Source organism: Mustela erminea, chromosome 11 (genome assembly GCF_009829155.1).
Source record: "Mustela erminea isolate mMusErm1 chromosome 11, mMusErm1.Pri, whole genome shotgun sequence".
Classification (NCBI taxonomy): domain Eukaryota; kingdom Metazoa; phylum Chordata; class Mammalia; order Carnivora; family Mustelidae; genus Mustela; species Mustela erminea.
In genome coordinates this window covers 66,843,486-66,987,664 of record NC_045624.1, presented here as the reverse complement: position 1 = coordinate 66,987,664, position 144,179 = coordinate 66,843,486, and the positions used below count along the sequence as shown (strand labels likewise).

At 38.4% G+C, this 144,179-nt stretch overlaps 1 protein-coding gene across 1 annotated transcript; it reads left to right on the top strand.

The window, feature by feature from the left end:
- The first annotated feature begins 42,616 nt into the window (after positions 1-42,616).
- SDHAF3 (succinate dehydrogenase complex assembly factor 3) lies at positions 42,617-103,948 on the top strand. Its single transcript, XM_032305251.1, has 2 exons — positions 42,617-42,872; positions 103,714-103,948. Exons 1-2 carry the CDS (start codon positions 42,699-42,701, stop codon positions 103,915-103,917), a joined length of 378 nt encoding a protein of 125 aa, XP_032161142.1. The 5' UTR covers positions 42,617-42,698; the 3' UTR covers positions 103,918-103,948.
- Positions 103,949-144,179: the final 40,231 nt, after the last annotated feature.

The window sequence follows — 144,179 nt, the reverse complement described above, 5'->3', positions numbered from 1 at the left end:
AAATCACCCTGGGAGATGAATTAGAACACAGGTCATGAGGAGACTCTCAGTTTTTGTGCTTTTGGGAGTCTGGCTGAGGAAGTGGCCAAGCAGTTCTTCAGAGATGCAGATGCCTGGGGGAAAGAGGTATTTTTTTCCTACAAGGCATAGAGATCTGGCTACATATGCCTCCCAAAGTTCCTGAAAAAGAATGCGGTTTGGAAGTCCAACATATAAAAAAACACAAAACTTTCCAATTAAAAAAAAAAATCGGAGCGCCTGTGTGGCTCAGTGGGTTAAAGCCTCTGCCTTCGGCTCAGGACATGATCCCGGGGTCCTGGGATGGAGTCCCAAGTCGGGCTTTCTGCTCAGCAGGGAGCCTGCTTCCTCCTCTCTCTCTCTCTGCCTACCTGCAATTTCTCTCTGTCAAATAAATGGATGAAATCTTTAAAAAAAAAAAATCTGTACTCCCTCTTATGAATCTGAAGAACAATCATGCATCCTTGTCTTTAATCACCTTAATTCAATGAAAGGCTATTCTGTGAAACCCCATCTTTAGCCCCTTGATGGGAGGAACTATCGGAGATAGACACAGGAGCTGGGATCACATGTTTTTGTTACCCCCAAGAAAATGAGGTGGGAAAAAAATCCAGATGCTTCCTGTGGCAGACTTATGAAGTCAGGGCTTTCATTTCAGTGTGTGTCTGGCTTCCCATCACCTTGATTTAAATGGTGTCTTTGGGGAGTAGGAAGAAAACCCAAGAATTTGGGTTAAATACAATTCAGTTACCATAGGAAATGGTCATTAAATATTTCATGAGGTATTTTATGTAGTATCTATTTACAAAAAGGACATACAGTGCTACTTAAAAGCCTTTATTAGGTACACAAAAGATATAGTTATAGGATGCTATGTTCAGCACGTAAGCCATAGCATAAACATCTCGAATAATTAAAATATCCAACATATCTTTAATGGGTTTGTAATGAAGACTGTGTAAACACATGAGAAAATGTGCTTTGAGCTTCCAGATTGCCCACTGTATTAAAAACTCCATCACAGAATAGTGATGCAGGGAGCTCTGGGATTCTGCTGCAGCAAGCGACCTCTGATCCATGCGACGAGGTTGGCCACTGCAAGTCAGATATTTGGTGAATAAAATTGCAAAAAGTCACTTGAACAAGAACCAATGTGCTAGGTCAGTAAGGCTGGGTACACTGCTTAAGAAGCAGCTAGCCCTGCATTCAGCACTGCAATGCCCAGTGCTAAAGAAGGAAGCTATTTAAAAAAATAAGAACGCAAGAATTGCAACCAGTTTATTTTAGAAGTTCTAATCTGCCCTAAGACAGGTAGCCTGAATTTGCCTCTTGGGAAGAGATTGGATGTGAGGGAGAGCTAAGTTGGGGGACAATTTGGCTGCAAATTTTATGGATTTTAGATTTTTTTTTCTTGCATTAAAAACTCAGTTTATTTTTTTTATTTCTTAATTTAATTTCATTTTTTTAGTTTATTTTTTAAAATTATGTTATGTTAGTCACCATACAGTACGTCATTAGCATTTGGTGTCGTGTTCCATGATTCATTGTTTGCCTGTAGCACCCAGTGCTCAATTTACTGTAAGCCCACTGAATGCTGTACTTTTAACCTCGAGGTAGGCTGGCAACAGTGACATCTAGTGGTCACACCGATCCCTCTTTTTTCTCTCTCTTTATCTCTATCTCCATCTCGCCCCCCACCCCGACTCTCTCCAAAGAAAGGGTGTTATCAGAGTTCAGCATTTAAAGTTGAATTTCTCTATTAATATCCACACTTAAATGGTCTTTCTGGGTCTCTAAGGTGCTTCAAATACGTGTGTTGATGGATTAAGACTGAAATGTTTCACTTTGACTATTTCTTTGACTTGTATGAAAGTCACCTCGCAGAACAGCAAAGGGTGAATAATTGGGCTCAAATATTTAAAAGGACAAGTTTGACAGCCCAGAGCGCTTAGTGATGGAGAGAACGCTTACAGGTGCGGCATTTGCTTTAGCGCTGCCCCGCCCACTTCGTCCCATCCACACAGAAGGCTGGCACCAGACTAATCTTCCCGAAGAGTAACTCTCATCAACCCTCAGTTGCCCCCAGTTGCCTACCACATTGAATTCCTACATGCCTGCTTGGTTTTCAGACAGCCCCTAAAAACAGTCCACCTTAATCGTTTCTCACCATTCCTCAGCTCATTCCTCCATCCCAGCCAAGTCAGTTCCCTCTCTGTCTTCTGAACCCAACATGTTAATTTCTCCTTTCCTCCCTTTGCTTTTCTTCTTTCTCACTTTCTTCTCTGCTGCCTATTTTTCAATGCTCATGGTAAGCCTCTCTCTTCTCTGAAGTCATCACATAAGATTTCTCTCAGTCGGGGCGCCTGGGTGGCTCAGTGGGTTAAAGCCTCTGCCTTCGGCTCAGGTCATGATCTCAGGGTCCTAGGATCGAGCCCCCGCATCCATCGGGCTCTCTGCTCAGCAGGAAGCCTGCTTTCCCCTTTCTCTCTGCCTGCCTGTCTGCCTACTTGCGATCGCTGTCAAATAAATTAAAAAAAAAAAAAAAGATTTCTCTCAGTATACACTGATCTCTCTGTTCTCTGAATTGCCATCTTATTTACATTTAGAACCACACTGTGAAGCATTACACTGCTTTTTGAATATTTCATGTTTCTTTGTATTGTCTCACCTTTTAAAACTTAAACCCTGCAAAAGCAGTGGTTTGCCACTTACTCACTGTAGTGTCTTTTTAAAAAATATTTTCCTTACCTTTTGTGGGGGTGGGGTGGGGTGGAAGGGTACCACATGACTTTATTTGAAGGAATGGTACAAATGAAAGAACTTAAGCTGAAATTTTGGTACAACGTTAGTTTTCTTAATGGTGTAAAACATGTAAAACGTTTCTTTTTCTAAATCAGTCCTTAATCTTCTCTCATGTTTCAGTGGAAAAACTCTATTTCCTTCTGTCCAACCAGCTGATGGACTATAGTTTTTGGCAGCTACTAGTATAATGTTAAGCTGTGATGCAAATCAATGAAATAAGCCTTAGATCAACTTGAATTGTTATGAACGTTTATTCCCGGGAGATTTTCAGGCAACATAAACATAAAACGAAGTCTTTCACAGATATCAGACCCTATACAACAGAACAAAAAGACGTATAATACTGTGGAAATCTTTCTCGCTATTTGAAAGCTCTATTTACTTTCATTTAGGAAACTTATCTGCGCCAAAGATGTGATTCTGTATCTCCAACTCCAGTTTTGTTCACTACTGTTTGACATCTCACTGCTTTTCCAATACTGTGATATACTATCAGGTGGACTATTTAAAGAACACTAAGTGTCAAATGAAGATTCCTAGTTTCTGCTATTTTTTGAATAAGAGAAGGTTCCATACCAGAACTTGGATAAATAATATTTAAGATCCTATTACCCGTCAACGGAGCATTGGCCAGGTTCTTACCATGTTGGTTAAGATTCAACTGGAGGATTGAATTCTCTCCTGGGTACCACGTTTTGAAAGAGACAGACAAATTGGAGAGAGTTCAGAGGGGAAGAACAAAAATGATCAAAGGTTTGGAAAATCAGCCCTGTGAGGAAAGGTTAAGAGAATCAGGTCTGTTCTGCCTCGGGAAGAGAGGGCTGAAAAGGGCCATAATAACTCTCCAAAATACATAAAAGGATGTTTTCAGGAGGAAAGGGACCAATTATCCTCATTAGTCAACAAGAACAGGACCAGGAGTAATGGGACTTAAGCTACAGCAAAGGAAGGAAAAAAGATTAAATATTATGAAAACCTTCATTTCAAGGCTGGGCCTAATGCTTTTTCTGAGTTAGGGATAAAGAAATCAGTCCTGCTGTGACTGTAGGGAAATATCAGAAAATTACCAAAGAAAACCTTGACAACTCAGTAATTCTAAGAGAAAAAGAAGGAGGGAATTTTGATGTTACTTTTCAGATTTACATTAATGTCCACCACACCAGCCCTATGAAGGAGTGATTTTCACCCAAAGTCATATAAACGCACGTAGACACGCAGAGTTGCACAGAGACATAAATCAGAAAGAAGAAAGACAATTAATTACCCATTTCTATACCCTCTTGGTTCAGTCTTTCACAGCATTAACACACAAAATAGGTTTTATCTTAAAGTAATATACTGTCAATGTCCTTCTTCATGGGTTAAATATAATAATTACGCTAAGTGACGAGAGGACTGATAGACCTTTAGGTGTGTTAAGTCAAGTGTGAATGCAATGCTGACACATTGGAAGAAAGTACAATATATCTGAAAGTGATCAAAATTTGTATGTGATTTGTTTTTATTGCCTGCCATGTACTCACTCTCACTGTTTTCTTAACCTCCTGCTTCACTAAGAAGGTCAGTGTTAGCCCGCTTGAGTGCTTTATATACATTCTATGCCTTTTACATGTAGGTACATTTCCTTTCTGCACATTTCTGAATCTAAACCTCCATTTCTCCATCTCTTCCTTCTCTTGATACATATTTATGGTTACCTGCTGTCTGGCCAGAAACTAGGGTGCTTTTACCCAGTCTTATTCACTTATTCATGTGATCTTTTTTTTTAATGATTTTATTTATTTATTTGACAGACAGAGATCATAAGTAGGCGGAGAGACAGGCAGAGAGGAGGAAGCAGGCTCCCCACCAAGCAGAGAGCCTGATGTGGGGCTCGATCCCAGGACCCCAGGATCATGACCTGAGTTGAAGGCAGAGGTTTTGACCCACTGAGCCACCCAGGTGCCCCTACTCATGCAATCTTTATCAGCAAATACTTATTAGATGTCTTCCATGCCCTGGGCACTGTGATAAGCACTCTGGCTCTAGCTGAGGGCAGGACTTTTTCATGGCTTCGCGGAGCATGCGAGGTTGACTTGAACACATACGCTGAATGTGTGATGTGTGTTGAGAAGGGAAGTAGAGAGAACAGTGGGGCAAATAACTGGGGGACCTAAGCTTGGGTGGAGAAAGCTGCCTTCCAAAGGCAATGAGACCTGAAACGTAAATTCGAGTTAGCAGGTACAGGGGTGGGGAAGTATTCCAGGGATAGGGAACAGCATGTGGCAGATTTCAGAGAGGAAAATGAGCGAGCTGTTGGGTTCACGAATTTATGTGTTTTAGGAAACTACCTTAACAGAGCTTTTTAATTTTTTTGTTTATTTAAAAAAAAAAAAAGATTTTATTTATTTATTTGACAGAGAGACAAATCACAAGTAGGCAGAGAGGCAGGCAGAGAGAGAGGAGGAAGCAGTCTCCCCGCCGAGCAGAGAGACCGATGTGGGGCTCGATCCCAGGACCCTGAGATCATGACCTGAGCCGAAGGCAGAGGCTTTAACCCACTGCTCCCTCCCCACCCCTTTTTTAAAGTGGGATTGGATGATACCTGTTTGCCCACAGCTTCTTACCATTTGTAGGACGTGCCTCATAGACACAGTCTTCCGCGGGAGAGAGATCTCCTCTACAGAAAGAACAAGTTCATAGTTACGTTCACTCTATGAGTGTCGTCTGCTCATTTTTTTTTTTTAAATATTTAATTTGTTTAACAGAGAGAGAGATTACAAGTAGGCAGAGCAACAGGCAGAGAGGGGAGGAAGCAGGCTCCCTGCCGAGCAGAGAGCCCGATGTGGGGCTCGATCCCAGGACCCTGAGATCATGACCCGAGCTGAAGGCAGAGGCCTAACCCACTGAGCCACCCAGGTGCCCCTGCTCATTTTTTTATACAAGATTTTTATTATTCTATTACATCTATACATGTAGAGAGATTGTATTATGAATTCATTGCTTAGCTTTAGTGATTATCAACGTAGGTCCGGTTTATCTCTGTATCCCTTCCTCCCCACCACGTCACAGTTGTTTGGAAGTAAATACAGGGCTTTGGGTTTTGGTATGAAATAATATTTTGTGAGCCTGTTCCGGAGTGGAGGCTAAGGGAAGACGATTACTGAGTTTCCTCGAGGAACTTGGGAAGGAGGGTCTAAGGTGCCCTCATAGGCCTGAAAGAGGAAGAAATTAGAAAAAGATGTATGCGTCCAAGAGAAAAAGATCCTCTAAAATATGCTGGAGTGTGGAGTCCAGGGAGAACAAACTGACATTCGGAAATTCCCTAGGTCTGTGATGGGTAAGAATATTTTAGATTTATAAAATTCCACTTAATGTTCTTTATTATTTAAGGCTGACTTGTAGTTTTGTCTCCATTTCCCTCAAATTCTAGTAAAAATGTGAATGTCCATAGGGCTTTGGTTGCAAGTAGCAAACCAAAATCAACTCTGGATAATTAAAACAAACAAAGGAAATTAGTAGAAGGATATTGTTACCAGAATGAAAAAAAAACCTACCACCCTCCAAAGGATGGGAATTGGAATAGTCTAGGGATGTATGTAGCAAGCATCAGTGGGCTGTTCTTAAGGTTACTGCCATTAGAGTGAACAACTTGAATTTATGTTTGCCTTGGTGACCTGCTCATGGTTCAGATTCTAGCAAGAGAGCCTCAGATGGACCTATCCTGGATCACAGGCTCATGGCCTTGATTTATGTCCTTTCAGAGGCATAGCCAATGGATGCGCTTGGTCTCCCGGAGTAGAACAGTTAGTAGATGCTGAGCGGGCAAAAACAACAGATGTGTGCTTCTCAAAAGCATTTTCTTTTACAAAAATATAAAGTGCCACATAAGTAGCATTTCCGTTGTACCATGCAGAGTGATTCTTGAGCTTGAAATTTTGATTAGGATTCATGAATGCAAAGCTACTGTCTTCGTGGCTTTTTTGTCGGTGGTGGTGTTAATTCACTGGAACTGAGTTCTAGATTCCAATTAATACAGCCCAGAATGCAGATACCCAAACGCAGAGACACTTCTGCATCAAACAATAGTCCCATATAAATGCAAGTCATAGGCCTGCCTTGAAAACCAGAAAAAGCAAACAGTTTTCCAGAGTCCCATGCTAAAATCTTTTTTAAAAGATAAATCCTGCTTGTAGTCAAATTATGTATCTGGGTAGGAGAGGAGAGGGAACCACTGTCTTCTCGGGATTTGGGGTCAGCCCTCAGCAGGAAAGGAGGCAGAGGGATGAGTTGGGGGAGTTTGGAGGCCATCCTCAGAGAAGAGCGTGTGGAGTTGGGGGAGTTTGGAGGCCATCCTCAGAGAAGAGCGTGTGGAGTTGGGGGAGTTTGGAGGCCATCCTCAGAGAAGAGCGTGTGGAGTTGGGGGAGTTTGGAGGCCATCCTCAGAGAAGAGCGTGTGGAGTTGGGGGAGTTTGGAGGCCATCCTCAGAGAAGAGCGTGTGGAGTTGGGGGAGTTTGGAGGCCATCCTCAGAGAAGAGCGTGTGGAGTTGGGGGAGTTTGGAGGCCATCCTCAGAGAAGAGCGTGTGGAGTTGGGGGAGTTTGGAGGCCATCCTCAGAGAAGAGCGTGTGGAGTTGGGGGAGTTTGGAGGCCATCCTCAGAGAAGAGCGTGTGGAGTTGGGGGAGTTTGGAGGCCATCCTCAGAGAAGAGCGTGTGGAGTTGGGGGAGTTTGGAGGCCATCCTCAGAGAAGAGCGTGTGGAGTTGGGGGAGTTTGGAGGCCATCCTCAGAGAAGAGCGTGTGGAGTTGGGGGAGTTTGGAGGCCATCCTCAGAGAAGATCGTGTCTTTTTTAGATAAGGGTAGTGGCAGTGGAAAGGAAGACAAATACGGAGACTTGAGATACTTCGGAAGTGAGACTTGTAGGATTCTACACTGTAAATACTTTCTGAAGTGAGAATCCAAAAAGGCTGTAATGCCTCCTACTGTTTGCTTTTCATAACCACAAAATGTTCCTCCAAATCTGAGTAACATTACTCATCTTCCGGCTCCGCAAATACAGAAAGAAGCCCCGCACGTGCTTAGTGATTTATCCAAGATGAAAAATGAATCCTGTCTCTCTGTTGATTTCCAACTTGTTTTATATTATATTATAGCACACGTGGCATCTCATTTTTCTTAACGATAGGGTTTGAAGGCACTTCCAGGTACCTTGATATCTTCAAAACCAAGATATCGTCTGTCTAAAAGCCCCCATTCTTTTTCATGTTGTTCATTTTGGAGTGGATGACAACCGTCTATGTGTTTTGAGTAAGGAAACGGACAGCATATCACAGAAATCAGGACCTTTTCAGAAACCTACTTGGAAACTCTACTTCTCTTATATCTATTTTGTCATATTTTGTTCATTCTGACAGATGATGACAATTTCCATGAAGAACGTTTGTTAGGGCAGAAACCAATCATGATTTCTTTTTACCGCATCTCCTATGTGGAGACTCCACAGTTGCAAAAAGACAGATGGCATAAACCATGTCTGCTCCATGGAAAACATGAGGTTTCTTAGCATTTGTTTAATTAAATACGGCTGCTTCCACAGCTTCTGAACCGATGTTTTGAAGAAATAAACTCTCGAAAAAGAAAAACTTATTCATTTCATTTTATTTGCAGAGTTCATGCCAAGTTTTCCAACCAACGTTGTTTCCAGAGCTATAATAATATCCCAGAGAACTCAGGAAACTATGTGAAAAATGGACTGACTCGCGAGTGTTTAGAGCAGGGACTTGGGTTCAGCTCTGAGCGCGCCCTCGTTCATATGTAGCACTTACTGGTGGCATTACAGTTTGCCTGATTTCTAGCCTTCGGAATGCACACCCAGAAAAATCCAATTGCTGAGGTTATGATGCTTGTTGGAAGGATCTAGGGATTAAACCGGAGGAAACAGGATTTTGGTTGCTGGCTCTGCAACTTGCAATAATTTGGCATAGCCACTATGGAAAACTGCACAGAGGTTCCTCGAAAAATTAATGATAGCGCTAGAGAAGTTCAGAGAAGTTCCTCAGCTTCTTTGTGCGACTCCCCTTCCCCACCTGGCACCTTTCTTTCTCCCCAGCAGTGAGAGGAGCCATGAAAAAGAGAGGGGAAGACACTTCCCGGCCAACCTAAGTAAATCTGAACTCAGGGTTCGTGATACTTAAGTAAATCTGAACTCAGGGTTCGTGATACTCGGTCTCTTTAAGTGGAAAAGAGGATGATTAAGAAGACCAAGTAACTGGCAAATGATCCTGTGTAACCCGGTTCTTTGGTCTACACTTCCAGAGAAGTCTTTTTTTCATTTGATTGTGACATACAGTGTTAGTTTCAGGGGTACAATATAGTGATTTGACACTGTATACCTTGTGAAAAGGTCACCACCATAAGTCTCAGTCTCATCTGTCTCCACACGAAGTTGATACAGTGCTCGCGACTGTATTCCGTATGCCATACATGACACCCCCATCATGGGCTTATTTTTATAACTGGAACTTGGTACTTCATCCTTTTGGCTCTCTCCCTCAGCCCCTCCACTCTGGCATCCACTAATCTGTTCTCTGTATCTATGAGTCTGGGTTTTGTTTGGTTTGGTTCTTTTAGATTCTACATATAAGTGAACTCGTGCAGTATTTGTCTTTCACTGTCTGGCTTATTTCATTTAGCATCATACCCCTCAAGGTCCATCCATGTTGTTGCAAATGGCAAGATAGATTTCATTCTTTTTTAATAGGCCTGTGTGTGCGTGTGTGTGTGTGTGTGTGTGTGTGTGTGTGTACTTTTCAAGTAGTGTTTTTGTTTTCCTCACATAAATACTCAGAAGTGGGATTGCTGTATCCTCTGATAGCGCTATCATTAATTTTTCGAGGAACCTCTGTGCAGTTTTCCATAGTGGCTATGCCAAATTATATGTCCACCAATGGCATAGGATAGTTGGTTCTCTTTTCTCCACATACTTACTAGCATTTGTTATTTCTTGTTATTTTGATACTAGTTATTCTGACAGGGGTAAGTTGGTATCTCACTGTGGTTTTCATTTACATTCTCCCAATGATGAGTTAAGTTGAGCATCCTTTCCTGTGCCCATTGGCCACCTGTATGTCTATTCAGAATCTCTGTCCATTTTGGGGGGAAATACCTATTCAGAATCTTCGGGAGAATGTCTATTCAGAATATCTGTCCATTTTTTTAAAAAGGATTTATTTATTTATTTTGGGGGAGGGGCAGAGGGAGAGGGAAAGAGAATCTCAGGCAGACTCCCTGATGAGTGTGGAGCCCAACTTGGGGCTCAGCCCCAGGACCCTGAGATTGTGACCTGAGCTAAAATCAAGAGCCGGCCACTTAACCAACTCAGATGCCCAGGCGTCCCTCTGTCCATTTTTAAATTGGATTGTTTGTCTTTCAGTCATTTAATTGTATGAGTTCTCACATATTTTGGATGTTTCCCTTATAGGACATATGATTTGCCTTGTCTCAATCAGTAGCTTACCTTTCTCTTTTTGTTGATGGTTTCCTTCATTTTGCAGAAGCTTTTAATTTTAGTGTAGTCCCAATAGTTTATTTTTGGTTTTGCTTCCCTTGCCTTTGGAGTCAGAGCCAAAAAAATAGCACTAAGACTGATATCAGCTTATCGCCTATGTTTTCTTCTAGGATTTTTAAAAAAGATTTTATTTATTTATTTGACAGACAGAGATTACAATTAAGCAGAGAGGCAGGCGGAGAGAGAGGAAAGGAAGCAGGCTTTCTGCTCAGCAGAGAGCCCGATGCAGGGCTTGATCCCAGGACCCTGGGATCATGATCTGAGCTAAAGGCAGAGGCTTTAACCCACTGAGCCACCTAGGCACCCCTCTTCTAGGATTTTTATAGATTCAGGTCTCACATTTAGGTCTTTAATCAATTTTGAGTTGATTTTTTGTGTATCGTGTAAGAAAACAATCCAGTTTCATTCTGGTTTTTTGTTTTTTTTTTTAAAGTGCATTTGTTTATTTATTTATTTTTAGTAATCTCTACACCCAACATGGGGCTTGAACTTAACCATCCTGAGATCAAGAGTCGCATGCTCTTCTGACCGAGTCAGCCAGGTGCCCTACATTCTTCTGCATGTGGCTGTCCAGAGTCCCTGGCACCGTTTATTGAAGAGACTGTCCTTTCCTTGCTGTATATCCTTGCCTCCTTTGTTGCAAATTAATTGACCATGTATACTTGGGTTTATTTTTGGGCTCTCTAGTCTGTTCCAGTAGTCTGTGTGTCTGGTTTTATGCCGACACCTACGGTTTTGATTATGATAGCTTTGTAGATGGTGTGAAATCAGGGAGAATACCTTCAGCTTTGTTCTATCTTTCTCAGAATAGTTTTGTTTGGTTCTTTGGAATCTTTTGCTCTTCTGTATACATTTTAGAATCATTTATTCTAGTTCTGTGAAAAATGCCATTGGAATTTTGATAGGGATTGTGCTCAATCTATAGATTACTTTGGGTGATATGGACATTTTAACAATATCAATTCTTCCAATCCATGAGCATGGAATATCTTTTTCTAAATTTGCACCTTCTTCCACTCCTTCATCAATGTCTTATGGTTTTGTTGTTGTTGTTGTTTTGTCTTATGGTTTTCAGAGTATAGGTCCTTCACCTTCTTGGGTTAGTTAAATTTATTCCTAGTTATTTCATTTTTATAGAAGACTTTCATTGTACAATTCCACGCATTGTTGAACGTCTAGATTTCAAAATTCAGTTCAATCAACTTCTAATGGTTTATATCTATCTGAACCCTACAAGCTGAAAATGTTTCTCTAAAAAGATATACTTTTCCGTTATTCTTTTTTACAAAGGTTTTTATTGTTCTTTTTTGCTCCAGAGAAATTTTGTGTGGAGGAAAAGATAATAATGACTGATGTGTCAAGGGAAGGTTTGTTTAGACATGCGTTAAGGATACAACCTGATGTTGTCATAATATACTGTGTACAGTAGATCTAGTCCAATTCTTGCTTTTAGCAGATGCCTAGCTCTAAAAGAGAGCATTAGTTTTGTCTGTGGGAAGTTAAGTACTTGATAATTGGTCACCGGCAAGTACATTCTGCCTTTTACAAATGATTACTTTGTGATTATTTGTTCTTCAATTCCCTTTAGCCCAGGAGAATTTACACCCAGTTGAAGCATGGAAATACACTAACGCCGTATGCCATGGTGTATCTACAGTTAGGGACTGTGTAGTTTTCCTTGGCTTGGCTCAGGGGCTTGTGCCATGCAATCCTTGTTGCTCCAAGCTCAGCTGGGCTGACTCCATCCCTTGGTATCTTGGTTGGCATATGACCTAGGCTTCACAAATGAAAGTACTACTCTATCCTTGCCCCTGGTGACTGGTTCAGGACTCTGTGTGTTATCCTCTCCAGGCCAGTGATAGTTTGGGAAAGAGAAGTTCTTTTGGCACAGCCTTGCTGGTAGGATGTAAGCCCAGAACTGTCTTGCCCATCTTTGCCATCATAGCCTATTTGTTCTTGTAAAAGGACATAAAAAGACAATTTGCTAAAAAGGTAGTAAAAATGAATAATAAATATTCAGTCTTATTAGTAATTAAATCAATGCAAATTAAAACAATAATAAGACATAATTTACTTTTTGAATTGGAAGGTGACTAATTAATTAATTAGATGACAAGTGTTGGGATGCTATAAATGCTCAAGCTTATAGGGGTAGAAATTTCTGTGGTGTTTTTGAAAGCAATTTGAATGTGTATCAGTATTCTTTTTAAATTTTTTTATTTATTATTATTTTTTTAAAGATTTTATTTATTATTTGACAGAGAAAGACACAGCGAGATAGGGAACACAAGCTGGGGGATTGGGAGAGGAAGAAGCAGGCTTCCTACCCTGCAGAGAGCCCAGTGCGGGGTTTGATCCAAGGACTCTGGGATCATGACCTGAGCGGAAGGCAGACACCTAACAATTGAGCCACCCAGGTGCCCCAATATTCTTTTTTTTTTTTAAAGGTTTTATTTATTCATTTGAGAGAGAGAGAGAGCATGCACAAGCAAGAGGAGTAGCAGAAGGAGAGGGAGAAGAAGGGTCCACAATGAGTAGGGAACCTGATGTGAGTTTCGACCCCAGGACCCCGAGACCATGACCTGAGCTGAAGGCAGATGCTTAACTGACTGAGCCACTCAGGCACTCTTGTATCAATATTCTTTACTAATATCATTTCTTTGTTGCAATAACTGGGAATATATTTTAAGGAAGTAATTCTAAATACAGAAGAGTTTGGGGCACAAAACCAGAAACAATTACTATCTAAAGGTATGAAAATGTTGAGTAAATTATAGGAGATACATTTGGGATACTTTAACATCAAGCAGATCCAGCAGAATATAAAATTGTAGTTTCATAGTCTCTTAATGCCATTTGTGATATAATTGAGTTGTTATATATAATAGGATTTGTCTCTATGATATTTTCCTTTGAAATAAATACATTAACCAATGACTATTGTCCACTTTCAAGATCTTTTTCCTCCTGCTGCAAGGACTGCTGTGCTCTCTCCTCGGGTGAGACCTAGGGGAGTCTCAGGTCAAAGGTCACTAACCTCTGCAGCAGAATAGGCACAGGTGCTATTTACACTTGGAGGGTCCCTCTTCATACAGTTTGTACTGAGTGAAGGGTTTGGCATCAAAATGGTGGACACAATGTATGTATGTGGTAGTGGAACCGGCACTTCCAAGCATTGGGTATTAAAGCCCAATTTTTCTGGAAGCTTGAGGAGTCTTCAAGGAAATGGCAGAGGAAATAAGAAGTGAAATAAAATGAGTAAAGAGGATCAGGAGGTTAGGAATTGGGGGAAATCCTTCAACCTTCTGGAAACATCTAAACATCACTGCAAATCAGTAAGCTTTTTTAGAACAGAATTTCTCTTTTTGTTTATGGGAAAACAGCTCTTTCTGACTATTTTTGTAACACATTTTTATAACACATTTCTGACTAAATTTATAACACATAGGGAAAATGTAATACAGACTCTCCGTAATGCATGCATGGTACTCTGCAGAATAAAAACATTCCGACTACGTAATTTTTAAGTCTCAGTGCATAAGTAAAAGTATGGAGCCCTTGTTTAAAAGATTTTATACAGAGAGAGGAGACGCAGCCAGAGAGGGAACCCAAGCAGGGGGAGTGGGAGAGGGGGAGAAGCAGGCTTCCTGATCCAAGGACCCTGGGATCATGACCTGAGCCGAAGGCAAATGCTTAACAACTGAGTCCCCCCACCTTAACAACTGAGCCCCCTGGGCGTCCCTGGAGCCCTTGTTTAAAAAGCAGGGGGGAAAATAAACAAAAAGCGGGGAGAAAAGTGCTGTTAAAGGTACCCAAGAAGCCTTTTCCATTTTGCCGTGGTCTCTCTCTCTCTCCACGTTGTCAATGTGTTTTATTTGGTATCCTATGTCATTCGAAGTAAAGAAAAATTTAGATATTAAATGTTTGCATGAGATTTCCCATTTATTTTTATACCGTGCAGTGCCAATTTTCAATGTAAGTATCAGGACACGGTATAAAAACGAAGGGGAAAACTTCTGCCTCCGGAGGTTCAGAAGAGAAATACGAGCCCTACTGAGGCAGAGTGGAAGAGGGGCGGGAGCAGAGCAGAGCCGTGAGGGGAGTGCAGACCCTCCCAGCCATTCCAGTTCCAGGGCGTATGTGGCTTGTGTGTAGGGCCTGATGGTTACCGGCTTCTGCTGCCGCCAGCTGCTGCCAGCCCAGCCTTCGTGGGGAGAGGGACAAGCGTGGGATCACACAAAAACTGAGGCTCCAAGATCCTGGGGCGTGCTCCACAGTCCCATTGGGCTTCAGTCACAAAATCCAAATCCAAAGATAACATTATTAAGAATTTCAAGGCGGTGACCACAGACCATGACACCGCCGTGTGAGGCCCTCCTGAGCACCTGGCCCCGTGACTGCCCTGGTCTCACGGCCCACGTGAAGAACGCACCTCCGCTTGCTCGTCTTGCTGCCGTCTCAGTTTCGGGATATGTGGTTCCAGTCTAGGTCACACTTCTTTCTCCCTGGGTGCAAACGGAGCTTAAGATTATATGACCGAATTCCGTGCTTATTAAAAAACATTACCCATGGGCGCCCGGGTGGCTAAATCAGACTTTTTTTTTCCTTTTTCTTGTTAGAATGGCTATTGCTATTTTTTTTAAATTTAAATTAAAATAGCCAATGTATAGTCCATCATTAGTTTCAGATGTAGTGTTCAATAATTTATCAGTTGCATATAACACCCATTTAAGCATTGGACTCTTGATTTCAGCTCAGGTCATGATCTCAGAGTAACGGGATTGAGCCCAGCCTTGGGCTCCACATTCAGCTTGAGATTCACTCCCTCTCCCTCTGCCCCTCCCCTCTCTCAAATAAATAAATGAATCTTTAAAAAAAATATTACCCAAATAAAACCACTGGACACTAATTAGACCCTTAGTGTGACAAGACCGATGTGAACCTCACTTATTTTCTTACAGTGAGGGTTCTGTTTCCCTAGCTGGTCTGCAAAAGCCCTTGTGGGCAGAGACACTGTTTTATACTTCTTGAACCCCTTGCCCCTCTCATCACCTCCTCATTGCCTAACATGGGACTGGAGTCTTCTATTTCTGATGGCGATAACTTGGCATGTTAAGGTTGATCTCTCGAAATGAGGTAGTTACTCCCTTTTTTTTTTTTTTTAAAGATTTTTTTATTTATTTGTCAGAGAGAGAGAGGGAGAGAGAGCGAGCGAACACAGGCAGACAGAGTGGCAGGCAGAGGCAGAGGGAGAAGCAAACTCCCTGCCGAGCAAGGAGCCAGATGTGGGACTCGATCCCAGGACACTGGGATCATGACCTGAGCCAAAGGCAGCTGCTTAACCAACTGAGCCACCCAGGCATCCCAGGTAGTTACTCTCTTTAGAACAATGAACCAGTGCCTAGTCCTGGGTACTGTTCTAAAATTATTTGCAAGTTCATTAAGAAAGCATATTGAATCATATAATTTTAAAGCTGCAAGAAGGTGGTGGGGTTCACCAGCAGGTTTGCACTCCTGGTCTAAAGTCACACAGCTCATTCCTGACAAAGCCAGGGCTAGACACCCCGTCTCCAAATCTCAGGTCAAACGTTCTTCGTAATACATGAAACTCCTGCTAAAGCTTTAATTAGCAACCTAATTTGAATCCTCAGAGCTAGCTGTATGACACACGATGGGGGAGATGGCGGATATCTGAGAATGAGAAGAGTAAGAACGAATGAGAACTGATAGAGAAGTGTTAGAATGATTCATTAGCAACTTGAGAAGAAGAATGAGAAAAAGGGAACGGCTTCTTCACATGATTTAAAGTACAGCTGTTTGTGTTTTCCTGTTGAGTCTCCATCGCCTCCATGTAGTTTATCCTTTGTGGTATAGAAATGGAAAATGTAACCTCCAGACCAGCTCCCCCATCGTTCTCCACTTGGCTGGCAGCCTGCCTCCACCGTCCACGGTGCTAATATTAACATCAGTCTGCTGTTCCTCTAAAGCTACACCCGTCGATTTCCCGCAGGTTTTTGGTGCATTTATCTCGTCTTGGCTGCAAATCTAAGCTGTTGGATACTGTGGAGGATATAAAGGTAATTAAATAAACAACAAAACAAGACAGTCCTGTCTTTAAGGAGCTCAGAAGCAAGGACAGGAGACACCGGGTTTCTTTGCTGTTTTGTTTAATCCGAGTCACTGCTACCTGTTATTATGACTAATCAAAAGTTGAGGTGTACTAGAAAAAAACAAACAGCAGATGGGGAAGCTGGAGACACTGAATCTAGTTCTTACTCAGCTTTTAATTAGCTGTATGACTTGGGCAGCTCACTTAATCACACTGGATCTCAAGTTTTGTTTTTTCATCTCTCAAATGAGAGGTTTAGATGGGAAATAATTTCAAAGCGCCCTTCGAAGTCTAAAATCCCAATTTATGATTACAATATATTTATGTGAAGTAAGCCATCACCTAATTTATTCCAGATTATGCTGAAATGATCTTATAATTAACTGATGTTACCCTCACTCTCATTCAGAGTGCCGAATAAAATCGAAGTTACAAATTGAAGTGAAAATGAAACCGAGCTTTTTAACGTTAGTGATGTTGGCAAGAAAGTCAGCAGAGAAGGTTTAAATGATGATTATATTATATTCTTTTTGTTTAGCCTTTGCCTAATCCATAGCAGCTGAGGGGGGAGGCCCCGCCGTGTCCTGTCTTTTTATTTTAAGGTACAAAGTGCACACGTGTGTGTGCGTGCACATGCACACATCTTATTTCAGGGCAAAGGAAAGTAAAAGAAGGTATTTTGGCCCAGGGCTCACAATTCACCTATTCTTTGAGCCAAGTGAAGGTTTCCTCTTTCAGCTGTGGTTAGTCTTGATTTCTGCATGAAGCTCTGGGCAGGCTGGTACATATGCATATACAGCTTTGCCACAGATCATGCCCAGAAACCCTAACAGCTACAAACTGTGCATTGGTGGTCCTGACCTGAGGACCCCGATTGGACGGGATGCAGTATAGAACGCGCGTTCTTGTCCGCGTCCTCAAGGTTGGCTTTTTTTCCCTTAACATTTCAGCATATCTTTGCTTTCCTTTGATTCTTCTGAGGCTTTAGGGCGGCCACTGGCAGAATTACACAAATAGAGTGTTCACAGCTCAGCAGTCCTTGGGTCCGCATTGGGAGTTCTACGTGGGTGGCACGGGAGTAAATGCCAAGAAGAAGCCAGGACAGATCTGTTAACAGAAATTAAATGACTCAGGATACGGCTCTGAAAGCTTCCATTAAAAGGCTGGCGACTCTTAAAAATTGTAATAGGAGAAGAGAAACGTCGATTTAAAAATTGCTAATAGTTTGAATTTGTGGGCCTTTTAAAAATACAACTTTTCACATGTCTGCCAATTAGTATTTTTCATACTTTTAAAATTAGGAGGCAAGGTAACCTTTAGGATGGAGTTTAGTTTTGCACTGGATTTTTTAAAAATTGAATTCAGCAACAAATTTTCTTTGTGTTTCTACTCTGGCAAAAATAGGGCTGTGGAAACAGATTGAAAGGTGAAGAAAATATCAGCAAAACGTCACCTAAAACATAGCCTGTTCATCTACATTTATATCTTCTAAGGGATACTATCATTTATCTTGATACAATCAAAATCAATTTCACTGAATTCAGTGTGACTACATTGAATTTCCAAAATCTGAATAACTGCCATATCAATGATCTGTGCCCATCTTTCTTTTTTAAGATTAATGATCTTACTATTAATGCATAACCTGCTCAGGATTTCCATTAAAAAATTACAATGATTGAGCAGTTCATATTACATATATTTAAAAGTATATTCATTTTTCCCTCCAGAAAATAGTCTCCATTTTAGCTTTTCAGGTGGCAGATATTTCAAGTTCTGTTTTTGTCTGGTTAGAGGCATACCTATCTGAATATACAGCAAAATAATTCATTTTCATTATTTTCCTTTAACTATTGGACATCAGAAGGTTAAGAACTGTCCCTGCAGTTGCTTCCCCCGGTTGTTAGCCTCCCCGCGCTGAGCAGCCACAGAGCCTGGTTTCTACACCAGAGCAATCTTTTCCTCCAGGAGGCGCCATACTCAGCTAAGATCTGCATCAAGTAATGGCTTCGGACAAGGCTTTCCTGGGACACAGTTAGGTGTTCTTCCCTGCCTCATTGCCAGGACCATTATTCTCAGGGAAAAACTATTTCCAGAGAGATTATAAGAGACTTACTGGCTGCCAAGGGGAGGAATTTTGAAAAGAGCTGTGGAGCTGGAGGAAATGATTCTGACTGTATATGTTCCCTGGGATCTCAGAGAGAGCAACTCATAACAAGAGAAGACTTCAATTCCTTCTCCTTCCTGAAGACAAGGGGGTCATCCCCCTGTGGAGTAACAACAGAGATTTAAGATGGGAAGCAGCATTCCCCCCTACAATCAAGGAAGGGCTAAGATCTTTCATCTGTAATGGAGTAAGTAGAAGATAACTGACATTTAATTGCAGTCGACTCTACTGAGTCTGTTGGCCTTGCAGTAGAGGGAAGCCTACCCATCAAATTGTTATCCCTTTCATGCAGCTTTGGCTTCTTACATGACCTTCCTGAAGATGAGCAGACATGAGGCAATCATGGTAACATTTCATGTTACCATGGTAACAATCAGATAACATTTCCTGAACACTTTCCTTGGGAGGATTGTTCCTATGGTGTCTTGTTGTCCTTCACAGCCTTCTTGAGAGCCACACAGGCTCTTTGTAGATGCAGATTCTGAAAAACTCAAATAAATTACTTAAGTTATCCTTTATAAGCAAGTTGGAACAAAGGGTAAAGACCAAGACTTTTGAATCCAGACTCTGTGGTCTCTATGCTAAAATTCTTAGGTTGCTAAAATTCTCCCTCATGGTCCCAGCAAAATTAGGTAGTGGGTTCTTTGCTTTTGGTGACTGTTATAGTCATCTATGCTGTGTAACAAGCCACCCCAAAACTTAGTGGCTTAAAATAATAGTATCTTTTATAGTATTTCATTTTTTTAATGGTATAGCGATTTAAGAAGGGCTCAGCTGGGTAGCTCTGGCTCAGAATTTCTCATCTGATTGTAGTCAGACAGTGGCTGGAGCTGGAATCGCAGATGGCTAGAAATCTGAGAGCTGGCCAGTAATCTCTCTCTTTATGTAGTATCCCAGGCCTCTCCCTGTGGACTCTCCCTATAGGTTTAGTTTGTGCTTCCTCACAGCATGGCAGCCCCAGGATAAGACCTCTTAATGTGGTATCTTAGGGCTTCAGCACAAGTGTTTCAGCAGATTAGGTAGAAGTTGTATCTGAGATTGAGAGTTAAGAGGTATGCAGCTTCTGGCTTCTCTGATTGGAGCCCTCCTTCTAGGACCCCTGTTTTTAGACCTAATGTGTTCCTGGAAAATATACTGTATGGTAGAGTTCTTCCTTGGACTACTAGGGCATTGTTGAAAAACTGCAAATGCATGCACCCATGTAACAAAAAGTGACACTTAAGTCTGCATTTGGCAAAAGAAAGACAAAATGAGAAAAGGCCAAAATTCGATGGCTGCCTCCTAGAGAAACCACAGTCTGTAACTCAAATAAAACAATAGTTGGTGAAGGAGATGTGCCATGTGTGTATTGTTATTACAGTCTTTTTTTTTTTTAAGATTTTATTTATTTATTTGACAGACAGAGATCACAAGTAGACAGAGGCAGGCAGAGAGAGAGGGGAAGCAGACTCCCCGCTGAACAGAGAGCCCGATGCGGGGCTCGATCCCAGGACCCTGAGACCATGACCTGAGCTGAAGGCAGAGGCTTAACCCACAGAGCCACCCAGGTGCCCCTTGTTATTACATTCTTAGATAGATTTGTATATTGAGATCAATCCAGCCAGAAGCCAGATCCTGTGCATAAGCTTCTGGAAAGTAAAGTATGTGGTATAATCAAGGGACAGAAGTTGGTCTTAACAAGTCTATATTCATTAGGGTAAACGATAAATGACTCTCACAAAAAGATTTGAAAATACTATGGTGCAAATGAGAAAGAATGTTATATTTCCTTTATACATCGGTCCAGAATTAATTGGCAATTTAGAATATGTGGGTTGTTAAGCTTCATGACGTAACTTAGGGACTCAGGATGCCTTCGGTCTTGTTGTTAAGTCACCCTCTCATGTGCTGGTATGTTCAAAATTGGTTCATTAGTTGTTTTTGTTTTATTTTTTAATATTTTATTTATTTGTTTATTTGTCAGAGAAAGAGAGAGAGAGAGAGAGAACACAAGTAGGCAGAGAGGCAGGCAGAGGCAGAAAGAGAAGCAGGCTCCACTGACGAAGGAGCCCGATGTGGGACTCAATCCCAGGATCCTGGGATCATGACCTGAGCTGAAGGCAGTGGCTTAACCGACTGAGCCACCCAGGCGTCCTGGTTCATTCGTTTTATGCTCTGCATTTGAGCCTGGGTGCCGGAAGGGGAAATAACTTCGATAGAAAAGAATTTCAGTTTTTTTTTTGGTGGATCTGACTCAGAATGTGCACACATCACTTTTGTTTGCACCCACTGGTTAGGATTGAGTCATATGCCTCTGCCTAGATATAAGGAAGACTGGACGAGGTGATGTCGGCTTGGCAGCTGCGCATTCAGTTAAAATGTGAGATTTCTGTCTCTAAGAGGAAGAAGGGAGAATAGTATTAGGGGACCATGAACAATCTCTGCCATAAAATTATCCCGGAGTTACAGAGTCTCATGGAAGTGCTAGGTCGGAAGGTAATTATGCTGAAGACATGATGTTCTCCTCATTCTCACTTTTGTCTGAACCACTGCAAACATATGTAGTTAGAATATTGTTGGAGAATACACAGGGTTCTGGCTGAGGGTCCAAAAGGAGTGGAGCCAGATAGCTCATCAGCTCCAGATTACAAGGCAAGTTTTTTCTTGTGGTATTTCTATGGGACCACTTTGCCATTGATAGTGTTGCGTGAGAAATCAAGAAACACATACCTGTTGAGCACTTAACATATGCCAAGTATTGTTTTGGGAACTCTGTTAGATAAAAGGAGTGTGAGGTAATCCTTGCCTCCACAGAGCATAACATCTACTTGGGTAGGGTCAATCTTGAAAAGTTGAAGAGAATGAGATCATAAATAATGATTTAACATCTTTGATGACTCACTGTGTGCTCTGTAACCCAAAAGGACCCTATGGTCTGTTGAAGATCCGTTCTAAGGGCTCAGCTGGGTGGGCTGCTTTATGCAGGCAGAAGATAAGCAAAGACAGAACAACAACATTACTGAATGAGAAGGAGCTAGAGAGAGAAGGTACCCCAAGAGTGGTGGATGGGGGATTGACAGTGCCGTTCAATCCAAATCATCTACCTGATTATCCCAACTCCTGGTCTAGTGAGTTCTACAGAGAGTAGCACAATGGAGTCCAAGGATGAAAGGCATTCTCGGGGTTGAAGTTCTCTTAGGAAATTTCCTGGGGAAGTAAATGTCACCTATCTTAGAGAATGGATAAAATGGAGAAAAGAAAGGGGATCTTTGAGGATAAAGAGACAAAAATGGGAAAGGGAGAGGCGTATTCTAGAACCCATCAGTTTTGCCAGTTGCCTGGACTGAAAGGTTACACAGAAACAGACTGGGAGGAACAAGGGCTGGCATCAGTTTATGAAGGACTTTAAAGGCCTCGTCAAGAAATCTTTTTAATGTGCTGTCTATTGTGGAAAGCAACAGGGTGGGCTTGGCAGCAGATGTTTTTAAATAACATGCTACACCTAGACAGTGAAGGCACATGACTTAGCTACATTAGAATTTAAATGTTAGCTGGGAGTTGCTAATCACAGTGGTTTCTTGTGGAACCTGGGGCACACACAAAAGTTCCATTTTGGAGATCTATATTTAACTAGCTAAGCATCTTTTACTGACTTTGGTCTTTGAGTGTTTGATCAGTTTCTGTTTATTGTGTTTAATGAGCCTGGTCTCACACAGCCTCCTTTGGGGCTTCCTAAATATGAGTGTCTTCAGCAGGGTTCACTGAGGCCTCCCCAGGCCTGTCTCTTCCTCAGAGGAGTGTGGGGACTGCGGTAGCATTACTGGTTGTTGGCACAAAGCCATGAAAAGATAGACCCGGGGCCTATACATGTGTGCTTTCATGGCCAAAGTCAAGTACTCCTGTAACATCTGGGGACATCACCTTAAAGATCTGAACAAAGTGATAAAAAAAAAAACTTGCTTGAAGTCATTCTACTCTACCAATATTACAGAAAGGCAGAAAATGAGAAATTAAGTAGAGGAGCAGGTGTAACCTGGTGCCTGTGTTTCTTGCACCTTTCCACAGGCCAATGAAAAGCATTTGGCTAGACATTTGTTTGATAAAAACATGTAATGTGTGTATATTGGCACATTCCCAATGCCAAGCACAATGTCTGGCACATAGGAGATTCTTAATAGATTGTGTTGGACGATTGAATTAATGATCATGTAAAATAGTTGCGGGACAAAAAGCAACAAGAAAAATCATTAATTATGTGCCTGCTTGTGGAATAGCTTTTTTGTTTGTTTTATTTTAAAAAGGTTAAAGGGGGGAGAAAGAAGTAAGGCATAAAGAAAAAAATGAAAAATCACTTCTAATTTCACTTTTCCAAGATAATCACTATTAACATTTAGGTGTATTTCTTCCATTCTTTTTTCTTTGTATGTCTTGGTCATATATACATTTTAGCTAATTTAAGCCTAGTACATAACCTGCAAAACAGAGACATAGATTACAGAATACTGCAGGGACTTATTAAGCTTTTTTATAAGACATAAAAAAGATATGCAAATTGATAACTATATCTTATATGAGACACCATAGCTTTTTTGTGAGATGAAGTTTATTTATCAAAAAATCACTTAAACATTAATATTAAAACAATGATTGATTTTTTTTTTTTAAAGATTTTATTTATTTATTTGACAGACAGAGATCACAGGTAGGCAGAGAGGCAAGCAGAGAGAGAGGAGGAAGCAGGCTCCCTGCTGAGCAGAGAGCCTGATGCGGGGCTGGATCCCAGGACCCTGTGATCATGACCTGAGCCGAAGGCAGAGGCTTTAACCCACTGAGCCACCCAGGCGCCCCCAATGATTGATATTTTTACAACCTTTTTACATTTTATTGTTTTAGGTCTGAGATATCTGATGTGTGCCGTTGTTCCTTGATCAACATGGGTTTGAACGAGATGGGTCTACGTATATGCAGATCCTTTTTGATAAACACGGTACGGGATTATAAATGTATTTTCTCTTCCTTATAAGTTTCTTCTTAACATTTTCTTTTCTCTAGCTTTATTTTAAGAATGCAGGTATACACTAAATATAACGTACAAAATATGCGTTCAAATCAACTATGTTATTGGTCTGAGATAATGGTAAGTGGGTTAGTAGTAGTTAAGTTGGGGGAAAGTCAAAAGTTATACATGAATTTTTGACAGTGCAGGGGTTTGGCACCCCAACCCCTGTGTTGTTCAAGGCTCAACTGTGTTTGATTTTACATTTAATTCAGACCCGCCGTATCCACATTTCAAGTGCTCCAAAGCCAGGCGTTGGTCCCACATGTCTGGAGCCTACTGTATCGAAACGCATACCTCATGTTGTGCATATGCTCCTTTTTCCTGTAGATTTTTAGCAGCATTCAATTAAGGTCTACTTGATATTAAACTAGAAGAGAGCAAGATTAAAAAAAAAAACAGCAGATAAAAATTCGAAAGATTTTGAAACCACTCAGTAGTGTGTGTGCGTTAGTCAAACTTGACCTTCTCTGCTGAGGCTTTAACAAAAGCAAGAGGGAAGTAAGAGGCGTGTATCCTGATTGCCCCCGTACTGGTTATTTTGCTAGGACATGATTGCAGCCTCTAAGAATTGGCTTCTCAGAGGAGCCTTCAGTCCAGAGATCTAGGGTGAAGATAGCACTCAGGCCAGCAAAATATTTTAATACATTGGCATTATGTAAATTGGATGCTATCCTTGTTTTCCATGAGCCCTGGAAGGCTGTCCACATACTTGAAGTTCAATGTTTGAGCCTCCTCTGTTCTATCAGTACGCCAGGAAAATAATGGGCTTTTCTTAAATACGATATAAGGCAGCTTCTGTGAAGGGCATTTATTGTGCAGTCGGGATGTTTTCCCCTCCCTTTTCTTCTGCTTTCCTATCTAGCTGCACAGGAGGTACGATCAGGCGCCTGGGAGGGGCCCCAGGGGGGCTGGTATGTGTTCTCCCAAACCTTCACCACAAACCCAGGCTGCCTAAGCTGAAGCAGCCACACAGAGAGCTAAGGAAACTTTAAAAACTTAATTAAGGGAAAAAAAGCAAACAAAATAATACTATAGTGGATTTACTTCGTGCTGTAGCCTCGCCAGGGAAACCGCAGAGCCTGCATTTATATGTTTCTTCTGTAAGACGTATCTAATTAAAACAGGAGACCAGACAACAAGCTTTCTTCTAAATTCATTTAAATACATGTTTATGTTTGTGTTTAAATTCCCTGTGGGGTAATGTAATGCTGATCCAAAGGCATAAAAGCAATTTGGTTAGGCAAGTGTAGGCCTTCATGAATACTTTTAGCCTTAAGTACTTAAGATTTAATCCCTCCCTTACCTCATACAAAAGCTGTCTACTGAGGCTGGGCAAGCCCCATGACCTGAAGAGAAAACTTCCCTGTTGGGCTGATTCATCTCCGTAGTATCTTTTCTCTATTGCCTTGGCCTTATTAACTCAAAGATTTTTATACCTGAGCCTTATTTTTGTTCTTTTTTTTTTTTTTTTTTTTTTGCTCTTGATTATTTGTTATTCTTTCAGATAAGGTTTTTCTTTTAAAAAATTATTATTTCTCTTTTTTTTTTTCTTTTTTTTTTTCTTTCTTTCTTTCTTTTTTTTTTTTTTTTAAAGATTTTATTTATTTCTGAGAGCAAGCAAGCACAAGCAGGGGGAGCAGTGGGCAGAGGGAGAGGGAGAAGCAGGCTCCCTGCTGAGCAGGGAACCCTGGGATCATGCCCGGAGCCGAAGGCAGAGACTTAACCAACTGAGCCAACCAAGCGCCCCTTCTTTTTCTTCTCATACCACTTTTTTTTTTTTTGAGAGCGATGAAAATATTTTACACTGGACTTTAATTTGGAAAAATTTTAGATAATGGCAAGTTATCAAAAATATCCACATTATACATATCTGAATAAGAAGATGCAATTTGGGTAGGTGAGATGTCATTCTCTGTTAGCTGAAGATATGGATTATGTTTTAGGATCTCACTTCTTCATGTGTGGTCCGTGGTCCGGCGACATGGGCATTACCTGGGCGCTTGTTAGAGATGCAGAATTTCAGGCCCCCCCCCCCCCAGTCAGCTGGATCGAAATCTGCATCTCATTAAGATACCCAGATGATTCGTGGGCACGTTACAGTTTGAGAAGCAACAACGCAGAGTAAATGCTCTTTCCAGACAAATCGTTCTTCCCAGGCTCATCTTCTGGCAACATTATATAGGTTCTTCAGTAAGAAGACTATGGAAAACATGGTGTGTGCTGGTATTAGGCTTCTCAAGTGGCCTTTTATGGACCGATTAGGAGCCTTTTCAATAGAGTAAAAGTGAAACATTACTGGATAATTTTTTAAGCCTTCCTTTAATTATGTCTGAACTGAATTTATAATGGTGCTGGACTCTAATTAGGTATTTTTTAAAAAATATTTTATTTATTTATTTGACAGACAGAGATCACAAGTAGGCAGAGAGGCTGGCAGGGTCGGGGGGGGGACGTGGAAGCAGGCTCCCTGATGAGCAGACAGCCCGATGTGGGGCTCGATCCCAGGACCCTGAGATCATGACCTGAGCCGAAGGCAGGGACTTTAACCCACTGAGCCACCCAGGCACCCCTCTAGTTAGGTATCTTATAAAGTGATTTGTTTTAATTTGTGAACGTGTTTAAATTGGGTACCTGTGAACAAATAAATTTCTTTCTTTCTTTTTATTTTTAAAAAATTTTAAGTAATCTCTATAACCCATGTGTAGAGGCTCAAACTTACAACCCCGAGATCAAGAGTGTCATGCTCTACTAACTGAGCCAGGCAAGTGTCCCCCCCAAACTTTTCTTTAATATCATGCATGTATACACAGCATAGTAGACTCTCTCTGTTTCTTCTGCCATGGTACTCAAGAGAGGCTGTAATTCCAACATATTTTCATAAAGGAAGATTGGGCTTATATTATTTTTCTTTTAAAAAAATTTTGTTCTTGGGGCACCTGGGTGGCTCAGTGGCTTAAAGCCTCCGCCTTCGGCTCAGGTCATGATCCCAGGGTCCTGGGATCGAGCTCCTCATCGGGCTCTCTGCTCGGTGGGGAGCCTACTTCCCCCCCTCTCTCTGCCTGCCTCTCTGCTTACTTGTGATCTCTCTCTCTCTGTCAAATAACTAAATAAAACCTTTAAAAAAAATAAAAAACTAAAAAATATTTGTTCATTTGATCCTATTTGAACTTAGAAATGTATATTTCATTACCAGTTGCATATGTTGTGACATACTTGAGAAAGGCTATAATTCCATCATATCTCCATTTAAAATAATCTCAGGCTTCCTACTGGGAAGGGAGCCCGATGTGGGGCTTGATCACAGGACCCTGGGATCATGACTTGAGCTGAGGGCAGATGTTTAACAACTGAGCCATCCAGGCGCCCCAAGAACAGTTGTTCTTCAAGAGATAATCTCTTGGAAATCTGCACCACGTTTACTGATTCAAGATAAATACTGCAAGATCTGACAGACTCTCAGCATCAATGATAGGAACAGAACGTTTTAGTCTTGGACTTGTGTTGTGAAATCACTCGAATTGCTACTACTCATGCCACCTGAGAATGACAAATTAAGTGAAAATTAGTGGTTAGTCTCTGTCTAGCATTCTATAGTCATGGTGATGAAGAAGGATCATTTATCTGGGGAACGAAGCGCGGAGGCTGGGATAATTCTAGGGACTACATTATTCTGAACCAGTAATGTCTTAGAAATTGTTTTCAAGGTTCCATTAAGAGTGTTTAAGCAAAGTAACATTTGTTCTTTCTTCATAAAATAAGACTTTGGCAATGAATGTTCACAGGATATTTTAAAAAATATAACAGCAAATATCACAGATGTCTTAGAATTAGGCTCAATTTTGGAACAGATCATAAATTTTTAAATTACTTTATTTAATTGGATCTCAAAAGGCCTTTTTGGATAGTATGATTTCAGTTAATTTAAGTTTCATACATCTGAGATTGATGTTATGTCTAAAGTGAGGTAAGTTTAGGGGCACCTGGGTGACTCAGTCGATTAAGTGTTCGCCTACAGCTCAGGTCATGATCTTGGGGTCCGAGGAGACTGCTTTTCTCTCTCCCTCTGCCCCTCCCACCTGGGCTTGTGTGCATTCTCTCTCTCTGTCTCTCTCTCTCTCTCATTCACTCTCTCCCAAATGAATAAATAAAATCATGAAAAAAAAAATAAAGCGAGATAAGATTAAAAAGACCCACTTCTTAAAATAAGAAGCGCACTTTCTACTGGCTATCAGTTTATATCATCATCATCGCTAACACTAATCAGCACTTTTTTTTTTCCTAAAGATTTTACTCATCTCTGACAGAGAGAAGGAGAGAGAGCACAAGCAGGGGAAGTGGCAGGCACTTCAGACGAGGGGCTCAATCCCAGGACTCTGGGATCATGACCTGAGCCCAGGCAGCTTAACCAAGGAGCCTGGGTGCCACCCAGGCGTCCCTAATCTCCAGTTTTCTTTTCTTTTTTTCTTTCTTTCCTTTTTTAAAGATTTTACTTATTTATTTGACGGAGAGAGACGCAAAGAGAGAGGGAACACAAGCAAGGGGATTGGGAGAGGGAGAAGCAGGCTTCCCGAGGACAGGGAGCCGGGTGTGGAGTTGGATCCCAGGATCCTGGGATCATGACCTGAGCCGAAGGCAGATGCTTAAGGACTGAGCCACCCAGGTGCCCCTAATCAGCACTCTCTATATGTGCTGTAGACTAGCTAGTCTAAATCCTTTTTGCATATTAAATTGTTAAAACACAGAAGAGGCTTTTGAGGTACAAAATATCATTCTCATTTTAAGAGATGGAAACAGACCCAGAGAGCTTCAACATTAGTCCAAGATCACGTAATTTAAAAATGGCAGAGCTGGAGTCTAACTGAATATAAATATGATTTAGTCACTTTAAATTTGTGAGTATAAACAACACATATTGTGAACTTACTTCAATTTGGGGGTTGGGGAAGAGGAATGACTTCTCTTGTCAGATAATTTTTTTTTTGTATTTGTTTATACATATGCTTACCTTTGCTTTCTGCAGCTTAAAACCATAATGGCACTATGAAGTTGAAATCTTTGTCTGAGTTAATCATTTAGAATTTTCTTCTTCATTTAAAAAAAAAAAAGATTTTATTTATTTATTTAATTGACAGACAAAGATCACAAGTAGGCAAAGAGACAGGCAGGGAGAGAGGGGGAAGCAGGCTTCCTGCTGAGCAGAGAGCCCGATGTGGGGCTCGATCCCAGGACCCTGGGACCATGACCTGAGCCGAAGGCAGAGGCTTTAACCCACTGAGCCACCCAGATGCCCCTTCTTCTTCAGTTTTAAAGAAAATTATATAATATACAATTTTACATTATAATGTATATATAATAAAATTATATTGTATATTATAAAAATTCTTTTATACACATATAATATAATGAGAAAGTAGATTAATAACTGCTCAGCTGCAAGTCTTGCCTTTGGTTTCAACGTGATGTTTTAATCCAGTTTTATATTCTGTGGGCATAGACTTTACCCTCAAGACAATGGGAAAGCTTTGAAGACTGAAGACATTAGCTGACTGTGTGATCATTTAAATGAGGGAAAGAGTTTCGGCAGGTAGATCAATGACACCGGAAAAAAGAAGTTTCAACAAGAATTCCTCAATAACAAGATAGAGGAAGAGAGCGAAAAGTGTTATAGGTGTCTCTCCAGTCTTGAGTCTAGGTATACTGAAGAATGGTAGAGAAAGAGGTCTTTGGAGGAAAATGGTGAGTTTAACTGGGACCTAGACTCTAAAGAGATGATGCGCTGTCCAGTTTGAACTTATCCTATGTTTAGATAGAAGGGAAGGCTGAAATTGTAGAGAGGTCAGTGGTGTGTGTGATTTGATAAGGTGTCTTGGCACTTTTCCAGGCAAGGGTACATTGAGAACCTCCGAAGTGGTTAGAATGGGCTTGGCCAGGTGGGGGCAGCAGAGCATCACCAATCGCTGGGGACCGCTGGACAAGACAGGGGCACTGACTGAAAGCTGATATTTAGACTGAGCCTTTTATATTAACATTTAGGGATGGGAAGAAGAACTGCAGCTAGCTAAGGACACAGAGGAAATGGGGCCCTAGAGTTGGGGTCACTTGCACAGTACAGACGTATGGGAGCCAAAAGATTTGATTTCTAGAAAGATTTCCAGAAGGTCAGGAGATAGTAGGTATATAAACCGAAACCAAATGTCAAGTGACTTTGAAGTAAGTGATTTTAGAAGAGTAGTGGGGCCAGTAATATATTAAAAGGGATTAAGTGGGGGAATACGAATGGAGATAGAGAAATATGTAATTTTTTTTCAAGTTTGCCAGTGAAGGAAGCAGAGTGATAGGATGGTAGTTGAGGGGGAGGCAGACTAGATGGAGGCTTTTTTTTTTTTTCTTTTTTTTAAAGTATTCTCTTAAGTGTTTCTGAGCTGCATAGAATAATCTCATAAAGAGAATAATTGAAGATACCAGTGAGAGAAAGAATGAGTGGATAATTATGAAGCCACTTCGCAGAAGGATTGGGATATAATCAAGAATGGAAGTTTTGGGTTAGAGGAGAGTAGGAAGGAAGATCAGGATAATGGAGATTTTGTGGATCTTTATCGAGACGGCCCACTTTTTATAGGTAAGCTGTGTTCTGAGTGCTGATTAGTTACTTGGACAGCTTGCACCATGTTTGGAGAGAAACACTCCGGCATATGGGGGATGTGGCATGTGCGAAGCGGGGGCAGTTCTGGACTGAGCTCTTCACCTCCTGCTCTGTCATTGTGGATACAACCCAGAGTTCTATTCATCTCTTTTCACTTTTACATTCTCTTCCTCAGAGACAATTTTTGCCTTTATGGCTTAAAATATTGTTAGCTATGTAAAATCTCCATTCCCATGATCGTAGAAACTCTTTGGTATTGAAGTACTGGATATTTAGTAGCCAGTTTTTAAACACGGTATCTTGATACCTTGGGTACTTTTCCCAGAACCCACGTGTCTCCAAGTTGGAAATTTAGACCATAGGTTCCCAATCCTGCCTGCACATTAGAATCACTGGAGGAGCTTCTAAGCAGTGTCAGTGCTTCACCCCACTCTCAGGGATTCTGATTCAAGTGGTTTGGGGTGGGGCTTGATTATCAGTATTTTTTTTTTTTTTTTACTAGTTTTCCAGGTGATTGTAGTATACAGCCAAAGTTGAGAAGCACTGACACAGGCCAATAGCAAATTCCACTGGTACAAAAAGCAACTTTTCAATGCATGATGTAGGGTTGGGCTGACCCTTCAAATTCAATGTGACCAAAATATAAAGCATTTCCAAAAGCAGCACCCCCCAACCGACTTCTGTCTTTGTCAGTTGTACCACCCAAGGGAGAACAGGGATACTCACTCTTTCATTCAGCCAGTTTTCCCATATCCCCCCCCCCCCGCCCCCGCCAATCTGGTTTGTCCCTAAATCCGGCGGCCTTCAAAGTCCCACGACTGTACTCCTACTAGAGCTCTGCTTACCTCAGCCATCACCTCCTGGCTATCTCTTTGTAGTCATGGGTTCATTACAAGGCCCTTCTTTCATTTGAATGAAAGTAGGTATTAATTTTTTCTTTTAACAGCCTATTTTGCTCATGGCTGCCAGATTATTCTTTTTCAAGCACTGTTCTCACCATGTCCTTCTGGTTCAAAGTTTCTAGTAACTCCTTATTCTTACCCTCTAAATAGTGAACTGTGGGGGCATCTGGCTGGCTTAGGCAGTAGAGCATGTGGCTCTTGATCTTGGGTATGGGGTTCAAGCCCCATGTTGGACATAGAGCTTACTTTAAAAAAATGGTAAACGGTGTTGTATGCTTTTTAGGACTCTCCATATTCTAAATCCATTCAAATTGCAAAGTCATTTCTCTGGTCTCAGTTTCACCAACTGTAATCAGATGTTAAAAAATATGTATGTGTAAAATATATGTGTTATATCTATCTACCTATCTATATCTATATCAAAACATATGTGTATTTTTTTTTAGCTCCAAACATTGTATTTTTTGACAATTTCCCACTACTATCTGGACTATTCACAGTAACTAGCCTATTCACAATTCTGACTAGCTTGACTTCTTCACTGTTTTAATGTTTTAATGACACAAGTGCAATGTTGCTTCTTATGTTGTTTTTCTCTTTTGAAGACCTCTCAGTCTTTCCTTCACCTGCCCATACTGTGTCTGTCATTCAAGGCCTAGCAAAAATGCCAGTCATCTCTAGTGTCTTCCTAGAAGAGCAACTGAGTATACATCACACAACTTAAAATGAAGTGCACGTTTTGTGTAGTTCCCAGTCCTTCACTGCCTCCTCTTAATATTTTCTAAATACTCTGTTATTGTTATATCCCTTTCTCTTGCTGTAACGTTTACATAAGAGAATATTTGAAAACTTCCAAATGGTTGTACTTTTCTAATGTAAACTTTTGTTATGATTTTCTAATTGCCTGTGTGGTGGTCAGAGCATTTGGTCTGTGTATTTCCTGCTTTTTAAAAAAATTCAGTGGGGGCGCCTGGGTGGCTCAGTGGGTTAAAGCCTCTGCCTTTGGCTCGGGTCATGATCTCAGGGTCCAGGGATTGAGCCCCACATCGGGCTCTCTGCTCAGCAGGGAGCCTGCTTCCTCCTCTCTCTCTGCCTGCCTCTCTGCCTACTTGTGATCTCTGTCTGTCAAATAAAGAAATAAAATCTTTAAAAAAAAATTCATTGAAGCCTTTCTTTATGATACGATCTACTTTGTTTTTGAAAAGATTTTATTTATTTGAGAGAGACAGAGTGCAAGCAGGGGGAGGGGGAGAGGGGGTGGAGAAGGACAAGCAGACTCTGCACTGAGCAAGGAGCCTGATGCAGACCTTGATCCCAGGAGCCTGAGATCATGACCTGAGCTGAAACCAAGAGTCGGACACTTAACCAACTGAGCCATTCAGGTGCCCCATGAGCTAGTTTTTGATCAGTTTTTGTAAAGATTTCATGCAAGCTTGAAAAGAATATGAACTTTTTTTCAACAGCTTTTAAAAATAATAACATAAAATAAAACATATTTTATAAATAAAAGAGATAGAACCTATTCAGAACTGGAAAGTACATCAACAATCCTCCCAGAAACAAGAGTATTGTTAATATTTTAAGTATTTATTTCTAGATTTCCTCTTTACCTTAAAAAAATTACTGTTTATCTGTCTATCTATCTATCTATCTATCTATCATCTTCTGCTTTTGGTGCTCGTGCTTAACAATAATTCAGATGCACTTTCTCACCTAAATATCATCATACGCATCATTTTTAAAAGCATATTAGATATTCCATTGCATATATATCTCATAATTTACTTAATCAGGTCCCTGATGTCAGACATTTCAATTTGATTCTGATTTTTACAACAATAAATAATGTTTTGTACATTAATGTTAAGGTAATAGGCAGGAAAAATAGTATAGTCACTCCTTTCTGCTAATTCTTAAAAATGCAATTAAAGGTATATTTTCAAAAGCTGCAACTGGATTGGAAAAATAAAGGAAATTCATCATGTTCTAGGAAGAATCCCTGAGAAAAAGGAGAGTGGATGGAACCTCCTTTAATTTCCTCTAAAAAGGAAATTAAGCTCAAAAGGTGAGTAGAAGAGTAGTGCTAGCAGCAGATGAGAGTGATTCAAAGAACAGGCCACGTTTGGGGAGATGGAACTAGGAGCAGGGAGGGCCCTTTCAGCTAAGAAGGTGACTGGTCCGGCACTTACAGCAGGAGCAGCCAGGTATGTCTGTACGCAGGTGACTGTGGTGAGTACAGGAGCCTGGCTCAGAGAGGTGAGTGCCCTTTGGTGGCTTGACAAGGGGAAAGGAATTTTTAGAAGTGGAAGACTTCCCACTGAGATACCCACACTGGTATGACAGCCTACTGGTTCAGCCTTTCTGTCCTGCTACTCTCACTGAAAATAGATGGGCAGACAATCCTTCGAGCTCACTTTGCCTTTCCCTTGAATAAAGCAGAGAGGATAGAAGCGCCAGTACAGCATCTGAACCCAACAGTATGTCCCCAGTGAGAATCACCCACATTTAAGGAGAACCAATATCAGGAAAGATAACGAACTTAAACAGAGGAATCCACACCTCAGGAAATAGTTACAGACAAGCAGAACAGGGCTTTAGAGGAAGTAGACAAGGACTTTTGCATAAGAGTATCCAAGAAGAGAAGAAAGGAGAGTGCATTGTTAACTAAGAACAGTGAATGAGACAGTAACTAAGACAGTGAATGAAGGGCAGAGGAACACACTGGGAGATTCAAGGAATTCTTCCAGAGCAGAGTACCAGGGGATACAATTATGTAAAGTAGAGATATAAGTGACTGATGTAAAGTCTCAGCATCCATCCTGCATAAATTCCAGAAGGCAACAAGGGAGATAATAGAGGGAAGATAAATTTTAAAGAAATATAATAGACCAGCATGTTTCAGATTTGAAGGTCACATATCCTCAATCTGAAGTGGCTCAGAATTAAACCCAACCAAAGCAAACCTAATAAACCCAAAGCACCAGAAGCCTAGTCCTAGGTTCGAAAATAAACTGAGGAAGAAGAAATGGGGTACAGAAGTTGTGCTAAGGCAAGAAATTCATAAAAATTAATGTTAAACTTAAATATGTATTGATTATTGAAATTGTATAAATGTATTGATAATCAATACATATTGATTAAATATGTATTGCTTAAAAGAGTACTTTTAAGCAACCCACAATTCCAACTGATAACCACAGGGGACTTGGCTGAAGGTAGGCAGGCAGGGAAACAGAATCATGCCAATGTTTTTAATTTTAGGGGAGGAGGTGGCTATTGCTTAACTTTAAATATTGTTTGAACAATGTAAGAGTATAGACATATCTTTAAAATGCAAGAGTTATAACCAGAAATACCGAAATAGAATATAAATCTTTCCAATTAGTAGTTCAATAAAACGAAATACAGTAGAAATAATCTGGACTTTGTGGTAAGCAGAAAATAAAATATGACAGCAGGGACTATTTCAAAAAGGCACAATCAATATGAATAAGCTAAACTCATTTACAGAGAGAGTTAATAAAAGTAAATCTAGCTATAAATAATGAACAGGGGATGAAAGAGAATGATAGATGATGGCTGACAATAAAAAGGTACCAGAAACAAACACTAATAAAAGGAGACTAATTGTAACTATGTATTAATATTAGACAAAATAGAATTTAAGACAAACTGTTTTAAGGGTCCAGAGTAACTCTTTGCTAAAAGGTGTAAGATATAACAATCATAAATCTTTTTTTAAAAGATTGTTATTTGTTTATTTGTCAGAGAGAGAGAGAGCACAAGCAGTAGGGAGCAGTAGGTAGAGAGAGAGGCAAGCAGAGGGAGAAGCAAGCTCCCCGATGAGCAAGGAGCCCGATGTAGGACTCAATCCTAGGACCCTGGGATCATGACCCGAGCCGAAGGCAGACGCTTAACGGACTGAGCCACCCAGGTGTCCCAACAATCACAAATCTTAATAGTCTAACATAACTGATTTTCAAACCGATTTTTTTGTTTAATTTAACTTCCAAAACATAGAAAGCAAAACCAGATATAACCACATAGAGAAACGGACAAACCTACAATCGTACTGGGCAACTCCAATGCTCTATTTTCTGAAACTGAAAATCAAGTAGACAAAAACTTAAAAAACAGAAAATTTGAATAATTTAGCTTGATCTAAGATATGTTTCACATATACATTTTGTACCTGCACAGTAGAAAGAATGTAGTCTTTTAAAATTTATTTATTTTTACTTTTTTCTTGTTTTTAATTTGAATTCCAGTAAAATTTCCATACAGTGTAATATTAGTTTTAGGTGTGCAATATAGCGATTCGACACTTCCATACAACAGCCAGTGCTCATCACGGATCTCACCCCTCCCCCACTCCCTCCCCACTGTAACCACCAGTTTGTTCTCTATAGTTAAGAGTCTGTGTCTCTCTCTTTCCCTCCTTTGCTCATTTGTTTTGTTTCTTAAATTCCACATATGAGTGAAAGTATGTGGTATTTATGTTTCTCTGAGTTATTTCACTTAGCATTGTACTCTCTAGATTCATCCATGTTGTTGGAATGGCAAGATTACATACCTTTTTTTTTTTTAAGATTATATTGATTTATTTGAGAGAGAGAGAGAGAGAGGGAGAGCACACAGTGGGGGTGGGAGCAGAGGAAGAGGAAGTAGCAGACTCCCTGCTGAGCAGGGAGCCCAATGTAGGCCTCTATCTCAGGACCCTGAGATCACGACCTGAGCCCAAGTCTGAGGCTTAACCAACTGAGCCACCCAGGCATCCCAAGATTTCATTCTTTTTTAATGGGTGAGTGATGTTCTATTGTATATATGTTCTATATCTTCTTTATCCATTCGCTTACTGATGGACACTTGGGCTGCTTCCATAATTTGGCTATTGATAGTGCTGCTATAAACATAGGAGGGCACATATCCCTTTGAATTAGTGTTTTTGTATTCTTTCGGCAAATACCCAGTAGGAGAACTACTGTATCATAAGGTAGATCTGTTTTTAACTTTGTGAAGAAACTCCATACTGCCCCAGTGGCTGCACCAGTTTGCATTCCCACCAACAGTGCAAGGTTGTTCCTTTTTCTCCACATCTTCTTCAACACTTACTGGCTATTGTGAAACACCTTATTCTTTTAAGCATACTTAGAACCTCAAAAAACTGTAAACAGGCTCAAAGGAAATTTGAAGAATTCCTTTTCCCAACAAGTTGATAAATTACAACTTTTCTTTTGATTATAATGCAGTAAAATTAAAGAACAGTTATGAAAGAGAAGTAAACATCATTTTTTACACAAACTAAATAACTTTTGGGAAAGGAGGATATAGGTGTAAGTGATGAACTATTTTGAACAAAATTCACATTGTGTGGCCAAAGCAGTGTTCAGCAATCATTCTTAAGGTTTGCTTTTTTTTTTTTTTTTTTAAGATTTTATTTATTTATTTGTCAGAGAGAGAGAGGGCGCAAGCAGGCAGAGTGGCAGGCAGAGGCAGAGGGAGAAGCAGGCTCCCTGCCAAGCAAGGAGCCCAATGTGGGACTCAGTCCCAGGACGCTGGGATCATGACCCAACCTGAAGGCAGCCACTTAACTGAGTGAGCCACCCAGGCGTCCCTTAAGGTTTGCTTTCTATATTAGTATTAACTTCTAAAAAATTTAATGTGTTTTTTTTTCCCTATGTAAGATATTTTCATTGCTCAAAAGTTGAAACTATATAAAAATGTAAACCTAGGAGCATTTCACTTTCATTCCTAGCCTCTCTGCCTTGCCTCTCACTGCAACTCATCCCCATAGGTAACTTTAAAAAATAATTTTTGGTTTATTTTTTTGTATGAGGGATATATCATATATATTCTTTCTCAATTCCCATTTAAGCAAAAGCTTGCCTACTATATTAGACATTATCCTGTTAACTAATATGATGGATTTTGTGTTGAGAAATCCATTGATCTCTGGGGTGCCTGAGTGGCTCAGTCAGTTAAGCATCCGATTCTTGATTTCAGCTTAGGGTCATGAGATTGAGCCCCATGTTAGGCTCCATGCCTAGCATGGAGCCTCCTTAGGATTCTCTCTCTCCCTCTCCCTCTGCTCCTCCCCACTTCTCTAAAAAGTTAAAACAAACAAACAAACAAAAGAAATCTATTGATTTTATTATTATTTTAAAATCAGAAATGGGTGTTGAATTTGTTTTCAGCTTCTGGGGCAATGGTCATTTTTTTCCTCTTAGGAAATACTAGTATCATTAGTATTTTAAATTATTACGTGTGACAGTGTATCTCAAGTTGATTAATTTTCCATCCTCATTTATCAGCAATTGTAAATATTTAAAACATTCCTTAGAGTTAGATATTTCTGTACAGGTATAAACACATTTAGTGCCTCCTTGATATTTCTTATGTAACATACTTCAGAAACTTTGGAATATACTAAATGAAGACTAATATATTTTCTAAACTGACTTTCGAAGAATAGCCTCTCCATGAATGTATTTGCTTCTTCCATTCTTGGAGCTGTTATGTTTAAGCTTGAAATTTTGGCTTTCAAGAAAATGTGCTTCCTTACCATTGCATTTCCGTAGTTAAGAGATACTCAGACGCCAAGTCAAAGGGTTTAAAGTAGTCCTTCCTCTTACATTTTCACCTTCCCGTAGTGATGTTCCTATTTAGGACTCCAGGGCAAAGCAGAAAATGAAAGACCATTTGCGGCGGTGCTGTTTGGGGGACTATAGGTAGTGACCGTAGTTAAATCCAACTTATTCATCTCTCCAGGCTTCTAAGCATGTGAAGGTTGTTTGAGTCAAAGATGTATCTTGTTCCAGGCATTTAATTTTTCATTATTCTCAAAGACTGAACATGTAGAATTTAGTAGAAGTAAGTTAAAAAATGAGCCACTTCTGCAACAAATCCAAGTCTGCAGGTGTGTTTCCATAACTAATGACATAAAACAGTTTCCAGATCTTTTACTACTCTCCCATTCACCAACCCTCTCTTATTCTGCTGTAACCTTATTCCCTAGTAAGAATTTTTTTTTCAACATACTCATGTAAACACTAGAGAATAATACAAAGTAACAGTGCAGTATGTGCCACACAGGTGTTTCCTCTCTTCTTTCAGTTTACTTTTTCTTTTTTTAAATTAAATTTTAAAAAATTTTTCATTGCATTTTTTAACAACATTTTGTTTTTAAAGATTTTTATTTATTTATTTGAGAGAGAGACAGTGAGAGAGAGCATGAGCGAGGAGAAGGTCAGAGGGAGAAGCAGACTCCCCATGGAGCTGGGAGCCCGATGTGGGACTCTATCCCTCGACTCCGGGATCATGACCTGAGCCGAAGGCAGCGTCCAACCAACTGAGCCACTCAGGCGTCCCTTCATTGCATTTTTTATTGATCACAAGAAAAAACTGAATAGCTTTTTCTGATGCATAGAAGTACACAATTAAAAGCTAAAAGAAACAAACCCAGCGACACAAGTAATATAAAGCTATAGCCTAATATAACGAAATAGGAAATGTAAATGTACAGGGCGCCTGGCTGGCCCAGTCAGAAGAGCATGTGACTCTTGATCTTGAGGTTGTAGGTTCAAACCCCACACTTGGTGTAGAAGTTACTTAAAAGTAGAATCTCCCCCCTCCTCAAGTTTATTTTTTCTTATTCACTGTTTTTTCTCTGTCTCCTTTGACCTCAAAGTTCTCTATCTGCTTGTCCAGAAACTTCTCTAGCATCCTCTTCTATGTTTGTGCGGAAGTTGGTCTGCACAAGTACCACACTGCAGAGAGCAGCTGCTGCGCTGACTACTTTATGGGTATGGGTATATTGTGCTGGTTATGTTTTGTATGCCCTGAAAAGCTTACATGATGTGTTCAACACAGAGTTTGGAGGAGTTTCCCCTTTCTCTTAAAAGTCCTTTCAGAGCAGGGGTGCTTGGGTGGTGCAGCCAGTTAAGTGAGTGGCTGTTTTTTTTTTTTTTTTTTAAAGATTTTATTTATTTGTTAAAGAGAGAGAGAAAAAGATAGAAGGAGCAGGGTAGGGGAGAGGCAGGGAGGGAAGCAGGCTCCCCACTGAGCAGGGAGCCGGGTGGGGGTGGGTGAGGAGGGTGGGGGGGTGGTGTCAATCCCAGCACCCTGGGATTATGACCTGAGCAGTCACTTAACTGACTGAGCCCTCCAGGTGCTCTGGAACTGACTTTGATCTCAGCTCAGGTCTTGATCTCATGAGTCTGAACCCTGCACTGGGCTCTAGCTGGGCGTGGAGTCTATTTAAAAAAAAAAAAAAGATCTTTCTGGAGCGCCTGGGTGGCTCAGTGGGTTAAAGCCTCTGCCTTCGGCTCAGGTCATGATCCCAGGGTCCTGGGATCGAGCCCCGCATCGGGCTCTCTGCTCAGCAGGGAGCCTGCTTCCTCTCTCTCTCTTTCTCTGCCTGCCTCTCTGCCTACTTGTGATCTTGTCTGTCAAATAAATAAATAAAATCTTTAAAAAAAAAAAAAAAAGATCTTTCAAAGCAGTGATTTCAGAATGGATATGTGTCTGCTTCTACGTTTACAAAACATTTTAGAGGAAATCTGGGAGAAATCATGATTAGATTAGTAGAAGTGGGAGATACTGAAAATTACCTAACCCAGCATTTGGCGTGTAAGACAATCCAGCACAGAGTGGTTGAGTGACTTGCTTAATAACACACAGGAAAAAGAAACACATGGAAGAAGGATAAAGGAAAGGCCTACATGCAGTGTACGGATCCAGATTAGTGGCCAGGAGTAAAACTCAGATCTTATTTTCAATTCATGGCTATTTTGACCACAGAGGAAAACTGGTCAGCCTAAACTGGAAGCTCAAGGAATAAGAGAAAATTTTATCTTCAAAACATACCTCACTGTCCAGCTCATTGTAATAAATAAATAAATAAATAAATAAATAAAGGCCATCTGTCATTATAGATGTTATTACTTGATTCCTCTTCCCAAGGCCTAACCGCTACTCTTGGCTTCTCTCTCACCCATCATTTGCCATTTCTGAGTATTGATTGCCCAATGTTCTGTGGCCCTTTTCTGCTCCCTTTAGACTGAATTAAGTCTTTTATTGTTATTTTTTTATTAATTCATTGGCAGAATGTTTTCCCCACATTTTTATAAGAGCTTTGGCTCTGAAAGAAATATTTATTATACGTGTAATTTAGCCCCAAAGGAAACCAGAAAAAAAGTAAACTGGAACAAGAAATTAATTTTCAATTTATAAGGATATTAACAGATGAAGGGTGGTTAAAAAAAATTTCCTGAGGTAAAATAACCACACTGCCATCAGTTCTTGCCATTAATGTGGTTTGTCATAATACCAAATTAAATCCATTTTTAAAAAACTGTTCTATGCTCTTTTAAACAAATATTTTCCCATATTTTAAACTGAAGGAAAAAGTCCATTCAAGGTAATCAATATTAGAGTACTTACTATTTGTCAGGCACTGTGGTGGGCCCTGAAAAGGACACCAAAATGAGTAAGTCCCTGCCTTTGCTAGCAGGGTGTGGGCCTTCCTTTTCTTTCAAAAAGTCTTTGCACAGAAAAAGGTCTTTGAAGGAATTATATAAATTCCTATTCTCTTGCTCCTTCATCACCAGCAGGTCATATGAGTCATTTGACACCCTCAAAATAACGAGATGTCTGTCCTCATGGAATCTATATTCTAGGGTGTGTGTGTGGGGGGGGTGCAGACAATCAGCAAGTAAGCAAAATTTGTGTTTTAGAGGAAAATAAACCGGGGGGGGGGAGCATAAGGAGTTCTTGGCATGGTTATGTAATTTCAAAGAGTGTCTTTGAAGGGAGGGTCTCAGAAGGGGAAGTGAAGTAAGGAGCTGGGTGAAATGAAGGTGTTAGACAAGACGAGATATACGTGGTGGAGAATTTGAAGCATAGGGAACAGCCAGTGCCAAGGCCTTCAGTTGGGAGTGCCTGGCCTGTTCAAAGATGACCAGTATGTCTGGAACTGCCAACTAGGGAGAAAGCAGTAGGAGAAAATTTAGACAGCTAAGAAGTCAAGAGTGGGTTTTCCTTAAGGATTTTGTTGAGCAGAGGAGTAACATGATCTAATTCACAGTTTAGGTGCATCATGACCAAAGCTGATCCTGGCCAGAAGCGGGTACCCAAGAAGCTACCACAGTATCAGGAGGTGTTGTCTGGAGAGAGAGAGAGAGATGGTTGTGGTTGTGGGCATGGGAGAAATGGTCAAGTTCTGCATATATGTTGTTGGTGGAACCATCAGGATTTGCTGAAGGACCAAATGTGTGATGGGAGGGAGGGAAGGAGACCACGTCGCCCCCAGCTTTCTGTAGAGTAGAAAAGAGTAGAGTATCACCAAAAGATAGAGTATCACCTTTTCAAAGTATCACCTTTGAAAAAGGTGCAGATTTTATGTTTTCAGCTAGGCAATTTAATCAGCCTCTCCAGGATAGCGGCCCTGGAAACAATACATTTAAAATGTTTCTAGGGGCTCCGGGTTGGCTCAGCAGGATTTCCACTCAGGTCATGCTTTCAGGGTGTAAGATCAAGCCCCCGGTTGGGCTCTGCACTCAGAGGAAGTCGGCTTGAGATTCTTTCTCCCAGTCCCTCTGCCTTCCCTCCCACCCCACTCTCAAATAAATAAATAAATAAAATGTTGGGGCGCCTGGGTGGCTCAGTTCTTAAACACCTGCCTTCCTCTCAGGTCATGATCCCAGGACACTGGGATTGAGCCTGGCATTGAGCTCCCTGCTTAGCGGGAAGCCTGATTCTTCCTGTCCTGCTCCTCCTGCTTGTGTTCCCCTCTCGCTATGTTTCTCTTTGTCAAATAAATAAATTAAAAAAAAAAAAAAAGAAATGTTTGTCTATGATTCTTCTGCATCCAATCTGACTTGAGCTGATGAAACCTGCTGGCTCACGGCTCACTTGAGTTAAATGAAAGAGGCTGCACCTTCTGGGTACTATTTAGGAGCACAGCACGGTGCACAGTACGTGGGTTGATGGGCTCCTGAATGGAGAGATTAATCCTAATCCCACTCTGATTCCTCTCGGACAACACAGGAATTTGTAAGATAACTGAAGTGGGTCTAGCTAACCATGGAAGAGGATTTGATGAAGGCTTTCTCAGGCCTTTATCAGCAGAGAAGGGTGAGATGAATGGAAGAGAGGATGCGGCGTGACTGAGGGGGGTGACAAAAGGCCCACGTCAGTCCTCTGGCCGGCTGCCTCTCTCGTTGGGACAAGTTGAGCTTTAGCAATCTGGCCGGACCGCAGGTCCGTCTCCACCGAGGCCACGCCCCCTCCAGGCAAGAACCCGCCCACTTGCACGTCAGCCGCAGCGGCTCGGTTTCCGGAAGGTCCTGATTTTAGAGCGGACCAAACCGGATGAAGGTCGCGCGCCCTCTTCCGCTAATACCCGGCTTAAAAGTGCGGTAGGCGCGCTTCGTCCCTTTGCGCAGGCGCGGTGTGCGGTCCACGCGCGGGGCTATGCCGGCAGGGCACGTCTCGCGGGTCCGGGCCTTGTACCGGCGCATCTTGCTGTTGCACCGGGCTCTGCCCCCAGACCTCAAAGCCCTTGGCGACCAATATGTGAAGGACGAATTTAGGAGACATAAGACCGTTGGTTCTGACGAGGCCCAGCGTTTCTTGCAGGAATGGGAGGCAAGTGAATGCCAACTTTTCTTCGTCCCAGACCCTAAAAGGTGCCCCTGTTTGTCCCCGTGAGAGACAGCCCGTCCCTGCTGGTTTCCCCGGGCGCCGCGCAGGATGCAGCAGCGGCAGCCTGTTCCGTTTGAATTAAACAGCGCAAAGCTGTTCCAACAGTACTTCCCAAAGTTACATCCCGAGCCCGTCTTTCTCCCCGGGTTCCTGGCTGCCGCTGATCCCGTTACCTCGGCGTCCCCAATACAGTTCCTCCTTGTAAGCTCCTGCGCGTGCCAAGCACCGGAGGGGTGAGAATGGCAGCTTACGAAACCGAATAAATCACGTCAAGTAGCTTTTTGCCCCTCCAGTGCCTTGCATATAGCAAGCTCCTGTTAATAAGTGAATGGTTTTCTCATTATCTAGTTTTCAGATTTACAGGATTGTTTCCGTAATTACTGTTTTTTTAAAAAAATTTCCATGCTCTTTCTTGGGTCTTAATGTTCTCAGTTGACTGAGACGGGTATCGGATACGACCATAAGCGGTAGAGGAGAAAAATGCTCAGAGTTAAGTCAGGCGAAAGTTGATTTCTCCGGAGTCTCACATTGCGTTACTTTGTTTCATTGCCCTGTCTCTTTGCCCTAAATCTTAGACACCTGCGTTAGCGATGAACTCTTTGACTACCCCCCACCCCCTTTTTGAGTGAGGGAAAAAGAGTATTTCGTGGGGTTGTGGGCCTAGCACCATTGCTCTTAGATATGATTTGCAAATACCAAGAAATGAATGGAATTGGAAATTAGAGCGACATCTCAGGTATTTGAAAGCAGGAAGCAGTGTCGGTAAAACAGCAGGTAAGCGATTATTGGAAAGCCTCCCAAATTGGTGGCTAGACTGTCTTTTTTTTTTTTTTTTCTTTTTTTAATTATAAAGTTTTTGGTTAGGGTGAATACAGACCGTTTTCACTGTATCTTAGATTCCCGATTGTAGCTTGCAAAAGGGTTATTTAGGACAATCTTGAAATTTAGAACTTTATAATCTTGTGTGTGAGCGGTAATTAGCCTGTATGGAGCCCGGGGAAGTTGAATCTTAAATGCAAATTGCTTTCTTGTAATATGGCTACTTGGTCTTAGGGCGAGAAGAACTGGATTCAAGTTCAGATTCTGGAATTTGTTAAATGTCATTATCACTTAATTTTTCCTAGTCTTCTTATTTGTGAAATAATAAGTATTTATGCACCTCTAAATTAGTGTATGTAAATTCATTTAAAAGTGCTTTGTAAATTGCTAATTGCAGTGAGTCTGTAAGAAATTAAGAGGGTTTAAGTGACATCTTTTAAGCCCGGTCAGTTTGTGGCAGGACAGGAAGGAGAGGCTTGCTTTGTCTGAGAAGAAATAAGGCACTTTGAGAGTTCCAAAGTATAAGAACTTGGAAGCTTTTTAGCAAAAGAGTAGAAACTCAGAATAAATTGATAATAAGCTGGAGGAGAGTGTATGGGTGAATGTGTTGATTGACTGAGAAGGTTTGGTATCAGGAATTCAGCTTTTTTTTTAATTTAATAATTTTATGCTTACAGAAGCATTACAGAGACAGTACTGAGTTTTCCTCCATACATCCTACATCCACCTTCTCTGTATATAAACATGTGCGTAACCATGGTGCAGTTATCAAAAATAAGAAATTGACATAAAGAGATTAACATTGCTGCAGTGATGGTAACTACAGGCTTTATTCACATTTTGCCAGTATATCCAATAATGTTCTTACTCTGTTGCAGGATCCAATCCAGGATCCCACACTGCATTTAGTTATCCTGTCTCCTTAGTTTTCTCTAGTCTGACAGTTCTTCAATCTTTTCTTATCTTTCATGTGTTTGACACTTTTTAACTATCTCTTAATTTGGATTTGTCTGTTTTTGTTGTTGTTCTCATGATTACATTGATGTTGTGCATTAGTGGGAGGGATAATAAGCGTGAGGAGTTTTTCTCAACATACCATATCAGAGGGCACATGTTATCAATACAACTTACTACTTGTGATGTCAACTGTGATCACTTGGTTAAGTTTCTCCACTGTAAAGTGACTGTTTTCCTTTTTGAAATTATATATGCATTTTGGGGAGAAACTCTGAAACTGTTTCTCTGATTTTTGAAAATATTCTGTTTCTCTGATTTTGCCAACTAGTTTAGCATCATTGATGGATCTTGCCATTGTGTTCTCTTGGTGATTTTCAATTTCTCTCATTCCTTTTGAATTTATTTATTGGAAAGTTTCAGCGGGTAAGCCATGTCCCTTCTTCCCCATTATTGATCTAACATTTCCACTTATTTTTTGGAATGAAGAAAAGTGTATTCTGTGGGAGTAGGGCTCTGTAGTTAATGAGTTAACAGCTGGGTAAAGTTCAGTTTAAACCTAGTAATCTAACTGTTTGGATAGAGTATTAATTCTCACAGTTGTAAGGCAGCTCAGTCTAAGCCTGGGAGTTGGAAGGGGTGATGTGGGCTCTGCCAAGAGAGCTAGTTTCTCTTTTTTTCAAGGATGAAGGATAAAGAAGATTCTAATGACTTGGAGGGGAGAAAATATTGGCTAGGGCATTGATACTGGAAAGTGATATCCTTCAGTCTTCTGGGCTTTTCCCTCCTATGAGTTCTTCAAAACATCTAATTTATGATTATGTTATACCTGTTGTGACTAGTTATGGCCTGGATTTCTGTTGTTTTGGTTAATGATGATTACATATTTGGCACACAGGAGTATTACTAGCTTGATGCCTATGTTTCTGTCAAGCTAATTGAGAGTAACACAATTGTGGAGTTCCTGTGCTTTGTGGACTTTGGGTTTTGATACTCTCTCACTTTTAAAATTACTTACAAACTTGAATGGATTCTGAATTTGTTGTACTTTACGGGGCAAACTTAAGTATGGGTCCCACTGGAGAAAAGAGAAGGGAAAGCTCAGGCATCTTAGAGGCCCCAGCATTAGGAGGAAGTTTCTCTGTTCCTTTCATTTGTAATCATGGAAAACCATGGCAGATGATAGAGGGAATTCAGCTGGGGAAGTTTCTGTTCCAGGACCACTTAGGGGAAGGTAGGAGAAAGTATTTCATTTTATCCCAAGGATAAAAATGTATATGCTTATTTACAGAGTAAATAGTGAATTTATATAGTATTTTACCACAAGAGAAGAAAAAGGGAGGTTCAGAAGAGCTGTTGGAAATATTTGAAGGAGAATGTTTGATATCTGGTTGGTAAAATATTTATTGTAATCTTAAGTCTTTCAGGAGGCAACTGTTAGAAGTGGAATTGGGTCTGGGTGGATCAGGGGTCTTATTTATTATTGCATTTTTAAAGTTCTAGCTGCTCAGTTTTGAAGAGAAGCTGATTTAGGTAATACTTTCCATTTTTTTCTCTGGTGTCTGTCCAGTTGTGGAGAGAACTTCTTACCACTTATTTTCTGGGAAATTAGAATAAGTGCTGAAGATTAACTGGCAAATAAAACATGTTTATGATAGAATGTGAGATGAAGGGTAAAAAAGAGTGAGCTCTCGGGAGCCACTCAGAAGAGACTCCATACATTTAATTTTTCCTTTTCTGCCCTATTTGTTTATGTCTTCTGCTTTCTTTCTTGGTTTCTTTTGCTTTGCTTAAGGAACTGTTTTGCTCTGTGTCTATAGTTTATAGATGTTTACAGTAGAACTTGTTTCTGGAAAAAGCCAAATGGATCACACATTCTTGAAGTAGATATTGATTACTTATTATTGCGGGGCAAAGTGTTAGGCATTGTGGGGCACAAAAATGAACAACAATTGTATTTTACTTTGACATGTCCAAGATTTAGTTGTGTGTATTATACAATTATGATACAGTATGAATGTGTGTCTGTTAAATGTGATGGGAGCAGATAGAGAATGGAGGAAGTTGAGGGCCACATACAATGTCTGAGCTGAGCCTTGAGTAAGTCAAAATTACCATGTCATGAAAAAGACTTTCTAGGCAGAGGGAGTAACATATGCCGAGGTACTGAAGTAAGAAACAGTGTGACTTTTTCCAGGATCTTCAGTAATGAGTTTAAAATTTAGTGTCTAAAGTGAGCAATTAGGAAGAAATAAAGCTAGAGAGGTGGCCGGAGACAGGATACTCTGCTAAGGACTTTAGATTTTTATTTGGAATTACTGAAAGATTTTAAGCAGTGGTGAAATGATTCAAATTATATTCTAGAAAGATCACTTTAGCAGCAATATAAAGGAATCATTGAAGAATGAGTCAGATTGAAGGTAGGGAGAATTGTTAGGAGAGTTATAGTAGAGATGGTATCTATCTGTCTTTATATATGTTGAGAATGTAGGGTATGGATGTGTGTGTTATCTTTTATAAGGCAAAAATGGGACTTAACTTGAGGACCCACATAGGATTAGTGAAAGGGAAGGAAATAGAATGGAAAACTCTCAGGTTTAAGATCATGATACCAGTAACCAGACTATGTATTTAGAAGGAGCTGGGTAAAGAATGAGTATGGTATAGTACATTTTGTGGTAAGCATTCTGGTGGGACAGTCAATTGGAGATGTTCTGAGGTATATATTAGTCTCATACTCAGGAGAAAGATTGTAGCTGGAGGTAGAGAACTGAAATTCCTTATCTGTAGTTAGTTGCTGGTTCAAAGTTGTGGCTCAAAGTGCCCTGGTTGGGTAAACTGTGGGGGAACGTATTCAAAGGTAGACCACTAACATTCAGGAGTTAAGAGAATGAAGGTAGTAGTATGGTGCTCGCACTGTTCTGTTCTTTTCTTCTGTATCTGGTGGTTTCTGGCTACTTCTGCAAAGGAACATACTTGTGTCCTTCTTGTGTTTAGTTCTTTATATTTGTATGGTGGTCTAGATATCATATGTAACATTTGATGTTTGTTTTGTTGTATTTGTTGGAGAAGAGGAAGTGCTTCATATTTCCTGTAATCATCCATTTGTAACTCACATGGAATATCTTTGTCTTACTTAGGACTTTGAAGTAGATCATCAGATAAAACATGTATGATTAAGTTGCCTGTTGCCTATATTTAAAGTTTCCTTAACTTAGGATAATTAGGCTTGGATGGGTATTCTGCAGTTCTTAAAATTGTATGCCTTTCTTGCCTAATTTGGGGACCTCATTTTGTTGCTTTTGAACATTCTGATTTGTAGTTTGTATTTTAGCTTGCAGAAGAAAAGGAATGAATTACCTCTCTCTGTTCAGTAGACAGATCATATATGTCCGGGATGCATCTACCAAGTATGAGTGAACCTCTCAGTTGTACGTTTATTCTGCATGTTACTCAGTGTAGTGTTTTTGTGAGGTTTGTTGGATGTGATGGTTTACTGAATAGTGATGTATGTTTTCAACATTAAGCTTTACCTCTTAAAAATTTTTCAGTCATATTCTGGTCCTTATCTTGTGGTTGAAAAAGGGATAAAGGAGAGGATGTGAAACTCAATCATTGGAACATAAAACATTTTTTTCCCATTTCTTAGCATTTGGCTTTTCAGTGATACTTTTAAGATACTGTTTTTATTTAGGAATATTTAACTTTTATTGGTGTCATGAGATATGTTCTAATAGAACTTTTGTTATAAAGGTATTTTAAAAATTCTAATTTGATCATTATTGTCTATATCGATGTTGTTACCAAAACATAGAGGTCTGTTTTATTTTTTTTTTTATTTTTTATTTATTTATTTTTTTTAAAGATTTTATTTATTTATTTGACAGAGAGAGATCACAAGTAGGCAGAGAGGCAGGCAGAGAGAGAGAGGAGGAAGCAGGCTCCCTACTGAGCAGAGAGCCCGATGTGGGACTCGATCCCAGGACCCTGAGATCATGACCTGAGCCGAAGGCAGCGGCTTAACCCACTGAGCCACCCAGGCGCCCAGAGGTCTGTTTTATTTAAACGATTTAAAATTTATTTGAACTTACAGATTTAAAATACCGGTGAAATTATAATAATAATATACTAGTGGTTATGGTTCTAAAATAGATCTCTACACCCACTGTAGGGCTTGAACTCAAAACCCTGAGATCAAGAGTTGCATGCTCTACTGACTGACCAGCGAGGAGCCCTAAAAAAATAAAATATAAGAGATCTGTACATGTGTACACATAACACATAGTCTTAAAGATTTGAAATAAGTTTTTGCATAGAATTTAAGAAGATAAAGGATTGTGGGGCGCCTGGATGGCTCAGTGGGTTAAAGCCTCTGCCTTCGGCTCAGGTCATGATCCCGGGGTCCTGGGAATGGGCCCTGCATCAGGCTCTCTGCTCCGTGGGGAGCCTGCTTCCTCCTCTCTCTCTCTGCTTGCCTCTCTGCCTGCCTGTGATATCTGTCAAATAAATAAATAAAATCTTTAAAAAAAAAAAGATAAAGGATTGTATATACATAGTTTTACTTGTTTTTTAAAATATATTTTACAATTGCTTAATAAGAACAAATGTCTGAAATTTTACATAAAGAGTATTCAAATTTAAAGGGAGCTTCAGATTGCTGTAGTAAACTCTAATGTACTTAAAAAAAAATCAAAGTAATGTTATGTGATTAAAAAATTAGTGTGGAGGGTTTATAATAAAGAGCAGTATTTTCTATTCTTATCTCTTTTTAAGGTGACATTTTTCTTTTTATTTTGATGTCTTTTATGTTTCAAATATCTTAGGAATTTTGGTTTTCTGTCCTTATTTACAAGAAAGCAATAAGAAAGAGAACTCTGCCTACATATAGGCCTTGTCGATTGGAAAGTTACTTTTAGGCTTACAGAGTGTTCATTATCTGCCTTAGATTTGCTTCTCACTCCTGATTTCCTTACCTACATGGTATCTGTGTTCATTTGGTTCTGGCAGTTTGGCTTTTTCTTCAGCTCTGTTCTTTCTTTTCTATTCTAAGCTGTAGATCCTAAATCTGCACTGTTTCATGAGTTCAGTCCTCTACCTGCTTCCTGTCTTGAGAAATTCACTGAAATCTGTTGGTGGCTAATGCCTCCATTTTTGTTCTTGGTCATTATGGATTACTCCTTTTGAAAATCCTTTACTATCAGTTCAAAGGGGTTTGGGGAGGAGAGGAAATAAGAAATATGCTGCTATGATTTCTCCAGTATGTCCTCTTAAACTGAAACCCCAGTTCTACCACTTTAAAGAGAAAGTAACTGAGGCTTATAGAAGTAAAATGACTTGTTTGGTATCACACAGCTAGACAGGACCAAAGTCTTGTGTTCTTACTTTATGAAATTAATGTTTCCAAAAAACTATTAAGCTTTTGTAGTATCAAATGCTATCAATATTTTTCTTTTGAATTTTGCTTGTTTGCTTGCTATAAATTGTGTATTTGCTTCTCCATTTTTTGTATTTTTCCTAAGGGAAAGAGAAGCTGCTTTTCTTTTTTTAAAAAAATATTTTATTTTTTTATTTGGCAGAGAGAGACAGAGAGGGAACACAGGTAGGGGGAGTGGGAGAGGGAGAAGTAGGACTCCCTGATGAGCAGGGGGCCCAATTTGGGGTCTTATCCCAGGACCCTGGGATAATGATCTGAGCCCAAAGCAGCTGCTTAACAACTGAGCCACCCAGGCGCCCTTGGAAAGAGAAGCTTCTTAATCATGTTTTTATCCTGTATACCTCTAGTGTAATAAAATGTTTAATTATTGTTTAAAAAGTGATTTAAGTTTATTAGCCCAAGGTGTGGTTTTCAAAATTCTTTTCGGTAATGAAATGAGAATAGAAGTTGCTGTGATATAACTGTTAAACTGTAGTTAGTTAGGCACATGTATTTTCTATGAAATTTTTGGAAGCCTTATTTAGGCCTCAGTGGTCTCAGTTGGAAAAATAATGTTTTATCCTTGAAGATAAGGATGTACCGATAAGTTCTTTTACCTCTAAGATACAGTTATATTAGATGAGTTAAAACTATATCAAATGGCTTAACCTACTTTACACTTTTCATTGGTAACACAGATTTTTTTCTCTTTCATCTTTTCTGTTAGTTTTAGGGTAATATCTTTTTATAGTAATAGAATGGTTAAAAAAATTTATTTTTTATAATAGTTATAATTAACATAAAGTTAAAAACCCCTGAATTTTAAAAAGTTAAAAAAGCAAATGAAATATATTTTGAATTAATGTGATACATGCTTAATTAATATAAAAAGCTGGTTAGCTTGGATTGGGAAAACACAGCTTTTAAAAAGAGTGGGCAAAAGGGACCCCAGTAAAAGACCAGTCTATGATTTATTTACAAGGATATTAATTGTGCTGTATATATATGGTAATAATGACAAATCAAAAACAGTATAGATATCCAATGATGGCAGAAGAATGAAATGATAGCATAGCCATATGATGGGTGGGTTACTATGCAGCTAGAAATAGTGTTTCAAAAGAATTAATGACTGGGAAAACTGTTCATGTTATAATTAAATGTAAACGGTGTTTATCTTTGGGTCGTATGGTAAAGGATGATTGTAATTTTCTTCCTTGAACCACCTATTTTCCAGATTCTCTGCGAAGATGAGTGCTACTTTAGTAATTACAAGAAAAGCCAATAAATGTTATTTTTAAAAATGCAGCTGGATATACTTAATATTTTTGTTACCAGTCTCATGTCATAAAGCAGTTGAGGTAAACACATTAAGAGTCAAATACCAGCACATTATAAATACATTTCCTAATTTTGCCATTTAAATTTTGTAAGTTAGGGGCGCCTGGGTGGCTCAGTTGGTTAAGCCTCTGCCTTTGGCTCAGGTCATGAGTCCAGGGTCTGGGATCTAACTGGAATCGGGGTCCCTGCTTAGTGGGATGCCTGCTTCTCTGTCTCTCTCTGACCTTTCCCCCCCAACCTTGTGCATGTGTGTGCTCTCTCTCTGTCTCAACTAAATAAATAAAATCTTTAGAAAAAATAAATTTTGTAGGTTAACTTAAACTACTTCATGATTAATAAATAATGTCAGCTATATATTGTATGATTCTTGCTGAGTTTTATAAATGAAATGAAAAAAAAAATCTAAACATGTATTCAGCAATGTAAATGGCCACTTAAATGAGACAAAAGAAATGAAAGGTATCCAGATTGGAAAGAAAGAAATAAAACTCATTTTATTCACAATGGGATTATGTAGAAAATCTGATAGAATCTACAAAAAAAATCTAAAATTAGTCAGTTTAGCAAGTTTGTATGATAAATGATCATTATACAAAAGTTAACTATTTTTATGTACTAGCAATGCAAACTTGGAACTTAAAACTTAAAAATACTACTTACCATCAAAAAATATTAAATACTTAGGGATGATGTAAATAAAGGATGTACAAACCTGTACATTGAAAACTATAAAGCACTGCTGGAAAAAAGATGTGTAGACTCAAAATAAAACTTACCTAGTTATTCTTTTTTTAATTTTTTAATTTTTAAATTAAAAAAAAATTTTTATTTATTTTTTAAATTTCTTTTCAGTGTTCCAGAATTCAGAGTTTATGCACCACACCCAGTGCTCCATGCAATACATGCCCTTCACAATACCCACCACCAGGCTCACCCAACCTCCCACCCCGCTCCCCTCAAAAACTCTGTTAGTTCCTCAGTTATTCTCTTTTACCTAACCACTGGAAGATAAATTTTAGAATCTTTAGTGCTCTAAACTGATATCAGAAAAGAATCATCAGGGCCATTTTCTGGTATAGTATTAAGTTTATCTATTTATTTTTAAAAGATTCTGAGAGAGAGTGCATGTATGCACACAAACGGGGGCGGGGGGTGGAGGGGAGACAGGAGAAGCAGGCTCCCCACTGAGCAGGGAGCCTGGTGTGGGCTGGATCCCAGGGTCCTCGGATCATGTCCTGAGCTGAAGGCAGCTGCTTAACTGACTGAGCCACCACGGTGCCCCATGTTAAGTTTTTTTTAAAACAACTTGAAGAATCTTCTCTTGCTTAATTTCCTAGAGATCAAACTTAAGTATTCTTTGATTCTCCAATAACTTAATTTGATCAAAATTAAATTGCTACTTAATAACTTAAAAAAATCTGTAGTAGTTTAATTGTTCACATTTTCTTTTTCTAAGTATTATTAAAAGATTTGTCAGGCTGACAGGTGGGACGGGGAGGGAGATTGGTTAACTATTGGTTAGTCTTCTGGTAGGTTAGAGAAGATGGAAGACCTGTAAATAGGCTGAATTGGTGGCTTGGAAGCTAGTAGGTTAAGAAAGCGATTCCAGGTGGGTATATGTCACTTAATATTGTGGTTATAATTCCTGGTAATTGACCTTGTAGGTTTGGAATTAGACTTTATATACCAGTGTACCCAGAGATGATCAGATGTTGGCATCAGACTCACACTAACTAAATTTATAAATTTTGAAGTATAAACCAGAATGATGATTGAAGTATAAACTAGAATATTCATTTTTGTTGGTTGGTTATGGGGACTGGTGAAGTGGAGGGTGGGGGTAGGGCTCTTCTTTGAGTCATAATATTTATATCTACATCTAGGGAACTCTTTTTCGGATGTGTCTCAGAATACAGAATTTTTTAGATTTTTAGAAAGGTAATAAGGACTGTGACTGAATTTTAAGAAATAACTGGGGTGGCACCCTGTAATCAAATACATTAATACTCCACACTAAAATATTTGACTTTTAATATTAAGTGAAGTAAATAAAGGGTTTCTGTCCATTGAGATCAGGATTTGCTGCCAGGTAAGTTCTGAAAAAGCTTTTGTTTGTCGAAACTTTTTTGACTTCAGAACAGTAAGGGTTGTGGACCTCTATTAAGCTTTCTCGGAAACTGAATTAGTGTTTAGAAGGTTGCCGAGTAAACATGGAATTAAAATAATGGGAAGTGGGTAGGCATGAGAGATTTTTCATCAGGCCTCACTATATCTACAGCAGAGAACATCATGGGTTCTGCTGCTTTCCTGCTCTTTTTTTCCTGGACAGTGTGAACACATACTAGCAAGTTTGCCCCCTTGTAATAGTTTATTATTTTATTATTTTCATTGTAAGCACTTTCTTTCTGTCAAAGCATTATTATTATTGCCATTAATGTGTTAATAGATTAAGCTAGCAAATTTCTCATCTGGGCCCTAGAGAATTCAGATACTTCCCATGGTATGTGGATTTAATTAGCTTAATTCCAAAGGGAGGATCATATTTATCTTATTTACAGAGTTTTGCTCTTCTCAACTCCTAAATCACTAGAACTTGGAAGCATTTCCAAAATAAACTGCATTTGACTTTTGTGCTCTCAAACATTAAAATATTTATGCTTTATTTGAATAGATTTTTAAAACATACACCCACATGGTTTATTTTCCTTTGGAAAGTTATCATTATTATAAACAAATAAAAATTGTAAAATGTTGTTTATTGTATGTTTAAATTGGAGAGGTTTCTGGTCTTTGATGCAGTGACTCTTTGCTGAAGGTGAAGAGGTCTACAGTTTGTTTGAAAATTGTTCCATTGAATAAAAAATGCATACACTTCTCATAGAACGCTTACCCCTTCCAAACTAAGAACGGCCGGAGGTGGCATGGCAGACACACATGTACACATATACAAAATCAGCTACGATGACACCGGCGTGTAGTATCAGCGGGTGTAGCTTCACAGCAGACATTCTAAACAGTGACTCCTCCGAGACCATCTTGTTCTAGCACCTCCCACTTCCCAGCATGGGCCTCAATGGTTTGTGCATGTTACTTTTACATTTTATAAGCAATGGATATGTGCACTTGATAACTCAGAATTTCTGGCCAATAACCTTAGTTAACAACCTTAGTTAATAACCTTTTTTAGCTTGTAAAAAAGGCCATGAACATCTTTGGATGCTTTTACAAGGCCAAGAGCAAGATGCACACAGTGAGAAAAACTTACTTTATTTTATTTTTTATTTTTTTAAAGATTCCATTCATTTATTTGACAGAGATTACAAGCAGGCAGAGAGGCAGGCAAAGAGAGGAGGAAGCAGGCTCCCTGCTGAGCAGAGAGCCCGATGTGATGCAATGCGGGGCTCTATCCCAGGACCCTGAGATCACCACCCGAGCCAAAGGCAGGGGCTTTAACCCACTGAGCCACCGAGGTGCCCCAAAACTTCTTACTTTAAAATATTTGGAAATATGTATAACTTTGATAAAGTGTCTGAGTGTGCTGACTCCCTTGGCTACTTCATTCATGTAAATCACTTAATATTTCTAAGATTTTTTTTAGAAACTGCAGCATGATCCTATTCTAACTTTGTAATTAAATCCGATGAGGGGCTGCTCTTTTGCTGTCAGATTATTCCACATCTATTTGGTTTTCAGTGGATATGCCAGGGTTTTTGGATTCGATCGTAAGCTAGAACTCTGAACAGAACAGGAAAAAATTAGCCAGTAATGACCATTTGGGGGCATTAGGATCTTTCCTTCTTCTCTTAGTTGGCCCCAAATGCTCCATTTTTGGACCATCATGTTTGGATTTCCCAGATACTGTCTTCTACATCTCAGAGCACTTGGAGCACTGCAAAGGAAAGACAAAGCAAAAACTGCAGTGCTGTTTGGGATCTCTGGATTTTTCTTTTTTTGTACTTCTGGCTTACTTGACTGAACAAGGCAGAACAGACTCTTTGTTCTTTAGTTTCATGGGTCACTGTTAGCCATATTGAGTATTGTTTGCTAATTTGTACATATAATTTTATTTTATTTTATTTTATTTTTTATTTTTTTTTTAATATTTTATTTATTTATTTGACAGAGAGAGATCACAGGTACGCAGAGAGGCAGGCAGAGAGAGAGAGAGAGAGAGGAAAGCAGGCTCTCTGCTCAGCAGAGAGCCCCATGCGGGACTCGATCAGAGAGCCCCATGCGGGACTCGATCCCAGGACCCTGGGATCATGACCTGAGCCGAAGGCAGTGGCTTAACCCACTGAGCCACCCAGGCGCCCCTGTACATATAATTTTAAAGAAGAATTGGTAGTTTAATGATTATTATTAGGTCAGTTTTAAAAGTATATATTTATATACTATATATTTAAGGACTATTTAAGATTGACATTTCTATGCCATTTTTGGCTATTTAATTTGTTAGTTTCACCTAGATTTGACAAGCTTTTGGGACAGAGTTTGTAATAATAGAAGTTTCTGAAGCTTGATACTTTTTGTAACTACTTTTATGCTATATTTCTGAGAAGTTGTTTATAAATTGATTGCTTTTGAAATTTAACTATATTTTAAGTATCTTGGCAAACTTACTATTACAGGGAATTCTTTTGAGAATCCTTTTGTGAAGTGAATAATCAGCCCATAATTTGTTTCTTTGTGTAAACCTGCATTTGCATACATCAAATTTGTTTTAAATAGGGTGTGTCTACAAATGTCGATGGCGTGTGTCTAAAAAGAATAAAATTTAATTTCTGTTTGATGTGAAGAACAAATTCAGATTTGGCACTTTTGATGAGTGAGACATAACAGATCATTTTAGTTCTATTCTTTTCAACTAAATGCTATCAAAATGTGCTCTACACCCTAAATTAAGGAGGTGGCAAGTGTTCATATATTAAGATTGAACTACAGTATATTTTAAACTATATTTTCTTAAATAGTAACAGGGTTAGTATGAAGTTATACAAAGTTTAAAAAGTTATTTAGTAGTTTTATCTTTCTTAAAAGCAAACTGGATCCCAAATCCTAATGATTTGTTTTTTGTTTTATCGTTTTAATTACAGAAGTGTATGTTGCTTTTAATACAACATGTTTGTTAGCTTTCTACTTTAGTTTGATTCCCAGCAGCTTACTGCCTTGCTTAATACTTGGAAGATACTGATAATTCATCCTCCTTTTATGGATACTGAAATGCTTTTAACCATAATTAATCATAAACAGCTATTTAGTCCATAATATAGCATAAATATGGTACACTTATAATGAAAACATAAAATGTAATAGCTATTGTGTAATATTCTAACTGTTCTGTGGTTAAATAGACTTTTTCTGCAGGACAGTCTAGGAGTCTAACTACTATTTGTTACGTTATTTCTCTGGGAAAGGATATACAAATCAAAGCTGAGGGCATTGGGAACTTGGCCCCATCTTTCAGATCCTCTGCACAGCCTAGTGGATAGTCTATCAAAGGAGAATCTTCTCAAAATTGAACATGGGTACTGTTGGATCCCATGGAAAGTAAAGCCTTTCTTTGATAACTGTGGAGGGAGTCAGTGGCTTAGGGAACCATTGGAAATGTCCTGGGATTTAGGAGAAACACCTCTTTCAACATAAATAGAGCTAGCCATTTGTTTTTCCATGGTCTTTACAAATTGAGGGTGATGATGGGTAATCCAGAGGATATTAATAAGGTCGAAAACTGGAAAGGAAGCAAAGTATCAGGAGAGAGTTTTCATCACATCCAAGGTAGGACCTGGAGAAATTGTTCCAAATGTAGGCCTTGAATTTTGTAAAGATGTTGGTCACACTGTGCCAGGGAGAACTAAACAAAAGCAGCCCACCTGAGTTGATTTCATTCAGTGCCTCATTCAGTGTACATTCATTCATTCATTCATTCAGTGCATACTGTTTTTCAGGGGATTCAGAGATTAATACATGGTCAGTATCTTTAAGGAGTTTATTAAGTTTGCTACAAGTCTGTATAAGATAGTATGAAATCAGTTTACCTTAAAGAATAGTGGTAGAGGGGTGCCAGGGTGGCTGAGCCAGCTAAGCATCTGTCTTTGGCTTGGGTCATGATCCCAGAATAGTATGAAATCAGTTTACCTTAAAGAATAGTGGTAGAGGGGTGCCAGGGTGGCTGAGCCAGCTAAGCATCTGTCTTTGGCTTGGGTCATGATCCCAGGGTCCTGGGATTGAACCCCGCTTGGGTTCTCTGCTCAGCCGGGAAGTCTGCTTTTCCCTTTCCTTCTGCCCCTGCTCGTGTTCTCTCTCTCAAATAAATAAATAAAATCTTAAAAAAAAAAAAAAAGTAAAGTGGTTGAAAATGTTGGTCTTTTGTCAATGGGTACTATGAGTTAATTGGGAAGAAAACTTTTTAGCCAATTGAATTCATGATTAGTCAGTTTTCTACTCAGTGTATCTACCTTGTCACTTGTTCCTTGATATGGATCCATTCTGTTGGATTTGAAGATCTTTTTATCTTTGAGCTTGTTTAAAAATATGGCTTACCCCTATGGGAAATAGCATTGTAAACTTCCGTCAGTAACACTTAAATGATTATCTGACATTGGCTAACATCCAGTCACTTACCTTGTGACCTTGGGTAATTTGATGAACCACTCCAAGCCTGTTTCTTCATCAGTAAAATGGGAATACCAGCAGTAGTTACCTCTTAAGGTTAAGGAGTCAGTAAGATGATAGATTCATAACAGTTGCCTTGTATGGTAGTACTCTAGAAATGCTAGCTATTTTACCTCTAGTGTAGGGTACGATGGAGATTAAAAGCAAAGAGGCAAGATTTCCAGGGAAGACCTTTGAGGGTGCTGAAAACAAATTTTGTGATTTCATTATTTTTAATTCTTCCTTTTCTCTTATCTTATATAGCCAATTAGTTGCTAAATCCTATTGATTCTGTTTCCTTTTACCATGCCAGAACCCTGACTTACTGTCTCCACTCTCATTACCTCTAGATGTTTGTAGTGATTTCATGAATAATCTTGCTGTTAGTCTCTTAATTGTCAGCTTATAAAACACAACTTTGACCATATTATTGCCTCTGTCAAAAATCATCACTGTTTTCCCATTGACCTCTCCTTAACCGAGAGTTTACAACTGCAAAATCTGGCTCGAATATATTTTTTTTATCGTTCATCTCCGTATTCTCTGCTGTGTATCCTACGTTCCTCTTCTACTTGCGTGCTGTTCTCTGGATGTGGTCGTAAGTTGTTTGGCTTTCACTGTTCATTTGGCCTAAATATTTTCCTATTTCTGTATGAACAAATCGTAAAGTGACTTTCACAACAGCCCTAGGACTTTCCTATCCACTCTTTCTTAATTAATTCTTCCAGTAAAAAGCAAAATTCTATTTTCCAATTTCCTGAACAGTATTTTTTTGGTATTTTTGTTTTGGTACTTAATGCTTTCAACATTGTATTATAGTTATTTGTGTACATCTTTTTGGTACTGTTGGTGGTAAGTTTCTTGAGGACAAAAATTATGTTTTACCTATCTTTGTGTACTTTAAAGCTCTTAGGATGGTATTTTGCTTATAATAAATGCTCAGTAAATCTCCCCGCCCAAAGAAAAAATGTATGATTATATTTCAGATGAAGACCAAATATACTGATGTCCATAGTTAGATTAAAAAGTTAACCAATCATTTGAATGTGTGAATTGTAGTCTTTGTAAAGATTAATAGTTTAAGCAAAGGCTTGTATTCTTATATGAGAATTCTTATGTTGTATTTTATAAATACATAAGAAATTTTATTATTATTTATTATATTATATATTAATATATTATTATATATTTATTATTATTATTAAAGGTTTTATTTATTCATTTGAGAGAAAGAGGCAGAGAGAGTACAAGGAGAGGCAGAGGCAGAGGAAGGGGAAGAAGCAGACTCCCCGCTGAGCTGGGAGTGACATGGGGTTGATCCCAGGACCTGCAGGCAGAGGCTTAACCATGTAAGCCACCTAGGCACCCCTACATAAGAATTCAGTGCTGTATTTCATAGGGTACTATGAATTCATGTTTTTACCTAGCTATTGATAAGTCAGCAGGCATCTGAATGTATGAAAAGCAGGCTCAGTTTTTATTTTTTATTTATTTTTTGCTATGTAATTGTTAATAAGCTTTTGGTCTTTATAAAATTTATATTCAACACCTGTGGTTCCTAATTACTCAGGACAAGTTAGTGTAGCTTTATATTCCTGTCTCCTTTTCCCCTGAAAATAGTCTTGTAAGTACCTAAAGTGGGAAATAGATGAGGAGTGAATATTTAAGGAATTTAAGATCATGAACTGGGAGAGACCTAGGATAGCCATAACTGCTAAGAGTCTTGGAAACAAAACAGAGGTTGAATGTCTGTCTCGCAGTTTCCTTAAGCTGCAAGGAACACTGTCTTTTCTTAGGAAGAAGACAGGAGTGAAGAGTTCCTGTGCATGATCATTTTCACTAAATTCTTCTAAGAATATGGATCTAGCTTATAACTGGATTCTAATATTGGGAAACAAATACTTAATGAGATGCTGGCATTTTTTTGTGCAAGTGTAATTTCAAAATTTTCCACATGATGGCAGAAGATCCTTTTATCTGAAAAGGCTAGTCACTGAAATTCAGAAAAGTTGGTTTCAATTTTATCTGAAATAGTATTTATCTTTCATATTGCAACTAGTAATTTTCATGTTTGTATTGTCTGATATAGATATGTTATTGCTATTTTAAGTATTTTAAATATTTTCACTAATTTTAAAGTGGGTTCCCCCCCCCCATTTTCTTGTATACAGTTTAAATCCATTTTTGAAGATTTCATGGGTTTTCCTAGAATAGTGTTTAAAATAATTGTTTTGGTGTCTTTTTTTTTATTAGTGTAGGGGAAATTTAATATGGTTATTTACTATCTATGAAAGTATGAAGCTCTATAGGTAGATTCGTATTTGACTTTATTTTAGAAATTGAGGAATTGACGTAACATGCATTTTTTTATGTTAACTTGCTTAGAATTTTGAATGGCTGTTTCATGTTTCTTGCTCTCTTTACTGTTTTCCCTATCATTGTCAGGTCTTCTCTGAAATCACCCTTGTCTTAATTTAAGAAATTCATTCATTCTATAATTATTTATTAAATGCTTGCTGTGTTTCATATACCACTATAGACAGACGGTAATTCATAGTGGTAAAAAATTTCACCAGATATAATCTGTTTTCTGGAGTTCAGTCTTACAAGCAGACAGCTACCCAGATACATTGTTGTGTTTGAGTTAATGTTTGTGATTCTCACTGAAACAGTATACTTCTGCTAAAATCTTAAACACCCTGCAAGTTTTATGTAGGTACAGCCGATTAACTGTAAAATTATGAATTACTCAAATGAAGACTTGAAAAAGATTAAAATAAAGATTTGGAAATTTCATAGAAACTTAAATAGGGCAATTGTTTTGCTTGTTTTGAACACTAGATGATTATTTGGTTTAACAAAAGGGGGAATAACATGACATTTTTTACTTGTAGCTAGTAACATTCTGGCCTTTTTCAGTGTGCAAGTGTTTTATCTTAAATATTATCTGTATCATTTGTCAAAACTGAAATGCTTGAGAGTAAAAGCACTAAAATTGTAAACAGACATAAAATGTATATTTATTAACTTATATATTTGGCTTATATTGGTAGACCTGTAAAATAGCTCTTTATAGGGGTTCCTGGGTGGCTCAGTCAATTAGGTATCTGCCTTCGGCTCAGGTCCTGATCTCAGGGTCCTGGGATTGAGCCCCATATCAGGCTTCCTGCTTGCCGGCAGCCTGCTTCTCCCTTTGCCTGCCCCTTGCCCTGTTTGTGTGCTACTCTCGCTCTTTCTCTGACATATAAATAAGATCTTTAAAAATAATGGCTCTTTATGAAAACTGTCCAAAAATAAATTGTCAAAATATAAAAATTATATATATATATTTGTTTACTTTAAGGCAGACTCCTCACCCCATAGTGATTATATGAACAATACAAAAAGAACATTTAACTCTTGGGATACATTAATATTAGACCTTTCTTTTTAGCTGTTTCTCTCTGTAATTCTGGGTCCCCTTTTTGTGAAGAATATAGTTTTGGCCATATGGTTTTGTTATTGAAAGTTTTCCCTTAAAAATGCTTGCTGTAAGCTTTTTCAAAGTTATGTTTTATGATTAACAGATTTGACTTACTGATTTCTTTAATTGAGAAAACCACTTTTCTGTAGGTGTTGAGATATCAAAGGAGTTAAAGGTAAATTCTGCTTAATGGAGGATAGTTTTCAGATCAATATTTTGTGACATTTAAATGTATCAGTATTTAAGCCCAAATATTTTAATAGGTACTATTTTTTAGTCTCCATTTAGAATAGTTTTCTTAAGTATTTTTAAAAATATTTTATTTATTTATTTGACGGAGAGAGAGAGAGAGATCACAAGTAGGCAGAGAGAGAGGAGAAAGCAGGATCCCTGCTGAGCAGAGAGCCCGATGTAGGGCTTGATCCCAGGACCCTGAGGTCATGACCTGAGCCGAAGGCAGAGGCTTCATCCACTGAGCCACCCAGATGCCCCAGTTTTCTTAAATATTTTTATAAGACAGAACTTGACAGACAACACAGAGAAGTTGTCTTTATGATTATTTTTAATGTTTTGCCAAATTCAGATGCTCTAAAATCATAGGACTTTTCAATTTTTATCATTTTAGTATGAATATAAATACTTCCAATTATAAATAGCCTTTTTAAAAGATTGCTGTCAGAAATTGTGATAGATATGTAATGATAGAACTTGAGAATTAATTTTATATACTATTTGTGCCCTTAAAATTTGATTTCTTGTTTTAGTAGCAGTAAATTTCAGTCTTCCTGCTTACAAGCTTTGTTTTTTTAAAAAATGCCATTTGTTGCAAGTTAAAAGCATAAGCTTTTTGCCTCTTCATCTCATATGTTAAGAATTCCTACTGATTTGAACAAAATGCAACCCAAATTTAAAGACTCGTTTATAAAAAAGCTCAATATTATTGTAGAGTACTTAGATTGATTCACAAATTAGTTTTTTTTTTAAAGCTCCAGTATTTTTTAAATCTGTAGATGAGAGGCAGCACAAAGAGAAAATTCATGCAGCCATGCTGAAGTGTTACATTCAGTATCAGCTTTTTAAAAAATTTTGTGGATAACTTTTACTGTGTAAACTATGGCTTTTTTACAAGTGTCAATTTTGACAACAAATTAATGTTTTGATTAGAATATCACAGTTTGGGCACAGTTATAAATTATGTATGCATCACAACTAATTCCAAGTACATTCCTTCTCTGAGGGTCTCTAATAATAACTGTTTCTTTGGCACTCCACCAAAATATGTTCATATTATCACTGTAAAAATGATGTTGAACTCCCCCCTCCCCCCCGGCAGAATTTGTAGTAGCATTCAAATGTCAGATATTTCACCTTTAAGGAGTGAATTTCTGTCTACTCTAGACTGGAAAGTTAAGAATCTTCAGCCACTGTGTGTGGGTGCCCTTGCTTACCAGTCAGGTGTTGCTTGCTGTCTTCAAAAAGAACATGTTAGTTACACTGCATCAGGAAAGGGTCAGGAAAGAGACGTGGGTTATTAATAGTCATCTTCTAGATTTAACAGTGCATTAAATTGAAAGCTTGTCTTTGTTGCATCTCTTACACTACTAGACCAGACTGGCGGAAGTTGGAGGTACAAATGAAGGCTATCTTAATGCAACTGCTAATACTTTGATAAAGAGTGAAAAAATTTCAGGACAATTTTAAACTGGATGAAATGTGAAAACCATGGTAAAAAACCAGGATGATCCTTTACCATCCAGAATGTGTGGTTGTTATATTTTATCCACTTAAAGTTTATCAGGCAATAGTTTTGGTAGCTAAGTAGTGTACTATAGTTTTGGGAATAAAATACTGAATTTAGTCAAGATTTCTTAGTTCTTGACTGCACTGATTTGCTCTATCACCTTTGTCATATTTCATAGTTTATTTGTTCTTTAATTTCTCCATCTTCCAAATAAAAAGAATATTTGCCTCATCCATTTTGCTAGAAAGTATTACATGAACAAATTAGACCTGGCAAGACATTTGGATCTTAAGAAGCAAGTATAAACCTAAAAGAATTACTGGCCGCATAAGGTGAAAAGTTAGGGCTGCCAATAATAAGAAATACCAATGAAAACATTCCACTAAGCTTATGGGCTTAAATCCAGACCTTGCTGGAGGGGGCATAGCTATAACGTACTGGATGACAGAAATTGCTGTGGTGCCACGCTGGCAGAATGTGCTAGAAATCTGCCTTTTGAAGTTTGCCAGAAATTAGAATCCAAGCTATGTACAGGGCAGTGTCTCACTAAAGAGGGGCGCTGTTGGCCACGGTTGGTTGGCCACTGGGCACTGCCTGAGTTGAGTGTCATAGAGGAGCTCTGAGGGAGCAAGTCTGAGGAGGGAAAGTCATTTACTCCTACGGAGGCTCTCCTATGCCCTCTACTGACAAAGATTAACACTGTGCTAGCTGGAAAAGAAAAATATTTAAAGGGCCCAGGTCTGTTTTACAGAGCAGTCTTTGGGTGAATTTGGAGCTATAAATTAATAATTTGGCACAAAACCAAACAGCTTCCTCATTTTGCTCTGCTCTGGTAAATTACAGTTGCCATTCATCGTGGAATTTGTAATTGCTTCTTCCAAGGTTTTTCTCTTTTCTTTCTTCCTTTCTTTTTTCTTTCTTTATTTTTTTTTTTTTTAAATACTTTGGGCCTAGTTGTAGCTTATGAATGTACTCAGTTCTGCATCAATACTATCTTTCTTTAAAATTTAAAGTTGTCTATACTATATTTTTAACATGAAACAAATTTAATTATATGTAATTTAAAAAACAGATATTTTGATTTAATTACCATTTAATAGGTATCGCTGTAAGTCATGCTGTCTTGCATATTCTAATGTGCCTGACACTGGTGCCTAGAAGAACATCAGTTGAGCTGAAACAGTTTGTGGGCACTAACTGGGTTGGTTGTATGCCTGTGTGTAGTACTAAAGTTATGCTTGCACTTTCTTCCCTTAGTACAACACAAGACAGTGTCTTTACAAAATGCAGTTTTTTGTTTTTTTTTTTAAGATTTTATTTATTTGACAGAGATCACAAGTAGGCAGAGAGGCAGGCAGAGAGAGAGGGAGGGAAGCAGGCTTCCTGCTGGGCAGAGAGCCCAATGTGGGGCTCAATCCCTGGACCCTGAGATCATGACCTGAGCCGAAAGCAGAGAGGCTTAACCCACTGAGCCATCCACGTGCCCCTACACAATGCAGTTTCCTATCAAAACAGGAAGGTTATGTTTATTGGGGGAAAATATTTTATTCAGCTCAAGTCCATTTTCAAAGGAATTGCCAAACTATATTCCAGAGTGACTGCATCATTTTACATACCTGTATGTAATATATAACTAACCAGTTTCTCTACATCCTTGCCAGCACTTACTGTCCCTATTTTGGTAGCCATTTTGGTAGTTGTGTAGTGATATCTCATTATGTTTTAATTTGTACTTTCCCAATGACTGATGATGGTGAACATCTTTGCATATGCTTCTCATCTCAGGTATGTTGTCTTTGAAATGTCAGTTCACGCCTTTTGTCCATTTTCTAATTTTTTTTTTCTATTGAATTTTGAGAATTTTTTATCTGTATTCTAGATTTTAGGCTTTTGTCAGATATGTGGTTTGCACAAATTTCTTCTAGACTGATTTTTTTTCATTCTCTTAAAATAGTCTTTTTCAGAACAAAAGTTTTAGATCTTGATGAAGTCCAATTTATCATTTTTTCTTTTTATGGATCATATTTTTGGTGTTAAGAAAAAGAACTCCCATGTTCTGAAGATTTGCTCCTATGTTTTTTCCTCCCTTGAAGTTTTATATTTTTAACATTTAAGCCAGTGAACTTAACACATGTAAGCCAGTTGAATTAACACATGCATACAGTGTAAGGTTTAGTTCAAGGTTCTTTTTTTTTTTTTTTTAGGCAACGGATGTTCAATTGCTTCGGTACCATTTGTTGAAAAGACTGTTTCTCTACCATTGAATTGTTTTTGCACCTTAAGTCAATTAGGCGTGTTTGTGTGTGTGTGTTTCTTGGTTCTCCATTCTGTTCCATTGATGTGTGGCTATTCCTCTACCACGCTATCTTGTTTGCTGTAACTATATTAAGTCCTAACATTGAGAAGAGTGATTTCTTACACTTTATTCTTTTCCAAAATTATTTTGAATATTCTAAGACCTTTCCCCCTCCATATACGTTTGAGGATAAGCTTATCTATTCCTAAAAAAGCATTTCTGGGATTTTGATAAAAATTGTGTTAGACTTGGGGGAGAATTGTTATCTTGACTGTGCTGAACTGTTTCAGTCTTTAAATGAAATAAAATTAAGAATACAGGTTCTCAGCGGTGCCTCAGTAGCTCAGTGGGTTAAAGCCTCTGCCTTCAGCTCAGGTCATGGTCTCGGGGTCCTGGGATTGAGCCTCGCATCACACTCTTTGGCAAGGAGACTGTTTCCCCCACTCTCTCTACCTGCCTCTCTGCCTACTTATGATCTCTCTCTCTCTGTGTCAAATAAATAAATAAAATTAAAAAAAAAAAAGAATACAGTTTCTCAGTAATCATTATTTCAAGAGTTCAGGAGTCACATTGTTTAGTGGCTATGCTCTTAGACAACATAGCTCTAGACTCCTATACATGCTCGTCCCCTTTTTCTGGAACATCTTCCTCCTATTTAGTTTGACCAACTTCGTATACCTTGAGAGTCCGTCTAGATGGCACCTTGTTCCAGGCCTCTTCTCTGCCTCATGTCTTATTTCTCAGCCCAAGGGCTCCCATTGAACTCTAAATTCATTTCTATTTGTGGCAGTTATTCTCTCACTGCTTTTTATGATTAATAAAAATATGATTTTTATGATTAATAAAATTGTGTATTAATTACCTTTTTACTTCTCTGTTTGATCACTAAATTATAAGCTGCTTTGAATCAGAAATTGTATGATTATCCTCGTATCTCTAGCACCTGACATTTAATGTGTACTCAATAAATAATTGGTGATATATTAACAGTAGTATCACATCTAGTTAACCTACTCACCAGTTTTTAGAATTGTGGTCTCCATGCTTTGGGGGCATAGATTTATATATACTTACTATTTTATAACTTGTGAGCATGTCTTATCATTAGCCAGTATCTGAAGCACAATATACACTGCAGGCCGAATGTTCATCATTAACAGCAGTGAATATAAATTTGTATTGCAGGTAGTCTTCATGGTTTTGAAAATTTTGGGCTGAGTTTTTTAAACCTGAATATGTTGCCATTTTTCAAAAAGTAAGGCATATTTATCACAACCAATGAAGTTCATTCTGTATTCATATTTGTTTAGTTTTAACCCAATGACCTTTTTCTGTTCTAGGAACTTGTCTAGGAGACCACATTACATGTAGCTGTCCTGTTTCTGTAGACTCTTCTGGACTGGGAGAGTTTCTCAGACTTTCCCAGTTCTTGATGACCTTAACAGTTTTGAGGAGTGCAAGTTGGGTATTATGTAGAATGTGCTTCAAGCGGGACTGTTGACGTTTTCCTCATTAGTAAACTGGGTTCTGAGTTTTGGGAAGGGAGACCATAGAAGTAAATTCTGTTCTCATCACATATCCAGGGGACATTTTTGCCATTGTTTTTACTTCATGAATCTGGTTGATGTACTAGCAGTACAGGTACTATTAGTGTGATGTACTAGTGCTAGTAGTTGGAAAAGTGACTGTTGTATTTGCTCTATCTTCTTTGCTGGCGCTTGTGTTACTTATTTATTTATTTTTAAAGATTTTATTTATTTATTTGACAGAGAGAGACACAGAGAGGGAACATAAGCAGGGGGAGAGAGGGAGAGAGAAGCAGGCCTCGATCCCAGGACCCCAAGACGATGACCTGAGCCTCCCAGGTGCCCTGGCACTTGTGTTATTAATGCTGTGTTCAACCAAAAGATTCTTCATAGGCATCTTTTAAAGCCACCTCACCATTTTATGAATTAGTTAAGTTATATAATATAAATTGAAAATCTCTTTAACTGGTTTATCAAACTAGCACACCCAAATACCATACACCAGAAGCAGACGGAGAGGTAAGAGGGAGAGGTCTCTGTCGTCTTCGGTGTCACCGAGGACCTGGAGAACTAACCTCATGTACTGTGTGAATCCTACATGATTGTGTTACACAGTTAGGAGGGTGCCAGTGACAACCTGTAACTTAAATACCAATAAAACAAAATTTCCCTTATTTTTTAAATAAGAAACTTATGTGGAGATTCTGATTCTTTTCTTCCCTTGCTCTGGTGGGTTGCCTTGCTGGAATCCTGTATCTCTCAGGAGCTCACATCTCACCCTGGAGATAATGGGCTAGTGAACTCAAAGAATTTGAAGATCATTTGTCTCCCTAAATTGATTCTTCTTTATATTCTCCAGACTTCTTCAAGTTATTATTCCTTTGTGCATGATACCCTTGTTAGGACAATTTCCTTCTGTTTCCAGATAACAAGACTGAATGTTTTGGTTTCTACATTCCAGTTAGTTAGAAGGGGGACCCTTAAAGAAATCACAGCCATTGTTAGGTTCCTTGGTTTCCTTTTCAGGGTGGGTTAATGAGGAGATTATTTCTAGGAGACTGACATACATTTCTTTAGGAATATAGAATTTGAATGCTGTCATTCTTTTTTCTTTTTAAAATTTGCATTTCTTTTAAACTTATAACCACTTTCCTAGTTTCTTTATAAAGAATTCTTTGAAGTGGGAAGATACATGTGCTATAATGCTAGAAAAAGTAATTAGAAAATAATATAGAACAAAATCATTTTAAGGAAACCCAGTGTACAGAATATGAACTTAAGCTGTGGTTAATTAGGACTGATGATTTTATTTCCAAAGGGATTTTTTTAAACATTAAGAGTTTTAAGAATAAACCCTTTCAATCTGTAGTTCATTTAATAATTCAACTTATAAAATTAGGTGCATGTGACTTTTTCAAAATTGTCCATTATAAACTAAGGTATATATCTTTAGGCATTTTCAACAGATTCCTATTGTTAAGAGATTTCAGTTAATAGATTCTGAATAAAGCAATATTTGGACAATCTGTGCTGCCATAGATTACAAATGTAATAGTTAATGAGCCATAGTTTTGGTGGGGGGCGATTTGGGTGGGCATCTGTAATCTTTTTAAGGAAAACATTTACCTTATGCATTTAGTCTATAATCTATTTTATCTCATATAATACTATATATTCTATATATATTAATATAACTTTGTTACTTTTACTTATTTTAGCACTTATGGGCTATATAAGAATCAGAAAATTGAATGCACATTAACTAAATAATACCAACTATTAAAACTCCAAATAGGAGTGGTAAATTGGAAAACTCAGTAACTGGCATTATGATGCTGCTGTAAGAAAAAGAAACTCATGATACTTTTAAATAAGGCGTGTGGCAACATGCTCAAGGAAATTAATATTTTATGTCTATTCGACATTTTTTGAGATGCTTGCAATTTTTTTTCTGTATATTTTTTAGGGCATTTTGTAAAAGTATTGTTGATTTTTTTTTTGTTTAAAAATATGAATTCAGGATGAATGCAGGCTTAGGGCTTTGGTCATTCCAGGTGAACTGTTAACAATTGCACATTTTTCATTTGTTACTTTGCCTTCCCATTGTTTCAAGAGATTCTCTTTTTATTATTCACAGTTATTCTTTGTCATATAGTTGTCATCTGAAGCATTACCATTTAGAAGAATAATTGCATGGATTTGAATACATATGAATATATTTGTATGATTGTGTTGTTGTTCATTTTTAGCTTGAAACTAGTTCATAGTTGTTATTTTCAGTTATTGCTCCCAGGTGTTAATGCTAAAACTGTCTGACTCAAGTGAAACTGACCTTTTTAAGGAAGATGTATTCTAGCAAAGTTAAATTTGAGTACATGAAATTCTATTTACCTAATAATATGTATTATGAAATTTAAGATGTGGGGGGGCTAACATGTACTGCTCTAAATAACTTAGAGAAAAATATACCTATACACATACGAAAACAGCCTATTTTTATGTTTTCTTTTCAATATTTGTTGATGATTCAACAACATAAAGAAAATATATTTGCTGAGAGCAAATATACAGAACATAGTATAAAAAAGTCACTCATTTTCTTTAGACAAATTCTTCATTTTACAGCAAAATAGCATGCATATTTCTAGGTTCCTTAGATTCTAGGTCTGTAATATTCATATAATTAATGGCAACTTCTGTAACAGTCCCAAAGTCTCAGCGATTTATAGTAAAAATTTGTGTCTTCCTCTTGAAAAGTGTGTGTGTATGTTCCTGTTCAGGCAGCCCTCCTGGAGGGCTTTCCTCAAAGCAGTGACACAGAATCTAAACTCCTTCAACATTTTAGACATGTGGCCATTGTATATGACCTTTAAATTCCCAGAAATATGTGGGTGCTTTCCAAAACCTTTATTTTGCAAAGCATCTCATTCATTAGCCTTTTATTCCAAGTTTTTTGGTTAGTCTGGTTTTTTTTGCCTCAACTGTTATCTCTTGCCCCAGGCATCAGTAACTTGTATGTTTGCCTGATATATTTTTGACAGATGTCCCTGTTGATCCCCCCCAGCACTGGGAGAGTTCCGAGAGGACAGATAAAAGCAAGCCCTTTGAGCTGCTCCTCTAAGGAGTCACCAAACAGTTCTCAACAAAAAAATCCTAATTGTTTGAGAATAAGATCTGTTCTGTTTCCTCTGATACTGGATACCTGTACTGGGAAAGTAACCTGTTGTCCTTCACCACTGTCCAGCTGGAGAGCATGGGACAGGACCAAAGTGAGTTCAAATATCACAGAGCTCCCTGAGCTCCCTGACCAAGATTTGACAATTTTTTCGTGGCTAAACGTTTCCTTGGTTGCTACAAGCTTTCCATTAGTTTCCAGAGTTCTGAAAAAGTTGGTTTTGACAGTTTTTGCCAGTGTACTTGTTGCTTTTATGGAGGGATAAACTATTGGAGTTTCCTACTCTGTTATTTTTGGTGACATCTGTTTGTATGATTTTTAATGTTTGAGAATGATTCTGTTCTGAGGATATTGGGAAGGACAAGGACATGTTACCTACTGGATGCTGATGAGAAAGTATCCAAATGGAGAACTGTAGGCAGTTGTCAATACACAATTGTAATGAAAGGCAGAGATGTCAAGGTTTGAGATTAGGCTTTGGACTTGGTAATGTTGAAACTTGGGAATTGAGAAGTAGATTTGTGAAAATAGCAAAGGGCTGCTAAGGCCTTTAGTTTGGATAACAATATATAGTCATTGTGTAAAAGGAAACCTGTGAAACTGGTGTAGTAGATTTTTTTTTTTTTTTGAATGAGAGAATGTGGGGGATTTGGTATAGACTAACACACGTGTCAGTTTCTTTGTTACCCCTTTTTTATTTCTGAAATTTATGTATTTATTGAAATGTGATTGAATACATTATCCTATTAGTTTCAGGTATACATCATAGTGATGCAGTATTTTTATACATTATGAAATCCCCACAATAGGTCTAGTTACCATCTGTCACCATACAAAATTATATTATTATTGACTATATTTCCTATGCTTTACATCTCCATGATTTATTTATTTTGTAACTGGAGGTTTATACTTCTCTCTTATTTTTTTAAGATTTTATTTATTTATTTGAGAGAGAGAGAGAGAGAGAATGAGAGAGAGTTTGAGAAGGGGGAAGGTCAGAGGGAGAAGCAGACTCCCTGCCAAGCAGGGAGCCCAATGCGGGACTGGATCCCAGAATTCCAGGATCATGACCTGAACCAAAAGCAGTTGCTTTAACCAACTGAGCCACCCAGGCACCCAAAAGTTTGTACTTCTTAATCTTCTTTACTGACTTAGTCCTACCTATCCCCTCCCCACTCTGGTAACCAGCAGTTTGTTTCTTGTATCTGTGAATCTGTTTCTATTGTTTGCTCTGTTTTTTAGATACCTCGTATAAGTGAAATCATATGGTATGTCTGGCTTATTTCATCTAGTACAATACCTTCTAGAGCCGTCTGTGTTGTCACAAATGGCAATATTTCATTCTTTTTTAATGGCTGAGTAATAGTTCATCATACACACACACACACACACACACACACCCATCTTCTTTACACATATATTTATCATTGTACACGTAAGTTGCTTCCATATCTTGGCTACTGTAAATAATGCTGCAGTGAATCTAGGGTCTTTGTCATCTCTTAAAAAAAATAACTAGCATGTTGTCTGTGAGACTGTACTTAATAATTAGCTGCTATTGGGATTGGAAGTAAGAATGATTACAATAGCAGTGTTTCTTAGTTTTAAATCAGAGAATCACTAATTTGTACTAAATAAGAAAGACCTAAATGCTCAGAGTCTTCTTTATTTTTATTACTCTTTTCCCCTCACTTTGCCAATTCTTTCTTCCTTCCAAAACTCAGGTAGCTTATTTCAAGTTACCATTAATACCAGAACTTTTAAATCTCTGCTGAATCAACTTGAACAACCATTTTAACAAATACTTTCTGCTATCCTGTCCTTCAAGTAATCAAACTGATCTTATCCTGTTCTCCATTTCTTCTCCTTCCCATATTTACTTCTTCATATTTAACAGTTTGTTGCAAGCCTGCAGGCATTTAAGAAAAAGCAATGAGATGAAATTTATAAAAAATTCCAATATACTTTGCCAATTTCCAGGGTGGAATACCAGAGGCTCTAATTATTTGGAACTGAAAAAAAAAATGCCATTAAATTTAAAAAGTGTAGTTCACAAATATAATATAGACTGAATCATAGCCCTTTGGGAATTTCAAAATAATTTTTCTCTAGTGACTTGTAAGTTATTTGTCTTTTAAAAATCAATCCATAATTAGACTGGAAAGGGAAGGATCTATCATGAAAGTTTTAATTGCTCCCTGAGTGTATTTTACCAAAGTAATAGCATTTTTTTTTTTAATTGGAAAAGGAGGACTGTATAGTATTAGATTGTGTTATTGAAATCAGAAATACCAGAAGCATTTTCCCTACCATAGTGGTCTAGTTAATGTTAACAATTTGTATATGTACTAATGAAGTGTAGAGATTTTAAGGAAATTCTATTTAGGGCTGAATATTCAATTACGTGAAAATGTATTTTTTAAAAATATTATTGTTCTATCATTGTATGAGGATTAGTATAAAAAGTTACCTCTTTACACTGGAGATTATGTATATGGTTTGGAAGCTGGTATCATTTCAAGGTCAGGGCCTAACTCAGTGAAATGGGGAAACTTATTAAGAGAGATGGGAGCATAAATTCTGTGGAGTGCAGCATTTCCATTTCTCTGTATTTTTTTACTGTCTGAATATGACCTTCCCAAAGTGGGAAGTGAAAAAGATGAGAAGTAGAGCATGCTGGCTCAGTTCCCCTTGACTCAGTAGGTGGCATGGGGGACAGGTCCAACATACTCAGTCACTGTCTCATTTTTCTTGGAACCTGTAGTGATTAAGATTCTTAGTAGCTGCAGTGGTTCTGAGCTCAGCTTGTTAAAACTATAGTATAGCAGGTCATACTGTTTTTGGAAAAATAGTCTAAGGTCTAGTTCAGCTGAGCAGAGTGTACATCAAATGTAACCGTATGTGACTTGTATTATCCTCACTATTGTATCTCTTTGTTATTATGGCAGTTGAGAACTGTTTGTTGTGGGAATTAATAATATTTACATTTTGAGATTTTGTGGTTAAATTGTGTTTAAGAGCCTTTTAAAAATAGGGTCCTATTTCTGTTTGAGAAGTAACTTTTTAAAAAAAGAATAGATAAGACTGTATGTGAAATTGTAAATTTGTTTTGTAAAAGAGAATTATTTTTCTTAAATTGATTCTACTACAGTATGGTATAACATTGAGAAATAAGCCAGAGTTTACAGTTGGTCTTACTACTATATGGTATAATATTTATGAGAAATAAGACAGAGCTTATAGTTGGATGTACTATGTAGCCAGGTGCATTATAAATGATTAGAAATTTTGTCTTCATAGTTTTCACCTTGAGTCATTTTATAGATCGGCCATCATAGAAATTTGTCTAGTTTTTCTTTATTTTGATTAAAGCCTAGAATTTTTAAGGTGAAATTATTTGCTATATGTAACACAATATGGACCTCTTGTTTCTAGTAAATCTAGGCTAACATGTTTTGGTTGAAAAAATTTTCCAGAAACATTATTTTGCTAAATATATATATAAAACTTTTTTGCACAATATTTTTCTTAATAATCATTTATAAGGCTGTTATTTTCATCCTGAGATCATACTGAATACATTAAATTTCCACTTTGGGGTGAATGTGTGACTCAGTGGGTTAAGGCTCTGACTCTTGATTTTGGCTCAGGTCATGATCCTAGGGTCCTGGGATTGAGGCCTAGGTCGGGCTCTGTGCTCAGCAGGAAGTCTGCTTGAGGATTCTCTCTCTCACTCTGCCCCTTCCCTGCTCGGGCATGTTCTCTCTCTCCCTAAAATAAATAAATATTTTTTTAAAAAATTCTATTTTAATATAATGAATAAAAGTTTTATTAAGGAAAGTAACCTTCCTCCAAATCCATACCACTGTGTATATTAATATATTTGTGTTTGCTTGAAAGTGTTTGCAATTTAAGATATACCAAAGTAGGATAAAATTACAAAAAATCTTGCTAAGACTCCGACCTGTATAGCCACTTTAATTTTAATACTAATTTTTAGATACTAAAACTAGCTACATATTATGATTCCTGCAATTAAAATTTACTTTGGTACATACTAAGCTCCATTTAACTATATTGTTTTCTTCTCCAGCAGTTGATTTCAGTTTTGTTCCAGGGTCCATATTAGCTTTTCATTGTTAGAATGACAGTGGCAATTGGTTGTTCCAAATATTTATTGCTGTGAAGAATTAATAATCCTTAGAAGCTTCATTTTGGTTTATTAGCATTTATGGGTATGTGCTATAGAACACATTCTATGATGTTTTTTGATGAAGAATTAAGAGAGGATGAGTCAAAGTGATAAAAAGTGATATTGTAAGTACCTCTTTTTTTTAGTGTTATAGTAGTTTTTATTGTCATTTATAGTTAAGAAAAAATTTTTTTTAAAGATTTTATTTATTTATTTGACAGAGAGAGGGATCACAAGTAGGCAGAGAGGCAGAGGGAGGGGGAAGCAGACTCCCCACTGAGCAGAGAGCCTGATGTGGGATCGATCCCAGGACCCTGAGATCATGACCTGAGCGGAAGGCAGTGGCTTAAACCACTAAGCCACCCAGGCATCCCATGAAAGATATTTTTATTTGATGAAAAGCTCTTCAGGGCATTCCTTTCATACTGTTTCTTTTTGTGCATCACTTAAAACATTGCAATTTTATTATTAAACATTATCAGTTTCTGGATATTAGAGGGTGGAATTAAGAGCAGGGTTGGTGATAATTGGCCCCCTTTCCCAGGTATTTATGTTAAGTAGCACCAATTTTTTGCATGGGCTGTGAATGTATATCTTTGTTTATATGGATATTGTTAGGATGCAACCTTTGTGAAGGAAGAAGGAGTCAGGAAAAGAGACTGTTAAACTATTATAGTAGTGGTTCTCAAACTTCAGGGTATAGAAGAATCATTTGGTCGGCTTCTTAAACCACAGATTATTGGATCCCACTTGAAGTTTCTGATTCTGTGGATCTGAGGTAAGACTAGAAATTTGCATATTTGTAAGTTCCTGGTGATGCTAATGCTGACTCTTCTTGTCTTAGAGATTTAAGACTGATAAAGCTGACAGGAAAATCTGAAGACAGACTTCACTTTAGGAAATGAATGTGGATTAGAAATCTAAGAGGCATTAGGGTATATGGTCACCTGCCAGAAGGACATAATTATCAAACATTCTTTTTATTTTTTCAAAGCTGTAAGTTTACATAACTTTAAATGTTAGTAGCACCAAGACATTTATAATAAACATTACTGTCCTATCCCCTTCTTTTCCATTCCTGCATTTTTTTGCTTCCTAAAGACTGTCACTTTTAATTAAGTCAGGTGATACGTTCACCTGATCTTTCTCTCACAAGTGTGCACACACAGAATGCCTTTATAGTGTATGCACATTGCCTGTACAAAGCAAAGTTAATTTGTAAGCATCTAGTTGAAATACAGAGAAGGGAAAGCATAAACATTTCTAATGTGCAAATAAGTAGAATTGGACAAATTATATTAATTTACTGTCTAGCATTTTTAAAAATGTGAATCTTAAAATATGAAGAGCTCTGATAGCTGTAGTTTTAGTGTTGGTCTACCAAATCTTCCCTACAAGGTTTTAGATTGATAAATAAGAAAAAGGAGGGCATTTCAGATGGAAAGAATAGCTAGTGTAGACGTTTAGAAGCAGGAAAAAGACGTAGAGATGGATCTAATGAGAAAGGTGATTTGGTATTTATTTTTGTAATTCATTGATCTTTCCTTATCTATTTGAATAAAATATCTTCCCTGCTAAATAGCAGCTTCTAGTGGCCGTGATAGATACATAAGTAAAATAATAAAACTGTGGTACATGCCAGCATAGAGTCAGATACACACACACACACACACACACACACACACACACAGTAATATATATTATTGTGGGAGTAGGGAATACTTGTTTAAGTTGAAAATAATTTTGGGGTTGGTTCATAGATAAAATTTAAATTTGATCCAGTGGGAAATAGGACAGACACCATTGGGGTTTCTAACATAAAAGAATGACAATATTTAATATCATTGTTTCTGAATATATAGTGGCAAGGTAGTAATTATCCCCAAACTAAACTTATGGTTGGTTGATTCATGGTTCTTTTATATATCTATGACAGTTGTACTGCTGGTCCTCTTGATGAATTGTTTGAACAACCAGAAGTGAAGTTGTGGAGTAAAACCTGTCTACCAATTTGGGGATGGAGGAGGACAGACTAACATAATTTCTCTTAATTTGTTGTACACTGAAGCCATATACTATTATATAAATAATTGAATAGTGAACTTAAAACTGTAAGAAAGATGGCAAAATAAATATATTAGGGAACATAGTTAAAAAGTTGTTACTGTGGCTATGAGGAAACTCTACTGGAAAACAGTAGCTTGGAGTTCTTTGATCAGTAATGGAGTAACTCACTTTTAAAAAGATTAAACTGTAGTTGGTTGAAAAGGAGAGAGGTGGTATCCCAATGAGAATCATCCTCTGAAAATAATGATTTCTGTTAAGCAGTCTTTAAACTTTAATCATCATTTGACAAAGTTTACACATACATAAAATAGCTACATTTTATCATTTACATAAAAATGAAAAGCTAAAGGAAACTGATGTGATTGTTTACTACTGAGACTATTCTTTTAGGATATAGGTTTTACATACAGAGGAAGTGAGGAAAGTATGGATGTCCTTACATAGAGAGGAAGCGATGTCCTTAGAACTGCTTTTAAGTTTAGTTTTAGAAGACTGGGTTATACTTGTATTTATATATTGGCAAAATACATTTCTTGACTTCAAATTAGGTTATCTGAAAGAAATTTTCCTGTTTTTGTTTTGTTGCTTGTTTTTCTTCATTTTGGTTACTGTTTAGTATTTATTTGGATAGTTTTTAAAGTATTTTATTGATTTGAAGATTAACATTTGACTCTTAAGTATAGGATTAAAGAGACTTTTCCTTTTAAATATTTTTTGATGAAAAAATTAAGATCTTAGGGCAGATTCTGTGAAACAGTATGAAGGAGACATGAAAACCATCCCCAGACAATCACATTTTTATTAATCCTCACTGAATATCTTCATTTTATTGGGATAAATTAGGGTCTGAATTCTGATATTTAGATTTACAAGCTCATCCATTCAAATTTGTCAAGTTCTGTATGTTTTGTGACATGTAAGGAGTAATAATATACAGATGGCTAAATTGACTATTTCCCTCATAAGACAAAATTTGTCAGGTGAATTTAGAACATGGGTTTTGGTAGGTCAGCACATTTTTATTCCTTTTCCCTGCCTGTTTTCTTTAATAACTATATATTGAAGTTGGTGATGCTAAACTCTGAGGGCATGAGTGCCTAGCCCTGCTCCTTTGCCAGCAGGTTTTCGACTTCAAAGTCTAACATAAAGAACATAATAACATAAATAATTGCTGTAAGATATATGCTAGAAGAAATATGTACAGAGTGCCAGGGGAGCACTGCAGGCAAATGGGTTAGGGATACAGATGTAATGGAGAAGAAAGTGACACATGAGCTGAGTCTTGAAGTCCTATGCTGTGGAATGAATAAGGATATTCCAAATAGAGGGAATATATGCCTGTTGTTGATGCGTGAATGAGACTGGGATCTGTTTGGGAACTATAAGTGGTTTGTAATGAGTCTGGTGACATAAGCAGGTAATGGAGCATCTTGTAGAACAGTAGAAATAATGGTAACCATCCTTGCAGTTTGAGAAATTGCATGTCTGAAAGTTATTAAGCATACTAAAAGTGACATAAAAGGGCTTTTATAGTGGTATAACTTTCTCCACCATACGGTCGTGCTTAGGGGATCAAAATACTCATTTGACTGATCGAGGCAGTTGGACACTTGAAAATGCTTGATAAAGTTTTAAAAAATTCAGTGCCCTTTTCGCACCAAGGCACTTAAAGAGGAGTGTTGAGGATGGATTTACACTTTGGCTTTGTGTTTTCCTCATGCTTTTGACTTTTTTAAAAAAAAATTGTGTTGTTTATAAACTAATTTCTGTTCTCTCTTCTTGTTATTTCTCTTTTTTAATTTATCAGTAAATATCCTAAGTTCATTCTTCATATGCCTAATCATATAGTCTCTTTTATTTGTGTTTATTTTTTTATTTTTTGGTTTGTTATAGGTAAATGTTTTCTGGGTAACTCATATAGTATATCACTGTGACAGTGATAATGCTACACTCTCTTATTTGGTACATTAGAATAATGTTTAAACACAGAAAATAACTTTTTAAGACCTAGTATATTCTAATTTTCTCTTATATTTGTCTTCTGCAAATAAAGTAGTATTTAACCTGTTTTGGATCACGGCATATGACCCCAAATTTAAATGTAAAATTGCTGTCAATTTCATGTGTGATTTAAAAAATATCTTAGTTTGATCAGGAGTAACTCACCTGATCTTTTGATAGATTGCTTTGGCAAATATCTGAGGATTGTGTAAATTATTTTGGATTTTTTGGGATGCAAGCCAAAATATAAATTAGTAATTAGAAAGTAATCATTTTCTAAAAAGATTACATCAAGGTATAATTTGAATGTATCCTTTCTAATTAGTTTATGTAATTATTCATTTCATCTATTTTTAAAAATGGATTATCCTGCCCTGTAGATGACTGGTAAAAATATTTTAAAAATTTTAGAAAAATGTATAGACTTTATACAGCTTATTTAACAAATGTAAATCTGTATAATAAGAAAGTAAAATAATTACAAAAATGTATATTTATTTTTTATAAAAAATAAAAAGGCATGAAGTTGACTTCTGTACATTATCTTTCTAAAATCCTGCTTTTTTTCTATTTTCTTGTTAATTATGAAACTGAAAGTAGTCTTGATGCCTAAAAATTTTAATGGTAAAGTATTTGGTAAAGAAAAGAGGTTTTTTTAAAAAAAATTTGTAATTTTTTTAATTTTATTTTTTTTCAGTGTTCTAAAATTCATTGTTTATGCACCACACCCAGTGCTCCATGCAATATGTGCCCTCCACAATACCCACCACCAGGGTCACCCCATTCCCCACTCCCCCTCCAAAACCCTCAGTCTCTCATGGTTTGTCTCCCTCTCCAATTTCCCCCAACTCACTTCTCCTCTCCGTCTCCCAGTGTGAAAAGAGGGTTTATTAAAATGTTTTTTGAGTCTTGTCATAATGATACCAGAGTATCACCCACATAAGCTGTTTCTGTTTCCTATGAATTATTAAATCAGTTATGTATTATATTCAGTTATGTATTATATTCTCACTTATTCTTGCCATCTTTAGATATTATCGTTAATTTTATCTCCTTGCTGATTTCTTGAACTCCCCCTCCTCCAGTGGCATTCGGTTTTGAAGAGGGAGTAAGTAAGGAGGGGGTTGGCTAGTTTTTTTTTTGTTCTTTTTTTTTTTTTTAACCAACTTTACTGTAGACTATTGATCTACAGTGATTTGCATATATTAAAGTGTACATTGGATGAATTTTGACCTGTGAATCTATCACCACTGTCAAGATGACAAAATACCTATCACACCAAAAAGTTTTCTTGTGCCTCCTTCTAGTCTGTTCCTTTTATTGCTTTCCCCCTTCCTCCTTGGGCCCATGTCAACAGTGATTGTGTCACTATGGATCAGTTTATATTTTCTAGAATTTTATATAAATGGTATTATACAGTAAGAATTTGTTTTTGCCTGGCTTCTTTTACTCAGCATAATTATTTTTGGGATTCTTCAATGTTGTAGCTGTGTAATGGGTGGGTAGTATTACATTGTATGGCCATACCAGAATTTTTATATCTATTTATCTCTTGTTGAACAATTTGAGTTTCCAGTTTTGGTTATTACAAAGCTGTTTTGAACATACAGGTACAAGTCTTTGTGTGGACATATACTTTGATTTCTCTTGGGCAAATATCTATGATTGAAATAGGCATTTCTTTAAATTTTAAGAAACTACCCAACTCTTTTCTAAAGTGGTTGTATCATCTTCCATTGCCAACAGTTGAGAGTTCTGGCTGCTCTGCATCATTGTCAACACTTCATGTGGTTAGTACTAGTATGTATGGTTAGCCATTCTACTGGGTGTGTAGTCTAGCTCACTGTGATTTTAATTTGGATTTCCTTATTAATGATGTTTAGCATTTTTCCATGTTCTTATTGCAGTCCCTATTCTCTGTTCAGATCTTTTGTCCCCTCCCTTTTATTGTTGGTCTATTATCAAGTTAAAAGAAATCTTTTTATATCCTATTCAGGTTGTCTGTCAGATCCATGTTTTGCAAATATATTTGCTCAGTTTGTGGCTTATCTTTTCATTTTTCTAACAATTAAGTCTACTTTATTAACTTTTTCTTAAGCAGATTGTTTTTATTGTTGTATATAATAAATTTTTACATATCCCAAGGTCACAAAAATATTTCCTTATGATTTTTTTTTTAGTTTTATAAATTTTTGTATGTGGTGTGATGTATGGGTTGAGTTTCACTTTTTTGCATTTTACAATTACTACAGCTTGTTTTGTTGAAAAAATCTGTTTTCCAATCGGTTGCCTTTGCACCTTTGTAAATAATCATTTGGCTGTGGGGGCTATTTCTAGATTCTCTATTCTGTTATTTTGTGTCTTTTTGCTAAGTAATACCACATTTATCCTGCAGTGTAGCTTTATAGCTAGTCTGGAAATCAGGTAGTGTAAATCTTCCAATTTTGTTCTTGTTTCTCAAAACCATTTTGACTATTCTAATTCTTTTGATTTTCCATATATGTTTTAGAATCAGCGTGTCAATTTCTACAAAAACTCTGTTGGAATTTTGATTGGGATTACATTGAGTCTATAAATCAGTTCGGGGAGAATTGACATGGTTTATTTCTCTATCTTTGATTTTTATGTGTGGGGTGATGCTGTTAATTTAGGTACTAACTCATCTTACTGAGCACCCTTACTAATTCCAATGTTTTTAGTCAATCTTTTAAAGTTTTCTTGATTGGTAACTGTATTATATGCAAATTGTTTTGCCTGTTTTTCTGTAGTTTTGTCTTATTTGTTTCATATCTTACTGAGTTGATGATTGATTTCTTCATATTTTGGCACGTTTTCTCCCAAACAGAAATTTTAGAGATATTAATCTTGTTTTTATAGATTGTATTTTTGTTAAATCCTAATAGCAGTCAGATAATTGATAACTAGAGTAGGGACTTAAAGAAAAATGCAACGTTAAAAAGAAGAGTAACTCTTCTAGAAGACAAGTTGGAATCTTCATATTAAAGATGAGGTTTTATAGTTCTACTAATGTTTTCTCAAGTATGTGCTTTGAGATCTGTTTAATTTCTTCATTAAAGAGGTTCTGTAGATTTTTTTTTTTTGGAACATTTGTTAAACAGTTTTACAGTTTTTCTTTTTCTTTCTTTTTTTTTTTTTTCCACTTTGGTACTTCTCAAACCCGAAAATGCTAACAAATAGAGTTAATTTATAAGAGGGAATATAGGATGCAACATTTTCCAAATCTAAGCAGAGAATTTTCTTTTCTAAGGAAGAGCATATAGTTAGTGAAAAATACTTTGTGAAAGACTGTGCTCTAAAAGTGCAGTTGATGGTTCAGAACCGATGATGGTAAAACTGCTAGCACTTAAGCACAAATTGAGGCCACAGCACAGGTAGAATTGTATTCATCACTGCTTTGCACTTGCAGTTTTCTTTTTTACTGAAGTATAATTAATATACAGTGTTATACTGGTGTTATACTGGTTTCCAGTGTACAACATGGATTTTACAATTCTGTACATTACTTAGTGCTTACCACAATATGTGTAGTTACCATGCAACATTACTACAGTATTATTGACTATATTCCCTATGCTGTACCTTTAATCTCCATGACCTGTTTTATAACTGGAAATTTGTACCTCTTAATCCCACTCATTATCAGTTCCACTCATCCTCTACCCATCTCCCTTCTGGCAGACACAAGTTTGTTCTTTGTATTTGAGTGGTTTTTTCTTTTCCTTGTTCATTTTGTTTTTTAGATTCCAAATATAAATTAAATCATACGGTATTTATCTTTCTCTGACTTATTTCACTTAGCGTAATACCCCTTCTGCCCATTCATGTTGCTGCAAATGGCAAGATCTCGTTCATTTTCACGGCCCAGTAATATTCCATTGTGTGCGCATGTGTATATACATATATATATACATACATATCTATATACACCATATCTTCTTTATCCTTTCATTTATTAATGAGCACTTGGGTTGTTTCCATATCTTGGCTATTGTAAATAATGCTGCAGTAAACATAGGAGTGTGTATGTTTTTGAATAAGTGTTTTTATTTTCTTTGGGTAAATACCTAGTAGTGGAGTTAACTGAATCACATGGTATTTCTATTTTTTCTTTTCTTTTTTTTTTAAGATTTTTATTTATTTATTTGACAGATCACAAGTAGGGAGAGAGGCAGGCAGAGAGAGAGAGGAGGAAGCAGGCTCCCCACTGAGCAGAGAGCCCAATGCGGGGCTCGATCCCAGGACCCTGGGATCATGACCTGAGCCGAAGGCAGAGACTTTAACCCACTGACCCACCCAGGCGCCCCTCTATTTTTAATTTTTTGAGGAACCTCCATAATGTGTTCCACAGTGGCTGTACCAATTTACATTCCGACCAACTGTGCACACAGATTCCTCCTTCTCTAATCTTCATCTACACTTTTTTCTTTTTTATGCTAGCCATTCTGACTGATGTGAGGTAATATTTCACTGTAGTTTTGATTTGCATTTCCCTAATGATTAGTGATGTTGAACATTTTTTCATGTGCCTGTTGGCTGTCAGTGTTGTCTTTGGAAAAATGTTTACTCAGGTTCTCTGCCCATTTTAAAAACTGGATTGCTTGATTTTTTTTTTGGTGTTGAGTTGTAGGAGTTTTTTTGTATACTTTGGATATTAGCCCCTTAGCAGATATATCATTTGCAAATATCTTCTCCCATTCACTGGATTGCCTTTTTGTTTTGTTGATGGTTTCCTTTGCTGTGCAAAAGCTTTTTATTTTATTTTTGTGTAGTTTCAATAGTTATTTTTTATATTTTGACAGATTTTATTTACTTGAGAGAGAGCACAAGCAGGGGGAAGGGCATAGGGAGAGGGAACAGCAGACTCTTCCACTGAGTTTGGAGCCCAATGGAGAGCTTGATCCCAGGACCCTGAAATCATGACCTGAGCCGAGTCAGACACTTAACCTATTGATTGAAAAACCTATGATTTTTAAAAATGTATTTTTTATTTTGGTTTGCTAATATTTAGTTGAGGATTTTTGCATCTATGCACACCAGGGATATTGGCCTGCAGTTTTCTTTTTTTTGTAGTGTGTTTGTCTGGTTTTGATGTTAGGGTAATGTTGGTCTTGTGGAAGTTTTCCTTTCTCACTTTTTAGAAGAATTTGGTTTGGTAGAATTCATATGTGAAATCATCTGGTCCTAGACATTTGCTCAGACTTTTTTGATTGCTGATTCAGTTTTTTTGCTAGTAGGTTTGTTCAGATTTTCTTGCCCCCACCCCACTCAGTTTTCGAAAATTGTATATTTCTAGGAATTTATCCATTTCCTCTATATTGTGCAATTTGTTGGCATATACTTTTTCATAATAATCACTTATATCTTTGCATTTCTGTGGTGTCAATTATTTCTCTTCATTTCGGGTTTTATCTTCTTGGTTTCATTAATCTTTTAAAAATTTTATGTGTGTGTATCTATATATCCATCTATACACATAATTTCCTTCTATTGGGGTAGGCTTTTTCTTTTTCTGTAAAGTTAGTTCGTTTGAGATTTTTTGTTTTGTTTTGTTGAAGTAGTTCTGTATTGCTATAAACTTTCTTAGAACTGCTTCTGCTCTGTCCCAGTGATTTTGGATTGTGTGTTTCCCTTTTTATTTGTGTCCATGTGTTTTTTGATGTCCTCTTTGATTTATTGGTTAACTCACTCATTGCTTAGTAGCATGTTGTTTAGCCTCCATGCATTTGTGTTCTTTCCAGATTTTTAAAATTTCTGATTTCATATTGTTGTGTTTGGAAGAGATGTGTGCCATTTTAATCTTCTTAACTCCACTTTCTCTTCCACATTTTAAGTATATGACCTCATATCTTACATCTTTTTGTGTCTCTTGAGTAATTTATTGAGACTTATTTTGTGGCCTAACATGTGATCTGTCCTGGAGAATGGTCCATGTGGACTTGAAAATAATGTGTATTTTTGGATGGAATATTCTGTATATATGTTTGGTCTATTGTGTTTTTCAGATCTACTGTTTCCTTGTTTTTGAGTCCAGGTGATCTTTCCATTGATATAAATAGATGTTAAAATTCTCTATTACTTTATTGCTGTTAAATTTCTCCCTTTATGTCCATTAGTGTTTGCTTTATCTATCTAGATGCTCCAATGTTGGGTGCTTAGATATTTATACTTGTTATATCCTTTTGTTGGATCGATCCCTCTATTTAGTGTATTTCTTTGTCTTGCTACAGTCTTTGTTTTAAAATCTATTGTGTCTGATATAATTATTACTGCCCCAGTTTTGTTTTTTTAAATTTCCATTTGCATGGTTTATGTTTTTCCATTTTTTTTTTCACTTTTAGCCTGTATGAGTCTTTAGGTCTGAAAGAAGTCTCTGGTAGGCAGTATATAGGTGGGTCTTGTTGTTGTTTTTAAAATCTATTCAGTTACATATATTTTATAGTTGGAGCATTTAGTCCATTTACATTTAATTTTTGATAGTTATGCATTTATTGCCATTTTGTTAATTGTTTTCTGGTTGTTCTTGTAGTTTCTCTTTTCTTGCTCTCTTGCCTTATGTTTGATGGTTTTGTGTGTAAAATCTATAGGTTTTTTACATTATGGTAATGCACATGTGTATATTTGTATTAAGTTGATGGTCACTTGAGTTTGAACATATTCTAAATTGAACACATTCTAAAACTGCTACATTTTTACCTCCCCCTCCACATTTTATGTATATGACTGCATATTTTACATGTTTTTATTTAGTGTCTCTGGACTAATTTTATAGACATAATTCACTTTACTACTTTTGTATTTTAACCTCCGTACTGGCTTTATAAGTGATATATCTACTACCTTTACTATATGTTTGCTTTTATAATACACTTCAAGTCCCTTTAATATTTCTTGTAAGGCTGGTTTAGTGGTGATGAGCTCCTTTAACTTTTTTCTGTCTGGGAAGTCTTCTGGTCTGCAAAGTTTCTGCTGAAAAATCAAGCGATAGTCTTACAGGGTTTCTCTTATATGTAGCTTTTGCTGCTTTTAAAAATCTCTCTTTATCATTACTTTTTGCCATTTTAATTATTATGTGTTTTGGTGTGGAACTTCTGGGGTCAATCTTGTTTTAGGGGCCTTCTATACTTCCTAGATTTGGAAGTCCAATTCCTCCCCCCGCCCCCATTAGGAAATTTTCAGCTATTTCTTCAAGCATGTTTTCTGTCCCCTTCTCTCTAACTTCTTTTTTTAGGGATTATTATAATATAAATGTTATTACACTTACTAGTGTCACTGAGTTCGCTTAATGTATTCTCAATTTTTATTACTATATTTTTTTCTTTCTGCTGTTCAACTCAGTTGCTTTCCATTATCCTGTCTTCCACATTGCTGATCCATTCTTCCGCATCCTCTATTCTGTGGATTCCCTTTAATGCATTTTTTCACTGCTTGAGTTCTTTTTTTTTTTTTTTTAAAGATTTATTTATTTATTTGACAGAGAGAGATTACAAGTAGGCAGAGAGGCAGGCAGAGAGAGAGAGGAGGAAGCAGGCTCCCTGCTGAGCAGAGAGCCCGATGCGGGACTCGATCCCAGCACCCTGAGATCATGACCTGAGCCGAAGGCAGCGGCTTAACCCACTGAGCCACCCAGGCGCCCACTGCTTGAATTCTTGAGCTCTATGGATTCTTTCTTATATTATCCATCTCTTTAAGTTCTCACTGAGTTCTTCCACTCTTTTCTCAAGTGCAGTGAATATTTATGATCATTACTTTGAATTATCAGGCATTTTGCTTATCTCCATTTCATTTAATTCATTTTCTGTCCTTTTGTCCTGTTCTTTCATTTAGGATACATTCTCCTTTCTCCTCATTTTGTCTAACTCTTGTGTTTGTTACTATGTATTAGAGAAGCTGGCTTCATTCTCCTGGTCTTGAAAGTAGTGGCCTTGTGTACAGCAGGTCCTGTGGTGCCCTGTCGCTCAATCCCATTTAGTCATCAGAATCAGGCACTCCAGGGGTGTCTTTTATGTGGACTGCATGCACCCTACTCTTGTGGCTGAGCCATGCTTGTTTTCAGCCCAGTTAGCTGCAATGACATCTGCCTGCTGTGAGTGCACCTGTCAGGGTTTTGTCCCTGTGCTATTGGGCTTTACTGAGGCCACCACAAGCTTTAGGTGGGTGGGGCCAGCAGCCAGACTAGGTATCTGCAGTTAACCTCCCTGCCACAGTTGCAGGTGCATTGAATGGAAGGGCTTGCTCCCTGTGCAACCAGCTAAGAGGCTCAGCTATAGAAGAACTGCAGGCATGCTGGTGCCTGGGGTTATCCTCCCCTCTCCTCAGGACAGTCGTCACTTTGGAGTGGTGGTCTCTGTGGAGGCTGCTTGCAGGGTGTGGTAGAGCTGGAGGTGCTTTGGAGGGAAGTCAGCCAAGGCAGGCAGGTTAGATGGGTAGGTTCTTAGGAGAATGCAGGGGCCAGGCACGTTGTACTAGCAAGATAGATACTGTTAGTTCTGGCTTTCCAGGTTGGGGAAAGGAAACAATAAAATGCCAGCATTTTGTTCCTGGGGAAATTTCCTGAAGATCCCTGCCCTGCCCACATAGGTTCTGAGATTAGTAAATAAATCTCCTTCATGTATATCCAGGCACTTTCAAACTGCTGCTTCTGGGCTGTGTCTCTGGCCCAGTTCATTATGCTGGCTCTTAAAGGGCAGGGACTAGGTTTCCTGTCAACCTTGGCCCTCCCTGGTATTAAGCCCAGTGAGGTTTAAAGTACCTGGAGTTAAGTCCTGCTTATTTAAAAAGCTCGTAAAGTTAAGCCCCACTTGTTTTCAAAGCCAGATGTTTGTTATGGGGACTCATCCTCCCAATGTGGGTCTCCATTGCCTGGTGTGGTGTCTGATTTTCTGGCTTCTCTTGCTTTAATTCTTAATATGGTGAATACTGATATAATTCACATAAAAACCTCTTTGTACTTAAGAATAGGAAATTCTGAGACTAAAATATTTGACAACCATGAGCAAAGATAACCTTTGACAGTGTCATCAGTAAGAAATAAGATTTTGTATTTTCACTTTAAGAAAATATCCATACTCCCTCCAGTTTGTGTTTAGTCTTTTTGGAGTTTCTGCCTCTTCTGCCTTTTCAGTGTGGCCTCCTCTCTGTTGTCGTTCTCGACCCGCAAGAACGACCCGCAGACGAGGTTGAGTGGCAAACTTCTTTATTGTCAGTCTTCTACATATCTTGATCCGGGAACCCTGCTCCTCAAATTAAGCCCCTTATTATAGTATCAGTAGTTACAAATGCCCAATCACCATATCACGCGATTCACCTAAACACCAATCAGAAGGATTACTAGTGACCTTATCCATGAGCATGTGAGATGCTCGTGAGCACCTACGTGACTCCATAGGTTTCTATTGTTCTACAGATCTTGTGCCCTTCCCAAAACTACAAGTTAATCCTATACCCTCCTTGTGACTCCAGGCATTGAACGTGCGTCGTCCATGAGCGCACCCATTATCTTTGGGTTAAACATTCACAGCCCCTCCTCCTCAGGCATATCCATCTACGTGACTCCCAGCTCCTGCTGCATGGCTCCCCACACTCTGTGAGTAATGTGGAAGGTCTTTTCTGCTAGTCTTTCAGGTCATTTTCAGAGCCAGTTGCATATATGTAGTGGTTATCTTGTTATGTCTGTGTCTGTGGGATGAAGGGAACTCACAATCCTCTTCTGGATCTTTCCTGAACTCCCCTGTCTCTCTCTCTCTCTCTCTCTTTTTTTTTCCAAAAGTCAATTTTGTTTAAGAATATCCTTAATGAAACAGCAAATGTTATTAATTTTACTCAGTCTTTACCTTTGAGTATGTTCTTTACATATTCTCTGTGAAGAAATAAGAAGTACTTATGAAACAGTGTGGCCTCATACCAAAGTATGATGATTGTCTTGAATAAAAGCTCTCATAAAGATATTTGGGTTGAAAGTTAAGGTACTCACTTTTTAAAGTTTACAGTTTTTACTGAAAAGAACGTCAACAAGTAGTCATTTCTCAGATGTGGGTATTTGCAGATATTTTCTCAAAAATGAATGGAGTGAGCCTGTCACTTCACGGAAAATTGACATTGATGGCCAAAGATAAAATTTGAGCTTCTGAGCAAAAATTTGGATTTTGGAAAACTGTCTTCCCTCTATCCCCAATTGGTAGACAGTTCCCAAGACAAAGACTCTTCTCATTTTATCAGTGGAGTTATTAGTAAATGTAATTTTAAAATATTGTATAGTAAAACATCAACATTTGGGAGATCAGTATAACTCAGTGAAAGTAGTGATTTTACAAATGACTAGTGCATGGTATTACAAAGCCATGTAGAAATAAAAATTTCATTCAGAGAGTAAAGTGGAGCAACTAAGAAAGGTTTATGGATATGGTACATTGCAACTTTCCAGAAAATCCTACTTGTTTAGTTTTGGTGTAGTATCAAAGAATAATAAACACAATTATCAGAAAAAGCACTAAAAATGCTTCCTTTTTACAACTGTTAATCAGTTTGAGGTTAGATTTTCCTTATGTACTTCAAAATTACATATCGCAATAGAAAAGAGAATCCAGATGTCTTTGTAGTGAACCAGTCATTAGACTTGCAAACATCTTCTAAGATGTTTTTATCTTTGAAGTTCTTTTTCATAAAAATGTGCTGTTATTTTATGAGTTTATTGGTAATTTTTTAATGAATTTTAAAATGTTTTAATTCTTAATATGGTGAATACTGATATAATTCACATAAAAACCTCTTTGTACTTAAGAATAGGAAATTCTGAGACTAAAATATTTGACAACCATGAGCAAAGATAACCTTTGACAGTGTCATCAGTAAGAAATAAGATTTTGTATTTTCACTTTAAGAAAATATCCATACTCCCCTCAAATGTCTGAAATTATGAATCTTAAAAAAAAAACTAGATAAAGCAGGCATATTTGGCAATTATGCATTAACTTTGTGCATATAATACCTTGGGAGAATGGTTTCTGGTAGATGTGTGGACAACACTCATTTAATTCATCATTAAGAAGGTAATAATTATGGAGTACTTTCTTTGCTCTAGGTACCATGTTAGATGAAGAATTCAGTAGTGAAAAAGAAAGATGTGTCCCTATGTTCATGGACTTTTCATTCTAGTGGGGAAAATAAAAATACCAGATTAGGATACTGAGAACAGGAGTAACAGTTATATAGGAAGGAATCCAGAAGGCCTAAAGAAGAGACATTTAAGCTGTGACTTGATGGTAAGAGGCCAGGCATGAAAAGAGCATTCTAGGCAAGAGTACTCACAAACACACATAACCACAAAGAGAATTCTACGGTATTTTACAGACTGAATGCAAAGATCTTTTAAAAATATTAACTTTATAATTTAATTCTCACAATAATCCTATACTATACATGTAGGGTAGTTCTAATTAATAAAGATGTCCAGTTAGAGAGTTTGACAATAGTTTTTATCATGTTAAAATATCCTGCGTTAATTGTTCATAGTATTATACATTTAATTCTATATCTAGAACATAATGAAGTATTGTAAACTTAAAGAAACAGATTATATTACAAAAGAATAAAGTTGCTAAATCATAAAATGTACATATAATGCATTTGCCTTCATAGTTTTATTTTATTTATTTTTAAAGATTTTATTTATTTATATGACAGAGATCACAAGTAGGCAGAGGCAGGCAGAGAGGGAGAGAGGAGGAAGCAGGCTCCCCTATGAGCAGAGTCTGATGCAGCGCTCTATCCCCTTCCTCTGAGGCTTTAACCCACTGAGCCACCCAGGCGCTCCTTAACTTCATAGTTTTAAAAATGACCAGGAAAAAATTTTTTTTTTAATTTTGTTTTTGGGTGATGAAGAGTTGCCTTTAAGTAAGATATCTTATGTTATAATATTTACCTTAAGTACAATGGATGAATTTCCTAAACAGAAATGTACTTACATGTACTGACTTTCTGCTATTACAAAATACTTGATTTGTATGGGACTAATGTCAAGGACAAATAGAGTTCAGAGAAAACAAGTTTAAAGAGTGTTTGTGAACCAGATCTCCTCTACATTTCCTTACTACATCCCTACCAGGAACCTTCCATGTTCATGCTTTTAGTCTTTTTTTTTTTGCTCTGCTTTGAGTAGCAGCTAACACCTTTTTTGCTTATCCCTGGAGTCACAGGTGAGTCCTGAGTCTGCCTCCCTTCCCTGGGCAGAGGAACCTGGGGAACTTGATTCCAGAGAGGCCCAGCTCATGGCCACCTGAGAAATAGAAAGAAAAACTACTTTCTATTCTTGTTGTTTGAGTTCTGTGAATCGGTGTGATGTTTTAAAACTATTCGGGTGCTGAAAAATAGTGTAAGTGGCATTTGATGTTTTGTGCTATAACAATAGATCTACGATCACTGACATGAAAATTATAAAATCGGTCAGCAACAAAACAAAACACATTATTAACATAGATTCCTTTTTTTCTATAATATAACATATTCTGTATTAACGACTTGGGCAGCTGTGCTTCAAATCCCTAAGGTGTCTTTGAATTTAGTTATTGTAATTCAGGTAACTTTCAGGTTTCTTATGGAGGGGGGTGTTTTTGTTGTTTTTGTTCCTCCAGAAGGCATGGCATTTTTAATCAGTTCTCCAGGGAAAGCTTGACTGAATGTTCCAAACTTTGTTGGTTCAATGTTGCTAAATAAAATCTTCCAGTAATTAATTTTGGGGAGAAAGGTAACTTTCCTTCTGGATCTACTAGTTGTCTTTCTCTTTGGGAGTTTACATTGAAGGAGTACAAATAATTTAATTTAGCAAGACTCTGAAAGATTACTCTTATTTTAGCTTTCCAGGAGATTGTGGGCATGGCAGCACCATATATGCCTAGAAGGGGTATTGATGTGATTAATAATAATACATATAATACATAGTTCAAAAGAAAGATTAGGCTTCTTAAACCATTTGTTTTCACTTTTCAAAGGGGCCTATGATAAATGCTTTTCTAAATACGAATATCCTTTTGTGAAGCGATTTTATTTAGGGTTTGACAATTTGCATTATCATATCATGATTTTTGGGCTGTTCAGTTGTAATTTTGTTTTAAAGAACAAAAGGCAAGTAACAGATATGTGATTAAACAAAATGAGAATTTGAGTTTTCTTTTGTTCGTCTTTCTGACAAATTGATTTGGGGCAAATCATGAAAACCAGAGCTGTAACTTCCTCCATTCCAAAATTTGTCAAAAAGAGCTTTTTGCTTTGTTTTCCTTCCATTTAATTACTTAAATAATATTTAATATTATAAAAGATCAAAACATTACAGAAGTGAAATATTCAGAACAAAATATGAAAGACCACCCCCCCAAACTTTTGTGGGCATCCTTTCAGCTTCTTCATTTACATGTATAAATACGTAAGTATTCTATTACCTATATAAATGTGTATGAATTTTAAAAACATATAAAATGACTTTTTTTTCAAAAAATTTTTTAAAATGACTTTTTTAAAAAACAATCTGCAAACTGCTTTTTTCACTTAGGGGCCTCTTTTTAACTGTTGCATAGTTTATGTGTACTATATTTAATTTGACCAGACCTTATATCTGTTTCTATATACATGTAAGACTTTTTTTTTAAAGATACGAATGGGTCTAGTACCTTTTCTGTCCTGATAGTCCTATTATTCACAATTATAGTCTGAACTGCCTGAAGTCCATAGATTTATTTGCTTGATTCCTGGCTTTTTGTGACTCTATCACTGTCCCATGTTCAAATGTTTTTCTCTTATCAACAGTGTTCATTATTGGCATCTTAAAAAATTGTGGCCCACATTTGTCTCAATTTTTTGTATGCCAGGTTTATAAGGAGTCTTACCCTACTTTGATGCTGGCTTGTGGGGCAGATGGTGCAAATCCAGTGATTCATATTATAAATCCAAGTGGTAATTTAATGGTATATAAAGTGAATTTAATCAGGGTTCACAAGCATATGCTACAGTATCAAGTTGAAATCCTATTTATTCTTTTGGTAAGGAAACTGCTGTGAAACCTATTTAAAAAGTTTGTTATGTCTTACTTAGATTTTAAAAAATATGTATGGCTTAAAAATTATGGCAATGGTAAAGTATTTAAGAAATAGTTCCAAAAACAGAAAGAAGAAAAACTGCTAGTAACAGTAGGTTTTTTTTCATTAAAGAACCTAAGTGTGTTCTCTAATGAACATTTACTACAGAGGAAGGAGAAACTTTAAGAAGTGGCTAATTGGCAGGAGAGTGAGGATCAAACAATAGTAATTAGCAGGAAATAAAAGGGACAAAACTTTGTTACCCAGGTAATCGTTAGGACCTAATTAGAAATAAAGATCTCCATGTGGGGTGGGGGCGGTGCCTGGCTGGCTTAGTATGTGGAGCATGCACTCGATCTTGGGGATGTGAGTTCAAGCCCCATGTTGGGTATAGAGATTACTCAATAATGTGTGTGTGTGTGGGGGGGGGTGTATGTATAGTTTAACAGAAGTTTATTTCTCATTCCCATAAAGTCTCATTCCCATAGGACTGTGGGACTTTCCAGCTGTGCTCTCCATGTAGGGCCTCAGCATTCCAAACTACTTTGAGTTTCTGGCCCCTTTTTCTGTGTGGGCTTCCATGACTGAGGCAGGAAAAGTACTAGAGTCTTGCAACAACAAATAAAGCCTTAAGCCCAGAAAATTAAGTCTTTAAAAAAATTTTTTGAGGATAGCCTCAGAGCAAACTAGTTTTCTTCTTTGAACCCTGATGACTCTGTAAGTAAAAAAAAGTTATTTTAGAAGTTGACATGGCAAAGAACAGTTAATACTTAATCTGAAAAAGTTTTTTTTGACTTACAAAAAATAAATTTAGCAGTAAAAACTTACTATCCTTCATTCGTTCAAACAAAAAGAATTGAGAGCTATGGTTTTTGGTTAGAGAACTTAATATTTGAGAGCAGACTCATCTCGAGTCACAGGCCTGTGCTTAGATTAGGCCAGGGGAGCTTTCCAGTGCTTTGGGAAGCTTTGTAGGTATATTTAAAGGACTGATTGAAATAATAGTTTTAGTTGAATGGTATTTATACATGGCTAATTCTGTTTAAATTGCTGTATGTGTTATATGTGTGCATGTGTGTGTACATTTTTCAGTGAATAGAAAAAATTTCAAACATACACAAACGTAGAGAGAATATAACAAGCCACCAAGTCCCTCTCACTTGGCTTTAGTATTTTTCTACTATGGCTAGTCTTATTTCATTTGTACCTTCATCTACTTTGTTCCCTCACCCTCAGATTATTTTAAAGCAAATCACAAGCATAATTTTATTCACATACTTTAATATTTATCTATAAAAGGAACTCTAAAATTGTGATCATAATACCATTACCATATCTCCAAAATTAGTGGTAATTCTTAGTATAATCAAACATCCAGTTTTTTAAATTAGCATTTTTGTTTGAATAAAAATAAAAATAAATTGATATATCATAATTGATGTTAAATCTCCCTTTTCTTGAAATTAAAAAAATATTTTAGCTTTTTAATTTGAATTAACTTTAGATTTACAGTGGCAAAAATAGTCTAGCTCCCCTCCTTGTTAACATCTGGCATAATTATAGTACAATGATCAGAACTAAGAAATTAACATCAGTACAATATTATTAACTACTTAGTATATTCAGTCTCACCAGTTCTTATGCTAATATTCTTTTTCTGTTCCAGGGTATAATCCAATGTTCTACACTGCATGTGGTTGTCATGTTGCCATTGTTTCCTCTGATCTGTGACAGTTCTTTAGTCTTTGCTTTCATGACATTAAAACATTTGAAAACTACTGGTAGTTATTTGATGAAGAGTCCCTTAGTTGCAGTTTGATGTTTTCTTATGATTGCATTGAGGTTGTACATTAGAGAAATATTATGGAGATGACATACCCTTCTCAGTGCAGCATTATCAGGGGTTCCATGCTGTCAATATCACTTATTACTGGTGATGTTAACCTCGATCATGTTAAGGTGGTGTCTTAGTGGTTTCTCACTGTAAGGTTATTTTTCCTTTATTTGTTCTTAGATTGAGGTTGTTTTTGTAGTTTTTTATGTAGCCTGGATTTTGCTGATTACATTCCCATAGTGATGTTTAACATGTGATTATGTAAACTGGGTTAGATGTATAGGGTTCTTAGGTACAGGTTGATTTTTGGTATAGGTGATAAGTATCGGGGGGTACTCCTGTCTGGTTGTTTCTCTTGTTAGGTTATCCTTTTAGTTTTATTAATTTCCAAAGCTGGCCAAAAATTAAAAAAAAATCTACAGTTCACTTGGGGGGGGGGGTATTTATTTATTTATTTATTTATTAACATGCAGTATATTATTTGTTTCAGGGGTACAAGTCTGTGATCCATCAGTCTTACACAATTCACAGCACTCACCATAGCACATAACCTCCCCAGCGTCCATTACCAGGCCACCTATCCCTCCCATCCACCTCCCCGCTAGCAACCCTTAGTTTGTTTCCTGAGATTAAGAGTCTCTTATGGTTTGTCTCCCTCTTTAGTTTCTTCTTGTTTCATTTTTACCTCCCTTCCCCTATGATCCTGTTTTGTTTCTCAAATTCCTCGTATCAGTGAGGTCATATGATAATTGTCTTTCTCTGATTGACTTATTTCAGTTAGCATAATACCCTCTAGTTCCATCCACCATTTGTTGTAGCAAATGGCAAAATTTCGGGTTTTTGATGACTGCATAGTATGCCATTATATAAGTGTGTATGTGTGTATCATATATAATATATATATGATGTCACATATATGTCACATATATATATGACATTTTCTTTATCCATTCATCTGTTGATGGACATCTAGGCTCTTTCCATAGTTTGGCTATTGTGAACATTGCTGCTATAAACATTGGGGAGCATGTGCCCCTTCAGATCACTACATTTATATCTTTAGGGTAAATACCCCATAGTGCAGTTGCTGGATTGTAGGGTAGCTCTATTTTCAGCTCTTTGAGGAATGTCCGTTCTGTTTTCCAGAGTGGCTGCACCAGCTTGCATTCCCACCAACAGTGTAGGAGGGTTCCCCTTTCTCCATATCCTTGCCAGCATCTGTCATTTCCTGACTTGTAAATTTTAGCCATTCTGACTGGTATGAGGTGGTATCTCACCATGGTTTTGATTTGTATTTCCCTGATGCGAAGTGATGTTGAGCACTTTTTCATGTGTCTGTTGGCCATTTGGACGTCTTCTGCCCATTTCTTGATTGGATTATTTGTTCTTTGGGTGTTAACTTTGATAAGTTCTTTATAGATTTTGGATACTAGCCCTTTATCTGATATGTCAGTTGCATATATCTTCTCCCATTCTGTTGTCTTTGGTTTTGTTGACTGTTTCCTTTGCTGCGCAAAAGCTTTTGATCTTGATGAAGTCCCAATAGTTCATTTTGTCCTTGCTTCCCTTGGCTTTGATGATGTTTCTAGGAAGAACTTGCTGTAGTTGAGGTTGAAGAGGTTGCTGCCTATGTTCTCCTCAAGGATTTTGATGGATTCCTGTCTCACACTGAGGTGTTCATTTTGAGTTTATTTTTGTGTGTGGTGTAAGAAAGTGGTCTAGCTTCATTCTTCTGCATGTGGCTGTCCAATTTTCCCAATACCATTTGTTGAAGAAACATTTTTTCTGTTGGATAGTCTTTCGTGCTTTGTTGAAGATTAGTTGACCATACAGTTGAGGCCCATTTCTGGGTTCTCTATTCTGTTCCATTGATCTATGTGTCTGTTTTTGTGTCAGTACCATACTGTTTTGATGATGACAGCTTTGTAATAGAGCTTGAAGTCTGGAATTATGACGCCACCAGCTTTGGTTTTCTTTTTCAACATTCCTCTGGCTGTTTGGGGTCTTTTCTGGTCCCATGCAAATTTTAGGATTATTTGTTCCATTTCTTTGAAAAAGTTGATGGTATTTTGATAGGGATTGCATTAAATGTATAGATTGCTCTAGGTAGCATAGACATTTTTGCAGTATTTGTTCTTCCAATCCATGCACATGGAATGTTTTTCCATTTCTTTTTGTTTTCCTCAGTTTCTTTCATGAGTACTTTATAGTTTTCTGAGTACAGATTCTTTGCCTCTTTGGTTAGATTTATTCCTAGATATCTTATGGTTTTGGGTGAAGTTTTAAATGGGATTGATTCCTAATTTCTATTTCTTCTGTCTCATTGTTGGTGTATAGAAATGTAACTGATTTCTGTGTACTGATTTTCTATCTCTATACTTTACTGAATTCGTGTATGAGTTCTAGCAGTTTTGGGGTGGAGTCTTTTGGTTTTTCCACAAGTATCATATCATCTGCAAAGAGTGAGTGTATTAGCTGTTGTGAGTAAACTGTTATGAACACAGGTGTGAAAGCATCTGAGTTCCTGCTTTTATTTATTTTGGGTATATACCTATGAGTGGAATTGCTGGGTCATATGGTAATTCTTTCACCTTGTGAGGAACTGCCAAATTGTTTTCCACAGTGGCTATACCATTTTATATTCTTATCAGCATTCCCTAAGGGTTCCATTTTCTTCAGATTCTTGCCAACACAAGAGGGCTTTGATTTGCATTTCCCTAATGATGTTGAATAACTTCTAATGTGTTTGTTGACCATATGTATATCATCATTAGAGAAATGTCTACTTAAGTCTTTGTCCATTTTTAAATAGGGTTGTTGTCTTTTTGTTGAAATGTAGGAGTTCTTTTTATGTAAGTCTGAGTTTTTTCATCAAATAAATAGATTGTGAATATTTTTTCCAATTCTGTAGTTTGTTTTTTTCACTTTCTTAATAATGTTTTCTGCTACATAGAAGCTTTTGATGAAGCCCAGTTTATTCTTGTATTGCTCATGTTTTGGGGTCATATTTCAGAATGTGTTGCCAAATTCAAGGTCATAAAGATTTATCTGTTTTCTTCTAGGAGTTTTATGATTTTATCTCTTATATTTAGGTCTGAAATTTCATGGATTTTTGTGTTAAGTTTCGTTTATTATGGGAGGTAGGGATCCAGTTTTCCCAGTCGTATCTATTGAAGAGACTATTCTTTCCCCCACTGAGTGAACTTGACACCCTAGTGAAAAACAATTGGTGATATGTGGAGGGTTTATTTCTGGACTCTTAGTTTTATTCTGTTGGTCTGTATGTTTATATTTTGATTATTTAATGTAGCTTTGCCAGTTTTTAAGTTGTATGCCGTGAGTGCTCCAACTTTGTTCTGCTTTTTCAAGGATGTTTTGGCTATTCAGAGCCTCTTACCTTTCTATGTGAATTTGAGAATGAATTTTCCCATTTCTACAAATGAATAATTTTTTAAAATCCACTTTTTGGATTCTGTTTTGGATATTTGTCCATGCTAATAGGGATTTACTTAATTTACCTGTTAATGGATTATAAAGTAGTATCTGAAATTCTAGTCCAAGATGGCAACATAGAAGACCTTACCTCCAACATTGACACACCAAATCCATAACTATTGTTAGAGCAATTCCTCCTGTAAAAAAGCTGACAGGTGACTGAACAGCTTCTTCACAACAGAAGATAGATATACCATGTTTCTGTTTCTTTTGTTGTTCTCTGCGTGGTAACATATGGAACCTGAACCACTGCAGACTATAGTGGGGAAGGATATAGTGGGGAGGGACTATAGTACTGAGGGATGCTAAGCAGATATGTTTGCTCTAGACCAAAGGAAAAAACCTGTGGTTTAAAACAGCAACTAGAATGTCAAGGAACCAGCTCTAGAGCCCTGCCAAACAGCAGGAGAGCTGTTGGTAAGTACCAGGCTTTGTGTTCCTCCTCCTCTTGGAAGTACAGCTGGGAGAAGAGGCTGGGCGCCTTGACAGGCCTGCTGCCTCAGGGAGCCCCAGGCCATCTAGTGCATACCAACACCAGATGCCTTGAGGCACAGTAAAAAAGGCTGCCATTTAAAAAGAGCAACTACAAGAAAAAGAACTGGACACATCACAATTCCAGACTTCAAATTTTATTACAAAGTGGGAATAATTAAAATTGTATAGTATTGGCATAAAAATAGACCTATAGATCAATGGGACAAAACAGAAAACCCAGAAATAAAAATGATTATATAGTCAATTAATCTGTAACAAAAGAGGAAAGAATATACAGTGGGAAAAAGTCTCTTCAACAAATGCTGCTGGGAAAACTGGACAGCCATATGCAAAATAATAAAAATTAGACCACTTTTTTTTTTTTTTTTTTTGCTATATGTAAAAATAAACTCTAAGGGCCTAAATGTAAGACTTGAAACCGTAAGTATCCTAGAGGAGCGGACAGGCAGTAATTTCTCTGACATTGGCCATACCAGCATCTTCTTAGGTCTGTCTCCTGAGGTAAAGGAAATAAAAGCAAAAATAAACTATTGGGACTACAGCTAAATAAGAAGCTTCTGCACAGTGAAGGATACAACCAACCACATGAAAAGACAACGTACTGAATGAGAGAAGATATTTGTAAATGACCTATCAGATAAAGGGCTAGTATCTAAAATATATAAAGGACTTAACAAACTCAGCACCCCAAAAAACAAATAATCGGTTAAAAAATGGGCAGAAGACATGAACAGACATTTTTCCAAAGAGGACATGCAGGTGGCTGACAAACACATGAAAAGATACCTGGTATCACTCACCATTAGGGAAATGCAAATCAAAACTACAATGAGATATCACTTCATACCTATCAGAATGACTGAAACCAAACCGCAAGAAACAAGTGTTGTCAAGGATGTGGAGAAAAAGGAACTTTCATGCACTGTTGGTAGGAATGCAAGCTGGTGCAGCTACTGTGGAAAACAGTATGGAGTATCCTCAAAAAGTTCAAAATAGATTCTATAATCCAGTAATGCTGTAATAAACTATGGAAGGAGGCCAAGTGTCCACTGATGTACAAATGGATAAAGTATGGTATGTATATACAGTGGACTATAGCTGAGCCATAAAAAATGGAATCTTGCTATTTACAACAACATGTGTAGAGCTAGAGAAAATAATACTATGTGAAATAAGTCAGAGAAAGACAAATACCATATGATTTTACTAATGGGGGGTGAGGGAGAAGAGAGACACCAAGAAACAGACTAAGAGAACAAACTGATGGTTACCAGAGGGCAGATGGGTGGGAGAATGGGTGAAATAGGTGATGAGGATTAAGGAGTGCACCTGTCATCATCTAAACAAAACAAAAACCAAAGAACAACTACAGTATAAAGGATCTGAACAAGAAGGGAAAATCTGCCAAACAAGAAGGGAGCTGTTGAAATTCTTTCTGGGTAGGAGGGGCTGATAAGAGCCTTGCTTTACTTTTCCCCTTCACCTTGATAGCATGGACAGGAGAAGGATATGGGTGCGCTAGCTGACCTATCACCCCAGTGAGCCCCGGGACCCTAGGCCACACCAGCCCCAGCTGTCCCACCAAGGCAGCCTCAGAGCAACATAAACCAGGACTCTCATGGTCAGCACTTACTGCAGTTCCAGCCATCATCAAAGGTGACACAGGTACCAACCACCCTGGAACACTCTAGACCCACACCACTCTGGCTCCAGATGGTTTTGCTAGGGCCCTCTCACCTCAGAGTGCTCTGGAACCTCCTATCTTAAGTGTACTGAGCACCCTGGGACTTTCAGCACCTGCCCCACCAGGGCACCTTCTGCATTGAGTGCCTGAGGACACCCCACTTTTCTTTCACTTTGGCTGTCCTGCCAGGGTGCCTTCTGCACGGAGAGATTGGGGATGACCATATAAAAGACCATTCCTTAAAGGTTAGGAGAATTCTAATTCATAGAAAGAAACACCAGATGTCAAAGTGAGACAGAGGAATATACTCCAAATGAAATGGAGATAAGCAATATGTATGATAGAATTTAAAGTGGTGATCAGGAAGGTGCTCACTGGACTGGAGAGAACTCAGAAAATATAAAACAGAACCAGTCAGAGTTGAAGAATACAATAACTGAAACAAGAAATACACTAGAGGGAATCAACAGTAGATTAGTGGATGCAGGGGAACTGATCAGTGATCTAGAAGACAAGGTCATGGAAAGCATCCAAGCTGAACAGCAAAAGGAGTTTAAAAAATGAGAGGCTAAAAGATATCTTGAACAATATCAAATGCACGTTCACATTATAGAGGTCCCAGAAGGTGAAGAGAGAGCGGAAGGAAATAGGCATCTTGGTCAAGGAATCACACAGAGTTCCAAACAAGATGAACCCAAGGAGGTCCACATTACTTGACACATAGAAATTGAAATCTCAAACATTAGAGATAAATAGAAAATTTTAAAGCAGCAACAGAGGGAAACAGCAGCAACTTTGAATGTATCTTATTACTCCCTTTTGGCCTGTAAAAAGCTGAAAGAATATTCTTGGTTGTAGGGTTTTTTTTTTTCCCTATTTGGCAAAGAGTGATAGTTTTCCAAAGAAAAGTTAAACTAAACCAAGCTTACAAGAAATTAGTTAAAGGGACTTCTTTAAGTGGAAAAGAAAAGGCCCTAACTGGAAGTAGGGAAATATGAATAAAAAGATGTATAATATGCCAACATTTATATGAACTGTGGAAGTGGGAGTTAAAAAGTTCCTTTAGAATGTTTTCAAACCTAAGTGGCCACCATTTTAATGTAACTTGTAATGTTACATATAAACCTCATGTTAGTCACAAACTGAAAACTTAGAGTAGGTACACCAAAAAATAAAGAGAAGCCAAGCATAACATCACAGTCACTAATCACAAGGGAAAAGAGTAATAAGAAAGGAAGAAATGAGCAGAGAACTACAAAAGCAACTGGAAAGCAGTTTAACAAAATGACAAAAACATACCTGGCAATCATTACTTCAAATGTAAATGGTTTATATGCTCCAATCAAAAGACATTAGATTACTGAATGTGTAAAAAAAAAAACAAAGACCATCTATATGCTGTCTACAAGAGACTCATTTTAGAGCTGAAGCACATATAGACTGAAAGTGAAAGAATGGAAAAAGATACTCCATTTAAAAGGGAGGGGGAAAAAGAACGGGGAAGCAATACTCACACTAGACAAAATAGACTTTAAAACAAAGACAGTAACGAGACAAAGAAGGGCACCACATAATGATAGAGGGATCATCCAACAAGAGGAGACAGCAGTTATAAATAGCTATACACCCAACAGATAGAAAGGGAGAAATTGGGAGTAATGTAGTAATAGTAAGGGACTTTAACATCCCACTTACATCAATGGGTAGATTATTCAGGCAGAAAATTAATAAGGCAACAGCAGCTTTACATTTTTTTAAGACCAGATGGACTTACATATATAACATTCCATCCGAAACAACAGAATATACATTCTCTTCAAGGGCACTTGGCAATTCTCCAGGATAGATCACATGTTAGGCCACAAAACAAGTGTCAGTAAATTTAAGAAGATTGAAATCCTATCATCCATCTTTTGCAACCACAAGGGAATGAAACCAGAAATCAGTCACAAGGAAAAGATGGAGAAAACCCAAACACATGGAGGCTAATGAACAAGCAATGAGTCAACAAAGAAATCAAGTGGAAATGAACAAAACAAAACATGGAGACAAATGAAAATGAAAACACAACAGCCCAAAATCTTTGTGATGCAGTGAAAGCCATTTCAGGAGAAACTTACAGTGGTACAGGCCTACTTCAATAAATAAGATAAATCTCCAACAACCTAAGCTTACACCTGCAGGAGCTAGCTAGAAAAAGAACACACAAAGCCCAAATCTAGTAGAAGGAAGGAAATAATAAAGATCAGAACAGAAATAAATGAAATGGAGATGAAAACAACAATGGAAAAGATCAGTGAAACCAAAAGCTGGCTCTTTGAAGAGATGAAGTATCTGAATAAACCTTAGTGTATTTGTCCTTCCTCCTACTGAAAAGTACCATGAGATCGCTTCCATTTTTGCTTTGACAAGTAATACCAAGCTTCTTGTGCTACTCATTCACATGTTTGAAAGTCTCTTTAGGGCCGTAGTTCTCAACCTGGGTCAGTTTTGCCTGCCAGGAAATATTTGGCAATGTTTGCAGACATTTTTGATTGTCAAGATTGTCAAGCATACCTCAGGGAGGTATACCACCACAAAGTATTATCCAAATTATCCAATTTGTTAATATTGCGAAGGCTGAGAAACCCTGCTGTGGGGTATACTTTGAGGTGCGATTGCTAAAGCTTGGAGTATGTGCAACTCTTTTCTAGTTATTTTATGAAACAGATTTCTGTAAAACAAATATTTTCAATACAGGTAAAGGTTTGGAATGTCTTGAATTAAAGTTTCTTTGGTGATAATGGCAACCCAGCAGTTATAAGCAATTTAATTAAACAGATGGAGTTAGTGGCATTACATAGAGTTAACTGATATATTTCCTTACATAGAGGGCGCATATAATCTTTTAACTTCATGAACTAAAACACATGGTTGCCTCCTGTCTGATGAAAGATTGACTGTACAGGAGAGACTGCTTCAAAAAAGTATCCCCTGTGTAAGACAATAGTACTTGGAATATTAGGCTGAAGATGATGATTGAATAAGAGGAAAATGATAGCATGAAAAATGTAGAATTTTTTCCTGGCAGAAATTATTATTAAATATAGAAGGGTTAAAGGTTTGAAAACGTTCTCTCTAGTGTGATTTAAATTAATGCTTTAATTGTAATAAGGGAATTAATCATGAATTTTGCAACCCACTTTAAAGTTTTTAAGAGCCCTCCATCCCCATAAAAACCCAAGGAAAGCTACAGCCCCAGAACTATCAGCAATGCTTATGTGCATACAATTTAGCACATGACTGTTGGGTGGTTTATGCATGTTCTTTGAGTCTGTTCATGGGTCACACCCAGCACACAGATTTCTAGGTTAAAAACTTTTCTAAAAAGGTATATTTGAAATTGTCAGTGAGTAGTAAAGACACAACTATATTGTTTGTATCTTCAGTGATGGAGAGAAATAGGTGACTTGGAATTAGAATTTTTCAAGTCCTCTAACATTAAATGGATGAGTACTTAATTATATAATTATATATATATAAGCCTTTTTGTTTTTTGTCTTTTTATTAGGTGTATGCAGCAGTGCTATGGCAACAGACTAATGAAAATAGACAAAATTCAACAGAAAAAGTATGTTTTGGAGCTGCCCTCCCAGAAGAAAAACTTAATGACTTTCGTGATGAACAAATCGGACAGTTGCAGGAGCTGATGCAAGAAGCAACTAAACCCAATAGACAATTCAGTATGACTGAATCCAGGAAACCAAAATGTTAGACTATACAATAAAGCTTAACAAGTATTTTAAGTTGCACTACTGGTTAATTACCCCAAAGATACAGATGTAGTGAAAAGAAGGGCCATCTGTACCCCAATGTTCATAGCAGCAGTGGCCACAGTCATCAAACTGTGGAAAGAACCAAGATGCCGTTCAACGGACGAATAGATAAAGAAGATATGGTCCATTTATTATGCCTCCATCAGAAAGGATGAATACCCAACTTTTATATCAACATGGAGGGGACTGGAAGAGATTATGCTGAGTGAAATAAGTCAAGGAGAGAAAGTCAGTCATATGGTTTCACTTACTTGTGGAGCATAAGGAATAATATGGAGAGTATTGGGAGATGGAGAGAAGTGAGTTGGGGAAATCAGAGGGGGAGACAAACCATGAGAGACTGTGGACTCTGAGAAACAAACTGAGGGTTTTGGAAAGGAAGGGAATGGGGGGTTGGTTGAGTCTTGGGGTATTAAGGAGGGCACGTAGTGCATGGAACACTGGGTGTGGTGCATAAACAATGAATCTTGGAACACTGAAAAAGAATTAAAGAAAAAATAAGTATTTTAAGTTCAGAAGCCCTTATTTTAACTCCCCTGGTTTTTTTTACTTTATTTCTTAAGCTTTTAGGCTTTAAGAATGCCTGGTATTAATGAAATATTTTATTTTGGGGATGTTATTAATGCTGTCTGTAATATGTAGATCAATATGAGTAGTAGACAAGACTTCATATTATTGAAGTAACACTACTTGCTGGATAGGATTTGATTTTTGGACTAAATAAGAAAGTGACTCTTTCTTGGAAAAGTTGTGGAATTTTGCCAGAAGTTTTTTTATATATAAATTTAATGCTGTTCTTGTTCAAGCATTATTAGCCTCATGGTTTTAGCTTCAACAGGTAAGTATATTGTGATAATAACAGATGTGGAGTTCCAACAAGGTTGTAATTTACATGCATTGTCAACCTGAAAGTTTCATCATTTTTACTTTAATAATGAATGATTATTTTTGTAAACAGCCCTTCTCCAGATACAATGAAAGATTAAAAAGAAGCTTTAAGATTCGGTATCATACATTGTATAACCCATCATATAAATGATAGTGTAATGTATTTACAGTGTTTATCAATAACAGATGACCCATTAAATTATATAGAGATATAAAACACTTTCATAAAATTTTTTGTTGATTATAAACAAAGTTAAGTGGTAATCCCATGCACATCCTAAAATGTTTAATTTTTTAAAATTACTAAAATGACTTGTAACTTTAATTATGTATGTCTACTTTGAGATTCTGAAGTGATCATTTTTCAGATGCTGTTGCATTTATTCAGATCTTTAAACATTGATCCATATTTACTCTCTTGCCATATTGGGCTGCTTCTCTGTGAACAGCTGCCAGACTCCTCACTCCTTTTAGCAGTCCTCATTGAGTCTAGAGCCCTCAATGTAAATTGATATAACCACTGTGGAAAAGAGTATGGAGGTTCCTCAGAAAATCAAAAATAGAAATACCATATGATCTAGTAATTGCACTACTGGGTATTTACCCAAGAATTCGAAAACACTATTTCAAAAAGATGTATGCACCCCTATGTGTACTGCAGCATTATTTACAATAGTCAAGATAGGAGTCCTAAGTGTCCATTGATAGGTGAATGAATAAAGAAGACACAGTGTGTGGATGTGTATATATAAAATGAAATATTATTCGGCCATAAAAAATGAATGAGATCTTGTAATGTGCAACAAAATGGAAGGACCTAGAGGGTATTATTCTAAGTAAAGTAAGTCAGACAGAGAAGGACCAATGGCATATGATCACTTATATGTAGAACTAAAACACAAAACAAATGAACAAACAAGCAAAAATCGAAACAGTCTCATAAATACTGAGAACTGTTAGTTGCCAGTGGGGAGCGGGATGGGGAATGCAAAATAAATGAAGGGGATTGAGAGGCATAAACTTTTGATTATAAAATAAGTCATACTGAAAAATATGAAAAGTATTTTTCATATTTTCACTGAAAAATACAGTATAGAGAATATGACAGTATTCTAAAATAGTCTATAATATTGTAATTACTGTGTGTAGTGACAGAGGGTAACTACACTTACTGTTGTGAACACTGTGTAATGTATAATTGTTGAATTACTATGTTGTTCACTTGAAACCAGTATAATAGTATACATCGACTATATACTTCAATTAAAAATAGAAAAAGTAAAGCGTAGGTTATATAAGAAGAGAATAAAGTTATTTTAATTTAAGTATAAATACGATTTCTAATGTTTAACTCATTTTTATATAACAACCACTTTAGTGGTTACATGTTATATAGAATTTTTGAATGTAAAACCAACCACTAAAATGATTGTTTTATAGAAATGAGTGTGTAACTTTCAAGCTAGTAATTGAGGAAAAATGAGGTAGAAAAAAATTTTATAAAATAAGGAAAGTAAAAAGAAAAACAGAATGATGAACAGAAAAAATTTGAGATTATAGAATAAATAAAATTTGTTAGTAACACATCAAATATGTGGACTAAGTTATCCAGCTGGAGGCAGAATAAACTGATTGACAAATATAAATAAAACCATTTATATACACACCTACAGCATAAAATAAAGTTTGAAAATAAAATTTTGGTGAAAGTTATACCAATGAAAAGTAGTCTGATATAGATATATTTATATCTGAAAACAACTGTGAAGCCAGAAACACCATTAAAGAAAGCAAACTTATTATAATGAAAGGTTTAATTCACCGAAAGGGTAATTTTTAAATTGGTTTACCTAGAAATAAATGATTAAGCAGCTCCATATTTTAGGGAGTTAACACAGTTGTAAGTCACCAATGAATCAATCAATAAATACTAATGGATCCTAAAATATAAGTGGAAATGAACACTGGTGAAATTTATGGGCTGTAGCTTAAAACAGTAGCTGGAGGAAATTCATAGCTTTGAATGTATCTAACAAAAAGAAAGACTGAATATTAATGAGAAGTATCTATCTTAATAAATTAGAAAAGCAGCACAAAATAATCCCAAAGGAAATAAAGATTAGAGCAGAAAGTAATAAAAAAATGAAGTTTATTCTTAGAAAAAGACTTCTTTTCAGTGAGAAATCTCTGGTAAAGTTGGATAAGAAAAAAAAGTATCAGGAGGGAAAAGAGGACATAACCATTTCTTTTCTGACATTTAGTAGATATACTATGAACAACTCAAAGCCAGAAAATTTGCAGTATAGAAGAGCTAATTTTTAGAAATTATATAGCTTAGCAAAGTAGATCATCCCCCCCCAAAAAGGTTCTATAGCTCTTCCATTAATTTTATCAATATTAATAGAAAGAAAATTTGAGGCTTAAACAACTTCTTTGCTGAGTTCAACTAAATATTCAAGAACTTAAACAAGTTTTTCTAGAGAATAGAAAAAGAAGTATACTTCTTCCTAACTCATTTTGTGAGACGGTCAAATATCTGATACCAAATAATGGTATCGGTAAGGAAAATTACAGGCCAATTTCACTTATAGATGCATAATTCTAAATATTAGTAAAACAAATACAGTAAAAGATGACTCATCGTGACTTGGTCATGTTTATGTTAGAAATCTAAGGTTGTTTTCACATTAGAAAATCAATTACTATGATCCACCACATAATCAAATTAAAGATTTAATTGTGATCTCATTAGAGCTATAAAAAGCATTTGCTAAGCATTCAACATCTATTCATGATAAAAATGCTCCTAGCAAACTAGATATAAAGGGCACTTCATCCGTCTAATTAAAGGGTTTCTATCAAACATCTGCAACAAACATAATGAATCCTTGAAAGCTTTCTCTTTGAGATTGGGGAAAAGACAAGAATGTCATCGCTGCCTTTCAAATCAAAACTGTAAGTCTGAAATAATTTTAATGTATATGTTGAACATCCCCAAGAATCTACAAATTATTAAAATTAGAATTAGAAATTTAACAAGTTTGTTAGATGCAAAAATTGCTGTATAAAAATCAATTGCATTTCTTTCTTTTAAGTTTTTTTATTAAAGATTTTATTTATTTGTCAGCGAGCGCGAGAGAGAGTTTGCACAAGCAAGTAGAGCAGCAGGCAGAGAGAGAAGCAGGCTACCTGCTGAACAAGGTGCCCAATGCAGCACTGGATCACAGGACCCTGGGATCATGACCTGAACCAAAGGCAGCAGCTTAACCGACTGAACCACCCAGGCATCCCCAAATATCAATTGCATTTTTATATAAACAGCACCAATGTGAAAATTTATAAAATATTAAAATAATAAACAGCAATTTCACAAAAGGTATTCAACTGGAGAAAAATTTGAAATTCTACTTAAAGACGCTAAAGAAAACTGAAAATGTGCTATTCTTTTGTTCACTTTGTTATATTTGTATAGTTCTGATTGCCAAGTGCTCAGGTAACATGGGACAAAGCAAAATTCTTTAAAGCATTAAAGGTCCTTATACCTAAGGCTAAACCTTGACTATATTATTGAATTCATTCATATCCTGAGGGCTAGCAGATCAGCACCTGCACATTTGGCATGCTTCATTTTTTTGGATTTAGTTTCTCATTGCAGATTTGTCAATGTCCAGTGAATTTTGTTAACTTGTATCAAGTTTATGAATAAAGAAACATTAAAAAATTAAAACCATTAAAAAAGAAACATTAAAGTGTTACTCCATGCTCAAGGAGTGGGAGATCTAGAATTGTAAATATAATTATTCCCGAACGCTTTATAGTTTCTAAGTAATCTTCATCAAAATTCCAAATGGTTTTTTAATTAAAAAGCACACTTAAAGATTTATATCAAAGTGGAAAGGACCAAAACCAGCCAATTGACTAAGAAGAAGAATGTAATAGAACTTTCTCTGTCTGCCAGTATTGAAACACATTATAACTAGTTATGAAGAGAGTGCAACATTTTATTATATGGAGGCGTAGCTTATGGCAATGGTGGTACCATCCTATAGGGCAGAAGGGACTGCTTTTCAACAAATGGTTCTGGGAAATTTAGGTATTCTTATGGAAAAAAATTCTTGGGTACCTAGAGTTGTAGATTTCTTAAAGATCAAAAGGTAGAAGGCAAAATTACGACACTTTAAGAATACAGTGTAAAGAGTATCTTCAAAATACTGAGATAGGAATGGATTTTTTTAAAATAGGCTTCACATCCATCATGGAGCCCTATGCAGGGCTTGAACTCACATCCCTGAGATCAAGACCTGAGCCAAGATCAAGAGTCAGATGCTTAATCCACTGAGCCACCTTAATCCAGGTCCCCCAGGAGGGTTTTTTGTGCAAAAGTGAGTGAGAGAGCACAAGCAGGGGTGGGAGTGGAAGGGCAAAGGGAGAAGGAGAGAGAGAATCTCAAGCAGGCTCCACATCCATAGTGGAGCCCAATGCAGACTTGATCCCACCATTCTGAGATCATGACCTGAGCTGAAATCAAGAGTCAGATGCTTAACCAACTGAGCTACCCATGTGCCCTGGGGGAGGATTTTTTAAAGACACAATCGGCTCTAGCTGTAAAGGAAAAAAGTGAACATATCTCAACAATTAGCAAGTTATTTTTTCCATCAAGAGCAATAAGCAGTCCAAATGCTTGCCTCGGATTATGAAGAGGTAGTTTTATCACATCAATAACGCTCAAAGAAATAATACAACATCTAAAGAACTATATATCAATAAGAACGATCTAAGATCCAAAACAAAAGGGAGGAAAACCTTGAACAAGAGATTCATAAATTCAGATGGTCAGTAAACAAAACAAAAGCCTTTGTTTATTTGTAACAGAGAAATGCAAGTATAAGTCACAATGAGATTGTATTACACAACTTTCAAATTGCCTAAAATAAGGAAACCGACAATAACATCTCATTGAGAATGATAGAAAGTAATGGAAACTCTCTGTCTTGCTAATGAGAGTGTTAATTAGCATAATTTTTTTAGAAAACAATTTGACATTCTCAAACAAATTTGAAGATGTTAAACTGTCTAAACACTACTGCATTATGATGTGGTGGTTAAGTACAGACTCTGTTGCCAACTCCATGGATTTGAATCCCATCTTTTTACTTCTATGACCTTGAGTATGTGACTTCATATATAAGAGGAAGATTTTTTTTCTCTTACTCCCAATTACTGTCCTAGGAACTAAGTTTTGCCCTCATGTGATTTTTTTGGTGATGATTAAATGAGTTCATCTATGTGAAATGCTCCTAACAGTATCCAGAACATCATAAATACTATAAAGAGTTTTCTATCATTGTTATTGCTATCATTATTATTAATATTACTTTACAATCCACAAAATCACTCTGACATGTACACGAGATAATCTTGTGCATTTGTAGAAGATTAGGATACTATACAAGAATGCTCAGAGAAGAATGATTTTAGCAGCCCCAAGCCAGAACCAATCGTAATGTCCCTCAAACAGACTGGATAAAAAGTTATGGTACATAGAGAGCAATGAAGCAGAATGCACTACAGCCTCTCCTAACTACAAGACTGATGGAAAGAAAGAAGTCCTATCTAAGCACACACAGTATGAATCCATTGGTACAAAGTTCAAAACCAGGCAAAGTGAAGGAATAGTGTAAGGGATGCAGATATTAGTCATAAAACTATAAAGAAAAGCAAGAAAATAAGTCACAAAAATTAGGAGGATGGTTACCTCTAAAGGAGCAAACAAAGCTAGGGCTGAGAATGATACATGGGGCTTTTTAGGGTTCCTGGATGATGGTGTTTTATATTTTAAAGGTTTCCATGAATGTTTACCATTATTCTTGGCCTCTCCTCTCCCAACATACGGCAGACTGGACCTTGTTTGAAAAAAGGAGCATTGCAGTATTGAGTATGATATTGGATTAAAATCAAACAAACAAATCAGGTACCCATACTCAATATTCAATAAAGTAGGAAAATAAAGTAGGAAAATTATTTTATTAAGAATCAACTACAGATTTTCTTTAATATAATTAGTTCCCCCTTTTTTAGTGTAATCCAACTGTCTACAGTTTTGATTTATTCATAGCATTTCATGAATGTGTTCAGTATGTACTGCAGGAATGCACCGGCTTGAGAAGGAAAATAACGATAAGGGTTAGTTTTCTGTTTACTCTTGTTTTTTGTTTTTTGTTTTTTTGTTTTTATAAAGCTCTTTGCTTTCTAGCCCTTGGCCCTATTTTATGTTGATGTGTTTCAAGTGAACTTGGTTTTGCAGTGAATGGCAGGTGAGGTTTGTATGAGACTGACAGACAAAAGACTCTAGGACCTTTATAATGTCAATTAGATTCATATAAAGCTGTTTAATCTGAAGAGGCAGAGAAGTTTATCTGGTCTAACCACATTTTTCACCTTTTCATTTTTAGAATTTATTTGGTCAAGAAATGCATCTTCGCTTTCAAAGATTAGTGAATTTGAAACACAAATTTGCTTGTTTCAACTAGTTTTGTGGTCTGAATATCTCTAACTGTGATAGAAATGTAGAAATGCTGGGCTCAAGCAGCAATTATTATGGGCTTCAATAAATGGGTGATTTCTAGACAAGCTCTAAGACTCTGTGCTATTTTAGCAAAGAAATAATGGAGTTCAATGCTAAATACCTGACATAGTACACCCTTTTCAGGGTTTCAAAACATCTCAGTGCAGAAGCTGATAGAAGCTGAATGTTAAATAATTGTTGCTAAGCAACTTTAAAATAATAACTGTCTGCAGAGGAACGGCCTATCTGGTGAATGCCGCCACTCACATGAGATCACTGGAAAGGGAATCAAGCACCAGGATAAGAAGAGGAAAATTGTAAATTTAAAATGTGTATCACAATGAACTTGTAAGACAAGCTCACTCAAAAGCAATGTGATTTTTATTTTTATTTTCATAAAGATTTTGTTTATTTATTTGGCAGAGAGAGAGCGAAAACAAGCTGGGGGAGTGGGAGGAAGAGCGAGGGAAAGGGAGAAGCAGGCTCCCAACCCACGAGCCCAATGTGAGGCTCCTCCCCAGGACCCTGCCATTGTGACCTGAGCCGTAGGCAGATGCTCAACCAACTGAGCCACCCTGGCACCCCAGCAACGTGATTTTTCAATGATTAAAAGAAAACATTATGGTTAAAACATTTGAATGAACTAGATTTGAATTAGTTGATCTTTTACACCAACTATTCTAATGTTAAGGAGATGTGAATTGGATCTCAAAGCTTTATGAAATGTTCTGCCTTCTAGAGACAGGCATCTCACATTGTTTAACTGGCGTCCCCATCTGTCTTCCTAGAGAATCCAAGTTCCATAAGGGCAGGAATTTTGTCTTGTTTGTTGCAGTTTCGTCAGTATGCACAGCTGTGCCAACCACACCGCAAGCACTCAATAAATATTTGTTCAATAAAATAATGATATCAAAAATAGCGCATCGGTCAAGATCGTTCTGGAAACAGAAAACCATTAATTTGAATATAGAAGGTTTACTATAAAAATGTATTAACTATAATAGAGAAGCAACTAAGAAGACCTAGGGAGAACTCTAAAGGATGCACTATCCAAGGAAGGACTGAGTTGGAACGGGGTTCCCTCCCCAAGGCTGGGATTCAGAGCTTGCTGGAAAAGATGCGGTTGCAGCCCGCGGGCCAGCAGAGATGACGGTTGTATTTTCCAGGTTAGAGGTGGTCTGTCTTTCTGGGCAAACAGGAAGCTGGCAGGTGGGTTTGCAGAGGGAGCTGGGGTAGTTGGATCCTGCTCATCGCAGGGCAGTGTGCAGCCCGGGGTACGCGGTGTACATTTCTGGAGGACCCGGTGTAAGAACTTTGGGAGTGTGGGCAGGCTGAGGCGGGCAGCAGGCACAGAGAGAATCAGGTGCTGGGAGGCCTGGGAGGGCCATGTGAAGTGTTCGCCAGGCCAGGCCAGGCTACAAGCTTGACAAGAGACTAAATCTTGGGTGTGCAGCCGGGGCAGAGCACCCCTGGATATCCCAGACCTGTGCCACTGACCCCCAGGTTGCAGGAGCCAGAAGCAAAGATGGCAGCACACCGTCATCAGGGAGAAAAATCCATCGACAAAGCTCAGTATTGTGCTCACTGCAAAGGAGGACTGAAGTCCGCATTAGCACAGAACTGGTGACGCAGGACGACTTTGGAAAGGAGAGGCAATAAACTGACATCCGGCACATCCAGCTAACAGAGATGCTCATTTCATGCCAGCCGGGCTCCAGATGGAGCCTCTCACGTAAACATCAGCTCTCTCATGGTTTGGGTTGCTGTTATTTTCTGTTTTATAGATGAATAATCTGGAATTTAGAGGAGTGAAATAACCCGCTAGAGATGAGAGAGCTGGTAAGTACAAGAGCTGGGATCAACGTTTAGGAGTTTGTTAGCATCTGTGCCCTTCACCCCTGCACTGTCACACTTCCTCCCAAAGGAAAACGGGATTGAATTGGTAAAGGTGATAGACGGGCCCGCTGTTGGGTCAACACTTATGGGTCATGTCCTCATCAAGGGACACATCAGACACTTGCTTTCTGGTGGCCTTACCCTCCCAGAGAGTCTCAGGTTCTCAGCGTGCTATTAGGCACCCCTGCATCAATTCCTCCTAGATGAGTGCCCTGCACTAGGCACCTGGTGGTCAGGCCAACACACAGGACAGTCCTCGCTGGAGTCCCCTATGCAGGGAGACACTGATGGCGTGGCAGGAAACACTACATGACACCTCTCTCAAAAGTAGGAGACTGTGTAGTAAGTTTCCCAAAGTTCTGACGTCACACAAATGGCCTCTAAAACACAACAGAGCCCTTAGGATCTTTCACATTCAGGAATGGAGAGAAATACACCTGTTCACTCTGAGAACCACACGAAACACCCTCCCATTTTTGTTCTTAGGATTTTAGCCTTAGATCTCTCCCCTCCATTCTCTCCCTGCGTAGTCTGTCAACTCCTTTGGCTCTCGGTACCATGTATTTTGGTAATCCCCAAATCTCTGTCTCCAGATCACATCTCCTCCTCTTGGTCTCCAGATCTCTGAATCCAACCACCCCCAGATGTCCTAAAAGCCGAAGCCCGCAGTTCAAAACCAAATTCATTAAACGCCTTAAACTTGATTACCCCTCAGTGTTTGGGCTTCTTTTCTGTGAATTGAATTGCTTACCCAGCTGTCATCACCAGAGACGGTCAACCTGGATAGTGTCCTCTTCGTCACTTCCAAAAGAATTCATTTCCTTCCCTCCTTTCCTACTTGATCCAATCCAGCCCCAAGTCCTGATGGTCCTAACTACTCAGTAGCTTCAACTTCCTTTTGTTTGTTTGTTTGTTTGGTTTGGTTTTGTTTTTTAAATCAGCACTTTCATTTCTTCAGCTCAAGGCATTCTCTCATCTGGATTTCCCTTCTTAAATGCCTCCAGGACTGCCCCCTGGAATGTATTCTCCAGAATGCAGCTTGGGTACTTTTTCTCATTTGAAATCTCATTGTTACTTTCTTGATTTAAAAACCCTGCAGTGCCATTTTATTGAGACTAAGTCCAAACTTCTTAACGGTTGTTCTAAGACCTCTGTGATCCAGCCTGTGTGGATTTTTTTGGTATCAGTTGGGGGTTAGGCACAGAAACCACACCACAGTCACTGCCACTGGGAGAACCAAATATAAAGAACTATTAACTCGCTACTGAGGAACTGACAAAGCCGAAAGAGAACGCTGAGAGGGCGCAGAAGCAGGGATGGCAAGAAAGGGCTCTTCCTCTGCAGGAGGGCTGGAGGAATGAGGGAAGAAGGGGAAGTGACTCAACTTGAAAAGCTTAGAGGTGCTGCCCTGAGCTGCTCAAGCTCCCCAGCACCCCATGCAGACAGGGCAGTGGGCAGCGGGTGCTGGTGGCTCTGAGATGAAGCCTGAGGAGGTTAGTTTGCAGCTGGGGGAGAAGGGGCTGCTGCATCCTGAGGGGAGAGAAGTGAGGCCAGGGTGACACTCACAGAACGAGAGCAAGTAAGGAGCAACAATACGTTTCAGGACGGAGCCACCCCTCCCTGCTCTGATCTGGTTTATCCGGCATCCCCTATTAGCAGAACCTAATAAAAAGCCTTTTGGCGGAGCAGACATGTGATTTGTAGAGTCCTGGCCCCAACATCACAAACCAGGTAGAGAGGGCTGGGTTCGAAGCTAACCAAGAATGACTTAATAACAGGCTGGATCTGTCCCTTCTTGGCTGGTCAGCATGCACACATGTCCTTTCTGTGCCTACGGGTCTTCCAAACGACGGCAGAAACAGGTCCGTGTTTTCTTCTAGCAAGGTAACCATCCTTTGCACAAACACGTTCTCATCCTTTTTTCAAAATGAGGAACCCAGAGACTCAATAAACACATCTACCTTCATTAGTAACCCTACCATTTATCTTTGGGCTATAATACCTGTTCCTGAAATTCGGTCACAGTTCCATTTGAGTATTTAATTGCCTAAAGGCTAAATCGTAACCTGCTAAAACAACTTGCATAAAATAATAAAGGATAGGATGTAAGAGAAAAATAAATTTGTACTTACGAATACACAAACATATACCCATTCATCTAATCAGAAAGAAGAAAAAACTGATAGCCATTAGTCATTGTTTCTACAACTAGTCACAGGGCCGCTGTTTGTATTTATTACCTCCTTCTTCCTCTGCCCATCCCATGTTTCCTTTGCTCACAGCCATAACTGCAGCAGGTCAAGGTATTTTAATTGGTGAAGGTTCTAAATCTTCATTCGTAACAGGTCTGATTCTTTAGCAGACCTGCCATTTTTGGGGCAGAGAAATCCCTAGATTCCACAGGTCGTCCTCCTGTTCCAAACCAACTTCCTTCTACTAACCAGGGATAATCCTCTCAACCAGCAGATCAAGTCCCCCTTCGCTTCCTGAATCAGTAGCCTGAGGGACTCTCGATGGTCAGGTGGTAGTCTCTGTTTCTCATTCGATAGAACCGTCCTTGAGACTCTTGATGGAAACATTTCCGCCTTCCGAACCAGCCAACCTCAGAGGTGTAGGGAGAGAAAGCAGGAATTCTGCATGCGGAGTATGAATGATGCGGGAACCACATGCAATTCCGTATGTTGATTCCTGGACCGGGTATTCTAACCGTGGGAGAGGCTGTTTTACTGACTGGTCGCTGATTCAAAATATGAACTGGACCCTATAAAATAGAATCCTGTCCTTTGAGGATATCATTTCTCAACTGGCACCCTAACGGCCTTCAGTAAGCTGCTTCCCCACTCTCCTGGGCAAACTGCTGCTAGGTGACGGCTATTGGGAAACCAGCGAACCCCCTTGGCATGAGCCCAACATATGCCTTCTTTGCTCTGGAATGAGTTCCCTGATTAGACGTGATATTTGCATAATGCTGTGATGATGAATGAAGCATTTCAGAGGTTCACAAACTGTGGTGCTGGCAGGGCATTTTAAATAGGGGTGGTCCATTCATAGCCAGAATCAGATCTATTTGATGAGGATAAATTCCTGCTTCTTCCATGTAACCCGTGGAATTCATCCCTGAGGAATACTGGTATACCAGGGCTCAGTCTCGGATGCTGGCAGGTTAGGACCTCAACAGCAGTGGGAGTCAGGTCAGATGTGGTGAGAAGTCAGTGTGTAGGGAGCCCACTGACAGCCTCCATTCCTGCCACCTCAGCCACTTTGTACAAGGGCCCATTGAGTAAGCACTGCAATGACCAGGGAGAGATTGGCATCTACACAACTCATCACCACACCTGATTACTGAGAACCTTCTCTGCAATAGATGCTTTTTGATGACCAATAACATGGCATACAAATAGTTTCACACCCTGTGCCCTTCCTGAAAGTTTCATCCTCATACTTCTTCCCCAGACCTCACTGGAGGATATTTTCCAATATTGTTCTTTCTAAGTCCTTGATCATCGAGATCAACTGTGAACAACTGCCCATAAATCCATGTAGATACACAGGTCTTTTGGTGCAAAGTGAACAATCAAATAAACCACCACTGTTTCCTTTATGGCCACCCTTCACCGCCAGCCCTGAGAAGGATTGTAACACTGTCACCATCTACCTCTGGTTGCTGCTAGAATATCGTGCAGAGACACCTGTAAACCAGGCCTGAGTTTTTCTCACTTCAATCAACCATCATAGGAATTCCCATGCAGACTTAAGTATGGACTGGAGGAAAGGGGTGACGCAACCCAAGTGGGCGCCAAAGAAGTCTAAACCATCTACTCATAGAAGCTGCTGACAGGTTGCTATCGGATACACTCAGCACCCAGGTTTCACTGGTAGCTCAGATCGCATGGTCCCCGATACCTCATGGTTAGGCATTCAATCTTTATCATTACCTCGTAGCAAGCCAAAACCCATTTCTCAAAAGGAGACCTTTCTGCGGAAGAGGGCATGAGTCTGCTTCAAACCCCCCTAGTTCAATGCTGTTTCTTCTTTCATGGCTTCCCAGAGCCTGCTACCTCACCCCAGCTTGTCACGGACATTTTGTGTCTCATCGGATCTGCAGAGTCAGAAGGCCCAAGAGCAGGTGCATTGCAGTGCTGACTTGCTGAAGAAATGTCTGTCGCTTTGGACCTCACTCAGAAGTGGCAATTGTATGGGTTACCTGGTAAGGGTGGAAACCTCATCTCAGCCTTTCCCCTTCCCAGCTTGGACTTTCTGATGAAGACTGTGAACATCATGTAGTCTCATTAGTGTGGTAGGCTGGCTTTCTCAATGCTACAACTTTACATGCAATGCTCCGTCACTCTGGCAAGCCTTCCTACACCTTTCCTGGCCCTTCCTTGACATTTTGGCCTCAGCTGGGGGGAGGGGGGCAATGCTGAGAGACTGCAGGGCAGTCTTCCTGTCCCCTCAAACCCAGGTTAGGTGTCACTATTTTGTGTTCTCACCGTCCACTTGGCTTATCACATTGTGTTGGAACTGCTTGTTAAATCATCTAGATCAGTGTTTCTGAACCCATTTTTAATATCATCACCTCAAAAGAACCATTCTAGATATCTTTATCTAATTCCTATACCCCTCCATAAAATTTTAACACCACATACATAGTCATATCTGTTCATCTGATGCATGTATAGCTGTGCCTTATACACTTTAAAACAGTTTTCACCCTCACAAGAGCCAATTTTCACCTCACTTCTAGGCGATATTACCTCTCCTCTCCCCCATCCTCCTTTAAGAGAATGCCTGGTCTATGGCATCAGCTCCCACCAAGGCAAAAGCCGTGTCTTGTTCTTTTCTGAATTACCAGAGCCTGGCATGGTACTTGGTATGTAGTGAAGACTCAGTATTTTGTAACCATGACTGATACAACCTACAAAGGACATCAAAGATCTGAGATCAAAGCAGAGTGATATTGCTACTGTCCTTTACCTTTGATTTACTCTTACAGAATTTGCTGGGCTATGATTTTTCTCCTTTATTATAATTTTTTTAACATTTTTCTTCTCAAATTGTAATTTTCTTGAAGGCCAGGACCATTCCTTATCCATTCATTGACTCTTTCTAGAAAGATGGTGCATGGTGTTTTGCACAAGAAGATAGTCAATGACTAGTTATTCAAGTGTTGGAAATAAACTAAGAAACTTAAGTCCTGTCTGAAAGCAACAGTTGCTTTCAGTTAAGCCCTCACGAATGGATCAAGAAAGAGGGTGGGGGGTGATTTCCCTAAATGGATTCCAGGACCATGAGAGAATTTTCTATAAGCTGCTGCCTATTCCATTTCTTCTTCCTCTGTATTCCCTTCGCTTTTCTTTTCTGTGTTTTTCTATATGTCAGTCTCCCAGATCGACTGGAAATTCCCCTCACCAAGGACTATATTTTTCCTCCATCTTGTGTTGCCTGCCCCTTGCATGCTATCAGACATGAAAGGAAACAGCAGAAGCATATCCATGTGTGTGAGTTCTCCCTTTGCCTCTGACTGGCTGTCAACTTTGGCTAATTATTTGACTTCCTAGGTCTCCATTTTATTGTATGATAAATGAGAGTAGTAACATTAACTACCTCAAAGGAGTGAACATCTCCTTTCTAAGGTGGACGTACACTCATACCCCCTCTGGGTCTCTGGCCCATGCCAGACGAGGGTAATAGAGGTGCCTTTGTTAATACAGAGAGAAGGACAACTATTCTATTAGCCAAATAATGCAGTAGATTATATGAAAAGGGGGTCATTCTTAGAATGCAAAGAGTTTATCTTGGAGTATTTTATCCTGAAACTGACTCATAAGGGCTGACTTCTTCCTTTCAGGCTGATCCCTGTACTTTCAGCATCTCTGGATTCTGCGCCAGCCCTTTTCCTTATGTTCAGATTTTTCCCTCCTTCTGCTATGTTATTCTTCTCCCTTTGAGCAAGCAGGTCCACTCACTCACTCACAGTTTTCCCAGCTACTCCGGGCCAGAACTGGTCCACATCCACACCTGCAAAGGAGGCAGGGACACATAGCCTTGTAGCCCCCAGGAGCAGAGGGGTTCTATTAGTGAGAAAAATGGGAGGCAATTATGTATCTCTGCTGCGTATGGGAATGATTTCAGTTGGATACATGTAAGCGCTCAGGTGTACTTAGTAATTAGTTATTATTGGGTACTTAGTGTTTATTCAATGAACGTACAGATGGAAAAATTACCATATCCACAAGAGGAAGAATGACACCTACCCCATATTTATTCTCCTCATTTCGTAGCATATAGCCTGTGCCTGTGTATCTACAGTCACTCAACGCGAGCCCTAAGTTCTGAGACCTACAGGAGGCAACAGCCTTAAACCTTTTGTTCTTTTTGCCTTTCTCCATTTGAGGACACCAAAGCAACGGCAGCCCTCAAAATTTAGGACGCTGTTTAAGCCTCCTTCCTGTATGTTCTCAAGGAGCACCTTCTTTCTGCCTTGCTCGTGTAACCATCTCTCTTTCAGCAAGTAAGGCCACCCACTGGCAGTTCCCTCACCATTCCTACTTCCTCTCCGCTTTGTTCACCTGGTTCCACCCCCACTTAGAAAGTTGTATCCCTCCCTATCCACCCCACCCCAAATGAGGCCTCTTCATTTTTAGAGACTTTCAGCTTCAGGGTCCCTACCTTCCCTGGACCAACCATCTCTTGCTATCCACCTTCCGTCCTGATCTCTAACTTCCTCCCTGGATTCCTCTAACACTGCTGAAATGCATCATAACAGGCTTGATTTTTCTTCCTGTATGTTAGCTTCCTGTGAGCAAGAATTATGTCTTTCTCATTTTTCCCCCCTTTGCAGCTTTTACAATGTCCCAATACCCATTAGATGGCCCATAAACACATTTTGATTAATTGTGCCGTTGACCATGGTGAAGCCTGGGCCTTGCTGCTGTGATGGGTGAAGGTTGATGAGGGTCAGAGGGAGATAGCGTCACCTTGGCAAGGTGGATGAGATCTCCTGTTGCACTGGGTCTCCTGCCTCCTCTGTGAGCAAAGCAGGCTCTTGCTGAAGTTTTTTGTTCCAAAGCTTCCTTTCCCTTGGCTCTTTCATATTCCTAAGGCCAGACAGGCCTAATTATCCCAAACTTTCATAGTAACAGGGACCCAAGCAGAGCTAACCACAGGTCCAGTTTCTTTTCCTCTCTGAGTGATGGTATCTCACTGACTGAAAGACTTGGGTCGGTGGTCAGGGTATTCTAAACACATCATAGGCAGCTTTGTGGGGCTTCTGAATTTTAGGCAAAAGGCTACAAAAACAAATCTTGCCCCTCAGAGCCCATAGGTAGGATAGGTCTATCTCTGATCAGGGTTTTATACAGAAGCCAACTGATATAAAATGCTCAGAACAATCCCTTCAATGCGAAAGGCAAGAAACCCCTAACTCCACGGATCAAGATTCTTGAGAGCAGAAAAAGAATCCATTCTACATGGTGAAAAGGTGCTTATTGATATGGTTTGGTTAGGCCATATAACCGACCCATTCAGGAGCAACATCTGAAAATGCATCCCACCATCTCTTACTTTGGAAAAATCCCTGGGGCCATAACTAGCACTCTCTTGCAGTCTGGGCTATAGAAAGACGGGGACATTGCCTCAGAAAAGCCAAATACTTCTGCCGCTGTGCCTCCTAGAAGATTCAATGGCCTTGCATGTGTCCACATCACCTGGTGCTCACGTCTGCAAGCACATTGGTGGTTCCACTTGGTGCAACCTCAGTGCAAGATCACCAGGTGGGTTTCCACTCTGGATGAACATTCAGACCTTCACGCGCAACAGGCTTATCCAGGACAATGTTCACTTATCTTTAAGAAAGGAGCCAGAGGAGAGGGCATCCAGGGCAAGAGCATCAGAGAGAGCTTGGCTGCAGCTCTTGATGTTGCCAGTCTCATGCACTGCTTATGTTCTGGCCACAGGAAAGGAAAAGATGCTGCATGAACATGGATCACGTCAGCACAGGGAAGCCGCCGAGTTCAGAATTCCTGAACTTAGACACTTTGCTAATCACCTAGCACCCCAGAGGTCATGTGCCAAGCTCCCACCCTTTCTTAGAGTCACAGTCCGTCCATAAATGACAAGTTATACAGCGAACAATCTCGGATAACGACCTACAACATACTTAGGAGTACTTTTGGTGCTCTCGACGGACCACAACAGATGATATGTCAAGAAGTTTGACCGTAGACCTAGCTGTGCCCAAACATGTCTGAGGCTGGAGGAAGATTTATAGTCCAGCTGTTAATTCTGTCTTTTCACCAGGTCATGTGTGGAATCCTGATGAAAGGGACTGTGGGAAATAGCTCTCCTATCATCTGTGGCCTAGGGAGCCAAAAGAGAAGAAAGTTGGGGCAGACATATTGACCAAAGCACAGTAGGGCCTGCTGCCTAACTGGCTAAGCCATCTGCCCTAAGCTCTGACTTTGGACAAATCACTGGAGCACCTGGGCAGCTCCCCTGGTTAACTATCTGCTTCTGGATTTTGGCTCAGGTAGTGATCTCAGGTGCTGTCCTGGGATCCAGATCTGCGTCAGGCTCCCCACTGAGCAGGGAGTCTGCTCTTCTGCCTCTTCCTCTGCCCTTCCCCCTGCTCTAGTGCATGTGCTCTTTTTCTCTCTTAAATGAATCTAAAAAAAAAAAAAAATCACATACTCACTTGGGTTTTCATCTTCTCTACTGCCACAAGAGACTTTTGGACCATATTGCTTTAGCAATTAGTCTTGCTGTAGCATTATACAATCCCATAATTTGGGGCAAGTCTATTCTGGATTCACTGAGCTTTAGCATCACAGAGGACACATAAATAGGCCCTGCGTTAATGCCTTCAAATGAAAAATCCATCCCACGTCAGAACCTTTGCTCTTATGCATCATCATGCTATTTTTAGATTTTTAAAGTATTTTTCCTGCTCTTATGCTAATGGGACTTGTTTAAAAGTCAGTTGGCTTTAATTCACATTCATAATATTCAATTTTATAAGGTTAGCATCTGTAAGGATGTTTTTAATTATTTTGGACACATTCGATTTCTGGGAAAAACCATTTTTGTAAAGAAAGTAGCACTGCGTGCTATTGTGTATGGATTTTACACACATAAAATATTGTGTCGGGTGGTATTCATCAGCTTGTGAGGTGAAAATAAAACCACCTCAGTGGGACCTAACATCCGAGTACAGAGAAGTTTCAGTTTATTACCTTCTAAGTCAAAACCCCTAAAGGAACTATTACCTGGGGACCTCTCTATCTGACTTGGCTTTCCTCTCAGATTTGTTTAAATCCTTGCCAGAGGAATGGTAAAGCTCTATGCACTTCATTACCTCTTTTGAATGATCTGAACTTCAGAAAGACACTGAAAGGGCATAATGATTTACAGAAGCAGAATTGAGAGAAGTTCTATGATTAATTTAGAAACGAAAAATCCTCTGACAGATGATATTCACCTCACTGCAGTCGTCACCAAAACACCCCCCAAGTTGGTGAAGTGTATTTTTACAACCTTAATAAATTGAGGTCTTATTGGGTCAAGTCATTAAGTCCCGATTAGAGGGATAACTACGAAGAGATTAAAAAATATCAACCTAACTTGGCCATTTCTTTAGCATGATTCTCAGGGGCAGTTGATCTCCTGCCTCTAAGGGCGGGATTGACTTTGGGAAAGAGGCAGATGCAGCAAATCCTGGGGATGCCTGGTCTGATGGTACGCTCGGACTCTACAAAGAGACAATGGTAAACTGACAAGTTTCCGTGTGGCTGAGACCCAGTTCTGTCGAGGAGTCAGACACACGGTTGACAAAGCATGCTGAGAGTTTTTGTTCCAGTTCTTGCTTTCACAGTTCATATGCCACCCTAATTCCCAGCCCTCTCAGTTTTGATACCAATACAGGTTATAGGTCTTGGATTATTTACTTCTCAGTATGATCCCGCCAGCTCTTTTGGCTTTTCTCTCTTAGTTTTATAACAATGTGATGATAGAAGAGGTCAGCACAGGCTTTTACCTGAAGAAGTCTGAGAGCCGGTATTGGCAGGGAGATGGGAGGCCGAAGAGCCACGTGAAACCTTAGCAACCTCTGCGGAAAACAATTACAAAAATTGTCCCTTCATGTGTCAACCTCTGTGACATAAAAACAAATCACCAAACCTTCCAGAGGTCCACAGGTCTATTCCTGTTACACTCAGAGAGAGCCCAGAGGTTGGATGCGATGGCCTCATGAAGCCCGGGGCCGAGCAAATATTTCTTATTTGATGATTTTTGGCTTTAAAAATGTTGTCACAAAAATTTGAATACAGAAAAGATGGCAAGCGTGTCGTCAGGTAGTGTCTTGCTTCTAATGAATGAAGAGAAGGACTGAAAAAGAATGCTTGAGGATTGAATCCCATAAAAAGAGTGCGGCGAGTTGCAGCAAATAAAAGCAGCAAAACAAAGCTGGGGAAAGACTTCCAAGCACAGCAGTATAAAAGACGAGGTTGTGCCCCAGAAGATGATGGTGCTGAGGAAAGATTCACAAGAATAGCCTTCCTTCATTAAGTAATATATGTTTAAGGACTGTCCTGAAGTTAACCTTGGTGATAGGAGAAAGACAAGGGTAAAAATGAGTAGAGAGACTTATTTTTCTATTATATCAGAAAGAAAAATGGACAGAATCTTTCATTTGTGCACTACGGAATTACAGTGAAAATAGGGATAGTAACTCAAGGGAGTGGGTCCATTTGGGAAGAAACACTAGACAGGTCCTATCAAAAGATGAAACACTTGCTCTCTGGGGTGATATTTGAGCAGGGAGAAAGATATCTTAGAGGTAGCGTTGCCAGATTTAGTAACAAAAAACCATATAGTGCAATAACAAACACGGGACAGTTAAATTTCATTTTCATGGAAAAAAGAAAGTTCTGTGTGTGTCGTATTTTTAGTTCTTCGATAATAAAAAGCAAACCCCACCTTGGTCCCTCCCATCTTCCCTACCGTGTCTGGCTGTTTTCATGTGGTTCCTGTTGGCCGCCCAGGCCAGCCATGGCTTCCTCTTGGCGTGACGACTTCTAATTGCCATGTACAGTATGTTCAGCGGTAGACAGCTCATTGTAAACAGACTGTTAACTGCCCAGAGCGGCTCTTATAAATCAACCTAACATTTAAAAAAAAAAAATGAATTCAATGAATACATATAATTTGAATTTTACTGGGTATGCTGTATTTTATACCAGAAAAAGCCAGGATAGCTCCTAGGAGAGTGAGGAGGCAGAACTGGATGGTTATAGGAAGACCTGGACACTGGTACTATTTTTGACAAGGAGGGGAGCAGCAGCTAGAGGGAGGTAAGAGGAGAAGCCAGAATTGGGTGCCTTTGGAAAACACTGGGTTTCCTGCAATCGTGAGGTGTCCTGTCCTCCTTTATTGTAGCTGTCCCACCTGGCGGGAGGCATAAAGGACAAAGCTTCAGGAGAAACGAGATCTATATGAAGCATCTCAAACTAAACTAGTAATTGGGACCGGCCAGTCAAAAAATACATTAACAAACTAAATTATTACTCTCATCCACTTTTCTGGAAACATGAAGCGCAACAGAGCTCAGATGATGATAAATGGCAGATGCTGGGGAGACAGAAGGATCTGGTGAGGGCAATGGCGATCTCCAGCTAATAAGACTTATCTGAAGGTGACCATATCAAAATACGTAGAATGTGCCACCCAAAGAGTAAGCCTAATGCAGACTACTGACTTTTACTTAACAATAGTCAATATTGGCTTCTCAGTAGTAACAAATGTACCACACTGATGCAAAATATTAATAATAGGGGGAAAACTAGGTGTGTGAGGAGAGGGTATATATGGGACTCTGTACTTTTTTGTGAAATTACTCTGTTAACTGAAAAACTGTTCTAAAATGTGGAGTATATTAATTTCAAAAATTGATTACTATGCTGGAGATCACCTGGAGCTTCTTGGAAACGCAGAATCACAGCCTATGGAAGCACGCTGAATCGGAATCTGCATTTTTGGAAGCTCTTTGTGGGGTCTCCATGTCTGTTCAGTTGAAGAAGCACTAACTAGCACGCCATCAGAAACTCGGGTTGCCATGTCTGATGGACTTGGTTTTCACTTCCATCTATCCTATCTTTTTTTCTAATGAGGCCCCTGTGGGCAAGTTACTGAACATCTTCAAAACTCTTGTTTTTGTTTTTGTTTTTTTTAATTTCCAACACAGGGCAGTGAGAATACCTAGCTCAAAGAGTTATTAAGAGGAAGAAATGAGATCATGCTTACAAAGCTCCTGGCATGGTGCTTGGCAAATAAAAAGTAGTCAGTAAAGGTTAAGGATTGCTTATTCCTAACAAGGGTTGGAATGGTAGCCAACACCCAGGAAGAATTCGAACTTCTTAGAGTTTTGTCTTCTAAACTTCCAAGATGCTTTTTTTTCTATGGAAGGAAGGAGGGAAGGGAGAGGAATAAAGAAGGAAGAAATGTCTCATTCCTTAAAGGACTATGCATGCTAAAGTCACTCCTCAGATAGCAGGATTGTTCCGTTCTATTTGTGGAAATAATTGGCACTGTTCTCTTGGAACTCTGCATGAAACCCAAATGAATCAATCTGCTAGACTGACACGACATAAATGAACTCATTTAGTTCTCTTTTAGTCCAAGTGACTCGTTAGCTACTCATCCTGACTCTCCTGCTCCATGGAAGGAAACACAAGAGTCCCCTTCAGTCCTATTAGCAGCCGAAGTCCCATTGTGTCTCAGCACTGGATCTGGTAACCTGGCACTGGTGTCTCTTTGAGATCCTATTTTTTCTGGAAGATAGGTAAGGCTAAAATGGTTTCCTTAAGGTAGACAGTTTAGGAAGACTTATTCTTCCTAAACAATAGTCTTCCTAAAGAAAGGTCTTTGTGTTAATCAATCCTTTCATTTCCTGTGTTTCTGATGCTTTGATGTAAGACACTCTATATCTGGTGGTATTCACCTCCTGATCTGTGGGCTTCATCAGATCTGCATAATAATGCCTACATTTATTTTTTAAAAAGATTTTATTTATTTATTTGACAGAAATCACAAGTAGGCAGAGAGCCAGGCAGAGAGAGAGAGGAGGAAACAGGCTCCCCGCTGAGCAGAGAGCCCGATGCGGGGCCGATCCCAGGATTCTGGGATCATGACCTGAGTTGAAGGCAGAGGCTTTAACCTACTGAGACACCCAGGCACCCCAATGCCTGCATTTTAAAACAGCGTTTTGAAATGTGTTTTACAGAGGACTCTATTTGACAACAGAGCAGTCGGTTTTGAGCATACAAATGGACACCTTAGGGTAAGTGCCCATAGTATCAAAAGTCAAAGGATATACAGTTTGTTGTCATGGATAGATTCCTGCGGATCTGAGTACAGAGAAATATTCAACTCTCCATGCCAGTTAAAATAGGATGATGTGATCCTTTCCTAAAGCTGTTTGTTCCGTTTCAAAAGTTTGTTCTTCCCATTTCTATCGAATTCCTACTTGTGCCTCAGATCCAGACTCCAAACCACCTTCCCACTGTAGTTACGACAGCCATAGTTCGCTCTCTGTTTGGTCCTCTCTATCGCATTCCATGTATCTCCCTGGTTCGTGCTGGTTGTTGGTGGGTCTGCCTCCTCTGGCTCTGGTCTCCTGGAATTAGGAGTTCCTGGAAAGTGGGGGTCATGCCATTCATCTCCGTATTCCTGGCACTCAGCGGAGAGAGACGGGGAGTCAACACCTAAGTCATGGTTTTTGACTGTAGCAGTGAGCAGGAGAGCTAGTCTCAGTGAACTGGTGTGCTAGGGCTGCTGTCAGGAAGTTCTTCCAACGGCAGAGATGTATTCTCTGTTCTGGAGGCTAAAAGTCTGACATCAAGGTGTCACTAGGACCCCACTTGCTCCAAAACCTCTAGGGAAAAAGCCATTCTTGCCTCTTGCAGCTTCTGGTAGCCCAAGCATTCCTTGCCTGTGACAGCAGAACTCCATCCCTGTGTCAGTGTCCACATGGCCAACGTCCTTCTGTGTCTGTGTCCAAATTTCTCTCTTGATAGAAGGACACCAGTCATGCTGGATTAAGCAGCCACCCTACTTCAGTATGACCTCATCTGAAGTAATTACATCTGCAGCAAGCCCATTCCTAAATAAGGTCACATTCTGAAGACCAGGGGTAAGGACTTCAGCGTATCTTTTGTGGGGGACACAATTCAACCCCTAACAAATAGTAAGGATCTTACAGGAAGTCCCACAGAAGGCGTGGTCTGTCCTTCCATGCCATCTTTTTATAGGAGAATTCGGGCTGAGAATTAAGATCACATATGACTTTAATAAATAGCTAGAAACTGAACGTTAGAGAAACAAAGTGAAAAGACTATAGCTGGAAATTCATTCTCTCAAATGATATAAAAATACCTCTGACCTAGAACTCTCTAACATTCACTAAATGAATGAAAATTAATGAACAGACGTCTTTATAATTGTCAGTGGAATGAAATACCATTTACTCTTTACACAAGTCTGATCCGGATATTAGAATAATAGTCACTGTTATTTCATGTTAACTAAAATTTACTGGATGAATTACTAAAATGTTGGCAGCTTACATTCTAATCACTTCAGTAAATCACAAGAGCAAAGTGGGATAATTAATTCTTGAGGACACTTTGGGGATATAATGAAAAGGGTGGTAAGACTTTGAAAGTATCAGATGTCAGCAGCGTTGGTATCGGCACTTATGGCAGGTGGCATCCCCTTGGCGGACATTGCTACCTTTGACATTTAGCCATTGGCAGCCTTGCCCTGGGTAGGAGCAATGTGGGTGAGTGGGGGTATCATGTAGACCCTGCCACAGGGGTCCCAGCAGTGGTAGAAAACAACACCATGCTAAGCTTGGACAGCTGAGGAAGAAAATGGCAGGTTCCGATAGGTAGCAAAGAGGCCTTGACATGACACACAGCAGAAGCTCCCTCTAGGTCCCAGGATCCTTGGGGGAAGATTAGAGCAGCCATTCCATAGTTCTGGCAGAACACCGTGAGGCAGAGCTGGACAGCTGTGGAGTGGTGACAGTCATGGCGACATTCTTTACCTGAAGACTTGCCTGACTTTACGCGCCAGATCCTACAAAGGGATAAAGATCAACCAGAAGGTCTGAGGGAGCAAGAAAGCAAACCTTGTGAGGGCAAGAGACAGAGGTGATATGAGGGAGGAAGACGGACTGAGAAACGGAAGGAGAAGCCCCCAGCGAGATCACGATGTCCTCCTGATTCATCGGGGATGATCTGAACAACAGGGTAGAGAGCCCCAGGGATGGTCTGGAGAAAGGATGAGGCTCGGAAGATGTCTGGAGACTTCCTTCTAAGAAGCATGTCAAAGAGGGAAAGATGGGGGAATAAACTTTTTTTCCCCAGAAGATGGGAAGGTAGTGGGGAATATTTAGGTGGATTTGAGAGGGTAGAACGGTGGGAAGGGGGTAAGAGTATGGAGGTAGCTGGTGTATGTGATGAGACGCCTAGGGAAGGTTGCAAGGATGGGTCAGGAGGGCCGCTGACATGCTGTCCTAAATGTCCTAGTATGCCAGAGGCGAGGCTGTTGTGTACAGTTGTTCAGGTGGGGCACTTCTAAGGGAAGCTGGGTGGGGGGTGTGTGGGGTTTAGACTCCACTGAGCTGTGGGTCTCACCTCAAGACGGCACCCCCTTTGGATGAAGCAGGAAAGCTTTGTAAAATTCACAAGGCACCATGTAGACTGGTGTCCTGACAAATACCACCTTCTTTGGTCATTTCTGACTCTTGGGCCTCTAATGTATTATCTTCCGTTTACCTCCTATTTGGAAATAATCATTCATTCTGTCAAGTCTGGGGCCTGCGTTAGTTTTCCCCATCAGCTCTGACAGAAGTCATCAACACGAACCTGAGAAAGCTTTATGCTGCACCTCCACTTACGCTCTCTCCGTCTGTTACAGCTCAATACTTTCCTTGCCTTCATATCCAGGCCTTGCTTTCTGCACGGACCAGAACCTTCGCAGCAACATGCCTGTTCGGGGCTCGGTCGTTTGTCCTTCTCAACAAGCTCTTGGTAACACTCACTCCCAGGTTGCGCACAAGCTTCTCTGAGAGGGAATGGCATGAAGCCTTTCTCTTGGCCTTTCTTAGGCTAAAGCTTTCTCTTTTGAGTCTTGAAACATTTGAATATTTGTAAAACTATCAACGGTCTCTCCATGAAAGTGCATACAATTACATCAGTGTTTTCAGTAGTTCCCAGATTCTGTAAAACTCCTTCCTTGCCCAGCTCCACAGACAATTTGAAGGAGTTGTAGACTCTTGTACGTTGTATATTGTGATTATTTCCTCTTTTGTAGAATTCAGGGTCAAATGCAAAACAAAAACTTGACATAACTGAATGTCTATGGTACCCAGAAGCATCTGCTTTGCCACGACTGTTCTGAGACTCCTGTACTATATTTTTTTGCTCAAGTCTATTTCCTGGTCTCCAGCTTCATTCCCTGCATTCAGGCCTTAATAATTTCTAACCTGATTCATTACATGTGGCCTCCTTGCTTATTGTCCTGATTCATACCCTCCTTCATTCCGTGTTCCACTCTGGCTTCCAGAGTGACCATTGTAAAATAAACTCAGGGGCCATTCCCTTGCATAAAACCATTCAAGGACATCCCAGCAGCTTATAGCTAGTATGTGATCAGACCCCGTGACCACTAATCCTTTATAGATCACAGTGTAAAGCTTCAGTGAATAAAATCGGGTTTTGCTCCAACTGAGACAACGTGATCAGAGAGAATGGAAACGGAGAGCGTCATGCGATCCCACATAGACCAGAGTGAATCTTGCTCTGACACTAACAACAACCAGGATGCAAGAACAGTCCTTGTTTCCCAGAGCTGCGGTACCCTCGTCTCAGAAGCCTGGAAGAAATCTCCAGAGTGAGGACGGAAGACAATTCTATCCCAAGACCACACAGTGCTGATGGATGGCCAGAGTTAGGCTCTGCTTGTTCTACTATGGTTTTCTGTCCAAATCTCTACAAATTAGGGTTCTCAATTCTCACCATCTTCTGTAATTTTAAGATGTATGAAAAAGGGAAAAATGAGTTTTCTGGAATGTGAAATGAGGCTTGTAATTTTTTCCTCCTAACTTTGCTAAAATACATAGACTAGATTAACATCCTGCACCTGGACCTGAGGATTATTTGGGGGGCGACTGGAGGAAGCGTGGTGAGGGGCGGCGCAGGAAGATGGGAAAGGAAAGAGCCACGAACAGGCGTGTTGCTATGGTGTTCTTGCTGTGAGCAATGGGGCTCCGTCTGCCAGGGGCTTCTGGAAGAAGGTATAAAAACAAACAAGCAAACAAACAAAAAAATAACAAAAACTAAACCCTGAGAATTGTCTCTCTGGGGACTGAAGAAGCAGTACTATCTTCTATACCCTTCCTTCATTGTTTGAGGGGCATCCTGGCTCCCTTAGGCACTTTTGCCTTCTCCCTTGTACAACCTGAAGAATATATATGTGTATATATATATATATATATATATATACACATATAAAAGAAAAAAATATATATATATATACACATTTCTTTTACCACCAGGAAGAGCCCTCAGATAACAAAAAAGATGTTGGGGTTTGAGGGAGATGTCTGATGGTGACTTCCTGAATCACCTGAGGGGACAGGGGCCAACCAGTTGGCTATAAACAGCTCAAGACTGATCACTTTAAAATGTAGCTTACTTTACAGTTATGGGTTTTGAATAACTATGGTACTTCATATAGTAGTAGGTGGCATGTAGCTACACAGACACACAGACACACAGTACTGAAGATCTTTGTATACTTGAACCTGATGTGAAAGCATGTTATTTTCCATTCAGTTCTCTACTGGAGACTCAAAAAAAATGATAGAAAATCATTGGTTTAAAGACTGGCAACCAAGCCGCTTGCATGACGTTCCAGTCCCTAATGATCTAGGCACCTCTATATCCGGGGCCTCATGTGCCTTATGGCTCAGCATGACAAAATCCTGTGTGGCTTCATGCTCCAAGGCCTTTCAACATGCGGTTCCTCTCCCTGCACTGTTACGGACTGCATCCTTCAAAGCCCCATTCATCTTCTCTTCTGTGCAGGCTTTCTGGCTGTCCACCTCCCGACATTCCTTTCCTGCGTGGCTCCACCCCTTCACCTTGCATGCCCGTCTTTCTGCATGCATCTCCTTCTTCTCTCACTATTAACTGACATACGTGCCCCCCGCCAGACTGCATCATTGTCCGTGTTTTATATAAACATAAATCCCCATCGTCTCCCACAAAGTTGACCCAGGATAGAAACTTACTGATTATTGTTTAACTAAATCGAACTGTATTTCCCAAATCCCTGTAAGGAGCTCCACGGCTGCAGAGCTGGGGGGTGGGTACATTCCTTCAGGCTTCAAAGACTAAGGTCAAAAGAAATAACAAAGGAAAGCGCAATTTTCTTTGCCATTGTGGGAAAGAGTTGGAATTTTATTCTAAAAGGAAAGCCATTGAAGGGATTGAAACGAGTCACGTGATCCAATTTGCATGTTAAATCAATCACTTGGGTATGCTTTCATTTGGATACTAAAGAAAGCATTGTTCATGGGTACTGAACCATTTCTGCCTCACACATTATGCAAAAACAAGTCCACATCGTGGAAATCGTCAAGGATGATTAGAAAGAGAAATTTAAATGTGGCAAGTCAGACAAAGAAATTACCCTGCCACCTTCCAGTTCTCCCATATATGAATTTTCTATTGGGAATTCTAGCCTTCCTACAGAAATATCTCAGCTAGAATATTAGAAGTAGGTCTTTTAAGCCTCTGGCAGAAAACCCGATGGCAGTTCCCAAGGTAAAAAGTATACAGTGTCCTAATGATAATCTTGGGGTAAGTTTAAAAAATGGGAAGTCTAAAAAATGGGCAGGCTGTGTGTGTGTGTGTGTGTGTGTGTGTGTGTGTGTGTGTGTGTGTGACAATCAGGCCCTCTGGCTGGGTCTACCAGCAGACCGGCTGCCTGACCCAGGCATCCCATCCCCAGGAAGGGGAACCTCTACGGTGTTTCCGAAGCCAGACAGAACCTTTGGATCTTCCATGCCTAAAGTCACCTGTCTTATATTCCCTACTCTGTGACGATCTCTGAGAGGTCATCTCTCTTGACCTCTTGTTTACTAGCATTTACCTCGGCTTAGACATTTCTCTTGCAATGCCTGGAACCACGGCATGGACTGGGATTTCAGGATGATAACCATTTTTCAAGGAACACTGAACACAGTTCAACTTTAAATATACTTTACTACACGATTCATGTAGAAATGTCCCCTTAACTTCAGGCGCCCTGGTAGCATTCTGAAAGCAACAGATGGAGAGGATTAGGAGTCAGTCAGATCTGCTGCTGTAACAATGGTCATCCCTGACATCTCTGACTCCACCCTTGTCATTTATAACATGAGGATAATAATGCCTACCATATAGGGCTGGGAGAAAGTTTAGAGTTGGTGTATATACTGTGCCTGGCATGTAATAGCTACTAAACTAATAATAGTATTTATTACTTTTATACTTTTATTACTTCTACAGATTCTACCTTTCCATGGGATTCATAACTTTCTAACCATGAAGAAGTAAGAGTTGCAGTCTCTTTATTCTCTTTGATATTTTTATTCTGTCATCTCCATGGTGATGCGCCTTGTCTTTTCTCACAAAAGAAGTCATTCCTCCCCAAAGGACAGGTCAGAACTCAATTTCCAAGCTTCCTTTGCAGCTAACTTATATCGGATTGGGACGATAGAAATGGGACTTCCATTTTTAAAATTTTAAAAAATTAATTAACTTATTTATTTTGCGAGTGACAAGAATAGCCGGGGTGGTGATTCCTCGCATTTTGAAGGTTGAGTTTCTGAGGCAGAAGCAGCCCCAGTGAGAGCTACTGGTGGTTGCAGTAAAATCAAGTCAGTAAAATTTCATGAGGTGACCTGGGGCTTTGTTCCTTAGCCTTAAGAATCCTTCACCCACTATCCTGTACTAAGGTAATAGAGGATGTTACCCTTTCTGCTTTATCTAGCCAGAATAGGTTCTATGATTCTGGGGTTATTTGTTTTCAAATAAACTCTGTATTTGGAGTAATTTTAGACTTAACAGAGAATCTGCAAAACAAGCTGCAGTTAGGAAACAATATACAAAATCATCCTCGCTTCTTACACCAGCTTGTTATGCCCAAGTTTTCCTGTCCGAGAGACCACCAAGGAGCCATCACCGATGCAATCACACGAGGGTTTATTCGACAAGCTGAGGCTTGGGCCCAAGTATACCCAACACAGCGGAATAGGGATTTGGATCCCGAACCGGATTACAGTCAGAGTTTTTAAAGGCAGAGTAGGGGTGGACTTGGCAGTAGGTGATTGGGCCACGACTGCTGGCTCTATGTTCCTGTTTTTTCTGACATGATTTATTACAACGTTAAAGCTATCCTATTCCTGATTGGTCTTTGGTAAGGCATGATGTTTTTGAAACCTTTGGTCAGCCTTTCTTGAACCAGGGGTAAATGAGTTGGGTAGGTGAGGACAAAGGGGATGTTCAGAAGGGCTATCAGGGTAAAGAAGACTGTCAGGATATTAGAGGTCTGGTTATTATCAAGCCAAGGCTGTTTTTCCCTCTAATGAGACACTAACATGAAGACAATTGGGAGTGTCCTGATGGAATGTCACATTCCTCCCATCAGACATCCTTGTCAGTGAGTTTGAGATTTAGAAGAAATTTAAGTTTATTTACATTTCCTTCCGCCTTAGCCTCCTTCAGTTTTGTGGAGGGGAGGGCGATGTTAGGGCTTGAGGAACTGAGTTACTTGTCTCTGGAAGTTGGGTTATTGATAAGATACCTTCTTTGTTGTAATCAGTAGGATATTTGTAAACCAAGGGAGATTCCTGTCTTGCAGGACTGTGATCTCTGCAAGTTAACCATTTGTTTTCTTTTAGGGCAGCCAGGGGTGCCTGAGGAATGTCACACATATTATCGAGGGGAGCGGGTGGAGAGGGGGTGCGAGGTGCCAGCTTTTGCTTTGTCCTCAGCCAGCCTTCTGCTCCCTCATCAAGCTGCAAGTTCGGAGGTCCCTAAGACCACTGTCAATTTTGGTGATTCACTTGGGCTCATAAAACTCACTGAAATCTGTCATACTCTCAGCTAGAGTTCATTTCAGAAGAAGGAAATAGATTAAAATCAGCCAAGGGAAGAGACTCAAAGAGCAGAGTCCAGCAAAGTTCAAAAAGGGAGCTTCCCTTGGTCCTCTCCTCAACTCTCCTACTGCATTAACTTTCTGGGCAACAGTGTATGAATTGCTCACCAGGGTAGCTCCCCCAAGCTGGGGTATCCAGAAGTTTTTATTGTTGTTGTTGTTGTTGTTTTTTAAAGATTGTATTTATGTATTTGACAGAGAGAGATCACAAGTAAACGGAGAGGCAGGCAGAGAGAGAGAGAGAGAGAGAGAAGCAGAGCTGAGCAGAGAGCCTGATGCGGGACTCGATCCCAGGACCCTGAGATCATGACCTGAGCCGAAGGCAGCGGATTAAACCACGGAGCCACCCAGGCGCCCCCAGAAGTTTTATTGAACACACAGACCTGGCTGGCTGTCCACATGGCTAATCTTATTCTCCAGCTCATTGGAAGGCTGAGCTGAATACTGTGTGGCCAAAAGTCCCTATTCTTTTGTCTTATTTTATTTAAATTCAATTAATTAACACATAGTATGTCATTAGTTTCAGATGTAGAGCTCAGTTATTCATCAGAGTTGCATATAATACCTGGTGCTCCTTACATCACGTGCCCTCCTTACTGTCCATCACCCAGTTACCCCATCCCCCCACCCACCTCCCTTCCAGCAACCCTCAGTTTGTTTCATGGTTTGTCTTTCTGATTTTGTCTTATTTTTCCTTCCCTTCCCCATGATACTCTATTTTGTTTCTTAAATTCCACATATGAGGGAGGCCATTTGATAATTGTCTTTCTCTGACTGACTTATTTCACTTAGCATAAGTTATTTCACTTAGCATTAGTTCCACTCATATCTTTGCAAGCGGTAAGATTTCATTTATCTGATGGCTGAGTACTATTCCATTGTGTACATACACCACTTCTTTACCTATTCATCTGTTGGACATCTGGGCTCTTTCCATAGAAGTCCCTATCTATTCACATTGTTAGACTATCTTTGTGCGCCAAAGCCCACAGGTAGACATAGACACTTGTTACGTAGGACGTTCTCCAGGCTTCTTTGGCCTAGGTCAAATTCCCCATAACACATAAATCTAAATACAAATGTAGATCTGTTTCACATCAGTTTTGACATGAAGCCACTCTTTGGGCATCGTAGCTACCAGTTAAGGATCTTACATATTCCAGGCCATTTACAAGCATTATGTCCAATCACTAGAGTGATACTTGTTCAGGCACTACGATATTTTATAGAGGAGGATACTGGGAGAGAAGAAGTATAAATATGCCCAAAGTCATCAGGATAGTTATCACAGAGTCACATTTCAGAACCAGTCCTGATGCCAAAGTCAATCTTCTTTGTATTCAGTCACATGGACTCCCACAAGGTGCTGGTTTTACCATGTGATGGAAACATTTGCCCTGGGCTCTGACAAGTATAGATAAGACTGATGGACTATTGCCCACTCCAACAAACTCTGATTAGACATGAACTTTTCTGGATCAGTCTTTTTATTTGTATTTCTCACATGCATATGAATTATTTTTTGAAAAATAAATGGTAGTTGAACGTTAATACAAAGAGCATGTGTATATTGCAAAGTTCTTATCTCTGTAATTTTTGCTACAAATTTTTAAAAATATATACTTTAAAAGGATTTTATTTATTTTTGAGAGAAAGAGAGAGAGGGAGCATGCACAAGCAGGGGGAGCAGCAGACAGAAAGGGAGAAGAGGTCCCCCAGCACGGGGTTCAATCTCAGGACCCTGGGATCATGACCTGAGCTGAAGGCAGATGTTTAACTGACTGAGCCACCGAGCTGCCTCTGCTATAATTTTCTTAAGCTTATTTGAATCTCATTCTTTCTTTCTTCATAAACTTGTTAAGTGCTCACTGTTAGTATTCAAAACATTTCACGTTCATCTCTTGCAAATAATTAAATTTTTCACCTTCTTAATGTGCTCGCTTGGGGTCTGTAAAAGTTCAGAGTTTACTTTTAATTCTAAAAAATTAGAACCAGACTCAGAAGCTCAATCTGAACTCTTCCCTCAAAGGTGCAGCATACTCTTACTGGTGAGAAAGTAGGGCTCTAGGAGTTCCAGGGTTAGGTGGGTTAATTAGTAAGTGTTAAGCATGGGTCACCACAGGAACTGGTAGTAGGATGAAACTAATACCATGTCAGACAACAAGAACTATAGTGTCTTACCAATTAAAAGAGAGTTAAATAAACCTAAGCCAGGAAGGCTGACATTTCCAAGGAGAAAGTCTACCTCTGCACACTTCTAAGGAGATAGCAATTAAATTAACTCCTACCCATTGTCTTTTCAGATGAGAAAACAGGAGCGTGATGATGTTAGGTAGCAATATTAATAGCGCAGCCGTAATAGCCACTATTTATTAAGCGGGTTCTAGGTGGTAGGTGCTGTATGAAACAGAGAACATTATATCATTTCCTACTCATGATAACTCTGAGATAGGAATGATTATAATCTTTCTCTGTAAATAGAGAAATGAAGTTTATAAAGTTTAAGTAACTTGCCAAAGTGGACACAACAGCTGTGTGATAGGAAGAGGATTGGAAGTTAAGAAGTCTATGTCTGAACTCATGTTTTTAAAACCCTAGTTTCTATTTCTAAATAGGAATCCATAGCCAAAAATGGAATCATAAGAAGAAGCCAACATTCCACTGTTACAACCTGATAGAAATCAATATGCCTTTATGTCTCATTAATGATTGCCTTAATATTGCATAGGAACAGCTATGTTGTAGAAAACAGAATCAGGACAATTAGAAACCTCCACAGGTATCTTCTTCTGAGGGACCTGTGCTGAGAAAGTCTATTTTTCTGACGCTTCAGATAAACCTTCCATCTTCCACTATTATCTTCTGTCAATCTGGTGTACTCAGGAATATCAAAATGCAACAGATCTTGAACTTTCCTGAGCAAATAAATGCCCTCAGACTGATTTTCCTCTTCCTTCCCTCCCTTCCTCTCTGTCCTTCAGAACTTCATATTGAAAAAAAAAAAAAAAAGAACTTCATATTGATTCTGGCTCAGGTTAAACAGGTATAACAAAGTAGAAATGAAAAGTGAGATTGACAAAAGAACCATTTCCCAATAAAAATGTCTTCCTATATAACCTAATTCCAAACCTCCTGAAGTATAAAAGAAATATATCCCCAGGGCAAATATGAGAAGTTTACTCAAGGAATTAAATAAATCTTCTGGGAAAAGGCAAAGTCTTAGAGTTTGTGGTTTAATATACCATAGTTTCATCAAACTTCCCCAATTTAATGGGCTCCCCACACAAGAGTGGTTATATTAATATCAGCAAAAGTGAGACACTATGGCATCATGACAAGTAAGTTATGAAAATGATTTAACAATGATGGATTGTATACACTCAATAATAAAGAAGCAGAGCATATAAAGCAACCATTATTAGATATGCAAGAACAAGCTGAGGAAAGCACAATAGTGAGAGATTTTAATGTACTTTTTTTTTCCAGAATAAAATAGCTCTACAGATAAAAATAAGCTGGGATATAGAAAATTCTAAAAGTTTCATTTAATATATAGGCTTAGAATTTTTAATCTGATAGAGCACAGTGTTTTTTGTACAATGATAAAATTTGCATTTGACCACAAAAAAGTCCTTAACGACATTTTTTCATAAAATTGAGAGTTTTGCAGACTGTATGCTTTGAGCCTTATAGGATGAGATTAGAAATTTAAAAAGGATAAATGACAAGAACTTACTTAAAATTAAATAAAAATCCTTTAAATAATTCTTGAATGAAAAATGACCTTAAAACTGAAATTACAAGGTATTCAATGAAAAGGAGAACATCTCAGACTCAAAGCAATGGGACTCAGCTAAAGCAGTTTAGAGAAAAAATCTGCAGCTTGAAATACCTTTAGTATTATAAAGCAAAATATCAAAATAACGGAATTTTGTATCCATCTTAGAAAAATAAAAAATGGCAGTAAAATAATTCTAAGAATGTAAAAAATGGTCACAAGGAAAAAAACTGACAACCTCAAGAATAGAACACAAAGAAGAATGGAAAATAAATATAAACACTGTTTTTCAAAAAAAAAATTTAAATAGATAATATTCTCAAGAACCTAATAAGGAAAAAATGGCACAGAAAAAACAAAATTATACAAGTTTATAAATATGAAAATAAGGAAATAAGCACAGGAATGAATGAGACTAAAATATCATTATACCACCTGAAACTCTGTGGCAACAAATGTGAAAACCTGAGAAAAATGATGATTTGCTAAAAAGCCTATATTAACATAACTTAGTCTAAGAATAAGTAAAAAATCTAAATGGATCAATCTTTATAAAAGAAATTGAAAAGAGAAAAAAGATTTTTCACTATAAAATGTACCAGAACCATATGGTTTCATAGTCAATTTCAATGAGATCATTCCAGACAAAACATGAAAACTTCAACAATTTCATGAGGTTAGCATTTAAGTTTAAGAGCAAAAACTGATGAAAATAGTTCAGAAAAGCAAATTGTAGACCAATTTCATTCATAAGTGCAAAACCCCGCATAACATTACTAAGTAGAATTGAACTAAAGTTAAAATATCTATCAACATGAATAAAGGAGAAAATTATATTTCAACAGATACCAAACACTCTTAAGACGACTCAGGATTCTCACAAAAATAAGAAAACACTATCACCATTATAATTTATCATTTCACTGGAGGATATAGAGACTACAGTAAGCTGACAAGATGAAATAATTTGTCTAACTTTTGAAAAAAAAGAGATAAGTGCTTTGTTTTGCTAACTGAAACTATTTTTCTGTGAAGTTCTAGAGACTGTACCAAAGAACTACATAAACTAAAAGATATATATTAAAGTGACTGAACATAAGGTGAATATACAAAAATCCGTAACTTCTCTATGGAAACATCATTCAGAGATAGAAATAGAAATTACTTCATTATTAATAGCAACTTTTTTTTTTAGATTTTTATTTATTTATGTATTTGACAGACAGAGATCACAAGTAGGCAGAGAGGCAGGCAGAGAGAGAAGGAGGGAAAGCAGGCTCCCTGCTGAACAGATAGCACGATGCAGGGCTAGATCCCAGGACCTGGGGATGGTGACCTGAGCCAAAGGCAGAGGCTTAATCCACTGAGCCACCCAGGTGCTCCTAAAAGTAACAGTTTTGTCAAATGCTTTTTCTACATCTATTGAGATGATTATTTAATTTTTATCTTTCCTTCTGTTAATGTGGTATATCATGTTTATTGATGACATGTATTGAACCATTTTTCCATTTCAAGAATAAATTCTACTTGATTACTTTATGAATATTTTATGATACTTTTATTTTTTTATTATTTTTTTAAAAGATTTTATTTATTTATTTGACAGAGAGAGATGACAAGCAGGCAGAGAGGCAGGCAGAGAGAGAGGAGGAAGCAGGCTCCCTGCTGAGCAGAGAGCCCGATGTGGGGCTCGATCCCAGGACCCTGGGATCATGACCTGAGCCGAAGATAGCAGCTTAACCCACTGAGCCACCCAGGCGTCCCTTATGATACTTTTAATGTGCTGTTGAATTCAGTTTGCTGGTATTTTGTTGAGAATTTTTGCATCTATATTCACACACACACACACACACACACACACACACACAGAAAACCCCGGACCAAATTCCAATAAAGGTTTGTAACTTTCTTTTTTCAAAGTGTCCTTATCTGCCATTGGCATGAGGGTCATGCTGGCCTCCTACAGTAAGTTTGTTAGCGTTTCCTTCTCCTCAATTTTTTTTTTTAAAGAGAATTAGAGGGATTTGTGTTAATTCTTTAAGTGTTTGGTAAAATTCACTCATGAAGCCATCTGGTCCTGGACTTTTCTTTTTGAGAGGTTTTTATTACTGATTCAAACTCCTTACCTGTTATTGGTCTGTTCAGGTTTCTATTTCTTTATGATTCAGTCTTAGCTGTGCGCTTCTAGGAATTTACCCATTCCTTCTAGGCTACCCAGTTTGTTGGTACATAATTGTTCATAGGCTCTTGGGATCCTGTGTGCTTCTGTGGTATGTTACGTTTCATCTTTCATTTCTGGTTTTGAGTATTCTCTTTATATCTTGGTTAGTTTAGCTAAAGCTTTGTCAATTTTATCTTCTTAAAAAACCAGCTCTTGGGCGCCTGGGTGGCTCAGTGGGTTAAAGCCTCTGCCTTCAAGCTCAGGTCACTATCCCAGAGTCCTGGGATCGAGCCCCACATCCGGCTCTCTGCTTGGTGAGGAGCCTGCTTCCCCGTCTCTCTTTCTGCCTGCCTCTCTGCCTACTTGTGATTTCTGTCTGTCAAATAAATAAATAAAATCTTAAAAAAAGAAAAAAAAAACAAACCCAGCTCTTAGGATCGCTGATATTCTCTATGGTCTTTTTATTTCATTTATTGCTGCACTGATCTTCATGATTGCCTTAATTCTGATAATTTGGGGCATAGGTTTTATTTTTTTAGTTCCTTGAGGTATGAAATTAAGTTGCTTATTTAAGATCTTTTTTTTTCTTTGCATAGGGTTTTATCACTATAAACTTCTCTCTTAGAACTGGTATTGCTGCTTCCCTTAAGTTTAGGTATGTTATGTTTTTATTTTTGTTTGCCTCAAAATACTTTTTTTGATTCCTCCTTTACTTTAATTCATTGGTTGTTCAGGAGTGTGTTGTTTCATTTCCATATATTTATGAATTTTCCAGTTTTTCATCTATTCTTGATTTCCAGTTTCATATCACTGTGTTCAGAAAAGGTACTTGGTATAATTTTAATCTTTGTAAACATATTAAGAGTCGCAGCATAGCAGATGATCTGTACTGGAGAATGTTTTGTGTATGGGAAGAACGTGTATGCTGCTGCTGTCAGATGGAATGTTCTGTGTATGTCTGTTAGGTCGATTTGGTCTATAGTGCTATTCAAACCTGCTGTGTCCTTACCAATGATCTACCTATTGTTGAAAGCTGGGTATTTGATGTCCTCCACTATTATTGTATTGTTATCTATGTCTCATAATATTTGCTTTACACGCTTAGGTATTTCAATGTTGGGTACATATGTATTTACTATTATTACATCTTCTTGATGATCTGACCTATTTATCATTATAATCGTAAGCTTCTCTGTCTCTGGCGACTGATTCTGACTACATGCCTATTTTGTCTGATGTAAGTATAGCTACTCCTGCTTTCTATGGTTACCATTTGCATGGGTCTTCCTCCTTGTTGGGTTTGACTATGGTTTTGCAACCTGGTACCCGGATGCCACAGCTTCCACAAAAACATGTTTTGTCTGTGGATGGCTACCCCAAGATTATGACCTGAGCCAAAACTCAGAGTCCGATGCTTAATCAACTGAGCCACAAAGTGCTCAACAAATATTCTTATATTGAAAACATATTGTGCAACTTTTCTGACCACAATGGCATGAGATTAGAAGTCAAATATAAGAAAAAAGTGGAAGCCTCTCCACCCCCACATGTGGAAACTAAACAACATGCTACAAAATAATGAATGTGTTAACCAAGAAATCAAAGAAAAAACAGAAGACACATGGAAACAAATGAAAATGAAAATATAATAGTCCAAAATCTTCGGAACACAGCAAAAGCAGTTCTGAGAGGGAATTTATACAATACATGCTTGTCTTAAGAAATAAGAAAAATGTCAAACAATTTAACGTTACAACTAAAGGAGCCAGAAAATGAAAAACAAAGCCCAAGGTTAATAGAAAGAAGTAATAAAGGTTAGAACAGAAATAGAGACCAAAAAACAAAGCAAAACAAGAAAAACCCCAAAAAACCCCCAGTGAAACCAAGAGTTGGTTCTTTGAAAACTGATTAACCTTTAGCCAGACTCAACAAGAAAAAAGAAGTAACAACCAATGCCATAGAAAAATAAAGGATTATAAGACACTACTATGAAAAACAATATACCATCAAAATGGACAACTTGGAAGAAAGGGATACATTCCTAAAACCATACATTTTCTCCCAAAACTGATCAAGACACAGAAAATCTAAATGGACCTATTAGTAGTAACAAAGCTAACCAGTAATCAAAAAACTCCCAACAAACAAAGGTCCAGGACCAGAGGTTTCAGAGGTAAATTCTGCCAAAGATTTAAAAAAGAACTTATACCTATTCTCCTCAAACTATTCCAGAAAATAGGAGAGGAAGGAAAGCTTCCGAATATATTCTTTGAGACCAGTGTAACCATAATATTAAAACCAAATAAAGACCCTATGAAAAGAGAAAACTACAGACTAATATCCCGGATGAACATAGATGTAAAATTTCTCAACAAAATATTAGCCAACAAGTTTTGACAATACATTAAGAGATCATTAACCACAATCAAGCAGGATTTATTCAGGGATGCAAAGATGGTTAAATATTCCCAAATCAATCATTGTGATACACAAAAGGAAGGGAGGATAAAAATCATATGATTATCTCAATAGATGTAGAAAAAGTATTTGACAAAATTCAACCTCCATTCATGATAAAAACTTTCTACAAAATGGGTTTGTAGGAAATATGCCTCAACATAATATACACCATATATGAAAAAGCCACAGTTAACCTCATACTCAATGGTGAAAAACTAAGAGATTTTCCTCTAAGATCAAGCACAAGACAAGGATATCCATTCTTACCGCTTTTATTCAATATAATACCGAAAGTCTCAGCTACAGCAATCAGTTAAGAAATAAAGGGCATCCATGGGCGCCTGGGTGGCTCAGTGGGTTAAGCCGCTGCCTTCGGCTCAGGTCATGATCTCAGGTCTTGGGATCGAGTCCCGCGTCGGGCTCTCTGCTCAGCAGGGAGCCTGCTTCCCTCTCTCTCTCTCTGCCTGCCTCTCCATCTACTTGTGATTTCTCTCTGTCAAATAAATAAATAAAATCTTTAAAAAAAAAAAAAAAAAAGAAATAAAGGGCATCCAAATTGCTAGGAGAGAATTTGAACTGTCACTGTTCACTGATAACATGATATTATATATAGAAAACCCTAATGACTACACCAAAACTATTAGAATAAATGAATTCAGTAAAATTATGGGATATGAAATACCCAGAAATGAGTTGTATTTCTACACATTCATAATGAAATAACAGAAAGAGAAATTAAGAACACAATCACTTTTACAATTACACCAAAAAGAATAAAATACTCAGGAATGAATTTAACCAAGGAGGTGAACGACCAGTAGTGTGAAAACTATAAAACACTGGTGAAAGAAATTAAAGATTATAATAACAAATGGAAAAATATTCCGTGCCCCTGGATTAGAAGAGTATTGTTAAAAATGTCCGTAGCTACCCAAAGCAATCCCTAACAAAATACCAACAGCATTTTTCACAGGACTGAAACAAATATTACGGAAATTTGCATGGAACCACAGAAGACTCTGAACAGCCAAGGCAATTTTGAGAAAGAAGAACAAAGTGGAAATACCACAGTATCAGGTTTTGAGATATCCTGTAAAGCTGTAGTAATCAAAACAGTAGGGTACTGTCTCAAAAACGGACACACAGATCAATGGAAAAGAACAGGGATCCCTCAAATAAATCCACATTATAT

Coding starts and splice junctions, on each gene's coding strand:
- SDHAF3 (XM_032305251.1), top strand. CDS start 42,699: ATGCCGGCAGGGCACGTCTCGCGGGTCCGGGCCTTGTACCGGCGCATC. Junction 42,873..103,713: donor GTTTCTTGCAGGAATGGGAG/GCAAGTGAATGC, acceptor TCTTTTTATTAG/GTGTATGCAGCAGTGCTATG.